This window comes from Panthera leo, chromosome E2, assembly GCF_018350215.1.
Source record: "Panthera leo isolate Ple1 chromosome E2, P.leo_Ple1_pat1.1, whole genome shotgun sequence".
NCBI classification, from domain to species: Eukaryota; Metazoa; Chordata; class Mammalia; order Carnivora; family Felidae; genus Panthera; species Panthera leo.
In genome coordinates, this window is record NC_056693.1 from 5,084,425 (window position 1) to 5,228,603 (window position 144,179).

The window sequence follows — 144,179 nt, forward strand, 5'->3', positions numbered from 1 at the left end:
GATTCCAATCCAGTTAGAAGGACCTTCAAGACAACAAGAATTCTTGTTCTCTGACAGAGAATTTGACTTAAATGCCTCATTTCTTGGCATCCCATTTCAAGTATAAAAAGTATAAAAAGATGCTAGAGCGATAGGACGTACTTGTAGAGGAGCTGATATTTTTGAACTCAGTTTTTGTCACTATTTCAGAAGGTTCCTTATTTATTTCCTATGTGTATAGTATGTAGTGAGTGTTTTCTTGAAAAACTTCTAAGTAGCAGTCAAAATATGTATTCCATTCAATTTAATATCGAGGTTTAATATAGATGGTTCTCTGGAGGTGGATGCATAAATATACAAATTAAGTATTTCAAGGCCACTTGAGCATTAAAATCATCCTTAGTATAATTTCCTATTTACTTAGATACTTGCAAATATGTCATCCATGTGTGTTAAACATGAATCCCACCAGATTGTTGGAAGATGGTTCTCCATCCTTTTCCCCATTGTGATGGTTTATTTTGATTCCTAGTGGGCTTAAATTCTCAGCACCACCTAAGGGGTTTTAGCTGTGAATGAATGTGCTACTTAGAATGACCTTGCTCCCTCAGGTGTCATCCTGGAGTTTGTTGATTGTATTTTGTGTCTTGGTTTTCTCTGGACTTAACCTGCCTAAATTCAAAGTGCTCAGGATGTTAAGGGACTCATTCTTCAATTCTTCCTCTGAGAGACCAACTAAATTATTTGTGTTGTGAATGGGAATTCCGGTAATGGCTGCTGGGTGCTATTCACTCTGTCCCTGTCTAATGAAGGAACTAATGTCCTTTGTCTTTGGATTCATTCAGAATCTCATCTACAGAATGCATCAAGCATTTACATTGAAAACACTATGAAGAATTTTAAGTTTCTAAGAGGAAGAGTCATTTCTGACACAGACCTGGAATATGTGTTTTTCCTGACTCTACAGTATATTGGGCCATGCAGTATTACAAAGGAAAATGATCATCCTTTATTAGAGTCCTAACTGAACACCAGTCCATTATGTAACATGCAGCCTAATGGGCTGCAGGTGGGGAACTAGATCAGAAACAGTTCCACATTGGCAGCCAAGAAACGAACAACACACACACAGAACCAGAACCAGAAAAGATCTCAGGTTCTGAAAACTGTTATAACCAGAACTGGACTAGTCCTAGGGAAAATGAGTTTATGATGAAAGCCAACCAAATAATTAAGAAATTTCTCTGGTGTAATCACATGCTGTTATTTACCAAGAGAGGTCTTCCCAGCTAGATAACTTATTTCTCTCACTGCAAAATGAAAGCACTGTAGTCAAGAGTCATTACAGGGGCGCCTGGGTGGCTCAGTCAGTTAAGTGTCTGACTTCGGCTCAGGTCATGATCTTGTGGTTTGTGAGTTTGAGCCCTGCGTCGGGCTCTGTGCTGACAGCTCAGAGCCTGGAACCTGCTTCAGATTCTGTGTCTCCCTCTCTCTCTGCCCCTCCCCTACTCACTGTCTGTCTCTCAATAATAAATACATGTTTAAAATTTTTTTTTAAATAATAAGAGTCATTACACATTTTCCTCATAATCTTCTTAAAGGTAACTTTTTCATATGCTCAGTCTTTTAAAACTAACCTTTTGTAGGGTGCCTGGGTGGCACATTCTGTTAAGTTTGTGACTCTTGGTTTTGACTCAGGTCATGATCTCACAGTTCCATGAGTTTGAGCCCCAGAGGGGCTCTGCACTGGTAGCTTGGGATTCTTTCTCTTGTTTTCAACCCCTCCCCAACTTGCACTGTCTCTGTCTCTCTCAAAATAAATAACCTCTAAAAAATTATAAAAATAAAAATAAACTAACCTTGTATGTGTGTGTGTTCATGACAGCTTAATTCTAAATTTTATCCTGTGTCTTTAATATAGAACAATTGATTTTGACATGAATTTCCCTTACATATATATTTGTAGGTGAAGACCAAATGCACAAAGTCTTGGACAGGTGATGGGTGATGTGTCTATATCAGAAAAAATGTAAAAGGGTCACAAATCCTACAACCCTAAAAAAACTCCTCGCTTTATAAATGCAATACTTCTTGCTCTCTATATAATGGGATATATTAAAAGAACAATGTGTATATTCAGTATGTCAGCATTTCCTAGTAATTTCTCTTGAATCCATTTTTTATACCAAATATTGTACAGTTTAGCGACTTCTCTTCAGGCCAATACTGTCCAGACTGTATAAATTTATAATATAAATTTTTAAAACTCATCATTCTTCTGCATTTAAGAGCTAAGCACATACATGCTTGTGTAGGGCTCAGATTTGAAATATATTTCTTTTGAATATTTGAGAAAATGGGAAGTCCTTTCCAGAAAATCTAAGAGACAACAATCCTAGCTTACTGACACTAAGGAAAAAGGACCTCATTCACTCCTTCATGCAGTGATTTATTGGTCCCTAGTGATTTCCAAATTGGGTGACTGTAGTAAGCTATCTATGCTGGAACTTCTGAAAGTCAGCCCTGATCCATATTTGTTTTGTGTTCTGCTCTATCAGCAAGAACGATAAATTTGATGCTTTAAAATAGGATGTGTCAGAGGCTTTCTCTAGTGACTGAGCAAAATGATGTCTCCCTTTACTGTTACCCGTTTTCACTATATGTGCTTTATATATCTAATATTTATTTCATTACAGATTAAATTCTTGTTCCTTCATCTATATAATCACAAGTCTAATATTGTATTGATGTGCAAATCAAATTGTGTAATAAAAATCTCACCGGATTTAGGCAGATTAGAAAATGTTATGTTACAAAAAAAAAACATTTACAGTTGGAATTCAGACCTCCATTGCACTTCATTGTCTTATTATAAGAATAAGGTGAATTTGAACACTTGTATTGTCCTCAGCTTATCACAAATAATAGAAATGGTGTGCACTTGTGGTCTAAGGTGAAACTGAAAGAGAAAAGAAATATTATAGTAGATACCTCAAAAATAAAAACAGCAAAAGTGCCATAGGCCAACAAGGTCTGGTCAGCTGCTGGATGGGACCTTGAGATGCCTCCACTAGCCAGGGGCAAACAAATCATTGGCAGAACATCCACATGGGACTGGGTTCCCTTTCTTTCATAAACTTTCTGTACTTTTCAGCATACAGATCTTTTACATCTTTGGTTAGGTTTACTCCTAGGTATCTTATGGTTTTTGGTGCCATTGGAAATGGGATTGATTTCTTGGTATCTTTCCTGCTGCTTCAATATCAGTGTATTGAAATGCAACTTATTTCTGTACATTGATTTTATATCTTGAAACTTTAATGAATTCATGTATCAGTATTTTGGTGGAGTCTTTCGGGTTTTCAAGGGAAAGTATCATGTCATCTGCAAAAAGTGAAAGCTTGACTTCTTTCTTGCCAATTTGGATGCCTTTTATTTATTTTTATTTTCTGATTGCTGAGGTTAGGACTTCCAGTACTATGTTGAGCAACAGTGGAGGAGTGGACACCCCCATTACAATCCTGATCTTAGGGAGAAAGCTCAGTTTTTCCACACTGAGGATGATATTGGCTGTGGGCTTTTCATAGATGGCTTTGTGATGTTAAGGTATGTTCTATCACTATTTTCTTGAGGGTTTTTTTTTTTTTTTTATCAAGAAAGTATCCTGTATTTTGTCAAATGCTTTTTTTCTGCATATATTAAAAGGATCATCTGGTTCTTATCCTTGATTTTATTAATGTGGTTTATCACATTGATTGATATGCAAACATTGAACCAGCCCTACAGCCCAGGAATGAGTCCCAATTAATCGTGGTGACTAAATCTTTTAACGTATTGTTGAATTTGATTTGCTAATATCTTGTTGAGAATTTTTGCATTCAGGTTCATTGAGGATATTGGCCTGCAATTCTTTCTTGAGGGGTCTTTGGTTTGGAATCAAGGTCATGCTGGCTTTATAGAATGAAGCTTTCCTTTCATTTCTATTTTTTGGAACATTTTGAGGAAAATAGGTTTTAACTAATCTTTAAATGTCTGGTAGAATTCCCCTGGCCCAGGACTCTTATTTGTCAGAAGATTTTGGATAACTGATTCAAATGTTTTTGCTTGTTTTGGACCTGTTCAAATTTTCAATTTCTTCCTGTTTGATTTTTGGTAGTGTGTGAGTGTCTAAGAATTTGTCCATTTCTTCCGACTCTGCAGTTTGTTGGCATATAATTTTTCACAATATTCTATTATAATTGTATTTCTGTGGTGTTGGTTGTGATGTCTCCTCTTTCATTGGCGATTTTATCTATTTGGGTCTTCTTGCTTTTCTTTTTGAGAAGTTTGGCTAAGGGGTTATCAATTTGGTTTATTCTTTCAAAAAAACAGCTCTTGGAGCACCTGGGTGGCTCAGTCGTTGGGCATACAACTTTGACTCAGGTCATGATATCACAGCTTGTGAGTTTGAGCCCCACGTTTGTGCTGACAGCTCAGAGCCTGGAGCCTGGTTCAGATTCTGTGTCTCCCTCTCTCACTGCCCCTCCCCTGCTTGTGCTGTCTCTCCTTCAAAAATAAATAAACGTTAAAAAAAAAAAACCTCTTAGTTTCATTGATCTGTTCTACATTTTTTGGATGCTTTATCATTTATTTCTGGTCTGATCTTTATTATTTCCCTTCCTCTGCTGGCTGTGGTCTTTATTTGCTACTTCTTTTCTAGCTTGTTTAGGTGTAAGGCTAGACTGTGTATTTGGGACCTTTCTTGCTTCTTGAGATAGGCATGAATTGCCATTTATTTTCCTTTTAGGACTAACTTTGCTTGATCCCAAAGGGTTTGTACCATCATGCTTTTATTTTCATTTGCTTCCATATTTTTAAAAATTTCCTCTTTAATTTCCTGGTTGACCCATTCATTTTTTTAAAATGTTTATTTTTGAGGGGCGCCTGGGTGGCTCAGTCAATTACGTATCCAATTTCAGCTCAGGTCATGATCTCACAGTTTGTGGGTTCGAGCCCTGCATTGGGCTCTTTGCTGACTGACAGCTCAGAACCTGAAGCCCACTTTCTGTCTTCCCCTCCCTCTGCCCCTTCCAGGCTCATGCTCTGTCTCTCTCTGGACTCATTGTATAAAGTGGGAGTGATACAGTAGGTTGTGAAACCGGAGTCATATAAGCTGTGATCTGGTCCATAATGCCCCTTGATGTTCCCCTAGCCAGACAATAGTGGCCTTGAATGCCTGAAGTTGGGCAAAGACTTGTTGATCAATTCTCACTTGTTATTCTAAATCTAATGTGGTATTTTGCATATACTGGTTTATCTGATATTCGGTCTGTAAGGAGATAGGTGTCTGCCCAGGCAGCTGTTGCTGCAAGTGCCACAATGGCCAAAATAGCCACCAACAATGTGCCTAGAAAATTTTTGGTTCTCTTTCTTCTAATGCACAGGCAAGCTGTTGCAGTGGGGACCCCCCACCCCCCACCTTGCCAAGGCCGATTTAATTGGACTCACAGCCAGAGCTGTGCCTTTTGTTTGGTTGTACAGTCAAAGGTTATATATAAATGTGATATGTTTCTAGTGGAGAAACAGGAGTCACCCACTTTTTGTTCCCTGTGAAAACAGTGTTTATCTCATTAAAATACGGAGTTGTAGATGTAAGTAAGGAAACCTGTGGCTTGGTAGTACATATAAGAGTACTGTTGATTTCATCAGTGTAGGACCAGTTAAATTTACCACGTATAAATGAAGCAGGTCCCTGTCTAAATTTTCTTTGAATAAATGGTAGGTCAATCCTCCAAGAGGAAGTTTTAATAGAGGACTAGGCATTGGTGGAGTATTTGAGTCTAAGTATTGGACCCACAAATCCAGGATTCCATATGGGGTTAGAAGTATCATAACGGAAAGGAAGTGACCAGTTCCAGATACGTCCTTCCCAGGTTCTATTAATTTCCATCACCATTAGTCTTTGGGGTCCTTACTTTTCAAGGATTGTATTGTTAAATAATGATATTTGAGTAAAATTACAAGAACAGCAGAGGTGCCATGAGAAGCCATCATAGGACACTGTCTCCAGCCAGGGCCTGGTCCATACTGGCACTGGAGTTTTTGGTACACATTTTCCTTCACATAGGTCTCCTCCTATTCCTATTGTGAGAACAAAATGTTGATATTTGATACTACTTACCTGAGATTCATCTCCTGGTATTTTAAGTATGTTATTCACATACCATTGTTTGTGAAAAGGGACACAGAGGCTTAGGTTAGTATTGCAAATATTAGGACTATAATAGAAACAAAGAGGTATGCCCAAGTGAGACAAAGTCCAATTTATTGACAGTCTCTATGTGATAGACAAGTCATCAGCATTAATAGGAATCCAGTGTCCTCTGGTAATAGAGGAGTCACTAGGTGAGATAGGAATTTCAGGATCTTCCCAGGAGACTACATCAAACATAGGAGGGCTAAGAAGGTGAGCTGAAGAGGTAAAAGTAGAGTATGGGTGAATAGAAGCAACAGGTAAAGAATGCAGACACATTAGCAGGAGTGTTACCTTACTTCAGTTGGCAGTAAGGCAAGAGATGAAAGGATAGAAACATATTTTCAGGGGTCACGGGCATGCCCTTGTTCATTAAAATGTCTTCAGGCTGGAGGTTATTTTTTATTAATGTTTATTTTTGAGACAGAGAGCAAGAGTGGGGGAGGGACAGAGAGAGAGGGAGACACAGAATCCAAAGTAGGCTCTAGGCTCTGAGCTGTCAGCACAAAGCCCGACTCAGGGCTGAAACTCACAGACTGAGATCATTACCTGAGCTGAAGTAGCATGTCCAACTGACTGAGCCACCCAGGTGCCCCTGGGAGGTTAATTTCTTAACATCACCCCAGGAGATGTCTTGGCTGGCTGAGTGGTCAACCTTCCTCTTCTTTGGATTCAACATCCCATTGGGAGGAGCCACCGCCATCAATTTGAAGGCTGGTACTGGATTCCTGAGTCCCTCATGCCATCTCATGATGTGGTTTTATTAACGGGCACGTACCCACACAGGACCTTGAGGAGAAAGCACAGCAGCATAACCCCTCCCCCAGGTTAACAATGGTACTGGACCCTTCCAGGTTGGCCCCTCATTGGACAACCTATACCGTACCTTGTGTTTTGGGAATCCCTGTTCCATTTGGAAATGTTTGAACATTGCAGAATGAGAATTTCTAATTGTAAATGATTTAATGTGAATAGGGCTCTCATTAATCTGGCCCTAGGGGTGGAATTTCACCCCTTTTGTTTTAATAAAAGTAGTTGTAGGAGGACATTTGCATGTTCCATGATAACTTGACCTTGTGGGTTATAAGGAATTCCAGTGGAGTAGCATATATTCCTTTGTTGTAAGAAGAGTTCTAATTGTTGTGAGGTGTAAATCGGGGGATTATCAATTTTGATTTTTTTCGAGTACCTCCATTACAGTAAAACCTTCCAATAAATGAGAGATAACAAGTGAGGTGCGCTCTCCCCTCTGGTCAGAAGCCCATATATACACAGAAACAGTGTCTATAGACACATGCACCCATTGAGACTTACCAAAAGATGATATATGTGTAACATCCATTTGCCATAATTGATTGGCCATTAGGCTCTGAGGATTTATTCCGTGGGGCAAGTAAATAGGGGAGAACTGTTAACCTTCTGGGCAAGAACAAGTGACATTTTTCTCTTAAGAGGAACAGAAAATTGTTTGGATACAGAGTGTGCACCTCGGTGAAAAAAGGAATAAGAAGTGATATTAATGAGAAAAGTGATCCTATTAATAAGGAGTCAGCTAAGTCATTTCTGTACATAAGGGATCCAGATAAATGAGAATGACTTCGAATGTGAAAATGAGATGATGATGCATTTGTAAAAGTGCTTGGGCTTCTAGAAACATGTTGAACAAAGATTGATCAAGGTTAATATTGAGAGTGGCACAGAAGGTCATTAAGTAATTGAACAATATATTGAGAGTTGGTAATTAAATTAATTGGTTGATTCAAAAATGTTTTGAGAGCCAATATAGCAGCAACCAGTTCAACCCTTTGGGTAGAAGTAGTGGGAGCAGTAAAGGCAAATTTCCAGGTGGTGCTTCCTATCCATGTAATGACATCTCGGAAGGTCCCTTTTGAGCCATCAATAAAAACAGAGCATCAGAAATTGGTTATTTTGAAATGAGGGGTTTAGCAGAGAAATGAAGAAATTGAAGTCCTTGGATTCTTTCATCATCCAGGAAAGAATTAAAAAAATCACCTGTGTAATCTGCCATAGTGATTAGGAAAAGTTCATTGTGGGTCCAAAGGTATTCTATCTTATCTTTATTAGTTCCTGGGAAAATAGATACAGTGTCAGCCCTGACAAATTGAATGATGTGATTGTGGCCTTCACGGACTAATTGCAGTCAGAGTGACAGATAAGGAAGATAAAAATAACCATTCAGTGATCAGATATTTAGTAAGCAAAAGTTGATAAATAATTCCAGTGGGAGAATGGGCTATATTTACAATTAAAAGAGTGAAAGAAAATTGGGATGCCTATCGATTAATAAAGATAATGGAGGCCTATGGGCTATGAGACAATTGCTCTAGAGCTCTTGGTATGATGTGTTGTGGGGAAGCAGAACTAGGATACCCTGTTAACAAGTGAAACAATGAAGTAAGGTGATAAGTCAGGATTCCTAATGTGGGTCTGAGCCAAATGATATGTCCTAAGCATTGTTGTAGTGAACTAAGGGTCCAAGGATTAGGAAGATGAATTTTTTATATGTTGTGGGATGACATAACTTTGCAAAAATTTATATCCTAAATAATTCCATGGAGTTGACCTCTGAATTTTTTCAGGAGCAATGAGGAGGCCGACTGAAGTAACTGAATAAGAAACTGTAACCAAGTCTCAAGTATTTTTTTGGGGGTGGATGCTGCTGGTAGAGTATCATTTATGTAATGATAAATGAGAACTTGGGGCTTCTGGTGGGTGTTACACCTGCAGTAACAAATGACTGACCCATGATGGTGCTGTTCATCATGAGTGGGGGCAGGAATTTCCAGTGAAATCTCTGTATATGTTGGTGATTATTACTAGTAGAGGACAAAGAAAGCAAATTTTTCCTTGTCATCTGGATGCAATGAAATAGTGAAAAAAAATATTTTTTTTCAATATATGAAGTTGTCAATTTGGTTTCCATACAACACCCAGTGCTCATCTCAAAAGATGTCCTCCCCAATACCCATCACCCGCCCTCCCCTCCCTCCCACCCCCCATCAACCCTCAGTTTCTTCTCAGTTTCTAAGAGTCTCTTATGCTTTGGCTCTCTTCCACTCTAACCCCCCCCCTTTTTTTTTCCTTCCCTTCCCCCATAGGTTTCTGTTAAGTTTCTCAGGATCCACATAAGAGTGAAACCATATGGTATCTGTCTTTCTCTGTATGGCTTATTTAACTTAGCATTACACTCTCCAGTTCTATCCATGTTGCTACAAAGGGCCATATTTCATTCTTTCTCATTGCCACGTAGTACTCCATTGTGTATATAAGCCACAATTTCTTTATCCATTCATCAGTTGATGGACATTTAGGCTCTTTCCATAATTTGGCTATTATTGAGAGTGCTGCTATAAACATTGGGGCACAAGTGCCCCTATGCATCAGTACTCCTGTATCCCTTGGGTAAATTCCTAGCAGTGCTATTGCTGGGTCATAGGGTAGGTCTATTTTTAATTTTCTGAGGAACCTCCACACTGTTTTCCAGAGTGGCTGCACCAATTTGCATTCCCACCAACAATGCAAGAGGGTTCCTGTTTCTCCACATCCTCGCCAGCATCTATAGTCTCCTGATTTGTTCATTTTGGCCACTCTGACTGGCGTGAGGTGATATCTGAGTGTGGTTTTGATTTGTATTTCCCTGATGAGGAGCAACGTTGAGCATCTTTTCATGTGCCTGTTGGCCATCTGGATGTCTTCTTTAGAGAAGTGTCTATTCATGTTTTCTGCCCATTTCTCACTGGATTATTTGTTTTTCAAGGTGTGGAGTTTGGTGAGCTCTTTATAGATTTTGGATACTAGCCCTTTGTCCAATATGTCATTTGAAAATATCTTTTCCCATTCCGTTGGTTGCCTTTTAGTTTTGTTGGTTTCCTTTGCTGTGCAGAAGCTTTTTATCTTCATAAGGTCCCAAGTTCATTTTTGCCTTTAATTCCCTTGTCTTTGGGGATGTGTCAAGTAAGAAACTGCTACGGCTGAGGTCAGAGAGGTCTTTTCCTGCTTTCTCCTCTAGGGTTTTGATGGTTTCCTGTCTCACATTCAGGTCCTTTATCCATTTTGAGTTTATTTTTGTGAATGGTGTGAGAAAGTGGTCTAGTTTCAATCTTCTCCATGTTGCTGTCCAGTTCTCCCAGCACAATTTGTTAAAGAGACTGTCTTTTTTCCATTGGATATTCTTTCCCGCTTTGTCAAAGATTGGTTGGCCATACGTTTCGAGGTCTAGTTCTGGGGTTTCCATTCTATTTCATTGGTCTATGTGTCTGTTTTTGTGCCAATACCATGCTGTCTTGATTATGACAGCTTTGTAGTAGAGGCTAAAGTCTGGGATTGTGATGCCTCCTGCTTTGGTCTTCTTCTTCAAAATTACTTTGGCTATTTGGGGCCTTTTGTGGTTCCATATGAATTTTAGGATTGCTTGTTCTAGTTTCGAGAAGAATGCTGGTGCAATTTTGATTGGGATTGCATTGAATGTGTAGATAGCTTTGGGTAGTATTGACATTTTGACTATTTATTCTTCCAATCCATGAGCAGGGAATGTCTTTCCATTTCTTTATATCTTCTTCAATTACCTTCATAAGCTTTCTATAGTTTTCAGCATACAGATCTTTTACATCTTTGGTTAGATTTATTCCTAGGTATCTTATGCTTCTTGGTGCAATTATGAATGGGATCAGTTTCTTTATTTGTCTTTCTGTTGCTTCATTATTAATGTATAAGAATGCAACTGATTTCTGTACATTGATTTTGTATCCTGCAACTTTGCTAAATTCATGTATCTGTTCTAGCAGACTTTTGGTGGAGTCTATCAGATTTTCCATGTATAATATCATGTCATCTGCAAAAAGTGAAAGCTTAACTTCATCTTTGCCAATTTTGATGCCTTTGATTTCCTGTTGTTGTCTGATTGCTGATGCTAGCACTTCCAACACTATGTTAAACAACAGCAGGGAGAGTGGACATCCCTGTCTTGTTCCTGATCTCAGGGAGAAAGCTCTCAGTTTTTCCCCATTGAGGATGATGTTAGCTGTGGGCTTTTCATAAATGGCTTTTATGATCTTTAAGTATGTTCCTTCTATCCTGACTTTCTCGAGGGTTTTTATTAAGAAACATTGATGAATTTTATCAAAGACCTTTTCTGCATCGATTGACAGGATCATATGGTTCTTATTTTTCTTTTATTAATGTGATGTATCACATTGATTGATTTGCGAATGTTGAACCAGCCCTGCAGCCCAGGAATGAATCCCACTTGATCATGGTGAATAATTCTTTTTATATGCTGTTGAATTCGATTTGCTAGTATCTTATTGATAATTTTTGCATCCATATTCATCAGGGATATTGGCCTGTAGTACTCTTTTTTTTACTGGGTCTCTGTCTGGTTTAGGAATCAAAGTAATGCTGGCTTCATATAATGAGTCTGGAAGTTTTCCTTCCCTTTCTATTTTTTGGAATAGCTTGAGAAGGATAGGTATTATCTCTGCTTTAAACATCTGGTAGAACTCCCCTGGGAAGGCATCTGGTCCTGGACTCTTATTTGTTGGGAGATTTTTGATAACCAATTCAATTTCTTTGCTGGTTATGGATCTGTTCAAGCTTTCTGTTTCCTCCTGATTGAGTTCTGGAAGTGTGTGGGTGTTTAGGAATTTGTCCATTTCTTCCAGGTTGTCCAATTTGTTGGCATATAACTTTTCATAGTATTCCCTGATAATTGCTTGTATCTCTGAGGGATTGGTTGTAATAATTCCATTTTCATTCATGATTTTATCTATTTGGGTCATCTCCTTTTCTTTTTGAGAAGCCTGGCTAGAGGTTTATCAATTTTATTTTTTCAAAACACCAACTCTTGGTTTCATTGATCTTCTCTTCTGTTTTTTTAGATTCTATATTGTTTATTTCTACTCTGATCTTTATTATTTCTCTTCTTCTGCTGGATTTAGGCTGTCTTTGCTGTTCTGCTTCTATTTCCTTTAGGTGTGCTGTTACATTTTGTATTTGGGATTTTTCTTGTTTCTTGAGATAGGCCTGGATTGCAATGTATTTTCCTCTCAGGACTGCCTTCACTACATCCCAAAGCGTTTGGATTGTTGTATTTTCATTTTCCTTTGTTTCCATATATTTTTTAATTTCTTCTCTAATTGCCTGGTTGACCCATTCATTCTTTGGTAGGGTGTTCTTTAACCTCCATGCTGTTGGAGGTTTTCCAGACTTTTTCCTGTGGTTGATTTCAAGCTTCATAGCATTGGGGTCTGAAAGTAGGCATGGTATGATTTCAATTCTTGTATACTTACGAAGAGCTGTTTTGTGACCCAGTATGTGATCTATCTTGGAGAATGTTCCGTGTGCACTCGAGAAGAAAGTATATTCTGTTGCTTTGGGATGCAGAGTTCTAAATAGATCTGTCAAGTCTATCTGATCCATGTATCATTCAGGGCCCTTGTTTCTTTATTGACCGTGTGTCTAGATGATCTATCCATTTCTCTAAGTGGAGTGTTAAAGTCCCCTGCAATTACCACATTCTTATCAATAAGATTGGTTATGTTTGTGAGTAATTGTTTTATATATTTGGGGGCTCCTGTATTCGGCACATAGACATTTATAATGTTAGCTCTTCCTGATGGATAGACCCTGTGATTATTATAAAATGCCCTTCTTCATCTCTTGTTACAGCCTTTAATTTAAAGTCTAGTTTGTCTGATATAAGTATGGCTACTCCAGCTTTCTTTTGACTTCTAGTGGCATAATAAATAGTTCTCCATCCCCTCACTCTCAATCTGAAGGTGTCCTCGGGTCTAAAATGAGTCTTTTGTAGACAGCAAATAGATGGGTCTTGTTTTTTTTATCCATTCTGATACCCTATGTCTTTTGGTTGGCACATTTAGTCCATTTACATTCAATGTTATTATAGAAAGATATGAGTTTAGAGTCATTGTGATGTCCGTAGGTTTCATGCTTCTAGTGATGTCTCTGGTACTTTGTCTAACAGGATCCCCCTTAGGATATCTTGTAGGGCTGGTTTAGTGGTGACGAATTCCTTCAGTTTTTGTTTGTTTGGGAAGACCTTTATCTCTCCTTCCATTCTAAATGACAGACTTGCTGGATAAAGGATTGTCGGCTGCATATTTTTTCTGTTCATCACATTGAAGATTTCCTGCCATTTCTTTCTGGCCTGCCAAGTTTCAGTGGAGAGATCCGTCACGAGTCTTATCGGTCTCCCTTTATATGTGAGGGCACGTTTATCCCTAGCTGCTTTCAGAATTTTCTCTTTATCCTTGTATTTTGCCAGTTTCACTATGATATGTCATGCAAAAGATTGATTCAAGTTATGTCTGAAGGGAGTTCTCTGTGCCTCTTGGATTTCAATGCCTTTTTCCTTCCCCAGATCCGGGCTGTTCTCACCTATTATTTCTTCAAGTACACCTTCAGCACCTTTCCCTCTCTTCCTCCTCTGGAATACCAATTATGTGTAGATTATTTCTCTTTAGTGCATCACTTAGTTCTCTGATTTTCCCCTCATACTCCTGGATTTTTTAATCTTTTTCTCAGATTTTTCTTTTTCCATAATTTTATCTTCTAGTTTACCTATTCTCTCCTCTGCCTCTTCAATCCGAGCCATAGTTGTCTCCATTTTATTTTGCAGTTCATTGATAGCAATTTTTAGCTCCTCCTAGCTGTTCCTTAGTCCCTTGGTCTCTGTAGCAAGAGATTCTCTGCTGTCCTTTATACTGTTTTCAAGCCCAGTGATTAATTTTATGACTATTATTCTAAATTCACTTTCTGTTATATTGTTTAAATCATTTTTGATCGGTTCGTTAGCTGTTGTTATTTCCTGGATGTTTTTCTGAGGGGAATTATTCTGTTTCATCATTTTGGATAGTCCCTGAAGTGGTGGGGGACTGCGGGGCACTTCCCCTGTGCTGTCTTGAATGACTTGCATTGGTGGGTGGGGCCGCAGTCAGACCTGATGTCTGCCCCCAGCCCACCGCTGGGGCCACAGTCAGACTGGTGTGTGCCTTCTCTTCCCCTCTCCTGGGGGCAGGATTCACTGTGGGGTGGCATGGCCCATCCGGGCTACTGGCACACTGCCAGGCTTGTGGTGCTGGGGATCTGGCGTATTAGCTGGGGTGGATCAGCAAGGTGCACAGGGACAGGAAGGGCAGGCTCAGCTCGCTTTTCCTTCAGAGATCCGCTTCAAGAGGGGCCCTGTGGCACTGGGAGGGAGTCAGACCCACTGGAGGGATTGATCCACAGAAGCACAGCATTGGGTGTTTGTCTGGTACAAGCAAGTTCCCTGGCAGGAACTGGTTCCCTTTGGGATTTTGGCTGGGAGATGGGCGAGGGAGATGGCGCTGGCGAGCGCCTTTGTTCCCCGCCAAGCTGAGCTCTGTCGTCCGGGGCTCAACAACTCTCTCTCCCATTGTCCTCCTGTCCTCCCGTTCTCCAAGCAGAGCTGTTAGCTTATAACCTTCCAGATGTCAAGTCCCACTTGCTGTCAGAACACACTCCCTCCAGCCCCTCCACTTTTGCAAGCCAGACTCGGGGGCTCTGCTTGGCCAGTGGACTGCCCCTCTGCCCCGGCTCCCTCCCGCCAGTCCGTGTAGCGCGCACCGCCTTGCTGCCCTTCCCACCCTCTTTTGTTGGCCTCTCTGCGCTTGGCTCTGGAGACTCTGTTCTGCTAGTGTTCTGGCGGTTTTCTGGGTTATTTAGGCACGTGTAGGTGGAATCTAAGTGATCAGCAGGGCGCGGGGTGAGCCCAGCGTCCTCCTACGCCGCCATCTTCCCAGGATCCGTGAAAAAAATCTTTTAAATCAACTATAATATTATAGTCTTAAGGAATTAAAGCTGGGTTAGGAAGAACTAACTGCAATGGCCCCATTGAAATCAAGTGAACATTAACATCCCTGAACTCATGGAGGAGCCTCTATTTACCTGACTTGTTTGGAATGCAAAAATAGTGTTCCAGGAGCAGGTTGAAGGTTCAACATGTCCAAGATTAAGTTGTTCTTTTCTTAATATTTGAATTCGCTTTAATTTTTACCCTTTTAAAGATCATTGCTCCACCCAGACCGGTTCTCCAGCTTTCCAGGACAGTTTGAGGTGGGGGTGGGGGGTGATTTTGCCAACAATGGCCATTAGGGTAAATTTGTATGGACAGGTTTAATTGGGTAAGTAAGTCCGGACCCCATAATGATAGTGGGAGGTCAAGGACAAATGGGGCAATGGTAGTCTGGTATCCCTCCGTGTCAGTACAGACAGGAAATTTATTTCCTAACGGAAATCCTTTTCCCCTTATCCCATTAATTATCTGTGTTGTAGAGACAAGGGGGATTTCAGATGGCCAATCATGTGTCTTAATAACTGTAACATTGGCCCAGTATCAATTAGACCATTAATTGTTTGGTTTGCAATTTTTATTTGTAAAGTAGGTCTTACATGTTGTATGAGCATGGCCCAGAATGCTTCATCTTTAGGATTAGTACACTAAAACCTTTAGGGCCACGCTTAGCATTGGCAGTTGCCAGCACCCAAGAAGGTAATGTAAGAAATTATGCTATAGGGATATTTGCAGGAATCTCTGTGTAAACAGAGAAAATAAGCATGATATGAATTTCTGCAGTAAGTCAGAATCGGTAACTCCAGGTAAAAAAAATACACCCTTTAAAATGGTGCTAGGCCTCCCTAATAGAAGTCCTGTGTAACTGGAAAGCAGGAGGCTGAAAATACCTGTAGGTCCCTTCTTGACTTCCCCCACAATGTTAAGGGTTAAATTAGATGTAAGGGCCAAATCAAGTCCTGCATTGTCAGAGGTGGCAGCCAGGAGATATGAGATTGTCTAGGTTTTGATCAAAGGGGTTGTTTGTTTACTTGAGGATCCATTCCTTGGCATTCACATTCCAAATTTGGGATGCCTGATTTCCATTTGTCTTGGGGCATGGGCACCCCCTTCAAGTTTCCTTGAATTAGGGTTACCTTGGGAATCTATTCTTGATCTGCATTGATTGTCCCAAGGATATCCTGTTTTACATTTCAGGCACTTTTTAATAGAGCATTTTAGGTCTTGTTTTCCATATTTAAAATATTTTTGGGGTTTTAATGCTGAGGCTAATAACACTGCTTTATAGGATTCAGTCCCCACATTTTGACAGGCTTTAATCATTTCAGCAATATTAAGGTTTTGTCCCCTTAAGGAAGCAAGGATCTTCTGGCCATCTTGCTTAGCATTTTCCTATGCCAATTGAAGGGTTAGGACATTTTGAGCATCCACATTATCAACCTGTCTTAAGATAGCTGTTTGTAATCTTTGATTAAAGGACATATAGGGTTCATTTGCACCTTGCTGGATGGTGGCAAAAGAAACCCATGGGTGTCTGAGTGTCAGGGATACAGGATCAAGCTTTAGATGCTGCATCTGAGATCTGGGGAAAAGTTCTGTGGTCCATGTTTATTTGAGGCTATATAGGCATATAGGGACCCTCCCCCAAAAGCATGTCCATTTCAATAGGAATTCCATTCTTTAAATTCCCCTTAGCTGGGGGCACCTGGGTGGCTCAGTCAGTTAAATGTCCCACTTCAGTTCAGGTCATGATCTCTCAGTCTCTGAGTTTGAGCCCTGCATGAGACTCTCTGCTGACAACACAGAGCCTGGAGCCTACTTTGGATTCTGTGTCTCCCTCTCTACCTATGCCCTTCCCCTGATCATGCTTTGTCTCTCTCTGTCTCAAAATAAGCATTAAAAAATATTTTTTAATAAATAAATTCTCAATAGCTGTAATTTATAGGCATCTTTAAATTCTTGCAACCAGAGGGAATATTGAGGAGTACTGAGAATGATTTTAAGTAAAGTTTTCCAATCCCAAGGGGTCATCTCATATCCTCCCCCTTCTTCCTCTATAATTCCCCTGGTAAAGGTGCAGTAGAGTCCATTTTCATGTATGCTTTTATGGAGCTCCTTACACACCTGGAAAGGAAGGTGATCGTGCCAAAGTGCCTGACCTTGAGCCCATAGACTAGGGAAGGCCATAGCAAAATCTTCCTATACTTGTCCTTCCTTTAACATGCGTTCTACTAGAGAAGGTGAAGGGCTTGAGGGCATTAATGCAGGATCCACTGGCAGGACAGAGGAAGACATAGAGGAAAAGGAGCGTCCTGCATATTATTGGAGTTGGGGTTAGACATATTTGTTAATGTGCCTCAGGCTACAGGTTTTGGGGTCTTAGCCCTAACGGGAGATGGAGGCATTGAATTAGGAGGCAGAGGGACTAAGTCTTGGCAACTATTTGTATCCTATTTTTCTTGTAAAGCATGAATAGCAATATGGCATAAGGTGTGTAAACTAGAGATCATTATTGGGCCAAGAGCTTTTCCTTTTTCTTTCTTTCTTTCTTTCTTTCTTTCTTTCTTTCTTTCTTTCTAAGTAGTACCCTATGCACTCTCAATCAGCCACTTCAAGGGATCCCTTAGTGGAGTATCATGGGCATTGATGATAAATTATAAAAAAAACAATTGGGTTAAATCTTTGGGACTTTGCATCCTGATGAGTGCAAAAGCATATGGATTGCTCCTTGTGTATATTTTGCTGTTTAGATAGTGAAACTTCCATGACAAGTAAACATAAAAGTAAAAGAGACAAGAAGTTGAGGGGTTCTGCATGCCTGATTGGAAAAGGAAAGACAAGGTATATTTTGCTCATCGTGTCATGGGCACCGAGTGCCGGTAGACCCTACTTAAATGAGGTTTATGGGCACCAAGTGTCAGTAGATCCTACCTGAATGAGGGTTAGGGGCAGTGACTGCCAGTAGTTCCTACCTGAATGAGTGGATGTCCTTTTCCCTTTTTGGGGCTTGAGAGATGAACTGCATAGCTGGGAGCTACTTGATTCTGCTGGTCCCTGTTTGGACACCACTTGTAGCCATGTACTGAAGAAAAAGTTCTCAGATACTTAGACTGGGTGGATGTGCAGGGATGTCTTTGCCAGCAAAATAGCAACAGCAGCAGCCAACTGCACATACTCTCTGTTTCATGTTCACCAGGTATAAACATCCAAGAATGTTAAACCATGGAAGGAAAACACAAAGAGCCTCAAGACATAGACCAAACACACATCTGGCGTTTACAGAGAAGCATGCAGGAAAGATGTGCAGTTTCAAGAACTGGTAGGTAGTTACAGTGGGTCAGTCTCCTAACTGGCCCCTGGGAGATAATGGGGCTCTGTTCTCATGGTGCTATCACGTCTGACAGCCTTGAGACCAGAACATCGCTGATGCTTCAGCAATTACCCCATTCACTTTCCCAGGGCTTACAATATACTTTGCAGAAATTACTTGATGCATTATGTGATCTTTTTTGGGGAATGTCTCACGTACACTTGAGAAGAATGTGTATTCTGCTTTTGGGTGAAAAGTTCTAAATATATGTGTTAAGTCCATCAAATCCAATGTGTCATTCTGAGCTGTTGTTTCCTTATAGTTTTCCTGCCTAGATGATCTGCCCATTGTTGTAACTGGAGGATTAAAGTCCACTACAATCACAGTATTATCATCTATACAGTTATTTATGTTTATGATTGATTTATATATTTTGGTATTTCCACATTAGGGTGTAACACATAGCTCCTCTTCATGGATAGACTCCTTGATGGTGATATAATGTCCTTCTTTATCTCTTGTTACATTCTTTGGTTTTTTTTTTTCATTTTTTTAACTTTTATTTATTTTTGAGACAGGGAGAGACAGAGCATGAACAGGGGAGGGTCAGAGAGAGAGGGAGACACAGAATGTGAAACAGGCTCCAGGCTCTGAGCTGTCAGCACAGAGCCCGACGCGGGGCTTGAACTCACAGACTGCAAGATCATGACCTGAGCAGAAGCCGGATGCCCAACTGAGCCACCCAGGTGCCCACATTCTTTGTTTTAAAATCTAATTTGGGGGCACCTGGGTAGCTCAGTCAGTTGAGTGTCCAACTTTAGCTCAGGTCATGATCTCACGGTTTATGACTTCAAGCCCCACGTTTGGCTCTGTGCTGACAGCTCAGAATCTGGAGCCTTCTTCAGATTCTGTGTCTCCCTCTCTCTCTGCCCCTCCCTTGTTTGTGCTTTGTCTCTTGTTCTCTCTCAAAAATAAATATTAAAAAAAATTGTAATCTAGTTTGTCTGATTAGTTATGGCTACTCCAGATTTCTTTTGATGTTCATTAGTAGGATAGATGGTTCTCCATCCCCTCACTTTGAATCTGCAGCTGTCCTTAGGTCTAAAATGAGTCTTTTATAGTCAACATACAGATGGATTTATTTTTTCTTTTTAATCCATTCTGATACCCTGTGTCTTTTGATTGGAATATTTAGTCCATTTACATTGAGTGATTATTGAAAGATATGGATTTAGTGTCTGTTATGTTATCTAAGGTTTCATGTTTGTGATGATATCTCTGGTCCTTTATATTTTTGGCTGCTTTCCACTCAGTCACGCTTTAGATCTCCTGCACAGCTGGTTTAGTGGTCATGAATTTCTGTTTAGTTTTTGTCTGGAAAAGACTTAATCTCCCTTATTCAAATAACACCTTGCTGGATAAAGGATTCTTGGCTGCATATTTTTCCTATTTAGCACATTGAGTATTTCCTGCCACTTCCTTCTGACCTGCCAAGTTTCAGTGGACATGTCTGATACTCCCTCAGGTGTCTACCCTTGTAGGTTAAGGCCTGTTTGTCCCTAGCTGCTTTCAGTATTCTCTTTGCATTTTGCCAGTTTCACTATGATATGTTGTGGTGTTGACCTGTTTTTGTTGATTTTGAAGGGAGTTCTCTGTGCCTCTTGGACTTGGATGCCTGTTTGCTTCCCCAGATTAGGGAAATTCTCAGCAGTTATTTTTTCAGGTAATCTCCTGCCTTTCTCTGACTCTACTTCTTCTGAAACTTCTATGATATGGATATTGTTTCATTTCATGGATTGAAAATGTCATTTCATGGCCTTACCACATTTTTCACATATATAGTATTCTATTTGAGTATGGATCCTGTGGTGTTGAATGAGACTTGAACATAAATTAAAGGGCTTGCCAAATTCTTTATATTTGTAACACCATCTCCAATATGCATTTTCTGATAAGTAATCAGGGTTTACATTGCCTAAAGACTTAACACAGTTTTTATGTGTATCATTATTCTCCAAAATGAATTTTCTAATCTGGAGTAGGGTTGAGCTGTTCTTACAAATACTGTCAATCTTAAAATTTGTAAGGTTCGCTCCAATATGAATTCTAGGATAATGAGTAAAGATGGAACTGTGATTAAAGGACTTCTCAAGTTCTTCACTTTGCTAAGAATTCTCTTCACTACAAATTTTGTGATAGTTGAGTAAGGCTTGAGTGGTAGGTCAAGGTTTTGGAACATCCTTTACATGTATTTGGTTTCACCTCAGTATGACTTCTGTGATGTCAAGTAAGAGTTCAGTGCCTCTTCAAGACCTTGTCACATTCTTTACCTTTGTAAGGTTTCTCTTGAGTATCAATCCTTTGATTTCTAATAAGGTTTAAATTATGGTAAAAGCCTTGCCACATTCTTTACTTTTATAAGGTTTGGGTTTATTTATTTATTTATTTACTAATTATTTAAAAATTTTAAATTTATTTTAAGGTTTGGGTTTTAAAGGATTTACTACATTATTTACATTTGTAGGGTTTCTCCATAGTAAGAATTCTGTGATGTTGAGTAAGGTGTGAGTGGCTCTTAAAGGTCTTGCCACATTCTTTACATGGGAAAAGTATGAATTCTATGACAGTGAGTAAGGTGTGAGTGGCTCTTAAAGGCCTTGCCATATTCTTTACATTTGTAAGGTTTCTCTTCAATATGAATTCTTTGATGTGAAATATGGTTTGAGTGATTGCTAAAAACCTTACCACATTCAGGGCACCTGGGTAGCTCAGTCAGTTGAGCATCCAACTTCAGCTCAGGTCATGATCTCACTGTCCACCAGTTCGAGCCCCATATCGGGCTCTGTTCTGACAGCTCAGAGCCTGGAGCCTGTTTCAGATTCTGTGTCTCCCTCTCTCTCTGCCCCTCCCTCATTCATGCTCTGTCTCTCTCTCTCTCTCTCTCTCTCTCTCTCTGCAAAAATAAATAAACTTAAAAAAAAAAAACAACAAAACTTACCACACTGTACACATTTATAAGGTTTCTCTCCCATATGAATTCTGTGATGTCGATTAAAGTTTGAGTGGTGGACAAAGGCCTTGCCACATTCTTTACATTTATAAGGTTTCTCTTTAGTATGAATTCTTTTATGTTGAATATGGTTTGAGTGACTGTTAAAAGCCTTGCCACATTCTTTAGTTTGGTAAGTTTTTCCCCCAGTATGGATTCTCCTATGTTCGTTTAGTGATAAGCCATAAAGTTTTACCACATTCTTTGAATTTGTAAGGTTTCTCTCCAGTATTCATTCACTGATGATAAGACAGTCTTGAGGGCAGGAAGTTCAGGGTGCCATGTGAAGATACAGCTGAAAGATACCAAATAACAGAAAAGTAAAATCATTCTACTTCTTATTCTCAGAGGATGTGCTGACAACTTCTAATATACAACCTTAAAATCAGAATGTCAGCAAGGTGGCTGAGAAGCAATCATCAGGACATTATTCCTCCATAGACACATAATCTTGCACACAACTTAGTGACCACATAGCCTAATAGATAATGCTGTGGTATTGTTGTGGTATAGCACAAATCATTTTCTTATACCTCAAATACTCAGGAAAATACAACAGGAGCCCAAAACACCACAAGGAAGGAAATTTAAACAAAAAACGAAAATGAACAATATTGGATATAGCAAAACCAGGAAAATATCAACAATAGAGTTCATTTTCAGAACAAATGAACAAAATTGGCAAACCATTAACTAAATAATGAGAGACCAATTACAATCAGAAGTGAAGGCAGACACAGTATAACTGATATCATAGAAATAAATATAATTAGAAGAGGTAACAATAGAGAATTACATACCAAGAAACAGATAGTGAAAAATGGGTATAAATGTCAAAAACATAGAACGTACCTAGACTCTCTCATGAAGAAATATTTTTAAAAATCTCAACTGATCTTTAACTACTAGGTAGATTGAACAAGTAATTATGAGAAAGTACTTCAAATCTCTTCAAACATTTCCAAGAAGGAAAAAGAAGGGAGATTAAGAACACACTGTCTGTGACCCCAGCATTAGTAGGTTATCAAAGCAAAGGAAGACATCACAAGTAAAGAAGAGTACAAACTGCTACCTGTGGGAAATATTCATGGAAAGTCCACAATAGAACAAAGCAAATTAAATTTTAAAAATATTTTAAATCATTAGCAAGTAGGAAATCTTCTTGAAATTCAAGGGTGTTTCAATATATGGAAAACTATGAGTGTAAGCCTGTGCCTTAACAGAATGAAGATCAAAAATGGCATGATCGTATTAATCGATGCACAACAGGAAGTGAGCATATTGGACACAATTTCGTGATTAAAAACATTCAATAAAGCAGGAATAGAAGGAAACAACAGCAACTTAATAAAGGCCATGAATGTTGGAAAGCTGAAATCTCACATATTCAATAGTAAAACACTAGAAGCTTCTCCTGTATGATCAGAAACAAGGTAATGAAGTGACTTCACTACTTCCATTCAACATAGCACTGGATAGCCTATTCAGAACAATTAGGCAAGAAAAAAAATACATTAAAGGCATCAAAAACAGAAGAGAAAAAACAAAATGATTTCTGTTTACAGATGATTGATCTATAGAACTCCTACAGAATCCTTACTGTTATATTTTTTATGTTTTTGCTTTGTTTTGGTCATCACTTGTATTACTATTTCTGCTAATTTTATCTAGTAAACACTCCATTTTCAAATTTTTATTCTATCAATGCTTGAATCAAGTTGTTAATTTCAACATTTTTCTTTTGTTTCAATGTTTGAGAGAGTAAGAGGTGGAGAGAAAGAGCAGAGGAGGGGCAGAGAGAAAGAGAGAGAGAGAGAGCGAGACCGAGAATCCCAGGAAGGCTCTACACTGGCAGCACAGAGCCTGACTTAGGGCTTGAACTCATGAACAATGAGATCATAACCTGAGCTGAAATCAATAGTCAGACACAAAACTGACTGAGCCACCCAGGAGCCCCTTACTTTTGTTTTTGTAACATTACATCACAACGAACTAGAGAAAATAAAAAACTATAGGTAAAATTTAGTAGAGGAAGGAAATAACAAGGAAAATAATAAATAAGTGACAAATAAAATAAACAAATAACATTGAAAGTGATGACCAGTTTTTAAAATAAGCATAATAGGCAATGAGTTAACTAAGAAAACAGGAAAGAAAACTAAAAATCCAAATGAAAAATGGAAGAAAAAATGACACAATACCCCCAACAGTATATCATGTGATAACAGATTACTATAAACTAATCAGATAACTTAGGGAAAAAATAGATAAAATGCTTATGTTACCAAGATTGAAATATGAATCTTAAACCCAAGAAACAGGAACTCTTCTTAGACCACAAGAATGAAAGTTGAATTTGGAATAAAAACCCTCCCAGCACAAAAAAGCCCAAGACCACATGCCTTCATTGGTCAATCCTAACACACGCACATACAAACACACACACACAAAGATAAATAATGATCTTCATCCAAATCTTACAAGTACTGGAATAGAGGGAAGATGTTCAAAATCATTCTATGAGGGCAACATTACCCTGATAGCAAAGCAGTATAAACACAAGAACAAAAATGTCCGGTTTGTCCATCATAATTATTGTTACTCTTTCTTCTGACCTCCATTTACATGATAAATGTTTCTCTCACCTTTTCAATCTGTAAGTGTCTTCAGGTCTAAATTGAGTCTCTCCTCAGCAGCATATACATGGGTCTGGATTTTTTAAGTCCATTCAGACACCTATGTGTTTTGATGGAAATGTATAGTACTTTTTTCATTCAAAGTAATTATTGATAGATATGGGCTTATTGCCATTTTATTACTTGTGTCAATATTTCTGGAGATTTTTTTCTGATCCTCTCTAGTCTTTGTCACTTTTGGTGTTTTCATTGCACTCAAAAAGTCCCTTTAACAGTTCTTGCAGAGCTGTTTCAGTGGGGATGAATTCCTTTAGATTTTGCTTATCTGGGAATCTCTTTATCTCTCCTTCCATTCTGAATGATGGCCTTGTTAGATAGAGTTCGCAGCTGCATATTTTTCCCATTTAGCCCATTGAAAATATTATGCCATTCCTTTCTTGCTTCCCAAGTTTCTATTGAGAAATCTCTAGCTAGCCATATGGTTCTTGTCTTCCCTTGCAAGTAAAGACTGCTTTTCTTTTGCTTTTAAGATTTTTTTCTATGTCACCATATTTTGCAAATTTAATTCAAATATGTCTCCGTGGCAGCCTGCTTTTTGCTTATTCTGTGCCTCCTGTATGTGGATGTCTGTTTACTTCACCAGAATAAGGATGTTTTCTATTATTTCTTAAATTTCTGTTCCTTTTCTTACTCTGGAGCTCCTATAATAAGAATGTCATTAATTTTGATGGAGTCATTGAGTTCCTAAGTCTATTTTCATGGTACAAAATTTTTCTATTTTGTCTTCTAGGTCACTAATTTATTCCTCTGCTTCCTCCAGCCTGTTCATTGCATCAAGTCAATTTCTAATCTTGTTTATTGCATTTTTCTCCTCACTGCAGACCACTGATCTGCAGATGCTCTCCTTGCCTGCTGTGGACAGTGTTTTGTGCCTGGCCTGAATGTGGTTAGTGTTCACTAAGTGTGCTGAGGTCTCTTTGTGAAATCAGACCTGACACCAACTCCACCAGCACTGAGGCCCTGCAGAACTGTCTGGTCAGGAGACATGGTATGGTCAGGGGCTTATGCAAGTCTCCTGGAGAGGGGCTGACCTTGCTGGGCCTGAGGCAAGCTTCACTGAGAAGGACACTGCAACCACAGCACAGGGTGGTAGGACTTGGTGTAAGCAACTTAGAGAACCAGTCTCCCCATTGAGCTACTTCACTCAGGTAGCTCTGTGTTCATGATGAAGGGTGGGGGAAAAATGGTGCCACTCAGCTCCTTTGTTCTCAGACATCTCAGTGAATGCTGCCATTGAGGGAAGTGCTCATAGAACAGTGAATAATCTCACCCTTGTGTGTCCCCCAGTGATCTTCAGATCACTGTTTCTAACCTATCTGCCCCTCCCCCCCCAAAACACATACACAGATTGTATGCCTGCCTTCTCTCCAGGAGTAGTGCAGTGCCCTCCTATCTACAGCTCACCTTTAAAACTCTAGGCATTAAGCCATGCTGGTTCAAAGAACTCACGAAGTTCAACTCCTCTTGTTTCCCAAGCCACTGGCTTTGGGGAAATAGCCTCCTTGTGCTTCTCTTTCTCTGCAACCTCAGTTCTCTGCCCTCCATAGCAGTACAATCTGTTTCTCTCTAAGCCATGTCTCTGAACTGCCTACAGTCTTTGACGTGCTACTTCTCTCTCATTAGTTGGGTAGTTCCTCTGTCAATCTTCAGGTTTCTTTTTGGGATATTAATGATGATTTGACAGTCACCTAGTTGTGTTTTGGGATGTGATAAGCCTAGGGTCCTCCCATATCACCTCCATCATCCTCTTTTCTGAAGAATCCTTGCTTTAAAAAACCTGTTAAAACTCACACAAATTTTACAAAGTTGGAAATACAAACCCAAGACTTAAAAATTAACTGTTTCTATGCAACAAACAACAATCCCAAAATAAAGATAGATTTACAATAGCATTACAAAGAATAAAGTGTATATGGTTTATCACCTTGATAGAGGTCACAGCTACTGTGATGAAAACTATAAAATATTGTGCAGGATTGAAAGAAAAATAAGTGGAACCATATCCATGTTCCTGCATAGGAACACTTAACACTACTGAGCTATTGGAGTGCCTGCTGGTTTACTTGGTTAAGTGTCTGACTTTGCCTCAGGTCATGATCTCATGGTTTGCAGGTTCAAGTTCTGTTCAGGTTCTTTGTTGAGACTCTGTGTTGACACGTCAGAGCCTGGACCCTGCTTCAGACTCTGTGTCTCTCCCCCACCTACCCCCCAAAAAAATCACTACTGAGCTGTCAATACTACTCAATGTTATATATTTAATGCAATCTCTATCAAAATCCCAATGACATCTTAGGCAGAAAGATCAATACCCATCCTAACATTCATATTGATTAACGGGATATCACATAATGAGAATATTCATGAAAAAAAAAAAAGAGTACATTGGTAGCACCACACTTCCTGATTTAAAACATACTAGGAAGCCACAGTTATCAAATAATGTATTACAGATGTAAAGACAGGCATAGAACAATGGAAAGTGTTCTTTCCATTGAAAGCTACACATGTATGTCTCTAATGCTAATGTGTATGGCTATGAACTAAAACTCTTGTTAAAATTCATATTTTGATTGGGATTTCTGGGTGAGGTCTGAGTTTTTCACATTTCTCATTAGCTTCAATGGATGTCAACATCTTCAGTTCAGAAGCCATACTTTTGGGGAGCCTGTGTGACTCAGTTAAGTGTCCCTCTCTTGATCTCAGCTCAGGTCATGATCTCATGGTCATGAGATTAAGTCCCAAATCAGGTTCTGGGCTGAGCATGAAGCCTGCTTGAATTCTCTTTCTCCCTCTCTGTCTACCCTCAGCCACTTGCAAACTAAATAAACATTAAAAAGGATCAATACTTTTAAAAAATGGGTGATAAAATGGAGGAGTGCCTGGTGGCTCAGTTGGTTAAGGGTCCAACTTCAGCTCAGGTCATGATCCTAGGGTTTGTGGTTTTGAGCCACATATCAGGCTCTGTGCTGACAGCTCAGAGTCTGGAGCCTGCTTCAGATTCTGTGTCTCTTTCTCTCCCCCCCCCCCCTTCCCTGCTCATTCTCATTCTCTCTCCCTCTCTCTCTCTCTCACACAAATGAATAAACATTAAAAAATTACAACTTCTAACATGAAGAACAGAAACAACAATTCTTACTGAACATTTACTACACACTACAGACCATTCTAACAGTTTTTCATAAATTCACCCATGAGTCTACACTAACCTATGAGAACAGAATTGTTCTTCATCTTTTAATAAAATCTTGGCAAAACTTGAGAAATAGTAGAGCTTAAGTTTTACCCCAGCAAGTCTGACTTTGAATTCATCTAAGAGGAACACACAGACTACTATACAAAGACAACCCTAAAAGAAGGTTCACAGCAGGCTTCAAACTGACATGGTAATGCAAACACATTTACACCACACAACTGATCAACTAAAAGAAGTGAATATACAATATAAAATATGAAAATTACATATTGAATAAAAAAGAATAGAGGTAATAGAGTAAAAATTTTTTTCATTGGCATGGAAACTAAGAAATGTTTTCAGGGGCATAAAATTTAGAAATCTATTTGTAAAAGAAAGTTATAGTGTCTTGCAAACACACCACAGAGACAAGCACATACCCTATTTAACCAAAATAGCTATTTTTTGTGAGTCTCCTTTAACACTTAAAGTTTTTGTCTCATATCTTTTGTACTGAATTATATTTTACAATTTGAAGGCAGTGGAACATATATGGTGCATGTTTTCTTTCTCTGAAACAACAGAGCAGTGATAATGAAGATTGTGTCTGTGATAGGAGTGTGAAATAAAATGGAAACTTGTAGGACTGAGCCCTGACTGAAATACAATCTCCACTTCAAACACCACTATCTTCAACAAAAACAGGAGAGAGACCTCATTTTCCAAGGCAGACTCAAAACAAAGTGAAAACATGGAAGGGAGTTTCTAGAATGAATATCCTCTTGTAGTAAATCCTCCTAAGGTACTTAATATTAAATGAGAAAAAACCTATTAACCTTATGGTAGAGGGATGTGGCAGAGAGAAAATGAAGTTCTTAAACCTACTATAATGGATCACGTTGGTGTCAAGTGCCTAATGATTTTAAAAGGGCATAATAACTGCATTGAAATAAATGTCCAGATTAAGTATGTAAATCGTAATCTAAATATAAACGTAGGGGCATCTGAGTGAATCAGTCACTTACGTGTCCAACTCTTGATTTCTGCTCAGGTCTGGATCTCACAGTTCATGTGTTTGAGCGCTGCATCAGGCTCTGCACTGACAGCATGGAACCTGCTTGGGATTCTCTCTCTTCCTCTTTCTGGCCCTCTCCCAAGTGTCTTCTCTCTCTCTCAAAATAAAATGTAAAATAAAATAATAAAATAAGATAAAATAAATGGATAGCATCTGTTTTATTCAATTACCGAGCCCAATATAGCACCCATATCTTTTAACTATAATAATGTATTTGAGCTTTGTCTTTCATGAGTGATCAGAGACTTTCAGAAGCTCCTCTTTGAATTCTTATCAGCTCAATCACAAAAGCTTGGGCCAGAGATCCTGACCTGAGAGATTACCTGATGTACAATGCTTGGAAAACTATGATCTCCTTTTGGTGTCCTTTCCTAATTTAATGATATTCTCCAGCGTTCCTGAAACATTGTGGGATTTCTCCACTGCAAAACAGATGGACTGGGAGTTTTAATAGAAGCCCTAGTCCTCATGCTGATTGATATCCTGTCCCATTTTTTTTTCTCTCAAAGATGATGTTCCTCTTTCTCATAGTGCCTATAGCACAGTATCTTTCTATAAAAACATTATTGATCTAGTAAGTAGAAGAGGAACAGGCAAAACTCATTTAATGCTTCATTCCACTGATTTAACAAGCACAGGTGACCCTGTGTACCCACCTGTATACCCAGGTGTACCCACCTCCCATGCTGTTGAAATCCATGTATAACTTTGACTCCCTAACAATTCATTTTAATAGTCTATTGTTGACAAGAAACCTTATCAAAGAGTCAATTAATATATAATTTATTTTATAGGTGTTAAATATGGTATTCCTGCAATAAAATAAGCTCAACAAAAGAAGATGCTAAGAACATCAGAAGGAAGATAAAATATAATACTATACTGTAAATACATCTGACTGTAAGTGGACACACAGTTCAAGGCCGTGAGATTCAAGAGTCAAGTGTGTTTTGTGTTACTATCTGTTTACCTGCAGCCTTGATGAACGTGGGGCCAGCTAAGGTTGGTGTAGGACAATAGTTCATCTATTACAGATCACTGATCACACAGTAAAATCCATTCACTGTTATTTATTAAAATAATAAGTTCAAAAACTCACTAAACAAACCACTGCAAGATCACTGTAGGATCCTTGGTCAAAATACCCATCACCAGCATTCAAGAACCATTCTTATTCCTGATATAATGATCTGTGACTTGTACTTCCCATGTTTTTCACACTGAGGCTAATTATTGAGTAAATGTGGATTTACAATATCTTGTGCTCTTATGGGAAAGTTAGCTGTACTTTCCTCAAGTATCTATGAAAATTTCTTTATGTCAACCCTGTAACAAACGTTCTTCTATGAATGGCTATTATGAAAATACATCCAGATTTTAATGAATTGCTAGTGTCTTCTCAAACAGCAAGTGGCAAAACTATTTAAAATTAGACCGTATCTCTGTCTTACTTTAATGCAAAGAATGATGCCCTGAACACTTACTTCATGCCGACTTACATCACTTTTGTACATCAACAACAAACAGCATCTTCAGGTAGACTTTCTTCATACATTGTACATGACAGCCTCTTGAATCTTCCATCAAAAAGTAGGTATGAATGCCACATCGTATAAGAGCCTATGTGTGAGACAGCAACAATCAAATCACTTTGCATGCACACAAATAAAGCCATAGCATGAGATGATTTAAGAGTAAAATTATTAATATGCCTATTGCAAATACTCTTATAGTAAAAAAAAAAAAAACAAAAAAATGAGAGACACACTGATAATAACTATCCCTCTCCAGACATCCATCCCCTCCTTAATACTTTCATGCATATTAACAAACACAGTTGCCAGGGCCCCTGGGTGGCTCAGTCATTTAAGGGTCTGACTCTCGGTTTCAGCTCAGGTCATGATCTCAGGTTGTGAAATTGAGCTATGCTTCAGGCTCTGTGCTGACAGTGCAGAGAAGGCTTAGGATTCTCTGCCCATCCCTTCCTCTCAAAATAAACATTAAAAAGATACAGCTGACCATTGAATAACATGGGTTTGAACACTGTGGGTCCACTTATTCACACATATATATATATATATGTGAATATATATGTATGTGTGTGTGTGTGTGTATATATATATATATATATATATATATATATATATATATATATATAATACAGTACCGAAAACATGTTTCCTCTTTGGTTTGATTTTCTTAGTATTTTCTATTCTCAACCTTATTTTATTATAAAAATATCATATATAATACAGATAGCATGCAAAGAATGTGATAATTGACTTAATATTCTAGGTAAGTCTTCTAGTCAACAATATACTATTTCCATATAAAAGTAGGTATGGTTTTAAGTTTTGCAGACTCAGACATTACACACAGATTTTTAATTGTGAAGGGGTTAGTGCCCCTAACAATTGCATTGTCCAAGGCTAACGTATAATTGATCTGAGTGTTTTAAGTTTTCATTCTTCTATGTAATAAATACTCTGATTTTGAATCATGTCTGAAAACTAGTATTTACTTATGCTTTCTGCTGTGAATTCAGATTTTATATAGATACAGCTTTCTACTACATAGTTTGCTGATTGTTTACATCTTTCTGTTTTTATCCTTTATAAAGACTATTTTAGGGGGTGCCTGAGGTGCTCAGTTAGTCGAGTGTCTGACTCTTGATTTTGGCTTGGTCACGATCCTATGGCCATGGGATTGAACCCCACATGGACCTCTGCATTGAGCATGGAGCCTGCTTAGGATTTTCTCTTTTTCTCCCTCTGCCCCTCTCCCTCTCTCTACAAGAAAAGGAAAGACTGTATTTTGTACTCAAGTGTATTTCAAAAACAAAGGTCTGCCATCATTTTTTTTTTTTTTTTTACATTTCTAGGGTTTCTATCCAGTATGCTTTCCATAAAGACTTTGCCAATATTCTTCACTTTTGTAAGGTACCACCCCAGGATTTGCTATCTTCTGTTGAATAGTTTTGATTATGAGTTAAATGGTATGCCACATTCATTACATTTCTTTATATTTTATTTTGTAAATGTTTATTTTTGAGAGTGAGAGCAAGAGCAGGAGATGGACAGACAGAGGTGGGTAGGAGGGAGACAGAAGATCTGAAGTAGGCTCTGCACTGACAACACAAAGCCTGATGTGGGACTTGAGCTCACAAATTGTGAGACTGTCACCTGAGCTTATGTGAGAAGTTCAACCAAGTGAGCCACCCAGGTGCACACAGTCCTTACATTTTAAGGTTTTCTCCAGTACTCTCTGATGTTCACAAACTTTATAATTCTGCTTAAAGGCTTTGTCACATTTTATTTTACATTTGTAGCCTTCTCCCAGCTATTTATAAACTTATGTTTGTTAAGTTTTGTGTGGTAGTTAGCATCTTTGCCACATTTTATTTGTAAGAGCATTCTTCCCATTATAAAATCTCTGCTGTTGAGCAAATTTTGAAGACAAGTTAAAAGTTTTGCCACAGTTACTACATTTCTAGGTTTTCTTTCCAACAAGGATACAATGATGTATACTAATATTTGAACTTTCATAAAAGACTTTCCCATCCTTATTATTTAAGACTGATTCTCTGGTGTTGGGATTAACATTTTTTCCCAGATTCGTTGAATTGGTAAACTCTGTTTCCATTATAAAATCTTTGGTAATTATGGAAGATCGACTACTCACTGAAGATTTTCCTAACAACACATGAAAACTTGTTTCAAATTGTTCAATAGTATCACATAATACTCATGTTAAAAATAAATATCTAACCATGTTTGTCAAAATTAAAAGACTTTGGAACAAAAAGTGATGATGTGTTGGTGGAAGGAATCAAGAACCCTTCAAAAAAGACTTGTTAAATCCATCCCATTCAGAATTATCTTCATTGTTAAATATCTAACCTTCAGAAATGTTTCAGTGAATGATTAAACCAATGTTCTATATGAAGTGGTTTGAATGATTACTTTTAGCATGGACTAGGTGACTTTCCAGAACTTCCAAATGTCCTTTCAGAGAATATAGATGTTTCAAAAATGGATTTGGATCCTTTCATTCAAAGACAGTGTTGTGAAAATATAACTGACTTAATGTTGCCCCCCCCCCCCGCCAAGTTTTTATATTATTGATCTCTCCTGATAGTAAGGATTTCATTGTGGTGATTTGGCCACTTTTGTTATAACCATCATAACATCCTTTCTACCCTTACCACTGTCTAAGTGTAAATACTCAGAGCCACAGCCTCCAGATCTACCCAAATTAGGTGTAAGGAATGAATCTTGTTTTGCCAATCATTGCCAACAAGCATAGGGTGTTATGGAGAGACACAACTACAAAATATAAAAGAAGTTTTCCCACTCACTAAACTCACACAAACATACATTAAAATGCTAATGTAAAAAATTAGTTCCCATCACAGGACATCAGCAGAATGGAGAAATAGGAAATACCGGCACTTTGCTCTTCCATGAAATCAAAGTGGACCAAATTACCTTTGGAATGCCCCAGAAGCTGGTTAGGAGAACACAGCATACCCAGAAAAGTAAAAATGGAGAAGAGCCACATCAAAGAGACAATGAACATTGGTGAAACTTGCCCACAACTGCTGTTCACCCTCTCTGGCACTCCGTGGAAAGACCGTGAGAAAACTCTTACCTCCTCTAAGGAGAGAAACCATAAGTGACCTGAATAATGATCTGGCTTGTTTGCAGCTGCGTGAAGAACTTGTTTATCATGCAGGACATACAAAGCTGAAGGAATGAGAGGACCCACTGGATGCACCATGGTAGCTGCTCAGATAAAATGTGACTATCTGTTCAAACAACAGAAGGTACAGAGGTGAACGCAATCAGAAAAAGGAAGGTGTCATACATTCTCAAGTAACTACATTTTCTCAAACTTGGAAATTTAAAAAACTCAGACATTACAAATGGCCAAAATGTGTGACAGATGCCAGAATTACTATTATTTGTGTTTTCCTCTACAAAGCAACTTCATAAGCCCATGCCCAGAGGATTTTTTTTAACTCCCAAATCGAGAGATCACAAAGTATACAAAGAAAATGTAAAATGCATTGCAATCAGAGTAATAAAGTGCATCTTCAAAACTGACCCTAAATTAATAAGGAACTATTAATTGTCTGACAAAGATGTCAAAAAAATAATCATAAATGAGGCACCTGGCTGGTTAAGTCAGTGCAGGGTGTGATTCTTGATCTCAGGGTTCTGAGTTATATCCCCACATTGCATGTAGAGATGAGTTAAAAATAAAATCTTAAACAAAAAAAAAATGTATCCTAAAGATGCTCATGTAGGAAGAAGAAGAAAGAGGTAGGTAATGAAATAATATCAGAAAACTATGCATGACCAAAATGAAAATCCAAAGAGACAAACCAACAACCCAAAATTAGGAGCTGAGGAATACAATTACTGAATTTAAAAATACACTAACGGGACAGCAACAGACTTAATCAAGCAGAAGAAAGAACCAGACAACCTTAAGACCCCTTGTTTTAAATTAACTACTAAGAGAACCAAAGAAAAATGTGGAAAAGAACAGAGTCTAGGGACTCATGGGTCACCAACAAGTCTCATTCCCCATACGGAGAGGAGAGGAGAAAGAAATCATATGAAGAACTAAAGGCTTGTGGTTCCCATGTACGTGGAAAGAAGAGACCAACAAGCTCAGTAAATTCAAAGGATATGTGTCAAGATATGAACACAGTGACACACTTTAATTAACCTATCAAAAGTCATGATGATAAATGATGAATTGTTAAACACCATGACAAAAGCAGCTCATCTTCTACAAGAGAGCTCTTTTAAGATTATGAGTGGGATTCTCAGTAGACCTGATAGGAGGAAGTACATGGGACAATGTATTCAAGTACTGAAAGATCAAAAATATCCACCAAGAATACTCTACCTGGCAAAAGTAATTTTTCATGGATGTAGAAATGAAGTCTTTTCCAAGTGAAACCATGCCCAGGTTTACCAGTAGACCTCTCCTATAGAAATGTTCAAGGAAGTCCTTTTAGTTGAAATCAAAGGATTCTAAACGGTAAATGAAACCATATGACAACATATGCTCTCTGCTAAATGTAAAGAGTTACACAATTACAGATATCTTTAGTGTTGTAATTGGGTAGCACATGTCACTTTCATTTCTGCTAGCATTTTTTTTAATAAAAGCATAAAGATCATTAATCTAGGTAATAAAGTATACAACATAAAGAATAGAATTAGTCATATTTGTCAAGTGGGTACACGGGTGGAGATGATAAGTAGAAGAATTTTGCATGTAATGGACGCTATCAGTTCACACTGGTTTGTTAGTTTAAGATGTTTTAAGTAGTCTCTTGGGTAACCACAATGAAAATATATACAGAGGACACAAAAGCTAATGAGAATGGTATCAAAGCATGCCATGGGTATAATACCAGAATTAAGGATAAAATATAATATCTAAACTTGATACAGTGATATAAAATGTTTAAATATTACTCTCAATTCACAAAAAGGGTTTCTCTCATGCAGAGAAAACATAAATTCACCAATAACTAGATGCAACTCATCTAGACATGATATGATGTAAACTGAACACTAACCAGGAAAGAAATGAAAAACATGTGTCTCAAATTATGCATGGGTGGTATTTATTCAGGCAAATGCATAATTTTATGGGTGAAGGGCATAAAGTTGATTTACATTTGAGTTAAACTCATCCTGTCTTAAAATGTAGTGAGATGAAAATTGCCTGTAACAAAATTCACAGGCAGAAATTTAATTACAACTAATGTTGTGAAAGTTCCCACCAAAAGGAACCACATTGTTATGGGATTATAAAATCAGAATAACAATTAACCCCAAAATACTACATAAGATGAATTTTTAAAAGGAAACCTTCTATATTACTGTAATTTTAAACTGCGTAACCATGAAAAGCAAGCATTTTGATTTCTTGGCATGCTTCCATTGACAATAAAAGTAAAGAATATTCAGTAAAATCAACTATAAAATGCTCTAATTAAAAATTTTATGAATAGGGGGCCCTGGGTGGCTCGGTCGGTTAAGCGTCCGACTCTGACTTTGGCTCAGGTCATGATCTCACTGTCCGTGAGTTCAAGCCCCGCGTCGGGCTCTGTGCTGACGGCTCAGAGCCTGGAGCCTGTTTTGGATTCTGTGTCTCCCTCTTTCTCTGCCCCTCCCCTGTTCATGCTCTGTATCTCTCTGTCTCAAAAATAAATAAACGTTAAAAAAAAAATTAAAAAAAATTGTATGAATAAACACTGAAAATACATTAAAAATGTATTATGTTACAAATTTGTATTATATTATGTGTTATGTCAGTATTATGTTACTAATTTCCATTCAAGGAGAACTACTCAAGTGACATTTTAACTTCCATCTTCCTACTTTACATTTGGATCTCACCCCTGTCATCTGCTTCATTCATTACCACCTACCCAGATGAGTGGCTACTCTCTCTTTTTGCTTCACATTCCAAGACTCCTTCTTTTGTTCCAAAATGATGACCAGGTCTAGTTTTGACACAATATGACCTGTTTATTAGAAAAAAAGGAACATTTGAGACAAATGAATGGCTCAGTCGGTTTAGCATCTGACCCTTGATCTAAGCTTGGGTCATGGTCTCCTGGTCTCAGGATCTCAGGATCTCATCAAGACCAAGTTGGGCTCTTTGCTGACAGTGAGGAGCATGTTTGGGATTCTCTTTCTCTCTGCTCCTTTCCTGCTTGTGCTCTCTCTCAAAAGAAATAAATATTTTTGTTTTTAATAAAGGAATATGAGTATTGATGGAGATTCTAACTTTCAATCCATTATTGTGTTCAGGAGAAAATAAAGAACATTGTATAATTCTAGACAGTGATTTCCCAAATGCTGTTGCCCAACAACCCCTTTAGAACATGCAGGAGGGATTTCTGATGTTCAGATCTTGACCTCCACTTCCTAGTACTACCACTACATCAAGGAGTAGAAACTGGTATTTAAAATGTGAGAAATACCACTTGATTCCACTCAGTGTTTAGATTGCCACTAAGTACAGTGCCTGGGTGGTTTGGTGGGTTATGCATCTGACACATGGTTTCTGTTCAAGTCATGATCTCATGGTTCCTGAGTTTGAGCCCAGCATGGGGCTCTATGCTTACAGCATGGAGCCTGCCTAGGATTCCCTCTACCCCTCTCTCTGCTCTTCCTCTGCTCATTCTCAAAATAAACTTAAAACATTTTTTTTTAGAATTGCCATTAATCCAAACAGAGCCTCTGAGTCTGGCTGGCAAAAGCGGAGGGGCCGGACGGACTGTGTTCCAACAGCAAGTGCGACTTAGCGTCTGGGAGGTCATAAGTTAACAACTCTGCTCAGAAAGCGGGAAGGCTGGAGGACAAAGGGAGGGAGAGTTGCTGAGCCCCCGGACGACAGAGCTCAGCTTGGCGGGGAACAAAGGCGCTCGCCAGCGCCATCTCCCCTGCCCATCCCCCAGCCAAAATCCCAAAGGGAACCAGTTCCTGCCAAGGAACTTGCTTGCTCCGTGCAAACACCCAACTCTGTGCTTCTGCGGAGCCAAACCTCCAGCAGTGGAGCCAAACCTCCGGCAGCAGATCTGTCTCCCTCCCCCGGCCACAGGGCCCCTCCTGAAGTGGATCACCTAAGGAGAAGTGAGCTAAGCCTGCCCCTCCTGCCCCTGTGCACCTTGCCTACCCACCCCAGTTAATATGCCAGATCCCCAGCACCACAAGCCTGGCAGTGTGCAAGTAGCCCAGAGGGCCACGCCACCCCACAGTGAATCCCGCCCCTAGGAGAGGGGAAGAGAAGGCACACACCAGTCTGACTGTGACCCCAGAGGTGGGCTGGGGGCAGACATCAGGTCGGACTGCGGCCCCGCCCACCAACTCCAGTTAGACACCACAGCACAGGGGAAGTGCCCTGCAGGTCCTCACCACTCCAGAGACTATCCAAAATGACCAAACGGAAGAATTCCCCTCAGAAGAATCTCCAGGAAATAACAACAGCTAATGAACTGATCAAAAAGGATTTAAATAATATAACAGAAAGTGAATTTAGAATAATAGTCATTAAATTAATCGCTGGCCTTGAAAACAGTATAGAGGACAGCAGAGAATCTCTTGCTACAGAGATCAAGGGACTAAGGAACAGTCATGAGGAGCTGAAAAGCGCTTTAAACGAAATGCAAAACAAAATGGAAACGACGACGGCTCAGATTGAAGAGGCAGAGGAGAGAATAGGTGAACTAGAAGATAAAGTTATGGAAAAAGAGGAAGCTGAGAGAAAGAGAGATAAAAAAATCCAGGAGTATGAGGGGAAAATTAGAGAACTAAGTGATACACTAAAAAGAAATAATATACGCATAATTGGTATCCCAGAGGAGGAAGAGAGAGGGAAAGGTGCTGAAGGGGTACTTGAACAAATTATAGCTGAGAACTTCCCTGAACTGGGGAAGGAAAAAGGCATTGAAATCCAAGAGGCACAGAGAACTCCCTTCAGACGTAACTTGAATCGATCTTCTGCACGACATATCATAGTGAAACTGGCAAAATACAAGGATAAAGAGAAAATTCTGAAAGCAGCAAGGGATAAACGTGCCCTCACATATAAAGGGAGACCTATAAGACTCGTGACTGATCTCTCTTTTGAAACTTGGCAGGCCAGAAAGGATTGGCACGATATCTTCAGTGTGCTAAACAGAAAAAATATGCAGCCGAGAATCCTTTATCCAGCAAGTCTGTCATTTAGAATAGAAGCAGAGATAAAGGTCTTCCCAAACAAACAAAAACTGAAGGAATTCGTCACCACTAAACCAGCCCTACAAGATATCCTAAGGGGGATCCTGTTAGACAAAGTACCAGAGACATCACTAGAAGCATGAAACCTACGGACATCACAATGACTCTAAACTCATATCTTTCTATAATAACATTGAATGTAAATGGACTAAATGTGCCAACCAAAAGACATAGGGTATCAGAATGGATAAAAAAACAAGACCCATCTATTTGCTGTCCACAAAAGACTCATTTTAGACCCGAGGACACCTTCAGATTGAGAGTGAGGGGATGGAGAACTATTTATCATGCTACTGGAAGCCACAAGAAAGCTGGAGTAGCCATACTTATATCAGACAAACTAGACTTTAAATTAAAGGCTGTAACAAGTGATGAAGAAGGGCATTATCTAATAATTACAGGGTCTATCTATCAGGAAGAGCTAACAATTATAAATGTCTATGCGCTGAATACCGGAGCCCCCAAATATATAAAACAATTACTCATAAACATAAGCAACCTTATTGATAAGAATGTGGTCATTGCAGGGGACTTTAACACCCCACTTACAGAAATGGATAGATCATCTAGACACACGGTCAATAAAGAAACAAGGGCCCTGAATGATACATTGGATCAGATGGACTTGACAGATATATTTAGAACTCTGCATCCCAAAGCAACAGAATATACTTTCTTCTCGAGTGCACATGGAACATTCTCCAAGATAAATCATATACTGGGTCACAAAACAGCCCTTCATAAGTTTACAAGAATTGAAATTTACCATGCATACTTTAAGACCACAATGCTATGAAGCTTGAAATCAACCACAGGAAAAAGTCTGGAAAACCTCCAAAAGCATGGAGGTTAAAGAACACCCTACTAATGAATGAGTGGGTCAACCAGAAAATTAGAGAAGAAATTAAAAAATATATGGAAACAAACGAAAATGGAAATACAACAATCCAAACGCTTTGGGACGCAGCAAGGCAGTCCTGAGAGGAAAATACATTGCAATCCAGGCCTATCTCAAGAAACAAGAAAAATCCCAAATACAAAATCTAACAGCACACCTAAAGGAAATAGAAGCAGAACAGCAAAGGCAGCCTAAACCCAGCAGAAGAAGAGAAATAATAAAGATCAGAGCAGATATAAACAATATAGAATCTAAAAAAACTGTAGAGCAGATCAACGAAACCAAGAGTTGGTTTTTTGAAAAAATAAACAAAATTGACAAACCTCTAGCCAGGCTTCTCAAAAAGAAAAGGGAGATGACCCAAATAGATAAAATCATGAATGAAAATGGAATTATTACAACCAATCCCTCAGAGATACAAACAATTATCAGGGAATACTATGAAAAATTATATGCCAACCAATTGGACAACCTGGAAGAAATGGACAAATTCCTAAACACCCATACTCTTCCAGAACTCAATCAGGAGGAAACAGAAAGCTTGAACAGACCCATAACCAGCGAAGAAATTGAATTGGTTATCAAAAATCTCCCAACAAATAAGAGTCCAGGACCAGATGGCTTCCCAGGGGAGTTCTACCAGATGTTTAAAGCAGAGATAATACCTATCCTTCTCAAGCTATTCCAAAATTAGAAAGGGAAGGAAAACTTCCAGACTCATTCTATGAAGCCAGTATTACTTTGATTCCTAAACCAGAGAGAGACCCAGTAAAAAAAGAGAACTACAGGCCAATATCGCTGATGAATATGGATGCAAAAATTCTCAATAAGATACTAACAAATCGAATTCAACAGCATATAAAAAGAATTATTCACCATGATCAAGTGGGATTCATTCCTGGGATGCAGGGCTGGTTCAACATTTGCAAATCAATCAACGTGATACATCACATTAACAAAAAAAAAAAGAGAAGAACCATATGATCCTGTCAATCGATGCAGAAAAGGCCTTTGACAAAATCCAGCACCTTTTCTTAATAAAAACCCTCGAGAAAGTCGGGATAGAAGGAACATACTTAAAGATCATAAAAGCCATTTATGAAAAGCCCACAGCTAACATCATCCTCAATGGGGAAAAACTGAGAGCTTTTTCCCTGAGATCAGGAACACGACAGGGATGTCCACTCTCACTGCTGTTGTTTAACATAGTGCTGGAAGTTCTAGCATCAGCAATCAGACGACAAAAGGAAATCAAAGGCATCAAAATTGGCAAAGATGAAGCCAAGCTTTCGCTTTTTGCAGATGACATGATATTATACATGAAAAATCCGATAGATTCCACCAAAAGTCTGCTAGAACTGATACATGAATTCAGCAAAGTCGCAGGATACAAAATCAATGTACAGAAATCAGTTGCATTCTTATACACTAACAATGAAGCAACAGAAAGACAAATAAAGAAACTGATCCCATTCACAATTGCACCAAGAAGCATAAAATACCTAGGAATAAATCTAACCAAAGATGTAAAAGATCTGTATGCTGAAAACTATAGAAAGCTTATGAAGGTAATTGAAGAAGATTTAAAGAAATGGAAAGACATTCCCTGCTCATGGATTGGAAGAATAAATATTGTCAAAATATCAATACTACCCAAAGCTATCTACACATTCAATGCAATCCCAATCAAAATTGCACCAGCATTCTTCTCGAAACTAGAACAAGCAATCCTAAAATTCATATGGAACCACAAAAGGCCCCGAATAGCCAAAGTAATTTTGAAGAAGACCGAAGCAGGAGGCATCACAATCCCAGACTTTAGCCTCTACTACAAAGCTGTCATCATCAAGACAGCATGGTATTGGCACAAAAACAGACACATAGACCAATGGAATAGAATGGAAACCCCAGAACTAGACCCACAAACGTATGGCCAACTCATCTTTGACAAAGCAGGAAAGAACATCCCATGGAAAAAAGACAGTCTCTTTAACAAATGGTGCTGGGAGAACTGGACAGCAACATGCAGAAGGTTGAAACTAGACCACTTTCTCACACCATTCACAAAAATAAACTCACAATGGATAAAGAACCTGAATGTGAGACAGGCAACCATCAAAACCCTAGAGGAGAAAGCAGGAAAAGACCTCTCTGACCTCAGCCGTAGCAATCTCTTACTCGACACATCCCCAAAGGCAAGGGAATTAAAAGCAAAAGTGAATTACTGGGAACTTATGAAGATAAAAATCTTCTGCACAGCAAAGGAAACAACCAACAAAACTAAAAGGCACCCAATGGAATGGGAAAAGATATTTGCAAATGACATATCAGACAAAGGGCTAGTATCCAAAATCTATAAAGAGCTCACCAAACTCCACACCCGAAAAACAAATAACCCAGTGAAGAAATGGGCAGAAAACATGAATAGACTCTTCTTTAAAGAAGACATCCAGATGGCCAACAGGCACATGAAAAGATGTTCAACGTCGCTCCTTATCAGGGAAATACAAATCAAAACCACACTCAGATATCACCTCACGCCAGTCAGAGTGGCCAAAATGAACAAATCAGGAGACTATAGATGCTGGAGAGGATGTGGAGAAACGGGAACCCTCTTGCACTGTTGGTGGGAATGCAAATTGGTGCAGCCGCTCTGGAAAGCAGTGTGGAGGTTCCTCAGAAAATTGAAAATAGACCTACCCTATGACCCAGCAATAGCACTGCTAGGAATTTACCCAAGGGATACAGGAGTACTGATGCATAGGGGCACTTGTACCCCAATGTTTATAGCAGCACTCTCAACAATAGCCAAATTATGGAAAGAGCCTAAATGTCCATCAACTGATGAATGGATAAAGAAATTGTGGTTTATATACACAATGGAATACTACGTGGCAATGAGAAAGAATGAAATATGGCCTTTTGTAGCAACGTGGATGGAACTGGAGAGGGTGATGCTAAGTGAAATAAGCCATACAGAGAAAGACAGATACCATATGGTTTCACTCTTATGTGGATCCTGAGAAACTTAACAGAAACCCTTGGGGGAGGGGAAGGAAAAAAAAAAAAAAAAAGAGGTTAGAGTGGGAGAGAGCCAAAGCATAAGAGACTGTTAAAAACTGAGAACAAACTGAGGGTTGATGGGGGTGGGAGGGAGGGGAGGGTGGGTGATGGGTATTGAGGGTATCCCTTTTGGTATGAGCACTGGGTGTTGTATGGAAACCAATTTGACAATAAATTTCATATAAAAAAAAAAAGAATTGCCATTAATCTACAGAAATGATGATGTTACCCTAAGGAAGGGGAAGCTAAAGCTGAAAAGGAAACATGAAGATTTTTCTCTACATCTACAAACCCCTACTTTTTTCTCTGACTGCAGGCATCTGAATCCCACTCATGCAAAGAGGAAGCTTCCAAGAGACAGTCTTCAAAAGAAGGAACAAAACTCCAAGTGTTGTTTGGGAAGTCTGGAAGGAGTTATCCTCACCCAAGAAGAGGAGGTGTCCATAGTTCTTTAACATCACATCCCTGTACAATTCCCGCTGACTATGGTTCAGGCATCCCTGTTCCTCCTGAGAGAATTCTATGGCCACATCCCTGAATGTCAGCAACCCCTGCAATAAATACCATAGTTACCTAGTGGCCATAGGCTGAGGTCATAATGGTACCTAAGATGCAAGAGGGAGTTAATGTCACTAGCTAGAACCCCAGACCTGACCTTCACTGCTTGCCTGCTTATACCCACTGACCTTAACCTCTTTTTTCTATCTTATCTTTTACTTAAGACAAAACACTCCATGCCATTGTGTCCTGTGGTGGAAACAAAAAGTATCCCACAAAAGGACATGACTACCCTGAGGAAGAGCTTGGATTGGCCCAATTTGAGCTTAATCCCTGACGTACTTCTAAGCAGCTGAACAAGAGAGTAAACCATGGAGTGAGGACAGTTACCTTTATCTCATATTAAAAAAATAATAAATGTTTATTTCCTTGAGAGAGAGAACACAAGTCGGGGTGGGGCAGGGAGACAGAGAAACAATTCCAACCAGGCTCCATCCTCAACGTGGAGCTGGACTTGGGGCTTGAACTCAGGAGTGAGATACTGACCTGAGCATAAATCAAAAGTCAGATGCTCAGCTGCCTCAGCCACCCAGACGACCCCTTTTACCTCATTATAATACTAAAATCTCCACCCAAGGAGGAGCACAAATCCATTTACTATGTAACATACAAAGTATGTATAGAACTGTTTTTTTAAGGCTCATGTGCAACCTTATCCTGACCTCTATATAGATGACCTCTCCTTTTTAAATATCCACCCTAACCCGAAATAAAAGGAAACCATTCCCACTTCCTCTGAGTCTCTGCTTTGGATGTATTCCCTGTGATCTTATTTTTTTTAAATGCCTATTTTTGACAAAGAGAGACACAGAGTGTGAGTGGGGGAGGAGCAGAGAGAGAGAAGGAGACAGAATCCAAAGTAGGCTCCACGCTCTGAGCTGTCAGCGCAGAGCCCTACCCCTAGGGCTCGAACCCACAAGGCATGAGATCATGATCTGAGCTGAAGTCAGACGCTTAACCAACTGAGCCACCCAGGCACCTATCTTATTTCTTGTAAATCAATTTTCCTTGGTCTGACATTCCTCCCCGCCCCCCCCCCCCCCCCCCCCCCCCCCCCGCTCCATGTAGTTTATGATTCACCAAGGAGTGAACTCATGTTACTTCAGTTATATTAGGAGAACTGTTTCTGGCTTAGGTGAATTTCCTGCTTTCTGCAGTAAGAGAATTGGTAACACAGTATTAGGCTCTAGTATATTCTCTAAATTTGAGGTGAGTTGAGCTACCCATGTGCCCTGCAATTTCTACAGGCATGAAATTTCCCAAGGAACAGACAACAGAGCCTCTGGCCTTGGATGCAAGGCTTACCTGAGAACTGGCCATTTCTTCTTTCACCTTTCACCTTATCCTCTAGATTTCTTTCTCAGAAGATCTTTGTGGAGAAATCACAGCTGAATTAGAAGAAAATGCCTATAAAGCCACCAACACAACCTCTTCACCTGTAAACTGATCACTTGCAGGCAGGACTTTAAAATGCAGGGGCACCTGGGTGGCTCAGTTGGTTGGGCTTCCAACTTCGGCTCAGGTCATGATCTCGCAGTTTGTGGGTTCGAGTCCCACGTCGGGCTCTGTGCTGACAGCTCAGAGCCTGGAGCCTGCTTCGGATTCTGTGCCTCCCTCACCCTTTGCTCCTACCCTGCTTATGCGCTCTCTCTTTCAATAATAAATGAACATTAAAAAAAATTTTTTTCAATGCAGAAAAGGCCCAACTTCCTAGTCCTTTGTGTCAGGAGCTATTCAGAAACCAGGAGCTCCCACCTGGAAACCAATCTCTGAATTTCCCTTCCCTGCTTTCAGGGGGCCTCCCCCCGCCCCCACAGAAGCCCACAAATTCTGCTGGATCATAGCAACAGTGTGCTACATGGACCTGACCCTCCCCAACTCCTGTGGAGGAGACCCTTGTTACCTCTCCTTGAGCCAAAGCCTGCACCCAACTCTCATAAATTAATGGGAAGATTTCCTGCTTAACTCTGGGTCTCACTGAGAATTATGGTAGGAAGATAGGATTCTGTATGCAGAGAGGGAAAGATTAAGACCTGAAGACCTTGGGTGAGGAAAAACACATTTTAGAACACTGTGATTGCATTGTCCAACATGCCCTCCTGAACTGCCAGTGATCAAGGTCTGGACAATCACTGGAATCATCGTCATCCAATGGCATCTGGTCCTCAGTAGGATACAGGAATTCAAATTAAATCATGAAGGTGGTCTTCATGACTTAATCTTTTAATCTTCAGGAACCCACCACGTTTGCCAATTTCTTAATTCTGTGACATTTATCAGATGATGCCACCAAAGAGCTGCCTGTGACTTTGAAGTTAGAAAAGGGAGCCACTTTGGGTTCCCTCCCTCCACTGCAAAGAGCTCTTCACATCTTTTTCCTTTCCATACTTTTCCCACCTTTAATAAAATGAGATAGGTTATCACTGGTGGTGGGAAAACATTTCATTCTGTACACAGCCATGTCAACATGTCAAAAACCATTATGTCTTCTTAAAATGTGTTAAGTTCACACACAGACCAAGTCATGCATTTCCAATCCACCCAATTGTCATTGTTCAAAATGCAGACTATACGCCTTCCAAAATTATTTGTTGATAGTATGATGCGAGAATACAGATTTCCATAATTTTCAGGCCTGATATCATTCTTTAAAAATGCGTATGTACAATTTTACCCCATTTGGGGGAAGAGTTGGCTATCCTCTTTCTGATATCTGTGAGGATTTCTTCATTAAAACCACAACAACTGGCATTTTCTCCTTCTAACTATTGCTATGATGAATACACACCAATATGTTTTACTGCACTGCGACCTTTTTCCCTAAAGACCAGTTGGCAAATTATTTTATTGGTAACATTCAAGAATATTTTGTTTTAATACAGGGAGAAGAATGATGTTCAGAACACTTATCATGGTAACTTACATCAATGTTATAACCACAAACAGCATCTGAATTAGATTTTCTTAAATATTGTGTGTAATGTTGTCCTTTGTCTTCCATGGAAAATTACGCATGAGTCCCACCTAAGAAGAACATGTAGGGGCGCCTGGGTGGCTCAGTCGTTAAGCGTCCGACTTCAGCTCAGGTCACGATCTCACAGAGCGTGAGTTCGAGCCCTGCGTCGGGCTCTGGGCTGATGGGTCAGAGTCTGGAGCCTGCTTCCGGTTCTGTGTCTCCCTCTCTTTCTGCCCCTCCCCCGTTCATGCTCTGTCTCTCTCGGTCTCAAAAATAAACGTTAAAAAAAAAAATAAAAAAAAAAAGTCATATCTTTGCTTCAACAACAATGAGCCACGTAAGTTTCCAAGGAATGAATAAATTTCAGAAGGAAACTGAGAGTAGAAATGCATTGATACTTGGTAGTCATAAATGTCAGGATAGATTTGAGGGGGGAAAACTCATTTTTTATTTTTTTTTACAAATGTTTATTTTTGAGCGCTAGCAGGGAGAGAAGGAGACAATCTGAAGCAGGCTCCAAGTTATAAGCTGCCAGCACAGAACCTGATGAGGGGATTGAACTCACAAACTGGGAGATCATGACCTGAGCCAAATTCGGATGCTTAACCGACTGAGCCACCCAGGTGCCCCCAAAAAACTGAGAATGAAATTAGCTATATTTATGCAACAATTCATCCAAATAACCTTTTGAAGCATAATAGCACATACATTTTGAACAGGTTTAACTTTGTATTATTCCTTATAATGAATATTTTGATGTAATATATTAATAGTAACAACTGCTTTCTCTGTAAATTCTGGGATATTGACATTTGATGTTTAATTAAATGCTTTTATAAATATTTATAGCTTTCAAGTTACTTTTATGTACTCTCTGGTGTATCTTAATGTGTACATTTAATATGAAGACTTTCCTCATTATGTTTGTAGGGTTTACATCTAGTATGCACATTGAAATACTAAGGAACGAATTCCAGTTAAAGGCACTGCAACTTTCTCTATATTTTATGGTTTCTATTCTGTAAGAAAATAATGATATTGATCAAGTTGTGAGTTCCAGCTACATGCTTGACACATTCTTTCCCTTTGTATGTTTCTCCTGAGTCTAAACTCTGTGATGCTGAGTAAGGGTTGAGCAGTCCTAAAAATTTTACCACATTCTATACATTTTAAGTTTCTTTTCCAATATGAATTCTTTGATGTATAATGAAGCTTAACCTCAAATAAAGGCCTTGCCACATTCTTTACATGGGTAATGTTTCTCTTCAGTGTGAATTCTGCGGTGTGCCATAAGGTTTGAGGTCTGGGTAAAGGCCTTGCCACATTTTTCACATTGGTAAGGTTTCTCTCCTGTATGAATTCTCTGATGTACAAAAAGGGTTGGTTTCTGGGTAAAGGCCTTGCCACATTCTCTACATTGGTAAGGTTTCTCTCCAGTGTGGATTCTGTGATGTCTGATAATGCTTGTCTGGTGGGTAAAGACCTTGCCACATTCTTTACATTGGTAAGGTTTCTCTCCAGTGTGAATTCTGTGATGTACAGTAAGGCTTGAGTACCTTTTAAAGGCCTTGCCACATTCTTTACATTGGTAAGGTTTCTCCTCAGCATGAAGTTTCCGGTGTCCAATAAGGCCTGACTGCCAGTTAAAGGTCTTGCCACATTCTTGACATTTGTAAATTTTCTCTCCAGTATGGATTATTCTATGTTTATTTAGTGATGAGTTGTACTTATAAGTTTTACCACATTCTTCACATTTGTAAGGTCTCTCTCCAGTATGCTTTTGCTGATGTTGAATTAGTGTTGAGTGCCAGTTGAAGGCTTTGCCACATTCCTTACAAATGTAACCTTTCTGTCCAGCATGGATTGTCTTATTGATATTAAGTCTTGATGACTCACTAAACACGTTCCCAGGTTCATTGCATGTGTACGGGTTTTTTCCCACAGGACTCCTCGGATGATCACCAACATTGGAGGACTGGTTAAGAATTTTCCCACACTCAGTATATTCAGAAGGATTCTCTCCCAAATGTATTCTCTTCTGTCTAATAAGGTTTGAGCTTTGATAAAAGACTTCCCTACATGTAGTACAGTCACAATGGTTCCCTGGCAAAGGAGTCCGTAGATATTTATTAACATTTGAATCCTGGTTCAGTATTTTCTCAGATTCACTGCAATGAGCAATTCTGTTTTCATTGAAAATGCTGTGGTTTTGTTGTAAGGTCGACTGCTCAAGGAAGGACCCCTCAAATGGATACCACTTACCATTTTTGTCTTCCTTTTTCAATCTCTGACTTTCAGAAATATTTGACTGAAAGGGTAATGCAATCCTATTGTCAAAATGGTGCAAAGAAGTATTTTCAGCATGGGCTAGGTCACTTTCCAGATTCTCCAAATTTTTGTTCTGCAAATATGTGTGTTTGACCACTTGATTTGAGCCTTTGATTATAGAAACACACTGCCTTGCAGAATTAACAGTGTTAGAGAGGGGGGGTTTCCAAAATGTTTTATATCCTTCACTGTTTTGGGCAGTGAGATTCTTATAATGGGCAGTTGTCTCTATTTGCATATGTGTTTCATGAGATCTTTGATGCCCTTGTCTCTCCCCAACACAGTTCCACTCTATCACCAAGTGTCCATTCTCAAGGGCACTATTTTTATATTTATCCACTGACACCCTTTCGAAAATAGTTCCTATGCACATCTTTGGAAAGAGGCTCTGGGTATCGTGTGAAGATACAGCTGGAAGGTAACAAATGAAAGTAAAATCATTCTACTTTCTACTATCAGATGAATACAGTTAAAATTTCTTACACACAAGACTAAAATTGGACAACTTCGACTTTTGGAAAAATAAATCATTAGTTTTTCTACTTTTCAAGATGTATCTGAATTTAACCCAAGGATTCTTTTTATAAAGTGATTGTTGGCCTATTTTACAACTTTGGTGGTGTTTGTTTATTTAGAAATGAAAGGTTTTGGGGCATCTCAGTGGCTCAGAGGGTTGAGTATCAAAGTCTTCATTTCAGCTCACGACGTCACCTTGTGGTTTGTGAGTTCCAGCCCCGCATCCTACTCTGCACTGAGAGCACTGAGCTAGCTTGGAATTCTCTCCCTCTCTCTTACCCTCCTCCACTCTCTCTCTGTCTCTCTCAAACTTAAAAAAAAAAACTAAAAAAAAATAAAGAAAGAAATGAAAAGTTTTTCTTTCCTTAATATTAAAGAATGGATTATACCCTTAAATTCTGTGTAATAGGAGGGATCTATTAACATAATACATTTAGTCATCCATAAAAGTTTTCATTAGAGCTTCCCATGGTTGATTTTATGAATATTCTTTATAATTTTATGCCCATGAAGACATGCCAATAATTCAAAATGTTCCTTTTTTCATGGGTACACTGTCACAGTTTACAATTACAGCTACAGGGTGCTTGGGTGGCTCAGTTGGTTAAGCGTCAACTTCAGCTCAGGTCATGATATCAGGGTTCCTGAGTTGGAGGGCTCTGTGCTTTGTGACTCAAGCTCTCTGACAGCTCAGAGCCTGGAGGCTGCCCCAGATTCTGTGTGTGTGTGTCTCTCTCTGTAATTGTCCCCCGCTTGTGCTATGTCACTGTCTGTCTCAAAAATAAACATTTAAAAAAATTAAAATTATATACATTGCACACACACACACACACACACACACACACACACACACACATAGAGGAGCACCTGGGTGGCTCATTCGGTTAAGAGTCTGTCTATTTTGACTCAGGTTATGATCTCACTCTTCTGGAGTTGGAGCCCTGCTTCAGGGTCTGTGCTAACAGTGCAACGCTGCTTGGGATTCTCTCTCTCTCTCCCTCCCCTGTTTATGCTCTCTATCTGACAAAGTAAATAAACTTTAAAGTAAAATTATTGTAGGTTTCCTTTAATTCATTTTTTATATAGAATTTTTGGGGTTATATTTTGTCTTATTCTGGTTTTGCAATTCCATACTGATGTGCTTCATTTTGTATGGGACTTTCCACAGCATTATTTAGGTGTGATTTTGTTTTTACCTGTGTATGTTGTTATAGTGACAATTTTCAACTCATTACGTTTTTGGATGATGTGAATGTAACTCAAATATGAATCCGTTTTATGCCCTGTGCCAAAAAAATCATCCATGTATTTGTAGAAATATTACCTATGCATACTTTGTGACTCATCTTGTGTATTTTTCTCCTTGGTTAGTGGTCAGTGAATGTTGTATCAGGTCTATGTGAATTGTCATAATAATGGAATTAATTTCATCATCTATTTATTGGTGAATATATTGTCTGTATTTTCATTGTGGTTACCTTAAAGATTCCTTAAAACATCTTAAAGGTATAATGAACCATCATAGTGCTGCTAGCACAGAGCTCAACACAGGATTTGAACTCACAAACTATGAGACCATGACTTGACCTGAAATCAAGAGAGGGACACTTAACCAACTAAGCCACCCAGATGCCCCTATGTAGCTATAATTTTAAACTGTGACTGTGTGCCCATGAAAAAAGGAACATTTTGAATTATTGGCATGTCTTCATGGACACTAAAACTGTCAAGTATATTCATTAAAATCAACCATGGAAACCTGTGATGAAAACTTTTATGAATTAAGCACTTAAAAGACATAGATCCCTCTTATTACAATGAATTTAAGTGCATAATCCATTCTTTAAAATCAGGCAAACAAAACCTTTCATTTCTTTTTTTTAAGTTTTTTTTAAGTGTATTTTGAGAGGGGGAGTGCAGAGAGAGGGGGAGAGAATTCCAAGCAGAGTCCACAGTCAGTGAAGTGCAGGACATGGGGCTCAAACTCACAAACATTGAGATCACGACCTGAGCTGAAATGAAAAGTCAGATGCTCAACCCTCTGAGCCACCAAGATGCCCCAAAACCTTTAATTTCTAAATAAACAAACACCACCAAAGTTATAAAATATGGCAACAATTGCTTTAAAAAAATCTTTGGAAAGAGGTTAGAGTGGGAGAGAGCCAAAGCATAGGAGACTGTTAAAAACTGAGAACAAACTGAGGGTTGATGGGGGGTGGGAGGGAGGGGAGGGTGGGTGATGGGTATTGAGGAGGGCACCTTTTGGGATGAGCACTGGGTGTTGTATGGAAACCAATTTGACAATAAATTTCATATATTGAAAAAAAAATAAAAAATAAAAAATAAAAATAAATAAAATAAATAAAATAAAATAAAATAAATAAATAAATCTTTGGGATTAAATTCAGATACATTCAGAGGAAAGTAGAAAAACTATTTCATTTCTCTTGAAGTGAAATTACAATTAAAACTCCTTTTTTTTTTTACATGGGAAGTTTACTAATTACCTACTTTACTTTTTATAAAGCACATGCCCATGTCACATCAGAGCGTTCGATCTAATCATAAAGGAATCTCACTCAGAAAGTGAAAACACATATGACAAAGTCACAAGAACTTCATATTATAAGGACAAAAGTATAAAACAATTCAACTATTAGGACATAAGGTAACATCTGAGACTTTATTATAGGCTGCAAATTTTAAATTCTAAATGTTCTAGCTTCCCCATGCCTTTAGTTTATATAGGAATTCTAGGAAATAACAGGTGTTTTAAATTATTTTACCATTGAATAATGAAATTCATAGAGTGGAAATTTCTTATTTTCATTAATACAAAGAAAATGAACTTTAAAAATTTTTTTTAAGTTTGTATTTATTTTGAGAGAGAGACAAAGAGCAAATGGGGAGGGGGAGGGGGAGCGAGAGAAAACCAGACAGAATCCCAAGCTGACTCTGTGTTGTCAGCAAAAAGCTCTCTGTACTGCTGGAACTCACGAACTGTGAGATCATGGCTTCAGCCAACGTCAGACGCTTAACCAGCAAATCCACTCATGTGCCCCGAGAAATGAACTTTTGAAGTGAAATAAAGGATTAGATTTTCTCATTTGAGAGAGGCGCTTTGCTATCTGATGAAATTACTGGGTTTCATATTTGTGCAACTAAGATTAAAGCTTCCATAATACTGGAAAGCATAAACCAGATAACATGTAATCTCTGTCTCCAGTGTTCCTGGGATTTCTGCACCAAACCCCAATATGCCCACCACTACCCTGACACACTTCTCACATGAGGCAAAACAGAACTCAGTAATGGATTAGCATAAAGTTCCTCAGAAATAGAGATTTCCCCAAGACCCTCAAAGCAATGAAGAGCCAATCACATTATGGAGACCCTCACAGTGGAACTGAAGGAGAATCTTAAGAGAAAGCAAGATCATGATGTGTTGGAAAGCAGGTATCTGCTGAGAGGGAGAGACATAAAGCTAGGCTTCTCAAACTTATTTCCATTTGAGGAGAGCTGCTCAAACCACATTTAAGGTCCATCTTCCTCCTTTGCATTTGGATTTCACCTCTGTCATCTGTTTCATTCCCACCTACCTGGGTGTGAGGCTACTGTGTGATTTCTCTTCACATCCCAGAGCTCCTTTTGTTCCAAAAAGATGACCAGGTCTGGCTTTGACAAAACAAGACCTGTTTATCAGACAAAAGGAATATGAGTGTGGCTGGAGATTCTACCTTTCAACCCAGTATTGGACTCAGTAGACAAGAGAGGACATTGTAGAATTCTAAAAAATTATTTCCCAGATGATGTTGCCCAACAACCCCTTTAGAACACATGGGAGGGTTTCCAGTGTTCAGATCTTGACCTCTACTTCCAAATAATACCACTACAATAATGAGTTGAAATTGGTATTTAAGACGTGGGAATTCCCATTTTATGCCACTCAATGTTTAGAATTGACATAAATCTATAGAAATGACGATGTTACTCTACAGAAGGGAAAACTAACCTGAAAGGAAACATCATGAAGATATTTCTCTACATCTAGAAACCCCTACTTCTTTCCCTGACTGCAGGCATCTGAATCCCACTCATGCAAAGAGGAAGTTCCAAGAGACAGTCTTCAAAGGAAGGAACAAAATTCTGAGTGTGGTTTGGGAAGTCTGGAAGGAGTTATCCTCACCCAAGAAGAGAAGGTGTCCATAGTTCTCTAACATCACATCCCTGTACAGTTCCTGCTGACTGTGGCTCAGGCAGCCCCACTCCTCCTGAGAGAATTCTATGGCCACATCCCTGAATGTCAGCAACCCCTGCAATAAATACCATAGTTACTGAGTGGCCATAGGCAGAGGTCATAATGGTACCTAAGATACAAGAGGGAGTTAATGTCACTAGCTAGAACCCCAGACCTGACCTTCACTGCTTACCTGCTTGTACCCACTGACCTCAGTCCCACATTTTACTTAACCCTTTTTTCTACCTTATCTTTTACTTCAGGCAAAACACCCAATGGGCATAGTGTCCTGTGGTGGAAACAAAGTATCCAATAAAAGCTAGTGAGTACTCTGAGGAAGAGCTTGGATTAACTCAATTTGAGCTTAACCCCTGACTCACACCTATGAAAATGAACAATAGAGTAAACCATGGAGTGAGGTCAGTTACCTTTTTATCATTATGCTAAAAAAATTAAATTTTTATTTCCTTTAGAGAGAGAACACAAGTGAGGGTGCAGCAGGGAGGGAGGGAGAGAGACAAAGACAGACAAAGAGACAGAGAGGCAGAGACAGAGAGAAAATTCCAACCAGGCTATATGCTCAGTGTGAAGCTTGACTTGGGGCATGATCTCAGGACTATGAGATCATGACCTGAGCCTAAATCAAGAGTCAGATGCTCAACTGACTGAGCCACTCAGGAGCTCCCTTTTAACTCAATATAATACCCAAATCTCCACCCAAGAAGGATCACAAATATTTTACTATGTAACATACAGAGTATGTACAGAACTGTTTTCTTAAGGTTCATGTGCAACCTTATCACAAGCTGGACATAAGATGATGACATACCCTTTCTGAATATCCACTCTAACCCTAAATAAAAGTAAACAATTTCTCCTGCTTCTGAGTCTCTGCTTTAGAAGTTCTTCCCTGTGACCTCTTATTTCCTGTAAATCAATTTTTCTTTGTCTGACATCCCCACCTGGTGTAGTGGTTTTTGGTTCACCAAGGACTAAACTCCTGTTAGTTCAGTTATATTAGGAGCACTGGTTCTGGCTTAGGTGAGTTTTCTGCTTTCTGCAGTAAGAGAATTTGCAACACATTATCATGCTCTAATATATTCCCTAACATTGAGATAAGAACATTTATAAATATTGTGTTTATTCAAGTGAATTTGTAAAATGAAGGCATCAACACAGCCATACACATTTTTGAATCCTTTATTTACATCATACAGTACATGTGTCTATTTCCTAAGTGGAAAGTTTTGGTGAGTTACAAATGTACTTAGCATATTCTAATGTGAATTAGAGTTTACCACAGTGCACTGGGGATCCTATTAAAATGCAGATTCTGTTCAGTTCTGGGATTGGGTGGGTGTCTGCATTTCTAACAAGGCATTAGTCTATGGGCCAAGGGATACATATTTCAAATAACAAAGAAGTAGAACTCAAAGACAAGAACTCTTGGAGGACTTGGAACTGAATGGGTTTTATAGCAATTACAAGTTCTTCTAGGATAGCAAGAAAGTTGACAAGCCTTTCCAATCATTTCCTGGTTAGTAGATAGCATCTAACAGGTTCTCATAAACTCATGGAAAATAAATAATAATGATCTAAGAGAACAAACACATTATTCTTCCATTTTTACGGAATATTTTGTCAAATATCCAGTACATGGTACAGATCAGGTTTTAACCCAGGTTAACTGACCTAAAGTTGATCTAAAATGACACATAGGTCAATAAACAGAGGGGACCCTAAAGCAATGTTTATAGCAGGTGTCAAGCCTGAGAAGAAGGTATCCACACAAAATTGATCTTTATACATTCCATGCACACATCCATTCTGAAAGTAGTTATATACACATTAAAAGTGATAGGATAGAAAATTATCAGGATGACTAAGAAATATATTTAATGAGGGGTTCGCCAGATGACTCAGTCTGTTAGGTGTCCAACTCTTGATTTTGGCTCAGGTCATGATCTCATGTTTCCTGAGTTTGAGCCCCATCTCAGGCTCTGTGCTGAGAGTGTGGAGCCTGCTTGGGATTTTCTCTCTTTCCTCTCACTCTGCCCCTCCCTCTCTCTCTCTCAAGAAAAAAGAAAGAAAGAAAGAAAGAAAGAAAGAAAGAAAGAAAGAAAGAGAGAAAGAGAGAAAGAGAGAAAGAGAGAAAGAGAGAAAGAGAGAAAGAGAGAAAGAGAAAGAAAAACATTTTCAATGCCATGAAACTCATAAATCTAGTTATAGATGATCATGCTTAGGTCTTTCACTCGACTATCAACACAAACACATAGAATTATATAAATAACACAGTATTTGTGAGTCTAGTATGATTAGGGATGCAAGAAGAAAAATGTTCACCTTCAGCACAAAGACTGCATGTTTTTTATTTTTTTAAATGTTTATTATTTTTGAGAGAGAGAGACAGAACATGAGCAGGGGAGGGGCAGAAAGAGAGAGGGAGACACAGAATCCAGAGCAGGCTCCAGGGTCTGAGCTGTCAGCACAGAGCCCAATGCAGGGCTTGAACTCATGAACCATGAGATCATGACCTGAGCTGAAGTCGGATACCTAACTGACTGAACCACCCAGGCACCCCTAGATAGTTTTGATAAACATCAAATAAAGGCTGGTTCCTCCATTCTGTTTTTCAAGTGTTTATTTATATTGTGAGAGATGCATGGGCTATCAGGGTGTGAAAGGTGGAGGGGCAGAGAGGGAGAGAATCCCAAGCAGGCTCCAGTCTGTGTCTGAGCCACCCAGGGGCCCATGGATGATACATTTTAAAGGGTCTCCTGACTGCCCTTATATCTCACTAATAGTTAATGAGCTGAATCATAAGCACCAAAGAAATCTTGCAGAAGTAGTTTTACAAGTAGAAAGCTAAAGTAACATTTGTAATTGAACTCTCAGTACACCTACCCTTCCCCTTGAACATACATATAAGCTCCAAGCAGCCAAAGTACGGTTCGTTCTGCCCACGGGTCCTGTCCCTGTGCTATTTCAGTAAATTCCCTGTCTTGTACCATACAGTAACTCAAGAATAGCATCTTGACCATAGTACTCAATGATCCCATAACATACTAGTTCTTGGAAAGCTTTTTAAAAATTATTTTTGAAAATTCTTACTTTATTTTTTATTGAGAGAGAAAGACAGAGGGCACAAGTGACTGAAGGTGTGGGGAGGGAGAGAAGGGGAGGGAGGGAGAGGGGGAGGGAGGGAGAGGTGGAGGGAGGGAGGGAGCAGGGCACAAGTTCACCTGAAGTGGGGCATGCGCTCAACTGAAGTAGGTCTTGAGGTCACACCAAATGGGACTCAAATCAACAAACCGTGAGATCCTGACCTTAGCCAAAGTCATATGCTTAAGGGAGTGAGCCACCTAGGTGCCCTGAATTCTTTTTTTCTTTCCTTTAGACATTTACTTATTTTGAGGAAGAATGAGCAGAGAGAGATAATTCCCAAGCATGTTCCAAGCGAAAAGCATACAGCCTGACATGGTCCTCTATCTCATGAACCATGAGATCATGATCTGTACCGACATCAAGAGTTAAGGCTTAACTGAGCAAGCCACCCAGGGGTCCCTCATTGAAAGCTTTTGTTTCAATCATTATTTGTGCTCTATTGTATTTCAGGATTTTAAGACACTCAAACATGCTAATTGTGTGATTTGTCTTTTTCTGAATATCCAAAAAGTAAATACAGGAATATGTCTGTGTCATGACTATGGAGTGAAATAAAAACCTATGGGATGAAGGAGCTCCTGGGTGGCTTAGTCGGTTGAGCGTCTGACTTCCTCTCAGGTCATGATCTCATGGTTTGTGAGTTCAAGCCTCACATCGGGCTCTGTGCTGACAGCTCAGAGCCTGAAGCCTGATTCAGATTCTGTGTCTCCTTCTCTGCTTCTCCCCTGCTCACGCTGTCTCTCTCTCAAATAATAAATAAACATTAAAAAAAAAAAAAACCTATGGGATGAAGGTCTGTTTGATTTAGAACCTCTACTCCCAGAAGTCAATAGCTCTACTACATAAAGGTGAGGGGCTTCATTGCCCAATGGAAACTGATGTGACATGGGCCAAGAGCAAATACTCAAAGTATCTTGAGGACTTTTTGCTGAAAGAGACTTTTTATTAAAGCACAGGGATAGGATCCAGGGGAAGAATTGCAATGTGATTGGGAGGAACCACTGATTATATACTTCTAAGGGGGAGGGGGGAGGGAGCTGTGGGGGAAGCCGAGCTATCCCAGTCTGATGGCAAGGCCCAGGCTGTGGACAGATTGGTGACTGCAAGGCGGCCCACCGACAGTGAAGCTTCTTGTACTCCAGGTTTTAGGTAATTTGGCCTTACTAAAAGTACCTGGGGTATTGTCTGTTGGGGAACTGCCCTCGACAGGCCCCCTGGAAAAAGAACCATTAGGAAATAAAATAAGGTTCTGCAAGAAATTGTGCAGCCCTATATTTAGCCCTTGCCATCCCCTATGGAGACTCCTCTATGTACAGGAAGGATAGCCTCATACATTTGCCAGCAAAGGAGGCCAATAAAGGAGAGACATATGGATTTGAAAGCCTCACTCTGGCAACTAAGGACTGTATCTACAGGCACAAGTCACTCTAACCCTAGTCCCACTTGGCCCCCAGGAGGCATTCCAGATGATGATAATGATTGAACCTAGTAGGTTAAGGTAACAGGATGGTTCATTAGTTCCTAGGTTCATTGTCTCTCTGAGAATCTATGAGGCATGGGTTTCTAAGGCTTTTTTGGCCCCTTCCCCGCACCTCGGATGGAGGCAAACACATTGTTCTTCTGGCTTCAAGTGGTTCAGGAAAAACAACTAGGAGGTCATGTCCCTGTAACTGTTCCACTTGAGGTGTTGAGAGATAGATGACCTTTCATGAAAACAGCAAAGCAAATGCTTTATAGATTATAGATAAACATAGACGCATAATGGAATAATGTAACAAATTAAACAACAATCAAAGGGTATGAGGGAACATTATGAGAAAATCACCATGCTATTTCTTAAAGGTTGATCACACATAGGAACATTTTCAAAATTAGGTAATGTTAGAAAAACATAGATGACGTATGCTACAAGGAAATCACTAGCAAATATAATGCCACGTTTGCTACAATAAATCGGTCAGTTCAACACACTGCTGTTGTCCGTGTCCATTTTTATTTTTTGTTTTTATTTTAGTTTTTTATTTTAGTTTTGTTTTATCTTCACTTTCTCCCCAACGCCATTCATCCTTCAGGAACCCTGGTTGCTGGAGCTGGACTCCAGCAGTTGGGGGTGGGAGGGGGAAGGGGTGGAAATAATAGATGTTTCTAAAGGATTTTTATATGTTAAGGACTTACAGGATACTGGAAGTCTGGCTATTGTCAAGCTAAGGTTGCTTTTGCCTCTATAAAAGCATTAACATTAAAGCAGTTGTGAATTCCTTGAGGAATATCTTCCTCTGCCAGCCTCAAGTATTTGTCAATGGGTTGCAAGTTGTAAGAAAACTTATTTTTATCTGCATTTCTTTTGCCTTTGTTTTCCTCATCAGAAACTACAAAGAAGTGGTTCCTGGGTGGCTCAGGCAGCTAAGGGTCTGACTAGATTTCAGCTCAGGTCAAGGTCTCATGGTTTCATGAGTTCCAGCCTTGAGTCTGGGTCTGCACTGACTCTGTAAAGTCTGCTTGTGATTTGCACACTCTCTTTGCAACTCCCCTGCTCCCGCTCTTTCTCAAAATAAACAAACTTTAAAAAAAAAATACAAGGAAAGAGAAACTAGGAGAAAGAAGGTTCCAATTTAAATGTGATGGTGTCTGGAAATCGCTCAGGGAATCTGCCTAAAATCATTACAACAGATAAGAAGGAAAATATGAACGTTACGGGTGTGGGGGGGGGGTGGGTAATCTGGCAGAAAGCCGAAAGCCAAGTAAAAACAAAAGGTAACATCAACTGTAAGGAAACAAATTGATATCAGTGCCTATAGCTCTGGACATGGGATCACTGGTATGTTCTTGAGACCCACAAACAGTAAATCAGAATATAAACAACTTTGAGGATACAGTGGATTTATACAGACTTCAATCACATATACTTTCCATTTCCTGTAATATCTAGTATATCTTAAATAGAGTATGTTTTCCACATATTAAAAAGCAAGAATTTCTTTTTATAGAATGTTCCAAGTTATTCTGTGCCTCATATCCATCTTGTGTATTTGTGAGTTTTCATAATCCTACTCTACCCAGAGCAGAGAAAGCATTCAGATTAGACCTAAATGGGAACTGTTTTCCTTGAGTGCTATCCCAGAACCAGCAAAAGGACACTTGGATTCAACACCTTCCCCTCTGGATCTGTCACAAAGGGACTATTTTCAATACTTGCAGGAATTTAATTCTAAGTGACAACTGTTGTTGCCCTACTGGAAGCCATGTCGGAGAGAAGGGAGAGAAGTCTATGGGATATGGGGGAGGAGTGTTCTAAAGACATAACCTAGATTATCATTTCTGAAAGGTTAAGTATTAGGTGAAAACATAAAGCAGAACCATCAGAACAAGAAAGAAAGAAAGAAAGAAAGAAAGAAAGAAAGAAAGAAAGAAAGAAAGAAAGAAATCATTGGCTTTTTTTTTTTTTAATTTTCTTTCAGAGAGAGAGTGTATGTGCATGCAAACAGAGGAGAGAAACAGAGAGAGAGAATGGAATCTTAAGCAGGCTCCATGCTCAGCACTAACCCCGATGCAGGGATGGATGGCAGGATCCTGGGATCAGGACCTGAGCTGAAATGAAGAGTCTGATGCTCTCTGAACTGAGCCACAAAGGTGCTTTGCAATTTCTACATGCATGGAATTTCCTGAGAAAAAGACAACTGGGCCTCTAGCCTGGGAAGCAAGGCTTACCTGAGAACAGGCCATTTCTTCTTTCACCTCCTCCATTAAATTTCTTTCTCAGAAGATCTTTGTGGAGAAATCGCGGCTGAATGAGATGTCTTTAAAGCCACCAACACAGCCTCTGCACCTATAAACTGCTCACCTGCAGGCAGCACTTTGAAATGCAAAAAAAAGGCCCAACTTCCAGTCCTTTGTGTCCTGAGCTATTCAGAAACTATGAGCTTCTACTTGGGGACAAATTTCTGAGTTTCCCTTACCTTCTTTCAGGGGGCCTCCCCTCCCACAGATGCCCACAAATTCTGCTTGAGCATAGGAACAGTGTGCTACATGGACCTGACCCTCCCCAACTCCTATGGAGGAGACCCTGTTACCTCCCCTTGAGCAAAAGCCTGCACTCAACTCTCATAAATTAATGGGAAGACTTCCTGCTTAACTCTGGGCCTAAGAATTATGATAGGAAAAGATAGGATTCTGGAAGCAGAAAGGGAAAGATTAGGACATGAGGTCCCTGGGTGGGGAAAAACACATTTTAGAACAAGGCTGGGAGTGTCTAAACACAGCAAACCCCTTCAGGCATAAGGTTTCTTTTAACACTGTAACAAACACTACCTACTCACCCCCAGGTTTCCCTCAAGAGTTTGACTAAAAGACCTAACTAAAAATAAGTAATAGACCCAAGACTTAGAACCCCCAAGAAACACTATGGCCATAAACCACCCCTCATACAATGGAAACACACCAATAAAATGTCCCCTCTCTCTAAACAGAGATTTTCTACCACACTTACTTTCTTATATTCTAATAAATTTTTTCCTGTTGCTCATTTTGTGTCCACCTCTTCATTCTTTGAAGCGAGAAGACCAGGAATCCCGGGTAGTGAGGGAAAAAATCCTGCAACAGAATTCCCTGGAGCACTTCAATAGCACAACACTGTGGTTTCCACCCACTTAGTTGAGGGAATCTGGGGGGGGGCGGAGGGCAGCAGCAATGATCCTTCTTGAAACTCCACACGTGATCCTATTGGGAAGCATTTGGGGAAGTGACCACGCAAAAAACGGTCACCAAGTCTGTGGTTGTTATCCAGATTTAAATCCTTTCCCTCTCCACTGATCAGTTTCTGGAGATTTATACATTCTCCCTCTTTCTGCTTCACAGAGGAAGAGACCCTTCTAAATGGCACTTTCCGGCTTTCCCTTATACATGCAAATGTCTCTTACAAAAGGAAACTATACTTTTATAAGTTTCCTTTGTAAGTACAAAGTCGAACGAAAATCAAAATGGCAGCATTAAACCATCAGCGAGGCTTGTTATTAAACGTATAACTTCTTTTTCCCTTTTGGAAACCCCCCCCCCCCCATGTCTTCTTAGCCTTAAAAAAAAATGTTTTTTAATGTTTATTTATTTGTGTGTGTGAGAGAGAGAAAGAGAGAGAGAGAGAGAGAGAGAGAGAGCGCGCTGGGAAAGAGCAGAGAGGGAGATATGGCTCCAAAACTGACAGCAGAGAGACTGATGTAGGGCTCGAACTCACTGTGAGATCATGACCTAAACCAAAGTAGGATACTTAACTGAGCCACCCAGGCGCCCCTCTTAGCCTTTTTTTTTTTTTTTTTTTTTTTTTTTAATGAGAAATCGAGGACCACACTGAAAACATGATGAACAAGGCTGGTAGGGCATACACAATTCCTGTCAAAACCGGATGGATCCTTTATTTCCCTACACCCCACTGGCCCCTTCCTGGAGGTGGGCTTGCAGTTCTGAAGGCCCTAACCTGCCTCAGCCTCCTCAGCCCCCCAAAGCACGAAAGCTACTCTTTCTCTTTATCTTTATCTCTTTATCTCTTATTTTGACTCTGAAGCACCAAGGTCAGTTTTCAATGGAATGAATGTGTAAGAGAGGAACATATTTTTTCTTAATTTGTTTTCTACTCTTTGGCTAGTTTAATAATTCAACTGACAAGACAGTTGCACAAGAGAAAAAGTATTCTTAATTATAGGAACATCAATTATTTGAGGCTCAAAGACAGGGGATTGATGTTTATGTGCCATTGTGACTTAAGGAGAAGGGGGTAGGGATTCAGAATTTCAAAAAGGGTCAAGTACATTCACAAGAAAAAGGAAAGAGTAAATTTTGCCAAACAAATATTTGCCATGCCAGGCCAGTAGCTCTTTATAAAAAGTTCCTCTCTGGTATTAGCTCTTTTCTCAAAAGAGGTCCCTCATCTAATTTATATTTGGTATAGCAGGCTCAGAAATGGAAGACATCTCCCTTTGCTGCAGCAGAATAATCCTAGAGAAAATTCTGTTTTCACACTGGGTTCCTTCCAGCTTGTCTCTTGGCTCAGGAGGGAGACCCTGAGGAGAAAGCAAACCTGAGGGGAACAGGAACTACTCCCTCAAGCCACAAGGACTGCCCTGAACCAGAAAGACCCCACCCCTGATCGAATCCTAGACAATTACATATTTAATCTGCACTGTCTACCTGCAGGTACCCACTCACTTTTGCCCCCGTTTCCCTTATATAAACCTGTGTCTCCAGCACATTGGAGACAATCTGTGAGACATTAGTCAGCCATCTTCCCAGTGTTGACCTCTCTGAAATAACTTCCTTTCTTAACTCACCACTTCTCATCTCTCTGCCTTTGGATTTTATGTATGTCAAGTGGCTGAACTTGATCTGTTTGGGACCCCAGAGACAGGCGCTCTTGCACCCCTTCCTGCACACCAGGTAGCAGAAGAGAGATGAGTGGTGGCAAAACCAGAATAGGATTTTTGTCAGCAAGGCCAATACTGAGAAGGCAGTGGACTAATGTCTCAAACACGGTCTCCAAACTGCTGAACATTCTTCCAGGTTCATACAAAGAAAATGTAGGACAAAGGGTGGTGGTACATGCAGATGGTGAAGGTCAGGCCGATCACTGCATTGTTGTCAGGGATGTGGGGTCTTGCTCTTTCAGGGCAGTCCCTATTGCTGGGGGGAGAGGGGGGGAGTTTCCTTTCCCATCCTGGGATGCTTTGCCTGCTGGGGCTTCTACAGGAGCTAAAAGATGAGCTGGAAAGGAGTGAATCAGGAAATATAGATGAAGGTCAAAGTGGAGACAGTTGAAGGCACTGCTGGGTCCTCTTTCCATTTCACAACGTCTATGTATATTTATTTTTTAAAACTTGAGTGACCATTAGATGTTCAGAAATGGAAAACAGGGGGCTCAGTGGGTTGGCTCTTGAAGTTACCATGGCATAAATTTGGAGAGTCCACATACACATGGACATTCCAAAGTCAGGCAGGCAAAATGAGGTATAGCTCTCATCCTGAACTAAGGAGAAGGGAGTAGGAGTCTGGGATTTCAAAATAAAGAAATGCATTGACAGGCTGAATAGGAGAGGAGCAGGTGTTTGGTGAAGAGGTTCAGGACAGTCACTCCCATCCCCACCCAGAATGTCCCACTTTGGCATGTGGATTATTCTGAGCTGAAAGTACTTGAAAGCCCCCATGGTCTCAGGGGAAAGGTTTGTTCTTCCCTTCACCATACAGAAGAATCTAAATTGAAGGTCCTTTCCAGAATAAAGGTTATTAATGAATAAATTTTCTCTGAGCGACTCATCTCTATGGTAGGGCAAATGTCTCATCACTAAACTTCTACTCTTCCTATCACCCTGTGAAGTACATTCCTTTCCTTGAAATCCCAGGCACCTACCCCCTTCTCCTCAGTTCAGAATACCTGTATACCTCATTTTGCCTGCCTTAAAATGTCCATGTCTAGGTGGATTCCTTGTACACATGCCATTACACTTGATTTTCTCCTGTTAATCTGTCTTCAGTCAATTAGACCCTTGAAGGGGACATAAATTCTTGCCATGTGACATAGGTAATTAGATGTTTGCTCTGCCATACACATGGATCACTCAGATAAAATTTATCCTGGGTAATAATCCTTGTTTTGGAAAGGGCACACAATTTGGAATCCTGCATGTAGTTAAGGAAGGTACCAAAGTTTCTCTGGAGCCCACAGGGTCTTGACTGCCTCCAGCTCCAAATAATCCTAATATGCCAAAGTGGTACATTCTGGTGGGGCCTGTCCCAACCCCTTTCAAAGCATATTATGTAATGAGAAATTATGAGATTAAGGCACCAAAACATACAGCATTTCCTTCAATGTATCTGACTTGGGGTTTCAGCAAAATATTAGCGCCTACCATTGAGACATGGGAGGAGCAGTGAGCCAAACCTCTGACCTCCTTTAATCTGTTCAGTGAGGGGAGAGCCCAGGGTAGGGCCAGACCTGGAAAAGCTTAACAACAGAGGGTTCTGGATGAGCTGTAGAGGCAGAGGGCTCTAGGCTACTAATCTCCCTGCCTGTGGGATATTGTCAGTTTTGTCTCTCTAAATTTGTCTAACAAAAACTTTGTACAATTCTACTCTACTTAAGTCAGTCCCCTATTTTATGACATGATAAGTGATTTAACAAACACTTAGAGGTTTCTGGGACAATACTATAGTTGGCCCTTGAAACACAGGTTTGAAGTGCATGGCTCTTTCTGCATACAGTTTTTGTTTGCATAAACACAGAATACTGTAAATGTATTTCCTTATGATTTCATTAATATTTCTCTACCTTACTTTTATTGCAAGACTGTGTGTGTGTGTGTGTGTGTGTGTATAAAATACAAAATGTGTAATTGACTATGTTATCTGTAAGGTTTCCAGTCAACAGTTGTCGGTTAAGAATTATGTTTTTGAAGTGTCATAAGTGATACAGGGATTTTTCACCTGTATAGCGGTGTTGGTGCCTCTAACCACTACATCGTTTAAGGGTCAACTACATTTTATTCTTTACAAGGTAAACAAATACAAGTATTACTACTACTAACAACTAGTTTCTTTGTGGATGGCCTTCAGGGGCCACCTTTGTACTCACAAAACCACAGAGAAATGAAGTCATAACCCCCCATAAATCATCCCTTCCTTGCAGTTACCCCAAAACCTTAAATTCAACCATTTAAACATTTGCTCTGTGAGACTGGAAGTCTCTCAATTATAGAGGTCATGGCACTTCATCTGTTTTTCTAATAACCATATTAAATATAAACCATCACTTTCTCTATCAGTTTGCATCTCCAAACCTCCTCAGAGTTTGTCACGGTACCTATAAACACATTTTAATCCTGACAAAAACATCAAATTCCATATTACAGATTAAAAAAACAAAAAACAAAATAAAACAAAACAAACAAACAAAAAACCCCACCAAACCAGGGTTTCTCAAACCTGAATTGTATAAAACTTGGGAAAGAATGAAAAACTGATACAGAGCAAAGGATATTGCAGGGAGATAATGACTATAAATTGCTATTTTGGATAACATCCTTGTGGAGGAAAAAAAAAATAATTGACATTAGTGAAATAATAATTCTGTAATTCTATAATATTAAGGTGCCTTGTTAGTTGTATGTTTTGTCAAAAGTACCAGAGCAATGTCCGACGTCAAGAACAGGGAACAGGATGAGGAGTATATGAGAACTGTGTTCTCTCTGCCACACTTCTGCAATATTAATTTCTTACATAAAAAAATTCACATTAAAATTATAACTTTATAGGGTCCCCTGGACTGCCCAGTCTATTAAGCCCCCGACTCTCTTTTTCAGCTCACTTCATGATTTCACAGTTCAAGAAACAGAGCCCACCCTGGGCTTAAAGGCTTTGTCATAGTCTCTGCACTTGCTGGGTTTCAACCCAAGGATATACACTCTGATGTGAAGGAAAGTCTGAGCAATGGTTAAAGGCTTCAGCAAATTCTTTACGTTTCCAAGGTTTCTTCCCAGTATGAATTATCTGATACCCATGAAGGCATCAACTCCAGGTATAGACTTTGCCACATTCTTTACATTTGTAAGGTTTTTCTCCAGTATAAACTCTATGATGTGAAAAAAATGTAAGTACTGGTGAAGGGCTTTGCCACATTCTTTACATATGTAAGGTTTTTTCTCAGGTTGGAAACTTTTTTTTTAATGTTTATTTATTTTTGAAGGAGTGAGAGACAGTGTGCGTGGGGGAGGGGCAGAGAGAGACACAGAATCTGAAGCAGGCCCCAGGCTCTGAGCTGTCAGCACAGAGCCCGATGCGGGGCTCGAACTCACAGACTGCGAGATCATGACCTGAGCAGAAGACGGACTCTCAACTGACGGAGCCACCCAGGTGCCCCTCAGGTTGAAAACTCTTGAGCAAGTTGTGAAGGCTGCTTAAAAACTTTGCCACATTTACTACATTTCTAAGTGTTCTCTCCAGTCAGGAAACAATGACATTTAATAAAGTTTGAGCTTTGATGGAAGACTTCCCCAGATTTATTTATTTTATACTCATTCCCTAGAAACTGAATGCTCTGTTTATTAGGATTTGATGCACAGTTAACCTTTTTCCCAGATTCATTTCATTAAGTTGTCTCCATGGTAAACACCTTGGTAGTTATTGAAGACAGAGTCCTCACTAAAGATCTTCCCTAATTCACAACATGTGAAAAGTTGTTCCAAACTCAGTATTATGTGATCTTATTGAACAGCAATGCTTGGATAAAGACCTTCTCATAATTATCAAAATTAGAGACTTTGGAACAAAGAGGTATTATTTATTGGTGAAACAATAAAAAACCCTCAAAAAGAATACCTCAAACTGATCATATTTAGAAATTTTATCTTCACTTTTAATTTTCGAGAAATCAGAAATGTCGGAATAATTGATCCAATCCTATATTTGAAATGGTTGCAATGGTTACTTTTGGCATGTACTTGGTGACTTTCTAGATTTTTCAAATTTCCTGTCAGAGCATATACATGTTTAGAAAATGGACTTGGGTCTTTGTATTCATAAAGACATTGTTCCACAAAGATAGCTGTCTTAAAGTGGAATTCCCCCAAATGTTTTATATCTTCAAACTTTTTTTAATGTGTGTGTGTGTTTGTTTGTTTGTTTGTGTATGTATGTATGTATGTATGTATGTATGTATGTATGTATGTATTTAGGAAGCTAAGGCATAAAGAGAGGAAGAGAGAGAATCCAAGGAGGCTCCACACTTTCAGTGCACAGCTTAACACAGGGTTCGAATCATAAACCATGAGATCATGACCTGAGTCAAAACCAAGAGCGATACTTAACTGACTGATCCCACCAGGTGCCCCTCATCAATCTCTTTAGGCAGTAAGGATTTCATTGTGGGTAAATGCCCAGTTTGGTTCTATCCATCATGATACTCCTTCTGCTCTTCCTTCTCCCCTTCACCTTCCCAATCTTTCATTAACTGTGAATTCTCAAAAGTCACATATCTTCCCAATAGCACCTCATGGAAAGAATCTCCTTTGCCTGTCTTTGTCAACAAGCCCAAGGCATAACTGAAAGATACCAAATAAATGATCCCACAACTGCACTTGCATCAATATACAGTAAGGTGCTAATGCAAAAACTTAATACACATCACCAGACAGCAGACTTGAGAAATAGGAGGCACAGAGACTTTGCTCCCCCAAGGAGAAACAGACTGACCAAATTGCCTTTTCAAGTGACCCAGAATCCAGTTGGGAGAACAAAGCACTTCCAGGCAAGGACAAACTGAAAAAGACTCACATCAAAGAGGAAAGAAAAGTTAGTGACACTTTCCCCCAATAGCTCTTCTAGTACTCTACCTAGTACTCCATGGCAAGATTATGAGAAAATGCTCAACTCTGTGCAAGAAATAAGACATGAGTGACCTGTGTAAAGATCTGGCTCTTTTGTAGCTACCTGAGGGGACTGGATCCTGTCATACAGGACACTGAGGGCTCAAGGAATGGAAGCATATTATGAAAGCATTATGCTGGCTGCTCAGAAAAAAAGCTGAGTATTTCTTCAAACACCAGAGACTGCAGAACTTAAACCAAACAACAGGAGACAGAGGTGAATCATGTGCTCTAAATAAGACCCAACACACACTTTCTTAACTGGGTAATTACAAAAGCTCATACTTTATACATCCTCAGAATATGTTTCATAGGACCCAGGATTTACTAGCACAGCTTTTATTTGTGTTCTCCTTTACAAGGCAAGTTCATAAAGCCTGGGACCAGAGGCTGGGTTTTAAATTCCCAATTCTCAGTGAAAGATCATAAGGCATAGCAAGAAACAGAAAAATGTGTTCCAATTGAAGGAATGAAGTAAAGCTCCAAAACTTACCATAAATTTATACATAACTATTCATTACCTGACAAAGAACTCAAATTAATCATCATAACCATGCATATGGAGAATGAAGAGAGAACAAATGGGGAACTAAATGATATCAGAAAAACTATGTATGGCCAAAATAAAATTCAAACTAACAGAAAGTATGCAAAACAATGAAACAAAATTAGGAGCTAAAGAGTCCAGTAAATACATTTTAAAGACCAGTAAAAAGGGGGTGCACGACTGGTTCAGTTGGTACAGCATGCAACGTTTGATCTCAGGGTTCTGGGTTTGAGCCCCATGTTGGGTATAGAGATTACTTTAAAAAATTATATGTTAAAAAAAAAATAGTAGGGGCACCTGGGTGGCTCAGTCGGTTAAGCGGCTGACCTCTGCTCAGGTCATGATCTCCTGGTCCGTGAGTTTGAGTCCCACATCGGGCCCTGTGCTGACAGCTCAGAGCCTGGAGCCTGTTTCAGATTGTGTGTCTCCCTCTCTCTCTGCCTCTCCCCCGTTCATGCTCTGTGTCTCTCTGTCTCAAAAATAAATAAACATTATTTTTTTAAAATAGTAAAGGGTTAACAAAAGTCTTAATCAGAAAAAAAAAAAATCAGAGAACTTAAAGGTCACTTGTTTTAAATTGTCCACTGAAGGACCAAAGCAAAAACAAACACACAAAAATTAACAAAGGACAGAGTCCAATGAACTTTTGGAACACTAACAAGTGAACCAATATACATATTAAGACGACCCCATATGAGAGGAGAGTGAAATGGAACAGAGAGCTTACATGAAAAACTAATGGCTCATAATTCCCATATTTGTGGAAAGAAAAAAGCCAGAAGCTCAGTGAATTTTTATGCAGGATAAATGCCAAGTCTTAAATTTATATCTTAAATTATAGTGACACACTATAATTAACTTATCATAAATCAGAGGTGAACAGAAAACTTTGAAACACTATGAGGAAAGCAACTGATCTTGTCCAACAGATCCAGTGTAAGATACTAGCAGTTTCCCCACATACCTTGTAGGAAGCAGTGCATAGGATAATATATTCAAGTACTGAAATATCAAAAAATATCAACCAAGGGGTGCCTTGGTGGCTCAGTCAGGTAAGTGTCCAGCTACAGGTCAGGCCATTATATCAAGGTTCCCAAGATTGAGCTCCATTGTCAGACTCTGTGCTGACAGCTCAGAGCCTGGAGCCTGCTTCAGATTCTGTGTCCCCCTCTCTGTCTGCCCCTCCCCCACTCATGCTCTGTCTCTCTCTCTCTCTCTCTCAAAAATAAATAAACGTTAAAAAAAAAAAAAGAAAGAAATGGAGAAAGGAAGACTTTCTCAGGAAAAACCACTAGAAGTTTAGCAGTAAACTGGCTCTATAAGAAACATTAAAGGGAGAGTCTTGTTAAAATACGATTCTAAAAGTAACTGAAGTGTAATGAACATATAAAACTCTGCTCAATATATTTAAACCAATATAGAAACCTGGAGTTCATAATGAGGAACCAAAAATAAGTTTTATTTCTGTGACAGAGTATTTTAAACAAATAATAAAAGCATAAAAATCACAAACCCATGTCATAGAGTATACAACATAAAAAGCAGAATTTAGGATATTGGTAAGACAAAGTAGGTGCAGTGGTGAACATGATATGTCTGAGAGATTTTAAGTCCTTCTCATGGTAACCACAAAGAAAATTCCTATAGAATACAGAAAGCAGATGAGAATGTCATGAAAGCATATTATTACAAACATCAAAGAAACAAAATGGGATACAGGAAGAGAAGAAATGTGTCATAAAATAGCCACAACAAGTACAGAAAACTATTTAAAAAATGGCAATAGTAGTGGTTCCCTTTCAGTAATACTTTGATTGTAAATACATGAAAGTGTCCCAATGAAAAGATATAGATTGGCTGACAGTAACAACAAACTCCTACAATCTCTTGTCTATAAGAGATTCACCATAGATCTAAGATCACACACAGGATTCAAGTAAAAGTATGTAAAAAGACATTGCGTGCTAATGGGAGCCAAAAGACAGCATTGGTGTGTCTATACCAATACCAAATGACTAATGCCAAACAAATACACATTAAAGGTTAAAAATTTTCATGACAGAGGCTCCTGTGTGGCACAGTTGGGTAAGTGTCCATCTCTTGGTTTCTGTTCAGGTCATGATCTCATGGTTCGTGGGTTTGAGCCCTGCCTAGGGTTCCACACTAACAGTGTAGAACCTGCTCAGGATTCTGTCTCTCTTCTGCTCTCTGCCCCTCCCCTGTTCTCTTCCTCTCTCCTTTTCTCTCAAAATAAATAAACTTAAAAAAATATTTTAAAAAGTATTTAAAAAAATTTTTAAATGTCATGACAGAAAAAGGACATAATATAAAGACTTGAAATTACAGGACACTATAACAATTATAATTATGTGGGAACCTAACATCAAGATCCCATACAGGTGAAGTACAAATGACAGAATTGAAGCAAGAAATAAACAGCATCATAAGAGTAGCAGAGGTCAACACTCCAGTTTAACTGGATAGAAGGACCACATTCAACTTCAGTAAGAAGCACCCTGAAGCAACATTACAGACCAATTTCATATAACAAACATAAACAGATTGCTCCACCAAGGAAGAATATATTACACAATAATCTCCATTGAACATTGATCATCCTGTATAGATGATAGTATACAAAACCAGTGTTAAGAAATTTGGAAAGATTAAAATCATACAAGCATGTTTTTTGGCCACCATGGAATGAAACTAAGTTTTAAGAACAGATGGAAAATTGGAAATTCTACAAACATTTAGAAACTGAACAATATGCTCTTAAACAATCAATGAGTCAAAAGATATTGAAGAAAAGGACCAGAAAATGCCTTGAGCCAAGTGAAATGACACACAATATACTCAAACATATGGAATTGAAAGAAAGTAATTCTAAGGAAATAGTGGAGTGAATAGGCAACCTGTGAAATGGAAGGAAAGTTTTTACAGAGCATTTAGAGCATAAGGAGTTAATATCCAGAATATAGAAAGAACTTGTGCACCAACAACCAAAAAGCAAATAACACGATTTAAATTTGGAGGGAGGATAGAATGAGCACCATCCAGTGATGATATACAAGTGGCCAACCATATGAAAGAGACTCAAAACCATTATTCCTTAGAGAAATACAAATCTGACCACAGTGGGTTATCACATTACACCACTTCACATCCCACTATTAAACAAATAAAAACAACACATGTTGGAAAAGATGTGGAGAAATTGGAACCTTTATGCACTGCTAGAGGAAATGGAAATGATGCAACCACAATGGAAAACAAGATGAGAGTTTGAGAAAAAAAATTTCAATGGTATTATCATAAAATCCAGCATCCCACTTGTGGGAATATAACCAGAAGAATTCAAAGTGGGGTCTCCAAGAGAGGTCTTATTCAGAAAAGCCAGTAACAGGAGAAAGCAACAGAAATGTCCATGGGTGCATGAATAAAGAAAATGTAGCATATACACACAATGAAATAATATTCAGCTTTGAAAGAAAGAACACATCTCGTCACATTATACAACATGGCTAAAATGTGATGACATTACACTAAGTGAAATAAATGAGTCAAAGAGACAGATACACTGATTTCACTTACTTAATGTAATGTAGTGAATCTCATGAAGAAAGAAAGGAAGGAAAGGACAGAAGGAGAAAGGAAGAAGATGCACTTGGGGCTTAGAATACATACAAATGTGGAAGTGGCTGTTTAACAGGTACTGAGTTTCAGTTTTGCAAGATGAGAAAATTCCAGAGACTGGTTTTGCAACAACATAAATATACTTAACACTACATTTTAAAATGGCCAAAATGGTAAATTTCATGGCATATGTTTCAACCACAATTAAGAGTAAACCATAAAACTTAAAGTTGATACAAAATTATGAGTTTAAAAAAATTACCTTCAATGGGGCACCTGGTTGGCTCAATTAAGTGTCCGACTTTAGCTCAGGTCATGATCTCTCAGTTTGTGAGTTTAAGCCACTCATCACGCTCTGTGCTGACAGCTCAGAGCCTAGAACCTTCTTCAGATTCTGTGTCTCCCTCTCGCTCTCTGATCCTCCCCCACTCATACTCTTGTCTCTGTGTCTCTCTCAAGAATAAATCAACATTAAAACAAAATTAAAATATTACCTTCAAGAGGTATTTCTCTCACAAAGGGCATACACATTCATCCATAAATAGATTATGACCTTAATTTTGTTGTAACAACTCACCAAGATAGGAAAAAACCACTGACCACTAACCAAGAAAAGAAACAAGGTAAGTCATGACCAAAGAATGTATGGGTAATATTTATACAGACAAATACAGAAGTAATTTTATTAGGAATCTGCCATATGTCAATTGCCATTTGAATTAAACCCTAAACTGTCTTCAAACGTATTCAGTTGAAAATTGTTATCCACAAACATAAAACATAGATAAGAAACAAAAACAAAATTAAATTAATGTTGTGGAATCTATCATACAGAAGGAAGCATGGTTACAGAATTGTCAGACAAGAATAAGAGAAATTTTAACCATCAAAATCCTGAATATCATAGATATTTATTGATAAAAAGGATCCCACTACAACAAAACAAAAACAAAAACAAAAAAAAACCCTTCCACTTCCAAATATTATTGATACAATAACAAGGAGTGGAGATGAGAATTTAAGAAGTAGTCAATACCATTTAATGTCACTATTTAGAGTTGTCACTCATCATCAGTAAAGGATGATGGTACCTTAAGAACGGGGACACTAAATATCAAGATGAAACATCGGGAGGACTTTTATCTCAACATCTACAAATTCCCACTTCTTTCCCCTGCAGCAGGGATCTGAATTCCAGTCATGCAACAAGTAATCTTCCAACAGACGTTCCTCCAAGGAAGGAACAAAACCCCAGGTTTTGGCCAGCATAGAGCAGTTTGAGCTCCAGTATAGTTTCATGTAGAAGATAGACTATGAAGTGTCAGACACTTCCCTGTACCTCAGTATAATGTTAAAATCTCCACCCATAGAGGGGCACAGCCTTCATTAATATAACATAGGACACACGTTTAGGCTTGTTTCCTAAGTACACATGGGCTTGAGCCTGCCTTATTCCTACCTTTACATAGGATGACAAAACTCCCCTTTAAGATATTCATCCTAACCCTAAATAAAAAGAAGCCACTCACCCCTGCTCTTCAATATACAACTTTGAAAGTTATTCCCCTCATCTCCTTATTTGTTGAAAATAAAGTTTCCTTTGAGCGACAATTCCACCTAGTGTAGTCTCAACGTGTAACTCACGATGGAGGAAATTCGTGTTAGTTCAGATACAGGAAGTCAGCCCCACCCAAGAAGAGGAGGTTTCCATATTTTTGTAAGCTCACATCCCTGTACAATTCCCACTGAGGGAAGCTCAGGCATTCCCACTCCCCCTGAGGGAATTCTATGGCCACATCCCTAAATATCAGCAACCCCTGCAATAAATGCTACAATTGCCAACTGGCCACTGGCAGTGTTCATTACGATACCTAAGATGAAAGGAAAGAGCTGGGACAAGTGGTCCTGTCTTAAGTGAGTTTCTTGCCTTACTCAGTAAGATAATTTTTAACACAGCTATATACTTTCATATATTCTCTACCTTTGAGATAAGAAGATGGCATAATATTCACAGAACCACTATAAACACTCTATTTCTCCAAGATCAACTGTAAACTGAAGGCATCAACAGAGGCACATGCATATTTGAGGACTTGCATTTACATCATATAGTATAAGTTGTATACATTTCTTAGATGGAAAGTTTTAGTGGGTCAGAAATGTTATCGAATTCTAATGAATTTCACAACAGTGATTTGGAGATGGTATTAAAATGCAGGCTCTGATTCAGGAGTTGGGATGGGAACTGAGTCTGCATCTCTAACAAGGTATTAATTAGTCTATGTGGGAAGGTATTCACTTTTGAATAACAAAGGAGCAGAAGAACCAGGAAAGAATTATCAGAGTACATGAAATGAATGGGTTCTATAGCAATTATAGATTCTACAGGTTAAAGCAAGAAAGGCAACACCAATACATTCTAAGCATTAATAATTACTAGATTCTAAAAGTTTTCATAGATGAACACACACACACACACACACACACACACACACACACACACACAAATAATCTAGGGGATGAAACATTTTTTCCCTTTACAGAATATTTTTTCATACTTCCAGTAAATGTAAAAAACTAGATGTTCTTAAATTAACCATTTTATTTATTTATTTATTTATTTATTTATTTATTTATTTATTTGAGTCAGAGAAAGTGGAAATGAGGAGAAGGGCATACAGAAAAGCTGAGAATCTTTTTTTTTTAATTTTTTTTAAACATTTATTTATTTTTGAGACAGAGAGAGACAGAGCATGAGCAGGGGAGGGTCAGAGAGAGAGGGAGACACAGAATCTGAAACAGGCTGCAGGCTCTGAGCTGTCAGCACAGAGCCCGACGCGGGGCTCGAACTCACAGACCGTGAGATCCTGACCTGAGCTGAAGTTGGCCGCTTAACCGACTGAGCCACCCAGGTGCCCCAGAAAAGCTGAGAATCTTAAGCGGACTCCACACTCAGTACAGAACCCCACGCGGAATTCCATCCTACATCCCTGGGATGACCTGAGCCAAAATCAAGAGTCAGACACTCAACCTACGGAACCACCCACGTATCCCATGAAAGTGAATTTTAACCTGGGTTCCCTGACCTAGAATTTATCTAACAAAAAACATTAATCAATAGACACCAATGTAAAATTACATTCATAGGTTTCAAAACTGAGAATGGTGATAAAAACAAGAAGATATCCACACAAAACTGATCTACCTTTTACATTTTATGCACATATGTAAACTTTCATTTTATCTTCAAAAATTTTGAGGAAAAATATACACCCATGTGTGGCTTGAGCTTACAACCCTGAGATCAAAAGTTTCATGCTCTACTGACTGAGCCAGCCAGGCACCCCTGCACATATCTAAACTTTTCAAAAGGGCAATATACACATTGAAAGTGAGAGCAAAATGTTGTCTTGGTGACTTAAATTAAGAAACATTCTCCCAAAACAATACCTCAATGGCATAAAACTTATAATTCTATTTGTGGATGATTATGTTTCTGTCACTTAATCACACTATGGACACACACGCAGAGTGATATAAAGAAAATAGCTAATATTCCTGAGTCTTGTATTTCTCTGTAATTTTTCATTTCAATCAGCATTTGTGCTATATTGTATCTTAAGATTTTGACACTCTACCCTGTTAACTATGTGATCCTTGTTTTTTTTTTTTTTTTCCTGAAAATAAAAAGAAGTAAAGAAAAGAATGTCTGTCACATGAGTAAGAAATACAATGAAAACACAATTTGGAACCTCCCTGACACAGAACCACCTCTCCCAGAAGTCAGTATCTCTAGTACACAAGAGAGAGAGAGAGAGAGAGGAAGCCTTCACTTTCCAGTGGAAACTACAAGCAAAGAGAAACTCAGAAGAAAGGAGTCTCCAGTTTGAATGTGATGGCTTCTGCACATGTCTTAGTAAATCCATCCAATCCATAGGAATGACTAAGAGACATATTCACGTTATATAAGGGGAATGTGGCAGAGAGCACCAAGCCAAGTAAAAGAAGTTAACATTCGCCAAGCCAAGTAAAAGAAGTTAACATTCGCTTTAATGAAGCCAATTGTTATCAGTGCCTGAGGCAGACGGAAGGACGCATTATCACACCCGTGTTCTAGTTGCCACCCAAAAGTAAATCAGAATAGGAATCTAATTGAGAAAAAACAGTGGGTTTATAAAACTCACAAGCCACAAATAGCGCCAATTCCCCCTTAATGTTGAGCGTGTTGTAAATACAGCATCTTTTTTTTCTTTTTCCCCTTGCATCCTGGAGAGCAAAGCTGCTTCATTTCCAGAACTTTCGAAGTTATTTTGGGCCACATGTCCATCTTGTTTATTTGTGCATTTGCCTAATCCTAGTCCACAAAGAGCTGATAAAGCATCCTAATGTGACTTAAATATGTTCTGTTCTCCTTGACTGATACATCAAAACACAAGCCCATCTACTCTAGGAGTCTCAGATTCAATGCCCTCCCCCACAGACCTCTCCCAAAAGGAACATTTTTAAAAGTTGCAGGACAGTAATTCAAAATGACAGTTTTCATGTCCTATTGGAAGCCAGTTTGGAAAGAATGGCGAGAAGGCTCTAGAATAAAGCAAAGAAATGCTCAAAAGAGATAACATTCAATATCATGTTTTAAAAGTAGGTGAAAAGACTCATAAGACAGTAATATCAGAACTAGAGAAACAAATTTTTGCAATTTTTGAATGCATAGAACTTCAGGAGGAAAAAATGACACATAGCCTCTAACCTGGGAGGCAAGGCTTACCGGAGAACCAGCCATTTCATCCTCTTCCTCCTGTGCCCTAGCTTTCTTTCTCAGGAGATACTTGTGGGGAAGTCACGGCCAGCTGGAACGTGAGCATTTGCTTTTAAGGTAAAGTCTCTTCACCTGTTAACTACTCATCTACAGTCAGGACATTGAAATACTAAAAAGGCCCAACTTCCTACTCTTTTCTGTGTCAGGAGCTATTCAAAAACTATGAGCTCCTACAAGATCAATTCTCCCAGTTTCTCTTTCCTGTCTTCATACAGCCTCCTCTCCAACCGACATCCACACAATCTACTACAGCATAGGAAATCTGTGCTGTGTGGACCTGACCCCTCCAGACTCATGTAGAGGAGACAGTGTTATGTCCCTGTCCCTGTGTTAAGGAGCAAAGCCAGCACTCAACTCTAATAAGTTTCTGAGGGGCCCTCATGTTTTACCATAGCCTCACTTAGAATCACCTGGAGCACTTAATTAAAAGAACCCTGAGGCTCCTATGGAGACCTATTGGCAGAATCTGTGGGCAAGGTTACCAGTGATGATTATATTTAAAACACCATGTTATTCTAATGGAAATACTGAGCTCAGAATCAAGTAACTAAGGCTCTTTGAGCTTTAGTGTGCATAGAAATTATGTATTCCAGAAATCCACTAGGTATTTATAATGTTGCAAGTTTGGGGTGGGAGCCAAGAAGTAGCATCCTAGAAGTTCCATGCTAGTCGTAGTGTCGCACCACATAGACCCAGAATCAGTAGCACTAAGTGACAGAAAAAAAACCCAGCACACCTGAGCCCAGGCACTCACCATCTTGTCTCCACACAAGCACTCTTGGTTCCCAGTCCTGAAACATCACATTCCTTGCTGGCCAATTGAAAGTTACCAAATGGTAAAGAAGGCAATAATGTCACTCAAACCTGAGTTCAGTTGCTCCATGCTAAAAAGACAGTACTCGAGAGACAAGTGTTGGTGATGTTAACCTTAAAAATAGACACTGACAGTCATTTTATCAGCAAAATATGGGATTATTCAGGAATAAATCATAATTGTGATCCTGTACAAAAAAGCTACAGCAAACCCTACTTATGCCTGGGGAACAAAGAAGAGACAAAATTTAAAAAAAGAAAAGAAAAGAAAAGAAAAGAAAAAGAAAGGATAAACAGAGTATGTTGTGAAGGTTGTAATGAACTAAAAGTCCTTTGGAGTAACCTGGTAGTTTGATGTGTGGTGGCTTCATTGTTGGTTCTATTGCCCAGGATGATGATGAGAGAGTCTCTTTCTGACTGGAAAAGCAGAGTAGTATCTGGGCACAAGGTTTAGTCCATTTCAGGTCAAGTCCATTTTTTATTTCTGGGTATACAATTAACCACGAGTGGGAGGCCTTAAGATCTCCCCTTGCCAAAACCACCCAAATCGATTTTGGTGAGGTTTCCCATTACTAAGTTTCACATTCCCCTTTTTGATCAAGATCTTTCCTTGAAAGGATCACTTATCAACAGTCAGGTTCTCTATGTTTCATGGTTTTGTTCCTCAGGGCCAGGAAGGACCTTTCCTGGTTGTCATGTCTCAGGTCACAGGGAAAGTACTCGGCAGCTGGAAACCACTGAAGCCACACATGAGTGATAGGGAGGGTTAGAAGGGAAAAACTCTCCAGTGCTCCCATCTGAAGTTTTGTATCTTCTCAAGGCTGAGTATTTAACCAGCATCAACTAATGCAACACATCTTTCTTGTAAAAGATTGATTAACAGCAATTACAGATCAAAAACAAATGACAATTTGCAACAGTATGTTGGATATAAACCAGGATCTTGGGTCTGAAAGTAGCCATCTGAAAATATTTATTAGCACTTATCTGGACTTAGGGAAGAAGCATTTCTTTCTATGAAGGCAAGAATAGTATGGCTCCTGAAAATAACCTTTTAAACTTCTTATGAGGCAAAATAGTGTAATATTATGTGAAGCACTGAATTGAACAATTTAGCATATTTGGGAACATATAATACATGTATAAAGATGAAGCACCAGTTAATGAAAATTTGCAGGATTGCACATGGAACATTCTCCAGAGTAGACCACATACTGGGACACAAATCAGTCCTCAACAAGTACAAAAAGATTGAGATCACACATGCATATTTTCAGACCACAATGCTATGAAACTCGAAATCAACCACAAGAAAAAATTTGGAAAGGTAACAAATACTTGGAGACTGAAGAACATCCTACTAAAGAATGAATGGGCTAACCAAGAGGTTAAAAGGAAATTTAAAAACTTCATGGAAGCCGATGAAAATGATAACACCACAACCCAAAACCTCTGGGATGCAGCAAAGGTGGTCATAAGAGGAAAGTATATAGCAATCCAGGCTTTCCTAAAGAAGGAAGAAAGATCTCAGATACACAACCTAACCTTAAGCTTTAAAGAGCTGGGAAAAGACCATCAAATAAAACCCCAAACCAGCAGAAGACAGGAAATAATAAAGATTAGAGCAGAAATTAATGCTATTGAAACCAAAAAAAAAAAAAAAACCAAAAAAAAAAAAAACCAAAAAAAAAAAAAAAACAGATCAATGAAACCAGAAGCTGGTTCTTTGAAAGAATTAACAAAACTGATAAACCACTAGCCAGTTTGGCCACAAAGAGAAAGGAAAGGGCCCAAATAAATAAAATCAAGAATGAAAGAGGAGAGATCGCAACCAACACAGCAAAAATAAAAACAATAATAAGAGAATATTATGAGCAATTATTTGCCAATGAAATGCGCAATATGGAAGAAATGGACGAATTCCCAGAAACATACACTACCAAAACTGAAACAGGAAGAAATAGAAAATTTGAACAGACCCATAGCCAGTAAAGAAATCAAATTAGTAGTAAAAAATCTGCCAAAAAAACAAGAGTCCAGGGTCCGATGGCTTTCCAGGGGGAATTCTACCAAACATTTAAGAAAGAGTTAACACCCATTCTCTCGAAGCTGTTCCAAAAAAATAGAAATGGAAGGAAAACTTCCAGACTCTTTCTATGAAGCCAGCATTACCTTGATTCCAAAACCAGAGACCCCACTAAAAATGAGAACTACAGACCAATTTCCCTGATGAACATGAATGCAGAAATCCTCAACAAGATATTAGCCACCTAGATCCAACAATACATTAAAAAAAATTACTCACCACGACCAAGTGAGATTTATACCTGGGAGGCAGGGCTGGTTCAATATCCACAAAACAATCAATGTGATTCATCACATCAATAAAAGAAAGGACAAGAACAATATGATCCTCCCAATAACTGCAGAAAAAGCATTTGACAAAATACAGCATCCTTTCTTGATAAAAAACCATCAAGAAAGTAGGGATAGAAAGATCATACCTCAAGATCATAAAAGCTATATGAAAGACCCAATTCTAATATCATCCTCAATGGAGAAAAACTGAGAGCTTTCTCCTTAAAATCAAGAACAACACAGGGATGTCCACTCTTGCCACTGTTACTCAACATAGTATTGGAAGTCTTAGCCTCTGCAATCAGACAACACAAAAAAATAAAAGGCATCCAAATTGGCCAGGAGGAGGTCAAACTTTCACTCTTCGCTAATGACATGATACTCTATATGGAAAATCCTAAAGATTCCACAAAAAAACTGCCAAAACTGATTCATGAATTCAGCAAAGTTGCAGGATATAAAATCAATGCACAGAAATTGGTTGCATTCCTATACACCAACGGTGAAGCAACAGAAACATAAATCAAGGAATTGATCCCATTTACAATTGCACCAAAACTCATAAAATACCTAGGAATAAATCTAACCAAAGAGGTAAAAAAAAATCTATACACTTAAATCTATAGAAAGCTTATGGAAAAAATTGAAGATGACACACAAAAAAAATGGGAAAATAGTCCATGCACCTAGATTGGAAGAACAAATATTGTTAAAATGTCGATACTACCCAAAGCAATCTACATATTCAATGTAATCCCTATCAAAATAACACCAGAATCCTTCTCAGAGCTAGAACAAATAATCCTAAAATTTGTATGGAACCAGAAAAGATGCTGAATAGCCAAAGCAATCTAGAAAAAGAAAACCAAAGCAGGAGGCATCACAATCCCAGACTTCAAGCTATACTACAAAGCTGTAATCAAGACAGTATGGTACTGGCACAAGAACAGACATTAAGATCAATGGAACAGAATAAAGAACCCAGAAATGGACCCACAAACGTATGATCAACTAATCTTTGACAAAGCAGGAAAGAACATCCAATGGAATAAAGACAGTCTCTTCAGCAAGTGGTGCTGGGAAAACTGGACAGTGACATGCAGAAGAATGAACCTGGACCACTTTCTTACACCATACACAAAAATAAACTCAAAATGGATGAAAGACCTAAATGTAAGACAGGAAGCCATCAAAATCCTTGAGGAGAAAACAGGCAAAAAAGCTTTGATCTTGACTGCAGCAACTTCTTATTCAACACGTCTTTGGAGGCAAGGGAAACAAAAGCAAAAATGAACTACTGGGACCTCATCAAAACAAAAAGCAGAGAAGATTTTTGCAAACGACATATCAAATAAAGGGTTAGTATCCAAAATCTATAAAGAACTTATCAAACTCCACACCCAAAAAAACAAATAATCCAGTGAAGAAATGGGCAAAAGACATGAATAGACACTTCTCCATAGAAGACATCCAGATGGCCAACCAACATCATGATGCTCAACATCACTCATCATCAGAGAAATACAAATCAAAACCACAATGAGATACCAGCTCACACCTGTGAGAATGGCTAACATGAACAACTCGGGCAACAAGAGATGTTGGCAAGGATGTGGAGAGACAGGATCTCTTTTGCATTGTTGGTGGGAATGCAAGCTGGTGCAGCCACTCTGGAAAACAGTATGGAGGTTCCTCAAAAAACTAAAATAGAACTACCCTAAGACCCAGAAATTGCACTACTAGATAGTTATCCAAGGGATACAGGTGTGCTGTTTTGAAGGGATACATGCACCCTAATGTTTATAGCAGCACTACCAACAGTAGCCAAAGTATGGAAAGAGCCCAAATGTCCATCGATGGATGAATGGATAAAGAAGATGTGGTATATGTATACAACAGAGTATTACTCAGCAATCAAAAATAATGAAATCTTGCCATTTGCAACTACATAGATGGAACTAAAGGATATTGTGCTAAGCGAAATTAGAGAAAGACAAATATGACTTCACTCATATGAGGACTTTAAGACACAGAACAGATGAAAGTAAGGGAAGGGAAGCAAAAATAATATAAAAACAGGGAGGGGGACAAAACAGAAGTACCTCATAAATAGGAGAACAAAGGGTGACTGGAGGGGTTGTGGGAGGAGGGATGGGCTAAATGGGTAAGGGGCATTAAGAAATCTACTCCTGAAATCATTGTTGCACTATATGCTAACTGATTTGGATGTAAATTAAAAAAAGAAAATTAAAAAAAAAGAAAATTAAAAAAGGAAAGAAAGAAAGAAAGAAAGAAAGAAAGAAAGAAAAAGAAAGGAAGAAAGGGGAAGAAAGAAATAAAGAAAGAAAGAAAGAAAGAAAGAAAGAAAGAAAGAAAGAAAGAAAGAAAGAAAGTTTGTTGGTTATTGGGTAAAATAGAAATGTTGGGCATTATGCCAATTGGAACTCAGCTTGAGGTATAGCTTTGCTTTGATACTTAACATTTTAGTCTCAGAGTCTGCATCAAGAAAAAAAAATATTGTGCTGAATTGCTGTTAACTTATAGATATTATTTATACAGTACCTGAAACAAAAAAAAAATTATTGAATAAGAATTATTATAATAATAACATTGGTATTGACAGAGAAAAAATTTTGCAGGATTGGTAAACGTTCAAAGACATTTTAACATGGAATTGTTATCTCAAAATAACTGTGTTGAATCACATGTGTTGTCCATAATACTCTGAAAAGTTTTACATTTACAAACCATGCATTGGGATAAAAATCTATAGTTAGTTAATAGTTTCAGTAAAAGAAAACAGTTTGATTTCTATGACATCTAATCATTCAATAATGCATACTAAATCATCATGAGGCTTTTTCTTAAAAGGTCATAATCCAAAGAGGGTTCCCACTTTTGCAAGAGATTGGGAAGTGCAGATCAAAGCCATTTTCTTTCCACACAAGGGACAGAAGAGGCAACTGGGAGAAAAGATATACAGGCCCTGTCCATACATCTTGGGAAAGCTGTCTTCCCAGATGTTGTCTGTTTCAATTCCAGGAAATCCACCCCTTCAGATCACCAGATGGTGTGCAGGCCTACTTAGGCTTTGGTGTTTTCTTTAGACTTGTCACGTCAAGTCCATTTCCTGGGGTTTGGGAGCACAAGGTTATTCAACAAGACCCCATGATTATTTCTTCAATAGCTTTAACCCGAGGGCAGTGGCAGGAATGGCTCTGGGCCAGGGGGTCCCAAGAAGCCACAGAGTCCAGTTGATGGCTATAATACCCTATGGGGCAATGTCGGCCCCCATGTTTTTGGTTGAGCACTCCAAGGACATTCCCTTCCCTATCATATACAATGAGGATAAAGGGGAGTTGACAATTAGGATGTCCAAGGGTAGAAGCATTTTTTTTACTTTACTTTGAAGTCTCAAAGGCTATGTCATCCTCTCCTTTCCAAATAATAGGGTTAGGTTTGTCTATTTTAGTAAAGCATATACAGGCTGAGACCTAAAAGAGAAGTTTGGAATTCAATTTTGGCAATAACCAGCAGAGTCTAAGAAATCCTCACCATGGGTGCTAGGCTTAGGTTTGGAGACATTAAGGATGGTTTGATGTCTACATGGATCCAAATCTAGTCCTTGCTCTGAAAGCAGGTACCCTAAATATCCAACCTGAGCATGAACAAATTGCAATTTTTTTTGAGACTTTGTCTCTTTAAGGGCAATTATTTATTTATTTATTTATTTATTTATTTATTTATTTATTTATTTATTTATTTATTTGAGAGAGGGAGCTTGAGTGAAGGAAGGGCAGAGATAAAGGGGGACAGAGGATATGAAGCAGGCTCTGTGCTGACAGAACAAAGCCCGATATGGGGCTCAAACTCACAAACCGTGAGATCATGACCTGAGCCAAAGTCAGATGCTCAAAGTCAGATGCCAGGTGCCCCAATGGCAAAAGTTTTAACAGATAGCTGATGTCTTCATCTGAAGAAGCTTGAGAAGGGAGCAGAGAAGAATATCATCTACACATTGTAACAAAGGAGAAACTACAGAAAACTTTATGTCATTCAAATCAGTCTTTAAGTTTTGTGACAAATAGGACGGACACTCTGTGTAACCCTGAAGATTACTGACCAGGTGTATTGCCATTCCTTCCAGGTAAAACCAAAATGATGCTGGCTTTCCTCGTCAACCGGAATACTTAGAAATGCATTACATAGGTTAATTTCACCGAAACCTTTGGTTTCAGTGGGAATGGATTTCGCTAGAGAATGAGGGTTGGGAACTCTCTGTTATCTATTGCTCAGACTTTCTGGACAAACCACCCTCCTCAGACATCAGGTTTTCTCACAGCTAAAATACAGGCATTACAGGGAAAGCGTTAGAGCATAAGGAGGCACTTAGCCTTGTAATCCTCTACTATAAGCAAGTGCGCTGAAGAGTTTCTTTGTTTAGAAACCTTTTTTTTTTAGGATAGTGATTAAGTCTAGACACAGATTTGGGGGGATCTGTTTGAATCTGGATGGTAGGTGCACTGTGGATTGTGCCAATAACAGGTGAACATTTTCCTCATTAAGAGGATGGTAGCTGATCCAATAGGAATAAATGATCAGTACCACTACCCTCAGCCAAAGTGCCACGAGAGACAAAGCATAGAAAATATGTTGAAGGGTCATTATTTCACCTTGTTTCCACTTGTGGTTCCTACTGTAAAACTCTGATTACAGAGTATGGCACTTTATTTGGCTTGGTATTTGAATAACACAGATGTGTTCCTGTTTACATGTAGATATTGATTTACTTCCTCTGTTCTGGACATTAATTCCACAGCGGTTGTTATGAGTCCTTTGAAGAACGTTAGGCACCTGACCCCAATGTGCACCATTATAGGTCCACGTCCTTCATCTCCTCTGTACTCTCTTCCACATCCTTCCACTATAACGTTAACATACTTTCTCATTTATCATTAAGTACCTTAGGAGTATTTACTGAAAGATGTGCATCAATCATCTCATTGAATGTGGTAAGTCCCTCCTCTGGTTCATGTTGTTCATAGTCTGCTTTGGAAAATAAAGGCTCTGTCCTGTGTTTGCCAGAGATACTGGTATTTGAAGTGGAGATTGTAAGTCAGGGCTCAGTCCTGCAAGTTGCCATTTTAATCTGCATACTCTTCCTTATCACCTCTCTGTTGCTGCAGATAGAGAAAACGTGCATATATATGTTCCACTCCCTTAAAATTGTAAAATATAACTCAGCTCAAAAGTTAAGTGAGACAAAAAAAAAAATTGAGTGGTAGAGGAGACCACAAACAATAGCTATTTTGGTTACATCACTGAGTGTGTTTGTGTCTGTGGTATGCTACAAGACACAAAAAACCTTTATCTACCAGCAGATATAGAAATTTTATGCCACTGAACACATTTCTTATTTTCAATGATAAAAAAAAGTTACTGTCTCATTTTTATTCTTTTCTAATTTAATGTGTAACTTTTGTGTTTTGTGTTCACCTTCACTTACACGCTTCAGTTGATCAGTTCTGTGGTTTGATCATGTTCTATTAACATTGTCACTTTAAAACGTGCTCTGGGCCTTCTTTTAGGATTATACTCTGTGTGTTCCTCTTAGATGAATTCAAAGTCTGACAATCTGGAAAAAAAAAACACACTAAACTATTACTGAAGACTTGCCAAGATATTTTTGAAAGAGAGAACAGTTCTATGGTTCTCATAGGTTACTGGGCATTTATGGATGAATTTGAAAATAGTTAGAATGGTATATAGTAGTTAGTAAATGTTCAAGAATTATTTCTTTTCTTGGTGTTAGAGGTTGTAATTTCCACAATATTCTTTAAATTCATAGTCATCCATGATTTTTGCCATTTCATTTTTTTTTATTTTTGGAATTTAAAAGTGTGGCTTTTTAAAGAACACCCTACTAAAGAATGAGTGGGTCAACCAGGCAATTAGAGAAGAAATTTAAAAAATATATGGAAACAAACAAAAATGAAAATACAACAATCCAAACGCTTTGGGACGCAGTGAAGGCAGTCCTGAGAGGAAAATACATTGCAATCCAGGCCTATCTCAAGAAACAAGAAAAATCCCAAATACAAAATCTAACAGCACACCTAAAGGAAATAGAAGCAGAACAGCAAAGGCAGCCTAAACCCAGCAGAAGAAGAGAAATAATAAAGATCAGAGCAGATATAAACAATATAGAATCTAAAAAAACTGTAGAGCAGATCAACGAAACCAAGAGTTGGTTTTTTGAAAAAATAAACAAAATTGACAAACCTCTAGCCAGGCTTCTCAAAAAGAAAAGGGAGATGACCCAAATAGATAAAATCATGAATGAAAATGGAATTATTATAACCGATCCCTCACAGATACAAACAATTATCAGGGAATACTATGAAAAATTATATGCCTACAAATTGGACAACCTAGAAGAAATGGACAAATTCCTAAACACCCATACTCTTCCAAAACTCAATCAGGAGGAAACAGAAAGCTTGAACAGACCCATAACCAGCGAAGAAATTGAATCGGTTATCAAAAATCTCCCAACAAATAAGAGTCCAGGACCAGATGGCTTCCCAGGGGAGTTCTACCAGACGTTTAAAGAAGAGATAATATCGATCTTTCTCAAGCTATTCCAAGAAATAGAAAGGGAAGGAAAACTTCCAGACTCATTCTATGAAGCCAGTATTACTTTGATTCCTAAACCAGACAGAGACCCAGTGAAAAAAGAGAACTACAGGCCAATATCCTTGATGAATATGGATGCAAAAATTCTCAATAAAATACTAGCAAATCAAATTCAACGGCATATAAAAAGAATTATTCACCATGATCAAGTGGGATTCATTCCTGGGATTCAGGGCTGGTTCAACATTCACAAATCAATCAACGTGATACATCACATTAATAAAAGAAAAGATAAGAACCATATGATCCTGTTAATCGATGCAGAAAAGGCCTTTGACAAAATTCAGTACCCTTTCTTAATAAAAACCCTCGAGAAAGTCGGGATAGAAGGAACATACTTAAAGATCATAAAAGCCATTTATGAAAAGCCCACAGCTAACATCATCTTCAATGGGGAAAAACTGAGAGCTTTATCCCTGAGATCAGGAACACGACAGGGATGCCCACTCTCACTGCTGTTGTTTAACATAGTGTTGGAAGTTCTAGCATCAGCAATCAGACGACAAAAGGAAATCAAAGGCATCAAAATTGACAAACATGAAGTCAAGCTTTCGCTTTTTGCAGATGACATGATATTATACATGGAAAATCCGACAGACTCCACCAAAAGTCTGCTAGAACTGATACATGAATTCAGCAAAGTTGCAGGATACAAAATCAATGTACAGAAATCAGTTGCATTCTTATACACTAACAATGAAGCAACAGAAAGACAAATCAAGAAACTGATCCCATTCACAATTGCACCAAGAAGCATAAAATACCTAGGAATAAATCTAACCAAAGATGTAAAAGATCTGTATGCTGAAAACTATAGAAAGCTTATGAAGGTAATTGAAGAAGATATAAAGAAATGGAAAGACATTCCCTGCTCATGGATTGGAAGAATAAATATTGTCAAAATGTCAATACTACCCAAAGCTATCTACACATTCAATGCAATCCCAATCAAAATTGCACCAGCATTCTTCTCGAAACTAGAGCAAGCAATCCTAAAATTCATATGGAACCACAAAAGGCCCCAAATAGCCAAAGTAATTTTGAAGAAGAAGACCAAAGCAGGAGGCATCCCAATCCCAGACTTTAGCCTCTACTACAAAGCTGTCATCATCAAGACAGCATGGTATTGGCACAAAAACAGGCACATAGACCAATGGAATAGAATAGAAACCCCAGAACTAGACCCACAAACGTATGACCAACTCATCTTTGACAAAGCAGGAAAGAACATCCCATGGAAAAAAGACAGTCTCTTTAACAAATGGTGCTGGGAGAACTGGACAGCAACATGCAGAAGGTTGAAACTAGACCACTCTCTCACACCATTCACAAAAATAAACTCAAAATGGATAAAGGACCTGAATGTGAGACAGGAAACCATCAAAACCCTATAGGAGAAAGCAGGAAAAGACCTCTCTGACCTCAGCCACAGCAATCTCTTACTCGACACATCCCCAAAGGCAAGGGAATTAAAAGCAAAAATGAACTACTGGGACCTTATGAAGATAAAAAGCTTCTGCACAGCAAAGGAAACAACCAACAAAACTAAAAGGCACCCAACGGAATGGGAAAAGATATTTGCAAATGACATATTGGACAAAGGGCTAGTATCCAAAATCTATAAAGAGCTCACCAAACTCCACACCTGAAAAACAAATAACCCAGTGAAGAAATGGGCAGAAAACACGAATAGACTCTTCTCTAAAGAAGACATCCGGATGGCCAACAGGCACATGAAAAGATGCTCAATGTTGCTCCTCATCAGGGAAATACAAATCAAAACCACACTCAGATATCACCTCACGCCAGTCAGAGTGGCCAAAATGAACAAATCAGGAGACTATAGATGCTGGCGAGGATGTGGAGAAATGGGAACCCTCTTGCACTGTTGGTGGGAATGCAAACTGGTGCAGCCACTCTGGAAAACAGTGTGGAGGTTCCTCAGAAAATTAAAAATAGACCTACCCTATGACCCAGCAATAGCACTGCTAGGAATTTACCCAAGGGATACAGGAGTACTGATGCATAGCAGCACTTGTGCCCCAATGTTTATAGCAGCACTCTCAACAATAGCCAAATTATGGAAAGAGCCTAAATGTCCATCAACTGATGAATGGATAAAGAAATTGTGGTTTATATACACAATGGAGTACTATGTGGCAATGAGAAGGAACAAAATATGGCCCTTTGTAGCAATGTGGATGGAACTGGAGAGTGTTATGCTAAGTGAAATAAGCCATACAGAGAAAGACAGATACCATATGGTTTCACTCTTATGTGGATCCTGAGAAACTTAATAGAAACCCATGGGGGAGGGGAAGAAAAAAAAAAGAGGTTAGAGTGGGAGAGAGCCAAAGCATAAGAGACTCTTAAAAACTGAGAACAAACTGAGGGTTGATGAGGGGTGGGAGGGAGGGGAGGGTGGGTGATGGGTATTGAGGAGGGCACCTTTTGGGATGAGCACTGGGTGTTGTATGGAAACCAGTTTGACAATAAATTTCATATATTGAAAAAAAAAAAAGAAGTGTGGCTCTTAAACCAAAGAATGGTATCTAGTACAAGCTTTGGAGAAATGTAGAAACTCAGACCGTTCTGCTTATCAAAATTAGAATATGAATTTTAACAAAATCTTCAGTTCTTTGTCATAACTGGAGAAGTACACATCCAGCTCAACATCTCTTTTCCATAATCCTATGCCTGTCTTTATGTCTGTAGTACATTATCTTGTTATATGGCTTCGTAATATGCTTTAAATCAGGACGTGTGGTACCACCAATATACTCTTCATTTCCAAGATTACTCTAGTTATGTGTTATCCTGTGACATCCATATGAATGTTAGAATGATATTTCTACCGAGCACAGCATTGGGAATTTGATAGAGATGTATTGCTTTCAATGTTATGTTATTGTTTATTCTGATCTCTATATTATTTATTTCTGATTTTTCTTTGTTATTTTCCTCCTCTACTAAATTTCTGCTATGATTCTTCACTTCCTAGTGACTTGTGGTATAATTTTAACTTTCTTTTTCTTAACTCAAGGTTTTAGAGCATAAAAAAACCTGGAAAATGGAAAGTCCAGTAGGGACAAATAGCAAAAATAAACAATACAAGTGATGACCAAAAATTAAAACAACATAAAGATAAAAATAATGATTCTTTATGGTTTTCTATAAACTACATCATCTGTGAACAGAGATAGTTTTACATTTTCTATTGGATTCCTTTTATGTATTTTTTCTTGCATAACAGTTCTGAGTAGAATATCCAGTACTATTTTGAATGGAAGTGATGAAGTCCTTTCATTACTTTATTTCTGATCATACAGGATAAGCTTTCAGTCTTTTGCTATTGAATTTGTTTAATTTCAGCTTTTCCTACATATATGGCCTTTACTAGGTTGAGGTAGTTTCCTTTTCTTCCTATTATTTAATATATATATATATATATATATATATATATATATGTATATATATATATATATATATATATAATTGTTTTCAGTTTATTTATAGAGAGGGAGAAGAAATACAAGGGGCAGAGAGAGGGAGAGAGAGAGAGAAAACCCCAAGCAGGCTCTGATGCAGGGCTCAAAATCACAAACCACAAGATCGTGACCTGAGCTGACATAGAGTCAGAAGCTTAAGAAACTGAGGCACCCAGGCGCCCCTATTGAGTGTTTTTAATCATGAAACGGTGTCCAATATGCTCAATTCTTGTTCTGCACTTATTAATACAATAATGACATGTTCGTTTTTCATTCTGTTCATGTGCCATCTTAAATTTATAGATTTCTGTATGTTGAAACACCCTTGAATTCCAGGAAAAATTCCCACTTGATTATGTTGTAAAATAATAAAATGTACTTTTAATTGTTTGCTTTATATTGCTGTGAACTTTGTATACTATTCATCACAGGTAGTAGTCTGTACTCACCTTTGCTTTTAATGTCTTCCTTTGGCTTTGCCAACCGGGTAATGCTGATGTCCCGGAGAACGTTTGATAATTTCTCTTCTCTTCACTCCTTGGAAATGTCTGAGGAGATGTGAAATACTTTCTCATTAAATGTTTTTTGAATTATTCAGTGAATTCATCTAGCATAGGACTTTCTGTGTTGGGAGTTCATTTATTACTTTTTCACTACAATTACTACAATTTTATTACTACAATTACTTAGTAGTTGTAGATCATTTGAAATTTTTTTTCTCTAATTTCTCCATGATTGAGTCAGGTAGGTTATACCTTTTTTGAAATTTATATACTCCTTTTGATAACTATTTGTAGGCATAAAATTATCCATCGTCACCTCTTATAATTATTTTTCTTTCTAGGGTATTAGTGATACTGTGTCTGCCTTCACTTCTTCACTTCAGCTTTCAGTTGCTCTTCTTTCATTCTTACTTGATTTAAACATAAGTTTTGTTGATCTTTTCTGAAAACCAACTCTTCCTATTGTTGATATTCTCCTGTTTCTGCTGTATCCTACTTTGTTGATTTCTATTTTATGTTACTATTCTTTCCTTCTGCTAATTTTGGGCTCACATGGTACTTTTCCTGATTTTGTGAGGTATAGGAAAGTCATGTGTGCTAGAGCATGTCAACATTATAAAACTGTCTATTGGGCCATGAGGTCAGTACATTGTGTGCAAGTTTATGTGTCCATGGAGGAATGATGTCCTCTTGATTATTTCTCAGCCATATTGCTGAAGTTCTCTGATTTCAGTTTTGTGTATAAGAAATTTTAATATTTATCTGACAGTAAAAAAGTGGAATGAGTTTGCTTTTCTCTTCTTATCTTTCAGTTCTATCTTCAAATGGCATCCAGAGCCTCCTTCCAAAGTTGTGCATAGAAACTTCTTTCCAAAGAATGTCAGTGGGTAGATATATACATAGTACCCCTGAGAACTTACACTTAATGATAGACTGGAACAATGTTGAGATAGAATGGGGGCATCAAAGATATCATAAATCACATATCCAAACAGAGACAACCACCCATAATAAGAATCTCACCGCCCATAATGGTGAAGGATATAAAACATTTTGGAACCCCCCCCCCCTTTTAAGTCCGTAACTTCTGCAAAACAGTGTATTTTTATTAGGAAAGGCTCAAATCAAATGGTCAACATACACATTTGCAGAACAAAAATTTGGAAAATCTGGAAAGTGACCTAGTCCATGCTGAAAATAATTACTTGTAACATTTGGACAATAGGATTGCGTTGACCTTTGAAATATTTCTGAAAATCAGAGATTTAAAAATGAAGAAAATAGTGGTAAGTGGGGTCCCCATCCATTTGAGGGGTCCTTCACTGAGCAGTTGACCTTCCAAGATAACCACAGCATTTCCAATGAAAACACAATGGCTCAATGCAGTGAATCTGAAAAAAAAAAAAAAAAATTAACCAGGGTTCAAATGTTAATAAACATCTGAGGACTCATTTTCCAGAGAACCATTATGAATGGAATAAACATAGGGAAGTCTTTTATCAAAGCTCCAACCTTGCTATACAGAAGAGTATACATATGGGAGAGAATCCTAATAAATATAAATGGATGTGGGACAATTCTTAACCCATCCTCCAATGTTGGTGATTATCAGAGGATTCATGTGGGAAAAAACCCATTCACATGTAATGAACCTGAGAACATGTTTAGTCAGACATCAAGACTAAATATAAATACAACACTGGTACTGGAGAGAAAAGGTACATTTGTCAGAAAAGTGTCAAATCCTTTAAGTGTCACTCAAGACTAATTCAACATCAGTGAATGCATACCAGAGGAAAACCTTACAAATGTGAAGAAAGGGGTAAATCTTTAAGTATGGCTCATCACGATATGGACACAGGTGAATTCATCCTGGAGAGAAAAAATACAAATGTAAAAAATGTGGGATGGCATTTACCCAGCACTCAACTCTTACTCAACATCACAGAATTCATACTGGAGAGAAACCTTACCAATGGAAAGAATGTGACAAGGTGTTTAATCACTGTTCAATTTTTACTCAGTATCTCAGAATCCATACTGGAGCAAACATTACATATTTAAGGAATGTAAGAAACCTTTTTGGACTGCTCACCCCTTACTTCACATCTGAAAATTTATACTAGAGAATGATCATTGAATTCTAAAGAGTGTGGCAAGGCCTTTAAGCAATGCTAAACCCTGATTCCTGATCAGAGATGGTTTAATCAGGAGGATTCTGCAAATATAAAGAATTTGGCAAGCCCTTTATTCAGACGTCAAGCTTCATTCTACTCTGTCACTCTTCTCTTCATTCACCCTATCACAAAATTCATACTGGACAAAAGACTTACAAAAGAAAGAATAAGGTAAAACTTTTAGAAGTAATCAACCTTACTCAGCACAGCACAGAGTTATACTGATGAGAAACATTACAAACGTAAAGAATGTAGCAAGCCTGTAGCTGGAACTCACAACTTGCTCAATATCATAGCTGTGTTACAGGAGAGAAGTTGTCATGCTTTTAAGTGGAATTGGATCCTTAATAAATATCCCAAAGTGCACAAGAGATGTAAACCCTACAAACATAATGAATGAGGAAAGTCCTTTATGTTAAATGAACACTTTAGCAAACACCAGAGAGGGCATACAAAAAAAAAAAAAAAGTAGCTTGAAAGCTATAAATATTTATAAAAGTATTTAATTGAACATCAGATGTCAATAAATGTCACAGATTTCACAGTAGAAAGCAGTGTCATTCACTCTATTCAGACATTACATCAAATACTCATTATAAGGAATAATACCAAGCTAAATACTTACAAAATGTATATGTGATCATGTTTCAGAAGATTAAGTGAATCAGTTTTTGCATGGATATAATTAATTTCAATATGTGTTTTTCTTTTTCTCTCATCGACACTATCTGACACTTGTGGCTAGCAAATATTGATGCATTTCTACTCTGTTTACTTTTTTTTAAAATTTTTTTAACGTTTATTTATTTTTGAGACAGAGAGAGACAGAGCATGAATGGGGGAGGGGCAGAGAGAGAGGGAGACACAGAATCGGAAGCAGGCTCCAGGCTCTGAGCCATCAACCCAGAGCCCGACATGGGGCTGGAACTCACGGACCGCGAGATCATGACCTGAGCCTAAGTCGGCCGCTTAACCGACTGAGCCACCCAGGCGCCCTCTCAGTTTACTTTCAAAATTCATTCATTTCTAGTGGGTTTGGAAAATCATGTGGCTGATTGTTGCTGCATTAAAGATATGACATGTCTTTCTTCTCTAGGTGGGACTCATGCGTAATTTTCCGTGGAAGATGAAGGAAAACACTACACACAGTATATAAAGAAAATCTAAATGCAGATGCTGTTTGTGGTTATAACATTGATGTGAGTTATCATGAAATAGGTGTTCCAAACATCATTCTTCTCCCTGTATTAAAACTAAAAATCTTCTTGAATATTATATATAAAATAATTTGCCAACTGGTCTTTAGGGAAAAAGGTCGCAGTGCAGTAAAACATACTGGTGTGTATTCATCATAGCAATAGTTAGAAGGAGAAAATGCCAGTTGGTGTGGTTGAAATGAAGAAATCCTCACAGATATCAGAAAGAAGATAGCCAACTCTTCCCCCAAATGGGGTAAAATTGTATATACACGTTAAAAAAATTTTTTTAATGTTTATTTTTGAGAGAGAGAGAAAGACAAAGTGCAAGTGGGGGAGGGGCAGAGAGAGAGGGAGCCACAGAATCAGAAGCAGGTTTCAGGCTCAGAGCTGTCAGCAAAGAGCCCAATGAGGGGCTCAAACTCATGAACCAGATCATGACCTGAGCTGAAGTCAGACACTCAACCGACTGAGCCACCCAGGCGCCCCTGTACACATTGTTAAAGAATGATGTCAGGCCTGAAACTTATGGAAATCCGTATTCTCATATCATGCTATCAACAGACAAATAAATCATTTTGGAAGGCTTGTATTCTGTATTTTGAACAATAATAGAGTGATTTGAAATGCATAACTTAATCTATGTGTGAACATAATACATTTTAATTAATAAACCATGATGGTTCTTAATGTGTTAACATGGATGTGTACAGAATGAAGTGTTATCCCACCACCAGTGATAACCTACCTCATTTTATTTTGGGTTGTAGGAAAGGGATGGAAAGGAAGAAAATGTGAAGAACTGTTTGGAATGTAGGGAGGGGACCCGAGGTGGCTCCCTTTCCTAGCTCCATCACAGGCAGCTCTTGGTGGCATCAGATAATGAATAAATGTCATGGAGATAAGGAATTGGCAAATGTTTGGGGTTTCTAAGGATTAGGGAAGTCCCATTTCTTCTTCATGATTTAATTGAATTCCTGTGTGTTACTGAGGACAAGATGTCACTGGATGATTACAGTGATTGCCCAGGCCTTGATCAGTGGCAGTTATGGAGGAGGACATATTGGATGATGCAATCATTGTGGGCACAGCTTCAAAATGTCATATGTTACGGTAGATATTGGAGATGAAGAAGCCTTCTGGACACAGTAATAGGCAGAATCAGCAAGGCATGTGCTGTGGTTCCATTAAGCATTGGTATCCCAGGAACATAACCCCACCATAGGTTGGATCCATCGGAGATGAGTGGCATTTCAGGGAATGAGGCACTGCTGTGAGGGACCTTCCTTCCTTCAGTCAGGGCCAGAAGACCTCTTCACATTTTCTTTAATAGGTCTCATCTTTCATCTTTCTGAGGACATTGCCATCAGCATGTTTTACTTATATTTCCATCCCACAACACAGGCAAAGAGGTCTGTGATGCCTATGTAGCTGGAATCAAAAATGAGGAAAACTAGAACTGGAGATCTGGAGAGAACTAGGAATTAAAACAAGTAGAAGTTATTTTTCTAGCTCTAGGGAGTCAGTTCTATAACCTGGGACAAGTGTGTCTTGCTCCACATGCAGAATTCATGCCAATTCTTCATCCTGTTTTCTAGGTCTTCCCGGGGGGCTACAATATCACTCCTATTGGAATGTTTCTCCTATTGATGGTGTATCTATTCCACCACCAGCACTGTCACATGTGCATGGTCACTCCATAGAAAAGATCTAAAGGACACCCCCCAGTGATTACTGGGGGCACATACCTTTATTAGGGGCCATGGTGGAGTGCTTTAGAGTCCCTGGGCTGAGTCCAGATTGGGCCATTCAAACTAAAACAGGTTTAGGTAAGTTCTGTGGGAGTCTTCTGTAAGGGACGCATGAGGGGAACGTCATGGGAACCAGGGGAGAAGGTTGATTACAAGGGTGGATTGGGTATGTCATTTCAGAAGTTATATTAACTGGGGCACTGGGTGGCTCAGTCGGTTAAGCATACGATTTCAGCTCAGGTGATGGTCTCACAGGAAGTTTGAGCCCCACCCACACAGGGCTCTGTGCTGACAGCTGAGAGCCTGGAGCCTGCTTCGAATTCTGTGTCTCCCTCTCTCTCTCTCTGCCACTCCCCTGCTCATGCTCTCTTGCTCTCTCAAAAATAAACATTAAAAGATATTTAAAAAATAATAATTTATATTAACTTGTGACTCTGCATGGTGCTGTCTAGGGAATGCACTAGTGAGAAGGGCTGGTGTCAGTTCAAGGTCCTTTCAAAACTACTGGCTACAAAAAATAGATGCCACATATCACCATCATGGAGTCCTTGAGCTAAAGGGTCAATAATACCCCTATATAATCTGTAATATATCCATTGTAATATCCCACTATTCCCAAGGATGATACAATAAATAAACTGGGGGAAAAATAATCACAGATTATTTGAACTTTAAGGTATACACTAAGTATATTGTTCTACTCCATTAGAAAAGAGGTGATGGATACCATCCTTTTCCTACAACCTTTAATAAAATGAGATAGGTCGCACTGGTAGTGGGATAACACATCCTTCTGTATACATCTGTGTTAACACTTTAAAAAACATTTTTTTAAATTAAAACATATTAAGTTCACACGTAGACTAAGTTATCCATTTGAAATCCACTCTATTATCATTGTTCAAAATACAGAAAAAAAAGGTCAAAAAGTATTTGTTGACATAATGATGTGGGAATGGTGATTTCCATAATTTTGAGGCCTGAGGTCATTCTTTAAAAACATGAATACACAGGGGTGCCTGGGTGGCTCAGTCGGTTGAGCGTCCGACTTCGGCTCAGGTAATGATCTCTCGGTCCGTGAGTTTGAGCCCCGTGTCGGGCTCTGTGCTGACAGCTCAGAGCCTGGAGCCTGTTTCAGATTCTGTGTCTCCCTCTCTCTCTGCCCCTCTCCCTTTCATGCTCTGTCTCTCTCAAGACTAAATTTTAAAAAATATTAAAAAAAAAGTCAAACAATATGTTGGAAAAACTTCAGTAATAGTATAGTGTGATTTTCCCCCTAGAGTGTCTGACTTTGAATTCGTCTAAGAGGAACACACAGACGACTATCCACAGGCAACCCTAAAAGAAGCTTCAGAGGAGGTTTCAAAGTGATAATCATAATAGAACATGATTAAACCACAGAGCTGATCAACTAAAAGATGTAATTGAGGATAAAACACAAAACACAAATATTAGAAATTAAGTTTAGAAGTATAAATATGATAAGGTAATCTTTTTGTTATCATTGAAAATAAATGTTTTCAGTGGCATAAAATTTCTGTATCTACTTGTGGATGAAGTTTTTGTCTTATCAGCACACCACACAGACACACACAATGATATAAATAAATAGCTCTTGTTTGGGAGTCTCCTCTATCACTGAAAGTTTCTGTATCATTCACCTTTTTTTTTTTTAATGTTTATTTATTTTTGAGAGAAAGAGACACAGAGTGCCAGCTGGGGAGGGGCAGAGAGAGAGGGAGACACAGAATCTGAAGCAGGTTCCAGGCTCTGAGCTTTCAGCACAAGGCCCAACATGGGACTCAAACTCACGAACTGTGAGATCATTACCTGAGCTGACGTTGGCTGCTTAACCGACTGAGCCACCCAGGCACCCATTCGTTCATCTTTTGTACTGAGTTATACTTTACAATTGTAAGGCAGTGGAACATGTATAGTGTATGTTTTCTCTCTCTGCAGCAACAGAGAGGTGATAAGAAAAAGCATGTCTGTGACAGGAGTGCAGAATAAAATGGAAACTTGTAGGACCAAGGCCTGAATGACTTACAATCTCCACTTCAAACACCAGTATCTCCAGCGAACACAGGACAGAGCCTTTATTTTCCAAAGCAGACTACAAATAACATGAGCCAAGAAGGGACTTAGTACATTAAATGAGCTAATAGATGCACATCTTTCAATAAATCCTCCCAAGGTACTTTTTGATGAATGAGAAAATATATTACCATTTAGTGGAAGGGTGTGACAGAAAGCAGAGGAGATAAAGCACATTGGGGTCAGGTGCCTAATGTTCTCCAAAGGACACATAATAATTGCTGTGAAATACATGTCCAGAGCAGAGAAAGTAAATCATAATCTACATGTAAACATGAAAATATCTGTGTTATTCAAATAAAGTGCCCGTGCCCTGTAAGCTCTATTAGTGCATTCCGTCTTTGTCTTTTGCATGTGATCAGAAGCTTCATGGGCTCCTCTTTGCATTTTCATCAGCCCAATCACAAAGACTTGGTACAGAGTCCCTGTCATGGGAGGTTAACTCATGTACAAGAACTGGGGAACTCTGATCTCCAGGTTTTCCCAGAAGAATCCACGTCAACAGAAAGCTTTCATGAGACATGCGGCCATTATTACATACACTTTAATGGTGATGGGAGCACACTGCAGGAAAAACAATTTAAGAAGTTCTCACAGAAATTACTGCTGTTCCATGTATCCTCTGGGCTGCTCGACCTGTGAGGGCTCCAGACTCTGTTCTCCTATTCACTTCTCTACCCTGCTGGGCACACTCTCCTCCCTCCCATACTCTCTCCTTTCTCCAGCAAGTTTATTCCACTGTGTTACAGAGAAATTTATTTTCCTCAATCTATATCCTACTATAAATACCTAGGATGACCTTGATTTGGAGAGTAGGTTAGCTTTCTTTACAGGCAACTTCTTAAGACAGTAGTTGAACCTATACATGTATACGCATATTGTATCTATTTTGTAGTCTCTCTTTTCTATTAAAGTATACTTGACATACAATGCTATATTAGTTCGGGTGTACAATATAGTGATCAACAACTCTGTAGGTTCTACCATGCTCACCACAAGTGTGGCTACCATCTGTCACCATACAGGGCTATCATATCATTGAGTGTATTGCCTATGCTGTATCTTTTATCCCTGGACTTATTAATTCCATTTCTGGATGCCTATGCTTCCCATTCCCCTTTACCTATTTTGCCTATCCTCCCACCTCATTTATTTCTGGTAAACAGGAGGTTGTTCACTGAATTTATGGGCCTGTTTGTTTTTTATGTTGTTTCTTGCCATTTGGGGCAACGTGGATAGATGCAGAAGGAAATTATGCTGTGTGAAATCAGTCAAAGAAAGACAAATACCATATGATTTCATTTACATGTAAAATCTGAACAACAAAACAAATGAATGAGCAAAAGCAGAAACACACCTAGAAATACCTATTTTGTTTTGAATACAATCTCAAGAACTATGAAAATTCCAAGATTACACGTTTTATAATGTAACAAGTTAACCTGTAACAATTTTCCAATCCTGTCAGAAGACAGGAGACTCCCAGATCAAAGTCCAAGGATCTTATGGCTCATGACACAGAAAACACCATAAACATCTTGATCACACTAATTTCACTTGCCAGTTCCATACCCATAATTCATACAGAAAGATGCTGCACATACAGTGGGTTTACGTCACATCTATGAGACTCCGAGCATAGGAAACCTGATATCTTAAAGGAACATCCAGGATATCTTCCCAAACTTTTGCCATTGGTGGAGACATCTCTGTTTTCTTATCCAATAAACACATCTGTTCTTTAACCAGGAGCAAGATAGTATCACAATATTCCAAAGGTTTTTATACACAAATATTAATGGAAACACGATTAGAATAAAAACTTTCTATGTCTCTATCCATAACACATGGAGAAACTGAAACACAGAGAGTCTTCTCACAACAATATCCATCACTCAGTTCGGCCCCAGCCTGATGCCTGTCTAATTTTTCCATGTGTAAACCACCTCTTCAAATAGTCATTACTCTTGACACAGGATGTGGGATAAAATCTGTTCAATTTAGGTCATGAAACATTTTATAAGGCTATGGTCATCAGGGTATAGTAGAGTAGCATCAGGTGACCTGTAACATCCACTGCTGCAATTTCTCTATGGGTCTTGCATTCAACCAGGTAAAGAAATCCCAATATCCATGAGGGTATACTTTAAATTTCTATAGTGAGCTTTCTAAGGTAGATGGGTACAGAAACATTTCTGCAAAGGCAGACAATTTACATGTGTCTGATGAGAGGATTTTGTACACTTTTCCCAGACAATGCAGGTCCTCCATATGGTGGAATTGTGGCTCATTACAACAAAAAGTCTGAAAATTTGGAAACGAATGACAGTTGGGCAGAGAATTAGGGAAGAGGTGGTCACAAGCCATCAAGGGGAATATTAAAAAGAGCAACATAGGCATAAAAGATGGAGGTGATTATGTCAAGTGAAACAGAGGTGGTCACAAGGAGAAAAATATTATGGGTGGCTCTGAACTAAGGGGAAAATATGAAGGAAACACTGCTCCTATGAATTAACTTGGTCTACTGCTTGTGCCTGTACTGGATGCGAACTGAAGGAACTTGATCATGAGCTCATGACATGATTTCAAGTGATAACACCAATGCCGTATATAACAAATGTATGATTTTGCTGTGATATCCACAACAGTACCCAAAATACGTTTCTCTTCATGATGTTTTGGCTTCTCATTGGGCAGTGACATACAGAAGAAAATTAAAATCTCAATGTACTCGGAAGGTTTTATTTTAACATTCTTCCAACCACTGTCCATTAGGACTAATGTGAGTGGACTGGAAGATACCCAAGACATACACTGCAACACAACAGACACACGCTACCACTCTGTAAACATACCAAAGAAGTGTACATCAAAACTCATGGCAAAAATCTTTTCACCAAAAGCTGTCACTGTTGGTAAGACTCCTTTAGAGACCCATGACCTATGACTTGACTATACTCATGTGTCTGGCAATGAAATCCGTAGAATTGAAACTACACCCAGTGAAGTAAGATAATGGTAAACAGCTATCGGTTTGCCAAGACTCCAGGCTACATTCTGTAACATGAAGATTATTGCTATTGCCAAGCCCCTGGAGGCCATTCTGCTATGGGAATAAAGGAATCATCATTCATCTGAACAAATAAGGCCATCGAAGTTCTTTGACATCAAAACAGACACTGAGTGTGTGGTTCTGGGAGAGTGTTAAACATCACTAGAAGCAAGAAAAGATGGAGAGAAATCACAGAAGGCTGCTCCATGATTATGATGTTATTAATTCATGTGAAGAAATGACTTGTGCAAGCAACTGAAAATAAACCACAATACAGTATTTTCAGAATATGTTTCACTTTCTAGTAAACTTATTGGGGAAAAAAAAAGAAAAGGAATAGAAAATCTCAGTCACTATACAAACCACACAACACATTGATTTTTAATAGATTTCAGATCGAAATTGTAAGGATAATTAATGATATTTTTAGAAAAACACAGTGGATTCTATCTCTGTTGTCTAAGTATAAGAGAAGACCTCTCAAAATGATAAAAGAGGGTCATCTAGGTGGCTCCAATGGTTGAGCGACTGACTCTTGATTTTGGCTCAGGTCATGATGTCACAGTTCATGAGAATGAGACCGGTGTGGGGATCTGTTCTGACAGCATGGAGCCTGTAAGGGATTCTCTCTCTCTCTGTCTGCCCACTCCCCACTATGCTCTCTCTCTCTCTTCAAATAAATAATCTTAAAAATATATAATAATTCATAATCAAAATGTAAGACACACTAGCCACAATGGGGAAAATGACTAATTGGATTACATTAAAATAAAGTAGGTCTCTACATTAAAAGCTGAAGAGATAGAGGTAGAGTGAGAGGAGACAAAGGTCTCATTCTCAGCATATATATAGAACTACAAAGCCTGACAGAAAGGGTATCACAGCAGAACAAATGGGCACAGTAACTAACTAGATACTTTGAAAAAGAGATTACCTAAAAATTAAGGCCCAACTCCATAGTAACAGGAAGTAACAAGAAAAAAGATGCTCAACATCACTCATCATCAGGAAATGCAAATGAAAACTATGTTGAGATATCATGTTACACCTGTCAAAATAAAAAACATTAGAGAAACAACATGTGTTGGTGATGATGTGGAGAAGGGGGGGGCTCTCATACACTGTTGGTAGGAATGTAAACTGGTGCAGCCACTCTGGAAAACAGTATAGATGTTCCTCAAAAAATTAAAAATAGAAGTAATTACCCAATGATCCAACAATTGCACTACTAGGTATTTACCCAAAGGATACAAAAGTACAGTTTTGAATGGATACATGCACCCCCAATGATTATGATACATTATCAACAATAGCCAAACTATGGAAAGAACCAAATGTCCACTGGCAGCTGAATGGATAAAGAAGATGTGGTATGGTGTGTGTGTGTGTGTGTGTGTGTGTGTGTGTGTGTGTGTGTGTGTATTACTTAGCCATCAAAAAGATGAAATATTGCCATTTGCAATGACATGCATGGAGCTGGAGTCTACTATGCTAAGTGAAATAAGTCAGTCAGAGAAAGACAAATACCATATGATTCCACTCATATGTGGAATTTAAGAAACATAACAGATGAACATATGAGATGTGGGAAAAAGAAAGAGGGAGACAAACTGTAAGAGACTCTTAATGATAGAAAAAAAACTGAGGGATGATTGAAGGAGGTGGTTGGGACATGGGCTAGATGGGTGATAGGTATTAAGGAGGGCAATTGTTGTAATAAGCAGTGGAGTTGTATGTTAAGTGCTGAATCACTGAATTCTACTCCTGAAAACAACATTGCAGTATATGTTAACAAATTAGAATTTAATTAAAAATTAAGGGAGTGTGCCTAAGTGGCTAGGTCTATTAAGCACCTGACTTTGGCTCAAGTTAGGATCTCCAGGTTTTTGAGTATGAGCCCCACAATGGGCTCCTCACTGAAACTGCAGAGTCTGCTTATGATTCTCTCTCTCTAGTTCTGTCTGCCTCTCTCTTTCTCTCCTTCTCAAAATAAGTAAAGGTAAAAAAAACTTTACAAAAACTAAAGGAAATAATAAAGAAAAAAATGTAAACTTTATTATAGGCAGCAAGTTCTAAGTTTTAAATGTTCTACCTCCCCATGGCATTAATTTATATAGGAATTCTATGATACAAACAGACACATTAAATTATTTCAACATGGAGGAATGGAATACATAGAGGAGGAATTTCTACTTTTAGTTAATACAAGATAAATGAACTTTTGAAGTGAGGTAATAGGTTAGATTTTCTCATTTCAGGGAGGTGCTTTGTTATCTGATGAAATTACTGAGTCATAATTTTGTGCGATTAAGATTAAAGCCTCCATAACATTGGAAAGCATAAACCAGAAAACACGATATCTGTCTCCAGTGTTCCTGGCATTTCTGCACCAAATCTCAATATGCCCACCACTACTTTGACATAGTTTCCAAGGACACAAAACAGAACTTAGAAAGGGCTTAACATAGAGTTCCTCAGAAATATGGAGATTCCTTCTGAGGCCCTCAAAACATGGAAAAGCTCTCAGATTATGGAGGCTGACCCACTCCAAGGGGAGTCACATGGCCCTAACTGTAGATGTGATGGACCATCATTGGAGCTGAAGGAGAAGCTAAAGGACAGATGTCCCTCTGTGAGAAGGAGAAAAAGAAAATGAGGCTTCTCAAACTAACTTCCATTTCAAAGAGACTACTTGAATCACATTTTAAGGTCTATCTTCCCCTTTAATAGTTGGACCTCACCTCTGTCATCTACTTCATTCATGCCCACCTACCTGGGTCTGTGGCCTCTGTCTCCTTTCCCTTTACATCCCGAGGCTCCTTCTTTTACTGCAAAAAGATGACCAGGGCTGGCTTTGACACAACAAGACTTGTTTATTAGAAAAAAGGAACATGAGTGTGGTTGGAAACTCCAACTTCTGATATACTATTGTGCTTAGTAGGGAAAAGATGACACTGTAGAATTCTATAAAATTATTTCCCAAATGATGATGCCCAATAGACCCTTTAGAACATGCAGGAGGGATTTCTGATGTTTAGATCTTGATCTCTACTTCCAAAGTATCATCACAATAATGAGTAGAAATTGGAATTTAAGACAGGGGAAATAACATTTTATGCCATTCAATATTTAGAATGGCCATTAATCTACAGAAATAAGATGTTACCTTAAGGAAGGCAAAGCTAAAGCAGAAAAGGAAACATCATGAAGGTATTCGTCTACATCTAACAAACCCCTACTTATTCCCCACAGTGCATGGATGTGAATCCCAGTCATGCAATGAGGAAAGCTTCCAAGAGACAGTCTTCAAAGGAAAGAACAAAACCCTGAGTGTGGTTTGGGACGTCTGGAAGGAGTTACACTCACCCAAGAAGAGGAGGTGTCCTTAGTTCTCTAACATCACATCCCTGTACAGTTCCCGCTGACTGTGGTTTAGGAATCTCCACTCCTCCTGAGAGAATTCTGTGGCCACATCCCTGAATGTCAGCAGTCCCTGCAATAAAAACCACAGTTACCGGGGCGCCTGGGGGGGCGCAGTCGGTTAAGCGTCCGACTTCAGCTTGGGTCACGATCTCGCGGTCCCGAGCCCCGCGTCGGGCTCTGGGCTGATGGCTCAGAGCCTGGAGCCTGCTTCTGATTCTGTGTCTCCCTCTCTCTCTGCCCCTCCCCCGTTCATGCTCTGTCTCTCTCTGTCTCAAAAATAAATAAACGTTAAAAAAAAAAAAAACCACAGTTACCAAGTGGCCAGCAGTAGAGTTCATATTGGTACCTAAGATGAAAGAGGGAGGTAATGTCACCAGCTAGACCTCAAGATGTGATCTTCATACTAATCTCTTATGCCCAATGACATTTGTCCCACATTTTAGTTATCGTCTTCTTCCCATCTTATCTTTTACTTCAGGCAAAAGACCCCATGGGCATAGCCTCCTGTGGTAGAAATGGAAACTACATTAAAAAATGTAGTGACTGCCCTGAGGAAAAGCTTGGGCCCATTGGTTTCAGCTTAACCCTTGACTCAAACCTATGGGAATAGACCAAGTTATAACCCAGGGAATGACAGACAGTTACACACACCACATTATAATACTAAACTCTCCACCCAAGGAGGAGAACAAACCTCATTTACATAAGATGCAAAGTATTTAAGTAACTGTTGTCTTAAGGTGCTTTTGCAACCTTGTACCCAACTCTTCATAAATGACAGAACACCTCTTTCTAAATATCCACCCTAACCCCAAGAAAAGGAAACCATCACCCCCTTTCTCTGTGCAATTCTGGTTTGGAAGTTATCCCCTCTGATCTCCTTAATGATTAAAAATCAAGTTTCCTTTCTGTGACGACCCCAGGTGGTATAGTTTCTATCTATGACTCTATTATATTTCAGGGTTTTAAGACATTCAAACATGTTTCTTTTCCTGAAAATACAAAAAAGTAAACAGAAAGGTTTTTCTCTCTCTGACCTGAGTGTGGAGGAAAATACAAACCTACAGAATGGAGATCTAATTTAGAACCTCCACTCCCAGAAGTCAATATCTCTACTACTCCAAGGTGAGAGGCTTCATTGTCCAATAGAAACTGATGTGATGTAGGCTGGGAGCAAAGTGTCAAGAAAGCATTCTTGAGACATTTATGGTGCAAAAAAGATGTATTTATCAAAGCATGGGGACAGGACTTGTGAACAGAAGACCAGAATTGTCCACATGAGAATCATCCATTATATACTTTAACATTGGGGAGGGGGGCTGGCAGAGATAAAGTTAGTGAATGGATTTTCATATGTTAAACAAGATACAGGATCCTGAAGGTCTGGCTGTTATCAAGCTAAAGTTGCTTTTTACTTGTAGCAAATATTAACATTAGGGCAGTTGTGAATTCCTTGAGGAATGTCATACTCTGGCTGTCTCAAATATTTTTCACTGGGATGCAATTGAAGAAAATTTACTTTTCTCTAAATATCTTTGGCCCTTTTTCTCAACGGAAACTACAAGCAAAAGAAACTGAGAAGTTCTGTGTAAACATGATAGTTTGTCACATTAGTAATCCACCTAAGATCCTTAGGAATGACAAGAGGGATAATATGAATTTTATAGTGGAGGAATCTAGCAGACAGCATCAAGCCAAGTAAAAGAAGGTAACAACAGCTGCAAGAAAATGAATTGATATCAGTGCCTAAGACACACCGAAGGACACATTATCACTGGTGTGTTCTTATGGCCGCCAAACATCAAATCAGAAGATACATCAAATTATGAGAATACAGTGGATTTATACACCCTTCAAACACATACAGTTTCCATGTCCTGTAATATCTAATATATTTTAGTTTTTTTATTTTAATGTTTATTTTTGAGAGAGAGAGAGAGAGAGAGAGACAGAGACAGAGACAGAGCACAAACGAGGGAGGGGCAGAGAAGGAGGGAGACATAGAATCTGAAGCAGGCTCCAAGATCTGAGCTGTCAGCACACAGCCCAATGCAAGGCTCGAACTCACAAACCATGAGACCATGACCTGAGCTGCAGTTGGAAGCTTAACCAACTGAGCCACCCAGGTGCCCATTGAGAATGTATTTTAAACAGACAATCGTTTTAAAATTTGAAAGAGCAGGATACTGCATCCCCCACTCCCACCTTTTTTTTTTGAGAACTTTCTGAGTTAATCTGGCTCTCATACCCATTGTATTTGTGTATTTTCTTAATCTTGTCAACACAGAGCTAATAAAGCATACAGACAGTACCTAATTAAGAACTTATTTCCGTAGCCATCAAAATCCTTGAGGAGAAAGCAGGCAAAAACCTCTTTGATCTTGGCCACAGCAACTTCTTACTCAACACGTCTCCAGAGACAAGGGAAACAAATGCAAAAATGAACTACTGGGACCTCATCAAAACAAAAAGTGGAGAAGATATTTACAAATGACATATCAGATGAAGGGTTAGTATCCAAAATCTATAAAGAACTTACAAACTCAACACCCAAAAAACAAATAATCCAGTGATGAAATGGGCAAAAGACATGAATAGACACTTCTCCAAAGAAGACATCTAGATGCCAACCGACACATGAAAAAAAATGCTAAAAATCACTCATCATCAGGGAAATACAAATCAAAACGACCATGACTTAGTACCTTATATCTGTCAGAATGGCTGGTATAACATCGTTAACAACAACAGATGTTGACGAGGATGCAGAGAAAGAGGATCTCTTTTGCATCGCTGGTGGGAATGCAAACTGGTGCAGCCACTCTGGAAAACAGTATGGCAGTTCCTCAAAAAATTAAAAATAGAACTACCCTATGACCCAGCAATTGCACTACTAGGCATTTATCCAAGCGATACAGGTGTGTTGTTTCGAAGTGACACATACATCCCCATGTTTATAGCAGCACTGTCAACAATAGCCAAAGTATAGAAAGAGCCCAAATGTCCCTCGATGGATGAATGGATAAAGAAGATGTGGTATATATACACAATGGGGTATTACTAGGCAATCAAAAAGAATGAAATCTTGCCATTTGCAACTACGTGGATGGAACTGGAGGGTATTGTGCAAAGTGAGATTAGTCAGTCAGAGAAAGACAAATATCAAAGACTTCACTCATATGATGACTTTAAGACACAGATGAACCCAAGGGAAGGGAGGCAAAAATAATATAAAAACAGGGAGGGAGACAAAACATAAAAGACTCATAAATATGAAGAACAAACAGAGGGTTCCTGAAGGGGGTGTGGGAGGAGGGATGGGCTAAATGGGAAAGGGACACTAAGGAATCTACTCTTGAAATCATTATTGCACTACTAATCATTAGTATGCTAACTAATTTGGATGTGAATTTAAAAAAATAAAAAATAAAACAAGCTAAAATTAAAAAAAAAAAAAAAAGAACTTATTTCCTTGACTGAAATCCCAGGAAAAGACCCCATCAGCAATAGGAATCCTTGATTCCACAACTTCCCATGTGGATCTGTGACAAAGGCAATGTTTCCAATAAGTGCAAGACTTTAAGTCAAAGTGACAAATGTTGTTGGCCTATTGGCAAACAGGTGGGAGACAAGAGAGAGAAAACTCTGGGCCTTTAGAGAAGTGCTCTAAGTGTCATTGAGTATTGCGTATCATTTATAAGAAGACTTTTAAAAATTAGGTGAAAATATGAGACAGAAACATCAGAAGGAATCAACATTTGCAATTTCTAAATGCATGGAATTTCAGGAGAAAAAAATGACAGGGACTTTTACCTGGGACACCAGCCTTACTGTAATAGGTCAACTTATAAGATATCAGAAAGTTTATTGTATATAAGTTTGGCTTAAACTCACCTTTCATGAATAATTGAGATAAAAGGCTTATGTAGTTCCCTATTAGGGTTATCAGAAATTACCAACCACCCTATCTCGCTTCTGTGACCTCGCCTGCTTGCTAAATAGATAACTTAGGATGCAAAACGCTCCCCCACACCTTCTACCAAGATCTGGCCTAGGCAAGACCAACATATAAAAAGTCACCTACTCACTGCCCCAAGGTATCTCAGGTGGCTAACTATGATTGGTCATTTTAAACCCTCTTAGGACAAAGACCTTTAAACTGATAGGTTCCCACCAAAACTAATGTCTGTGTGTCACAATATAATTGGCTACCATGAAATGTTGTAAATTGTAATTGGTTAACCAAATAATGATGTATTCTGACTTGCTAAAATCCATATAAGCTCACTGCTACCTTTGTTCGGGGCCATTCTCTGCATTTTTCTCCTTAAGATCAGGAGATCAGGTTTGGCCTGGCCGTGAATAAAATCTTGCCTCACTTCTATTCAGCGTCTGGGGGTTTTTTCGACAGCACCCTGTTTCATTACCTGAGAACTGGCCATTTCTTCTTTCACCTTAACTCCTAGATTCCTTTCTCAGAAGGTATTTGTGGAGAAATCACAGCTGCATCAGGAGAAAATGCCTTCAAAGCCACCAGCTGACTCTCCTCACCTGTAAAGTGCTCACCTGCAGACGGGACATTGAAATGCAGAAAACACCCAACTTCCTAGTCCTTTGTGTCCTGAGCTTTTCAGAAACTGTAAGTCCCTACTTGGAGAACAATGCCTGAGTTTTCCTTCTCTACTTTCAGGGGGCTCCCTTCCACAGAAGTTCACAAATTCAACTAAAGTATAGGAATAGTGTGCTGCATGGACCTGAAGCTCCCAGACTCAAGTAGAGGAGACCCTGCCTGTTACCACTCCTTGGGCCAACGCCTGCACTCAACTCTCACAAATTAATGGGAAGTCTTCCTGCTTAACCCTGGCCTCACTTAGAATCACGCGGAGCACTTAATTAAAACAACAGTGTTGTTTCCACCCAACAAGTTGAGGGAATCTGAGGAGGATGGCAGCAGCAATGATCCTTCTTAGAACTCCACACGTGATAGATCCTATGGGGGAGCATTTGGGGAAGTGACCAAGCAAAGCACAGTAACCGTGGCTATGGTTGTTGTCCAGATTTATATCCATGCCTTCTCCACTGATCAGTTTCTGGAGATTTGCACATTCTCCCTCTTTCCTTTACACAGAAAGAAACACCCTTAAATGGAGTTTTTCCTCATGCTTGCAATGTGTCTTACATAAGAAACTTATACTGGGTTTCTAGCTTTTTTTGGTCTGTTTTTTCCTCAAAATAACAATGTTGGGGGCACCTGGGTGGCTCAGTCGGTTAAGCATCTGCCGCCTTTGGCTTAAGTCATGATCTCAGGGTTCACGGGTTCAAGCCCCACATCAGGCTCTGTGCTGATAGCCCAGAACATGGAGACTGCTTCATATTCCGTGTCTCCCTCTCTCTCTCTCTGCCCCTCACCCACTGGTGCTGTCTCTCTCTCATAAATAAATATTTTTTTAAAAAAATTTAAATAACAAGATATATTTTTGGCTGACAAACTGCACCCCTTCAGTATGAATTCTGTGATAATGAGTAAAGGTTGAAGAGTGATTAAAGACCTTACTACATTCTTTACATTGTTAAGGTTTCTGTAAAGTAGAAATTTTGTGATGTCAGGTAAGATGTCAAGGGTCCATTAAAGACCCGGTCACCTTCTTTACATCTGTAACGTTTCAATCCAGTATGAATTCTGTGATGTTTAATCAGGTGTGATTGTTGGCTAAAGGCCTTGTCACATTGTTTACATTGGTAAGGTTTCTCTCCAGTATGGATTCTGTGATATCAAGTAAGGTTTGAGTGCTGGGTAAAGGCCTTGCCACATTCCTTACATTTGTAAGGTTTCTCTCCAGTATGAATTCTGTGATGTTCAGTAAGAGGTGAGTGTTGGGTAAGGGCCATACCACATATTTTATGTATGTAAGGATTCTCTCCTGTATGGATTTTCCCATGTCCATTGAGTGATGAGCCATACTTAAAAGTTTTACCACATTCTTCACATTTGTAAGGTCTCTCTCCAGTATGCATTTGCTGATGTTGAATTAGTGTTGAGTGCCAGTTGAAGGCTTTGCCACATTCCTTACAAATGTAACCTTTCTGTCCATCAAGGATTATTGTGTTTATATTTAGTGTTGATGACTGACTAAACATGTTTCCATGTTCATTGCATGTGTATGGTTTTTTTCCCACATGGCTCCTCGGATGATCACCAACATTGGAGGACCGGTTAAGAATTTCCCCACACTCAGTATATTCAGAAGGATTCTCTCCCAAATGTATTCTCTTCTGTCTAATAAGGTTTGAGCTTTGATAAAAGACTTCCGTACATTTAGTACAGTCACATAGGTTCTCTGGCAAATGAGTCCTTAGAAACTTATTAACGTTTGAATTCCTGGTTAAATATTTTCCCAGATTCACTACAATGAGCAATTCTGTTTTCATTGAAAATGCTGTGGTTTTGTTCTAAGGTCGACTGCTCAAGGAAGGACCCCTCAAATGTATACCACTTACCATTTTTGTCTTCCTTTTTCAGTCTCTGGTTTCGGGAATATTTGACTGAAAGGTTAATGCAATCCTATTGTCAAAATAGTACAAATAAGAATTTTCAGCATGGACTAGGTCACTTTCCAGATTTTCCAAATTTTTGTTCTGCAAATATGTCTGACCATTTGAATTGAGCCTTTGATTATAGAAACACACTGCCTTGCAGAAGTAGTGGACTTAGAAAGGGGGGGGTTTCCAAAATGTTTTATATCCTTCACTGTTTGGGGCAGTGAGATTCATATAGTGGGCAGTTGTCTCTGTTTGCATATGTGCTCCATGAGATCTTTGATGCCATTGTCTCTCTCCAAAACTGTTCCAGTCTATCATTAAGCGTCCATTCTCAAGGGCACTATGTTTTTCTCTACCCACTGACACTCTTTGGAAAGAAGTTTCTCTGTACATCTTTGGAAGGGGGCTCTGGGTATCATTTGAAGATACAGCTGAAAGGTAATGAATAAAAGTAAAATCATTCCACTTTCTGCCGTCAGATGAATACAATTAATATTTCTTATACACAAAACTGAAATCAGAGAACTCCACTTCAGGAAAAAAGAATCATTAGTTTTTCTACTTCACTCGAATTGTATCTGAATTTAAATCCAAATATTTTTTTTTACAAACTTATTGTTGGCATATTTTACAACTTTGATGATGTTTGTTTATTTAGAAATGAAAGGTTTTAGGGTGTTTGGGTGGCTCAGAGGGTTGAGCATCTGACTCTTGGTTTCAGCTGAGGTCATCATTTCATCCTTTGTGAGTTCCAGCCCCACATCCCGCTCTGCACTGACAGTGTGGGCCCTGCTTGGAATTCTCTCATCTCTCGTTGCCCCTCCTCCATTCTCTCCCTGTCGCTCAAAATACACGGAAGAATAAAAACCATAAATTAAATGAAATGAAAGTCTTTGCTTGTTTGATTTTTTAAAAATTGTGTGTAATAATGTCTTCTAAGTGCTATATTCATAACAGTTTTCATTTAGAGCATTCCATGGTTGATATTAATGAATGTACTTTACAATTTTACTGTCCATGAAGACATGCCAATAATTCAAAATGTTCCTTTTTTCATGGGTACACAGTCACAATTTAGTATTATATCTACAGAGGCATCTACATGGCTCAGTAGGTTCAGCGTCTGATTTCAACTCAGGCCATGAATTCATCATCCGTGAGTTGGAGCCCTGTGTTGGGCTCTGTGCTGACAGCTCAGAGCCTGGAGCCTGCTTCAGATTCTGTGTCTCCCTCTATCTCTGCCCCTCCCATACTCACACTCTGTCTCTCCCTCTCAAAACTAAATTAAAAAAAGATTAAAAATTTATAAAAAGCAAACAATTTATAATTATAGCCACAAAAGGGCTCATGGGTGGTGGATTAGTTGGTTAAGAGTCTGACAGTTGATTTCGGCTCAGGTCATGATCTCACATTTCAGGAGTTTGAGTCCTGCATGGGGCTCTGCGGTGACAGCGCACAGCATGCTTAGGATTCCCTCTCTCTCTCTCTCTCTGTCTCTCTCTCTCTCCTTCTCTCTGTTCCTCCCCTCCTTGTGCTCCCTCTCTCAAAACAAAAAAATAAAATTATACTAGGTTTCCTTTAAATAATTCACCTTATGTAGAATTTTTGGGGTTATAATTTGTCTTATTTTGGTTTTGCAATTCCATAATAATGTGTTTCCTTTTGTATAGGACTTTACACAGCATTCTTTTTCAACTTCAGCTTGAAGTGTGGTTTTGCTTTTACCTGTGTATTTTGTTACAGGGTGACAATTTTCGACTCATTACATTTTCAGACAATGTCAGTGTAACTCAGAAATGAATCAGCTGTGTGCCCTTTGCCAATAAAATGATCTAAGCATTCATGTGTAGAAATATTACCCATGATACTTTGTGAATCCTCCTGTGCTTTTCTTTCCTGGGTTAGTCGTCAGTGAATGTTGTCTCACAACTACGTGAGTTGTCATAATAATAGAATTAATTTCATTATCTATTTATTGGTGGATGTATTTTGTACATATTTTCATTGCAGTTTCTTTAGAGATTACTTAAAACATCTTAAAGGTGTAACAAAACATTATATTCAGCACAGAACTTAACAGAGGGGTTGAACTCACAAACTGTGAGACCATGAAATCAAGAGACAAAATCAATAGCCATACTCTTGACCAATTGAGCACCCTGACATCCTATGTACCCCTAATATTAAACTGTGACTGTGTACCCATGAAAAAAGGAACATTATCAATTATTGGCATGTCTTCATGGATGATAAAATTGTAAACTATATTCATTAAAATCAACCATGAAACCTCTAAGGAAAACTTGTACAAATTAAGCAGCTAAAAGACATTAAATAGTGTATTATGTTACTATATCCCTCCAATGACACAGAATTTAAGGGTATAATCCATTCTTTAGAATCAAGCATACAAAAATCTTTCCTTTCTTTTAAGTTTTTTCAAGTGTATTGAAAGAGAGAAAGAGAGAAAGGGAGAGAGAGACAGAGACAGAGACAAAGAGAGAAAGTAGGAGGGACAGAGAGAGAGGGAGAGAATCCCAAGCAGGCTCCATGCTGTCAGGACACAGCTTGATACAGGGATAGAACTCACAAAGCATGAGATCATGACCTGAAGTGAAATGAAGGGTCAAATGCTCAACCCCCTGAGCCACCTAGGTGCCTCAAAACCTTTCATTTCTTCCGTGATCAGATGAGATCGGGTGCGTTCAGGGTGGTATGGCCGTAGACTAAAACCTTTTATTTCTAAATAAACAAACACCATCAATGTTGTAAACAGGCCAATAAACACTTTACAAAAAAAAAAATCTTTGAGATCAAATTCAGATACATTCTGAGGGAAGTAGAAACACTAATGATTCAGTTTTCCTGATGTAAAATTACATTTATAATTAAAACATTTTCCTCTAAATATAGGAATTTTACTGATAATCTACCTCATTTCTTATAAAGTACATACCCATGTCATATCAGAACTTTTGATCTAGGGATACCTGAGTGGCTCAGTCGGTTGGGCATAAGACTTCAGCTCAGGTCATGATGTGAATTGTGGGTTTAAGCCCCATGTCAGGCACTGTGCTGACAGCTCAGAGCCTGGAGGATGCTTCAGATTCTCCCTCTTTCTGCCCTCTACCGCTCATGATCACTTTCTCTCTTTCTCAAATATAAAGTTATTTTTTTTAATTTTGATCTAATAAATCATAAAGTAATCTCATATATTAACTAGTAAGAAAGTGAAAACATATATGACAAAGTCACAGGAACTTCATATTATACAAGGCAAAATTATACAATGACTAAACTATTAAGAAATAATCTAACAATTGAGACTTTATTATAGGCTGTGAGTTTTAAATTCTAAATGTTCTATCTCCCCTATGGCATTAATTTGTGTAGGAATTCTAGGAAAATAATAGGTGCTTTAAATTATTTCACCATTGAGGAACAAAACATATAGAGCGGAAATCTCTTAGTTTAGTTAATACAAAAAAAAAAATGAACTACTCTTACTTTTTACGTTTATTTTTATTTATTTTGAGAGAGATAAACACCAAGTAGAGGAGAGGCAAAGAGAGAGAGGGAGATGGAATTCCAAGCTTGCTCTGTGCTGTCATCACAGAGGCCTGTGCGGGCCTCAAACTCACTAACTGTGAGATCACGACTTCAGCTGAAATCATATGCTTAACCAACTGATCCAACCATGCGCCCTCAAAACTGAACTTTTGAAATGAAATAAAGGGTTACGTGTTCTCATTTTAGGGAGGTGCTTTATTATTTGATGAAACTAGTGCATCTCAATTTTGTACGATTAAGATTAATGCCTCCATAAATTTGGAAAGCATAAACCAGATAACATGTGGTATCCCAGTGTTCCTGGGATTTCTGTGCCAACCACTAATATGCCCACCACCACCCTGACACACGTCTCACACAAGGCAAATACTCAAAAATGAATTAACATAGACTTCCTCAGAAATGCAGAGATTTCCCCAAACACTCAAAACAATGGAGAACGAGTCAGATTATGGAGGACCTCACTGTGGACGTGAAGGACCTACAGTGGAACTGAAGGAGAATCCTTAGAGAATGTAAGAGCATGATGTGTTGGAAAGCAGAAGTCCACTGTGAGAGGAAGATACATAAAACTAGGTTTTTTCAAACTAATTTCTACTCAAGGAGGGCTGCTCAAACCACATTTTCATGTCTATGTTCCTCCTGGACAATGGCACCTCACCTCTGTCATTGGATTCATTCCCACCTACCTGGGTGTGTAGCTACTGTCTCCTCTCTCTTGATATCCCAGAGCTCCCTCTTTTGTTCCAAAAAGATGACCAGATCTGGCTTTGACACAACAAGACCTGTTTGTTAGAAAAAAGGAATAGGAGTATTGTTGGAGATTTTACTTTTCAACTGGACTCAGTGGAGAAGAGAGGACATTGTACAATTCTGGAAAATGATTTCCCAAATGCTGTTGCCCAATAGCCCCTTTAGAACACCCAGGATGGTTTCCAAGGTTTACATCTTGATCTCCACTTCCAAGTATTACCACTACCATAACGAGTAGAAATTGGTATTGAAGATGGAAATACCATTTTATGGCACTCAATGTTTAGAATTGCCATTAATCTAAGAAATGATGAGGTTAGTCTAAGGAAGGGAAAACTAACTTGAAAGAAAACATCATGAAGGTATTTTTTTACATCTAAAAACTCCTACTTCTTTCCCTTATATAGGGATCTGAATCCCAGTCATACAAAGGGGAAGCTTCCAAGAGACAGTCTTCAAAGAAAGGAACAAAACCTGAGTGTGGTTTGGGAAATCTGGAGGGAGTTATCCTCACCCAAGAAGAGGAGGTGTCCATAGGTCTCTAACATCACATCTCAGTATAGTTCCTGCTGACTGTGGTTCAGGCATCCCCACTCCTCCTGAGAGAATTCTATGGCCACATCCCTGAAGGTCAGCAGTCCCTGCAATAAATACCAGTTACCAAGCGGACACAGAAGGAGGTCATCAGGATCCCTAAGATGCAAGGGGGAGTTCATGGCACCAGCTGGAAACCACCTTCAGTGCTTACCTGCAGGTGCTCACTGACCTTAGTCCCTCAGTTTACTTAACCTCTTCTTTCCACCTTACCTTTTACTTCAGGCAAAACACCCCATGGGCATACTGTCATGTGGTGGAAACAGAAAGCATCCAACAAAAGGTAATGACTGCCCTGAGGAAGAGTTTGGATTGGCTCAGTTTGAGATCAACCTCTGACTCACACCTAAGCACATGGATAATAGAGTAAACCACAGCAGTGAGTAGTTACCTTCACCTCATGTATACATATACATATATACGTATACATATATGTATACATATATATACATATATGTACAGTTACCTTCACCTCATTTATACATATACATATATACGTATACATATACGTATATACGTATATGTATACATATATGTACGTATATGTATATGTACCAACAAAGGTAATGACTGCCTTGAGGAAGAGCTTCCATTGTCTCAATTTGACCTTAACCCCCGACTCACATCTATGCATATGAGCATTAGAGTAAGCATGAAGTGAGAACAGTTACCTTTATCTCATTATATATATATTTTAAGTTTATTTCCTGAGAGAGAGAGCACAAGTATGGGTGGGGCAGAGAGAAGAAATCCCATCAGGCTCCATGCTCAGCATGGAGCTTGACTTGGGGCTTGATCTTAAGACTATGAGATCATGACTAGAGCCTAAATCAAAAGTCAGAAGCTCAAGGGGCTGGGACACCCAGGAGCTCCCTTTTACCTCATTATAATGCTAAAATCTCCACCCAAGGAGGAGCACAAACCTCATTTACTATGTAACACACTGAATGTATAGAGATGTTTTCTTAAGGCTCATGTACAACCTTATCCCCAGGCTCATTTTCTAAATATCCACCCTAACCCTAAATAAAAGGAAACCATTCTGGGGCGCCTAGGTGGCTTGGTTGGTTAAGCATCTGACTCTTGTTTTCAGCTCAGGTCATGATCTCACGGTTTTTGAGTTTGAGTCCCACATTAGGCTCTGTGTTGACAGAGCAGACAGTGCAAAGCCTGCCTGAGATTCTCTCTCTCCAACTCTCTCTGGCCCTCCCCTGCTCTCTCTGTCTCTCAATATAAATAAACTTATTTTTTTTTAAAGGAAATGATTCCCCGTTCCTCTGTGAGTCCCTGCTTTTGGCATTATTCCCTGTGATCTCCTTATTTCCTGTAAATCAATTTTCCTTTGTCTGACATATCCACTTGGTATAGTTTTTTTGTGATTCACCAAGGACTGTATTCCTGTTTGTTCAGTTATATTAGGAGAACTGGTTCCTGCTTAGATGAGTTTCTTGCTTTCTGCAGTAAGATAATTTGTAACACAGTATTATGCTCTAATATATTCTTGAATTTGAGGTATGAACCGTTATAAATATTGTGTTTATTCAAGAGAATTTGTAAAATAAAGGCATCAACACAGGCATACACATTTTGGAATCCTGTATTTCCATCATACAGTACATGTGGTGTCTATTTCTTAATGGGAAGTATCAGTGAGTTACAAATATACTTAGTATATCCTAATCTGAATAGAACTCACAACAGTGCCTTGGAGATCTTGTTAAAATGCAGATTCTGTTCAGGAGTTCTGAGATGGGGTAGGTTTTTGCATTTCTAACAAGACATTAGTCTATGGGACAAGGGATACAAATACTTCAATAATGAAGAAGTAGAACTCAAATTCGAAAACTCTTTGAGGACTCGAAGCTGAACAGGTTTTATACCAATTACAAGTTCTTCTAGAATAGCAAGAAAGGCAACAAGGCTTTCCAAGCATTTCCTGGTCAGTAGAGAGCATCTAACAGTTTCTCATAAATTCATGGAAAATAAATAATACTAATCTAAGAGAGGAAACACATTATCCTTTTTAGTGAATATTCTGTCAAGCATCCAGCACTTGGTATGGATCAGATTTTAACCCAGGTTAACTGACCTAGAGTTGATCTAAAAGGACACACAGATCAATATACACAAGGGACCCTAAATCAATGTTCACAGCAGGTGTTAAAACCTGAGATGACTGATGGAAAGAAGAAGGTATGCACACAAAATTGATCCACGTTTATACATTCCATGCACACATCCATACGTTTTGAAAGGAGTTATATAACATTAAACTTGATAGACTAGAAAATTATCAGGATGACTAAAAACCAATTTCAATGAGCAGTGACCGGGTGGCTTAGTCAGTTAAGTGTCCAACTCTTGATTTCAGCTCAGGTCATGATCTCAAGGTTCGTGAGTTCATGCCCCACCTCAGGCTCTATGCTGACAGTGTGGAGCCTGCTTGGGATTGTCTCTCTCCCCTCTTTCTCTGCCCCCCCTTGTCTCTCCCAAAATAAATTAAAAAAACAACCAACCAAAAAACATTTTGATGGCATGAAACTCCTCAATCTAGTTGTAGGTGATAATGCTTAGGTCTTTGACTCACACTACGAACACAAACAGAATGATATGAATATAACAGTTTTTTTTTTTTTTTTTTCTGACTCTACTATGATGAAGGATACAAACAGAAACATGTTCACCTTCACCACAGAAGTCTGACCTAGGGACTGCATAGTTTGGATAAGCATCAAATAAAGACTCGGTAGTGCATTCAATTTTTCTTTTTCCATGTTTATTTATATTGTGAGAGAGAGCATGGTGTAAAAGGGGGAGGGGCAGATAGAGGAAGAGAATCAAAGCAGACTCCAGGCTGTGACTTAGCCACACAGGTGCCTCTGGATGCTGCATTTTTAAAAGTGTCTCCTGAATGTTGGTATGTCTCACCAATAGTTATTATTGAACTAAATGATAGCCACCAGAGAAATCTTGCAGTAGTTTTGCAAGTATCAATTTAAAGAAATATTTGCGATTGAACACCCTTTGCAACTACCCTCCCCCATGAACATATAAGCTTCATGCAGCCAAAGTACATTTCTTTCTGCCCACGGGTCCTGTGCCTGTACTATTTTGGTAAATTCCCTGTCTTGTACCATACAGTACCTCAAGAACAGTATCTTGACCATAGTGCTCAGTGATCCCGTAACATAGTATTTCATGGAAACCTTTTTTTTTTTTTTTTTTAGATTTTTAATTTATTTATTCTTTACTGAGAGACAGAAGGCATAAGTAAGGAAGGGTGGAAAGAGAGACGGAGAGAGACAGAGAATCCAAGGAGGCGTGGAGATGGAGAGGGAGAGAGGGAGAGGGAGAAGGGGAGAGAGAGAGAGTTAGTTAGTTGTGGGACGCGAACTCATGCACTGTGAGATTGGTGACCTGAGTTGAGTCAGATACTTAACCAACTGAGCCACCAGGCACCTCGAAAGCCATTTTTTAATTTAATGTTTATTCATTTTGATAAAGAAAGAGTGAATTCAAGGGAGGGACAGAGACAGAGAGAGAATCCCAGGAGAGCTCCCACTGTCAGCATGTAGCCTAACATGGGGCTCTACCTCACGAACACTGAGATCATGATCTGCACCAAAATCAAGAGTGGAGACTTCATCGACTGAGCCACCCAGACACCCCTCATTGAAAGCTTTTGTTTCAATCATCAATTGTGCTCTATGGTATTTCAGGATTTTAAGACACTCAAACATATTAATTATGTCATTCTTCTCTTTCTGAAAACACAAACAAGTAAATAGAAAAGTAGGTCTATGTCATGACTATGAAGTGAAATAAAAACCTACAGGATAAAGGTCTGATTGATTTAGAATCTTTGCTCCCATAAGTCATTACATCTACTACACAAGGTGAGGGCCTTCATTGCCCAGTGGAAACTGATGTGAGGTGGGCCAGGAGTAAATAAATGCTCAAGAAACTATTCTTGAGACCTTTTTGGTGAACGAGGCTGATCTTATTAAAGCACAGGGACGGGGCATGTGGGAAGAATGAGCTGCAGTGTGATTGTGAGGAGACATTCATTATATACTTTAAGTTGGGCGGGGGGGGGGGTTGGAATAAAGATTCTGAAGGGATTTCATAGGTTAAAGAGGACTCACAGGATCCTGGAAGTCTGGCTATTGTCAAGGGAAGCTTGCTTTTCCCCTCTAGAAAAGCATTAACATTAAAGCAGTTGTAAATTCCTTGAGGAATATCTTCCTCTTCCAATCTTAAGTATTTCTCAGTGGGTTGTAAGTTGTAAGACAATTTAATTTTACCTACATTTCTTTTGCCTTTGTTTTCCTCACAGAAACTGCAAGGTAGGGGTGCCTGGGTACTTAGTCAGTTAAGCGTTTGACTCTTCAGCTCAGGTCAAGGACTCATGGTTTTGTGAGTTTGAGCCCTGAGTCATGCTCTGCACAGACCCTGTGGAGCCTGCTTGGGATTCATGGTTTCTCCGCAACTCCAATCCTCCTGCTCTCTCTGGGTCTCTCAAAATATATAAACTTAAAAAAAGAAAGAAACTACAGAGAAAGAGAAACCAGGAGAAAGAAGGTACCAGTTTAAATGCGACGGTGTCTGGAAATCGCTTGGGAACTCTACCTAAAATCATTACAACTGATAAGAAGGAAAATATGAACTTTACTGGGGGGAAATCTGGCAGAGAGCCAAGGCCAAGGAATACAAGGTAACATCAGCTGCAAGTACACCATTCATATCAGTGCCTAAGGCACACCTCAGGACACACGATCACCAGTGTATTCTTGTGACCCCCAAACAGTAAATCAGAATATAAACAACTTTAAGAATACAGTGCATTTATACAGCCTTCAGTCACATATAGTTTCCATGTCCTGTAATGTCTAGACTATTTTAAAGTATATTTTCCACATCCTAATGAGCAGGAATATTCCAGGTTATTCTGTGCCTCATATCCCTCTGGTGTATCTGTGCATTTTCATAAACCTTCTCTACCCAGAGCAGAGAAACCATCCAGATCAGACCTAAATGGGAAGTGTTTTCCTTAAGTGCTATCCCAGAGCAAGCAAAAGGACACTTGGATTCAACATTTTCGCCTCTGGATCTGTCACAAAGGGAATATTTTCAATACTTGCAGGAATTTAATTCAAAGTGAAAACTGTTGATGCCCTACTGGAAGCCAGGTTGAAGAGAAGGGAGCAAAGTCTCTGGGATATAGGGGAGGAGTGTTCTAAAGACATAACCTAGAATATCATTTCTGAGAAGGTTAAAACTTAGGTGAAAACATAAAGCAGAACCATCAGAACTAAAAAAAAAAAAAAAAAAAAAAATCATTGCCTTTTTTTCTTTTTTTTAATTTCTCTTAGAGAGGATGCATATAAATGGAGGACAGGGAAACAGGGACAGAGAGGAAATCTTAAGTAGGCTCCAAACTCAGAAGGAAGCCTGATGCAAGGCTGAGATCATGACCTGAGCCCAAATCAAGAGTCTGATGCTCTCAAATGGCTGAAACACCCAGGTTCCCTGCAATTTCTACATGCATGGAATTCAGGAGAAAAAGATCACAGGTCCTCCGGCCTGGGACACAAGGCTTACTTGAGAACTGGCCATTTCTTCTTTCACCTCCTCTTCATGATTTCTTTCTCAGAAGACCTTTGTGGAGAAATTCCAGCTGAAGTAGGAGAAAATGTCTGTAAACACACCAACACAGCCTCTCCACCTGTAACCTGATCTCCTGCAAGCAGGGCTTTGAAATGCAAAAACGGCCCAAATTCCCAGTCCTTTGTGTCAAGAGCTATTCAGAAACTGTCATCTCCCACTTGGGCACCAATCTCTGAGTTTCCCTCCCCTGTTTTCAGGGTGCCTCCCCTCCCACAGGAGCCCACAAATTCTGCTACAGCATAGGAACAGTGTGCTACATGGACCTGACCCTCCCCAACTCCTGTACAGGAGACCCTGTTACCTCCCTTTGAGGAAAAGCCTAAACTCAACTCTCATAAATTAATGGGAAACCTTCCTGCTTACTCAGGCCTAACTTACAATTTTGATAGGGAAAGATAGGATTCAGTAAGCAGAAAGGGAAGGATTAGGACCTGAGATCCCTGGGTGGGGAAAACACTTTTTGGAACAATGCTGGGAGTGTCTGACCGCAGCAAAACCCCTCAGGTGTAAGGTTCCTCTTAAGGATGTAACAGTTACCACCGACTTCCCCTCAGGTTCCCATCAGTAATTTGAGAAATAATTTTGTATATCTTTTGTAATATGCTGTCTTCTCTTGTAAACATAATGCTTGAGTTGAAATCCTAGATTCCCCAGCAAGACTCATGTTTTTTGCTTTGTTTGTTTTTTTTTTGTTGTTGTTGTTGTTGTTTTTTGTAAATAGGTCTTGCTGTCTCTGGATCTGGTCAAGATTTTTGGAAAAGGAAAGAGCCCTGGCATGTGAAGAGAAAGGAGACAGTACCCACACACACAGGTAAGTGGGAATGAATGCACCAGATGACAGAGGTACGGGCCAAAGATCAAAGGAGAAAACTTGACCTTAAACTGTGGTTTTGAAAGCTCTGCTTCAGTGGACTGATTCTGGAAACCTAGGTTTACTTCTGTGGTGTGTTTATTTCTCTGGTGAACAGAGGTGGTCACAGAGGGACCTATCCTGTCTCCCTCTTGTCATGTTCCTACATCCTCTAAAGAATTCCCTTCTGTGCCAATGTCTTCCATGGCATTCACAGTGAAACCCAAATGCCTCTCCATGGCCAGTGAGGGTCTGTGTGATCTGAAGCCTATTCCGTTGCTTTTGGGTGGCAGGTGAAAATCTCTACACATAGGCAGTTTCTAAGTGGAGGCCCCAATGTGATTTATTCCTCTCCCACTTTTGGGTACCCTTGTCTGTTGCAGACATGCACAAATACTGGTACATCAGGAATGTCTGGGTAAATTGAATCTCCCATGTCAAATAGTATATAGAGCAGCTTTCCCCATAGAGGTTTCCCTATTGACCAGACCCTGTCCCCCATCCTCAGAAATCTACCTGGGAGCTTGGTGCTTGGGTGGCTCAGTCAGTCAAGCGTCCAACTTCGGCTCAGGTCATGACCTCATGGTTTGTGGGTTCGAGCCTTGCTTTGGACTCTCTGCTGACAGCTCAGAGCCTGCAGCCTGCTTCAGGTTCTGTCTCCCTCTCTCTCTCTGCCCCTCCCTGGCTCACTTGCTTGCTCTATCTCTCTCTTAAATAAACATTAAAAAAAAAAAGTACCTGGGAGCCTCAGTGTTCACATTGGCCTCACAATGGAATACGTTGGGCCACTTCATTAATACCTAATTGATGCTAGGCCCCATCAAGAACTAAGTGCCAAAATCTTTGGGGTTGGGACGCTGGAGATGGTAGTGCAAAAAACTACACAGGGTATCCCAACGGGAAGGCAAAGCTGAGAACTTTTCTAAACGTTGCTTGTCAAAATTTCATGTATATACCAATCACTTCAGGTTACCATTAAAAAAGATTCCAGGGCCCCACACTCAGATATCATGACTCCCTAGGACTAGACGAAGGTCATTAGTTTGTACTTTTAACAGCCATTGAGGTTGGTAACCCAAGACTACATTTCCAGTAGCACTAAGCTAGAGAAAGCAGAAGAGCACACCCGAGCCCCTTACACCCAACCATCTTATCTCAACATAAACACTGCTGTTGCCAGTGTGAAGATTAACAGCTTCTGGAAAGATGGCCTTTTCTGCTCATCCCCTGCAAGTTGGAAAGGGACTAGATAAGGCAGGGATGTCTGAGCAAGGCTGTTTGGGGTACATAATAGGTACTCATTCTCGAATGTCTACTGAGCATCTTTTCCATGGTCTAGGTATAGGAGGATGCAGTCTGTCCAAGATACTGTGCAGGGAATTAGACATATATTACGTGGGTTAATCTTTCTAAAACCTTGGGAATTGGGTACTGCACATTCCTTTATTCCAGGTGGGTTTTGGATGCTCGGTGAGCCTTCCTGGGTTTAGAGATGGCTTCTCTTCTTTTGCATCATCAGTAATCTTGAAACAATGTTGGATTTAATGGCACAAATATAGAGAAAAGATTGGGAAACAGAAAAGAAGGGTGGATTAGAGGGATATTTAATAGGCCAGTAATTTTCCTTACCTATTTGGTTAGTTTTATTAAAGAATTCTTTTAATGTTTATTTATTTTTGAGAGAGAAAGAGACAGAGAGAGAGAGAGAGAGACTGAGAGTGGGGGAGGAGGGGCAGGGGCAGTGAGAGGAGACACAAAATCTGCAGCAGGCTCCAGGTTCTGTCAGCAGAGCCCAAAGTGGGTCTCCAACCCACCAAATGTGAAATCAAGACCTAAGCAGAAGTCAGCGGCTTAACCATGTGAGCTGAGCCTCCCAGGCGCCCCCAGGTGCCCAGTGTTTGGTTAATTCTAAATGTGGACTTTCAAAGGATGTCCCAGGAATGGAAGATGGGATGCTTTGGGTTACCTTGGAAGCACTGTTTTAACCAGATAGGTGAAAAGGATTCACCAAGTTGTAAGTGCTTGACTCTCCTCTATCTGAGTCTGAGCCTCAAGAAATTTTGAGCATCAACTTGGGCCACCCAGTAGGTGGAGCTGCCGGAAACTCTGTCCTCTGAGCTGTTCTTTGAAAGGAGGATCAGGGACTGACTGTAGAGGCATGGAGGGCAATATCAGGGCCCAACAGGTCATCTTTGACAGAATCTGAAGGGAAAGTTCTCTGTTGGGCTTTGCAAGCTGCATTTAGGCAGAGGGTCTCTTCCCAGTGCAAATTCAGGGGTAGCTGAGCTCTGTGCCCAGTGTTAGGCCCAAAGTATGGATCAGGAATGGGGCTGGGGGTGGTGTGTCAGAAGGGCCACTGGAGGTGGGATTGATGGGTCTGGTTGAGCCAAGATGCAAGGCTGGTGCTGGGGAGCCCTGGGCAGGTGAAAGGAGAAGCCGGTGACTACAGGTTTAGTCCCAAGAGGGGAGGTCTGTGCTACAAGTCCCCTGTGCGCATGTGCCGCACTTGGTGGCAACCTGTCTGCGCAGGCGCGGTGGGGAGCCATTACCAAGAGTGAAGTCTGGGCAAGTGCGGGCAGAGTTTTATTGAGGTCTAAGGTGCACGTGCAAGAGTGAGCAGCGAGGGGCAGGGAAAGAGGTCACACTGACTCTTAGGTCCACAATGCAAGTGAGCAAAATGGAAGGTGATACTGTGTGGTGGTAAATGATGAACTGATGTACATTCACATTTTCAAGGGTTAATTTGACCGTTTAATTGATCTATTCAGATGACTGAGCATGTCCACTTGTAGGAGGTAGTGATAAGGGTTTTACAGAGTAGGTGGAAGCAAAGGAAGGAGAGTGTTTTATTGCATACACCTTAAGCATTTCCTTGATTTTTGGAAAGCCTAGTTGACTGTAATTACTTGTTCTTAAGTTAATTTTTGTCCTCTACAGTGCAGTGACTGCGAATTACGTCAAGGTTTCCCTACAGAGGCTTTGGTGGCATTAGAACCACCGCAGGCTATGGTTTCCCTATTTCACTTAACTGTGGAAACATGGTTGGTAGGATATTATGTGGTGTTTGTTTTAAATCCATTAGCAAGGGACATTTAGAAATAGTCCATTCAGTATAAGAGTGCAGTCATGATGATGCAACAATCTCCATAACCACCCAGTTAAGTCACATGTTTTCACCTCAAAGATCACATTTCATGATGTGTGTGATAGGAAGAGACAGACACATTCAACTATGTAAGCGTATAAACAAGAAACTGTTGGAACAAGGACGTTTTGTTTATAATTACCGTGGTATTTGATGCGTTTTGGTTTTTGTGAAATCAATTTTTACTGGTGTGAAAATACCACCCTCATGTAGCATTAAGAAAAGCAATTTGAGAATAAGTTTGATGTGACAATATTTATAGAAACATTGAACCAAGCACAAGATACTTTAGTGCCTGTGTGTTGCTCAATTTCAAGGGCAATTTCACATACACTCTGAATTTGCCTAAGAGGAATATCCACCTCTACTTGAAAAATAGTTATCTCCGAAGGTCTAGCTATTTTTGATTGACAGGAATTAATGTTACTTTTTATTTAAATATTTTATAAGCGTATACTTTATAATTTTCCTATTATAATTCATGATATGCCTAAGGTAGTTGTTTTCTATCACTACCATAACCAGTCATCATGATTTTATGAGCGAATGTTAACACAATTGTGTTGTTGTTAAGTGTGAATTTCAGTGGACATGGCTTTGCTTTCTGTTCAGGGTCTTGTGAGGTTAAAAATCAAGGTTTCATGAGGAAAATATCTTCTGGGTCACCACATTCATTCCCTTATCTTTATGTATGCACAACCACTAGTCTGCTTATTTACGTTTTTTTTTTCTACTTTTATTCAGAGAGAAGTTGTACACCTTAGTCTAATATAATGTGTCACTTAAGGATTTGATACATGTATATATTGCAAAGTATTTACAATAAACCTAGTTAACATCCATCACCTCACAGTTAGAAATTTCTTGGGTGTGATAAGAAATCCAAGAAAGCTACTCCGTTTAGCATCTTTCAAATAGGCAATACAGTATTGTGAATTAAAGCTAGCATATACCTTATATACATACCACATTATCTACTTTTCTGACAGGGGCCACAAATGTTTTTCAAGTCTTGGCTTTTAGGAGTGTTGTGCTTTTTTTGAGTTTTCACACACTTGAGATTTTTATTTTGTTTTGTACTTCTAATTGGCTTTTGGTTTTATGGCATTGTGTTTGAAAGAGATACTTCCTGATTTTTTCTTTTAAGTTTGTTCCTTTGGAGATAAAGAGCACCAGAGTAAGCATATGAGGAGGGGAGGGATGGAAGGAGGGAGTGAGAGAGAATCCCAAGCAGGCTCCACCCTGTGATTGTGGAGTCTGATGGGGGGCTTAAACCCAAGAACTGTGAGATTGTGACCTGACCAAAGTCAAGAGTTGGACACTTTTGAGCCACCCAGGCACCCTGCTTCATAGGATTTCAATCTTAAATTTATTATGATTTTGTGACCCAACATGTAACATATATTAGACAATGTTCCATATGTACATGAGAAGAATGTGTTTCCTGCAAATGTTGGATGGAATGTTGTAATACACCTACTTAATGGCATTGAAGTCTGATATTAATTGATTTTCTGTCTGGATACTCTACTTATTATGGGAACGTGCACAATTGAAGTCCCCTGCTAATATATCTTGTCTTTTTCTCTATTCTTGTCTGTTAATAGTTGCTTTATATTTAGGTGCTTTTGTGTGGGATGGACAAATATTTACCGAAGTTCTATCTTTGTGTTGAATTGATTCTTTTATTTTCTATTAGTTCTTTTAAAAAAAATTATGTTTATTTATTTTTGAGAGCAAGAGAGACAGAGCTTGAATGGGGGAGGGGTTGAGAGAGAGGGAGACACAGAATCTGCAGCAGGCTTCAGGCTGTGATCTGTCAGCACAGAACCCAATGTAGGGCTTGAACTCAGACCGCGAGATCATGACCTGAGCTGAAGTCAGCAGCTTACCTCACTAAGCCACCAGGCACCCCTCTATTTATTCTTTTTTTAGGGAAAGCTGGTTATATTTCTTTAAAAAAACTATAAAAGATATATATATATACATATATATGTATATATATATATATTTAACAAACAAAACAAGATTTTAAAAATAAATAACTCTAATGTACCAAAAGTTGGCCACATCAACACAATAATCGGATGCACAAAAAGATTATTAAGTAGCTCAAGGAGTAAAAAGCAATAAACACAATTAAATGTCTTGTCAATGCAGACACTACATGGATATACAAATCTATCGCTTTAAGGTAACACGGACAAAATCTAAATGCATGCATTAGCTACCTTTCTCCAACATGAAAGGATTCATGTTTTCTATTTGGTGAATACATATATAATGTATAAAACCTTTAGTAACAGGTACGGAGGTCTACAAAGTGTGAGCCAAGTAGAATGTAAGGTTTTCATCTATCATTTCAGAAAGAACCCAACATGAAATAAATCCACCAGCACAAGTATTGCAAAGGTGATCCATAAAAAGTGATGATTGGCAATTTCATACAAAGAAGAGTCCTCAGAATTGAATATTAGGAATTTTACAGAGAGGTATTCTGGTAACCTGCCTGAAAGGACCAATAACTTATTTGGGGGCTTAAAACATGAGATAACAATGTAAAGTAAATGACATGTGAGATGAAAAAAATGCAGTGTTCTTACAGCAAGAGGTTAGCAAATGGAATACTGTGGGAAAGATTTATTAGCCTCTACAAGTTGGTTTTCAGAAACCATTGGTCACTTGTTACAGTACAGTACCCACATTTTCATTGCAACAGTTGTTTTTCCACACTCATCAAAACCTGGAAGCAATAGGTGTTTCTCAAAGTGTCATTCAGAGTTCTTTTTTTCCCCCCAACCCTCAAATCACAGGAATAGGTCTTTGAGTATCAACTAGCCATTTTGGAGACTCCTAAGATACAGATGTTCATAAACATTACACAAGCTACAATTCAGATACCTGCACAAACACCACCAACATTAATGGAAAAATGTGTTGGTTTTTAAATTGTTAAACACTATATGAGTTACACAAACACTCTTGGTGTCCTTCCCAAAGAATGGGTGAACACCTTATTGTCATTCTGCAAAACACCACATAACTAAAAACGCTGCATGAGGTGACCCCTCTATTTTGTAAGGACATGCACTGTGACTTCTTACAGTCTTGGGCTTAAAGTCTGTTTTGTCTGATGTAAGCATGGCTACTCCACATTCTTTTGTTTTCCACTGGCATTGAAGATCTTTTCCACACCTGCGCTTTCAGCCTGAGTGTGTTCCTACAGCTGAAGTGAGTCTCTTGAAGGCAGCACGAATCCTTAGTTTGTGTACTTCTTTCCTTTCAGCCAATGTATCTTTTGGTTGGAGAATTTAGTCCCTTTATATTTAAAGTAAGTATTGACACAGGTATGGATGGAGTTACTCTTGTCATTGTTTCCCATGTTTTTAGCTCTTGTAGAATTACTTGCCCCTTTCTTATCCATTTGGTCTTTTTCTTTGTGATTTGTTGATTTTCTAAAGTGGTGTACTTTGATTCCTTTCGATTTGGGTTTTGTGTATCTACTACAGGTTTTGCTTTGTGGTTACCAAGAGGCTTTAAGGAGACATCTTTTTAAAATCTATTTTGTTAACACCTTAATCTTGCATACCAGAACACTTTGAGACCTAAGGTAATTCTTAAACAATGTCAGTGTACAATCCTATGCCATGTCAGGGAAGAGTTAGTTACTCTCTTTCTGATATCTGTGAAGGTTTCTTCCTTTCAACCACATCAACTGGTATTCTCTACTTTTAACTATATCTGTTAAGAAGTTGTCTCAGTATGTGCCTGGACTGCACAAAACCAATAAGTAAAACATTTTATTTGTAACATTCAGAAACATTTTTAGTTTTAATAAATGTTCAAGAATGATGTTCTGAAAACCCATTTCATAATAACTTACATCAGTGTTAGAAACATAAACGACACCTCCATTTAAGTTTGTTCATAGATTCTACATCATATTGTCCTTCATCTTCCATGGAAGATCAGGTATGCAGGAGTCCCACCTAAGAGGGAAGGGCATCTGATATCTTTGATGCAGGAAGAATCAGCCACATACTTTCAACACCCACTGGGAATCAGTGAATTGTCTGAAGTGATTTGAGGGCACAAATAATTATTACTTGCTAGTCAACATCTTAAAGAGGGCCAAGGTAAAACAAAACCATATTGAAATTACTTATTCCTATGCAAAACACCACCCCCTTCTCTATTTTCCGGCATACCTGCATATTCGTTATCTGAGTGTTCAACTTTGTTTTATCCCATATGGTTAAGTATTTTTATGGAGATAATGTCTGAATAGAGTGGCCAATGTACTTCTTTCTACTGTGAATTCTGTGACGTTGTCTTTCAGGTAATTAGATGACTATATATATATCTTTCAGGTTACTTTCCTCTCTGTATGGTTTTGTTTTCTGAAGTGTATATTTAAAAAGGTCTTTCCTTCTTCAAACATTATCCCCAAGTAGGCATTTGGGGATACTGAGTCATGATTGAATTCCAGTTAAAGGTATGGCCACTCCCTTTACATTTTATAGTTTTGCTCTTGTATCATAACTGTGATATTGAGGCAGTTGTGAGATCCAGCTAGAGGTTTGCCACATTCATTACATTTGTAATGTCTCTGTGCAACAGGAACTATGGTAATGAGTAAGGCTTGAGCAGTCTGAAACGTTTTTTACCACATTCTTTGTAAGTTTTCTCTGCAGTATGAGTTCTGTGATGTTGGATGAGACTTGAGTACTGATTAAAAGGCTTGCCAAATTCTTTGTATTGGTAAGATCATCTCCAGTATATGTTCTCTGACGAAGAATCAGGGTTTACTTGTAAAGCATTGCTTTACTATCTTAACAATTTCCAATGGGTATCAATGGGTATCATTACTCTTCAGTATGAATTATCTGATGTGGAATAAGAGTTGAGGAATCCTTAGAAATTCTGTCACAGTCTTAACATTTGGAAGATTTGCTCTAGTATGAATACTATGTTAATAAGTCAAGGATGAACAGTGAAGAAAGGTTTTCCCACATCCTTTACATTGGTAAGGTTTCTCTCTGTTATGGATTCTGTGATGTTCATTAAGATGTGCCTGGTGGGAGAAGGTCTTCCCACAGTCTTGACATTGGTAACCTTTCTCTCCAAGATGGATTCTGTGATGTACATTAAGATGTGCCTCGTGGGGGAAAAGGCCTTTCCACATTCATTACATTGGTAAAGTCAGTCTTCAGCATGAATTCTGTGATGTTTGGTAAGGCTTGACTGTCGCGGATATGCCTTGCCACATTCTTTGCATTGGTAAGGTTTCACTCCAGTATGAATTCTGTGATGATCTGTAAGGGCTGAGGGCCGGATGAAGGCCTTGCCACATTCTTTGCATTGGTAAGGTTTCTCTCCACTGTGAATTCTGTGATGTGCCTTCAGGGCCGATTGCCAGTTAAAGGCTTTGCCACATTCCTTACATTGGTAAGGTTTCACTCCAGTATGAATTCTGTGATGTACTGTAAGGGCTGAGGGCCGGATGAAAGCCTTGCCACATTCACTGCATTGGTAAGGTTTCTCTCCACTGTGAATTCTGTGATGTGCCTTCAGGGCCGATTGCCAGTTAAAGGCTTTGCCACAATCTTTACATTGGTAAGGTTTCACTCCAGTATGAATTCTATGATGTTTGCTAAGGTTTGAATATCGCGTATAGACCTTGCCACATTCTTTGCATTGGTAAGAGTTCACTCCAGTATGAATTCTGTGATGTTCTGTAAGGGCTGAGAGCCAGCTAAAGGCGATGCCACATTCTTTACATTGGTAAGGTTTCTCTCCACTATGAATTCTGTGATGTGCCTTAAGGGCTGATTGCCAGTTAAAGGTTTTGCCACATTCTTTACATTGGTAAGGTTTCTGCCCAGTATGAATTACTTTATGTTGTTTAAGGTATGATTTCTGGTTAAAGGTCTTGCCACATTCATTACATTTGTAAGGTTTCTCTCCAGTATGGACTCTGTGATGTACATCAAGATGTGATGGGCAGTAAAAGGCCTTGCCACATTCATTACATTGGTAAGGTTTTACTCCACTATGAATTCTGTGATGTATCTTAAGGACTGATGACCAGGTAAAGGCCTTGCCACATTCTTTACATTGGTAAGGTTTCACTCCAGTATGAATTACTTTATGTCGTTTAAAGTTTGATTTCTGGTTAAAGGCCTTGCCACATTCTTTACATTGGTAAGGTTTCTCTCCACTGTGAATTCTCTGATGTAACATAATGGCTGAGTGCCAGTAAAAGGCTTTACCACATTCTTTACATTGGTAATGTTTCCCTCCAGTATGACTTCTGTGATGTATTTTAAGGGCTGAGAGCCAGCTAAAGGCCTTGCCACATTCTTTACATTGGTAAGGTTTCTCTCCACTATTAACTCTGTCATGTGTCTTGAGGACTGAGTGCCAGATAAGAGATTTAGCACATTCTTGACATTTGTAAGGTTTGAGTCCAGTATGAATTCTGCGATGTTTCAAGTTTGAGAAGGACCCAAAAGCCTTGCCACATTCTTTACATTGGTAATGTTTCACTCCAGTATGAATTCTGTGATGTTTGGTAAGGCTTGACTGTCGCGTATAGGCCTTGCCAGATTCTTGGCATTGGTAAGGTTTCACTCCAGTATGAATTCTGCGATGTTGTGTCAAGTTTGAGAAGTTTACAAAGGCCTTGCCACATTTTTTACATTGGTAAGTTTTCTCTCCCGTATGGATTCTGTGATGTCTCCTAAGGGCTGTGCGCCAGTTAAAGGCCTTGCCACATTCTTTGCATTGGTAAGGTTTCTCCTCAGCATGAACCGTGTGATGTTCAGAAATTTGTGAATGATGCCGAAAGGTCTTACCATATTGTTGACGTTTGTAAGGTTTCTCTACAGTATGAATTCTTTGATGTCCTGAAAGGGAGGAGAGCCAGATAAAGGACTTGCCACCTTCTTTTTCTTGGTAAGTTTTCTCTCCAGTATGAATTCTTTGATGTCCTGTAAGGGTGGAGAACTGGTTAAAGACATGGCCACACTCCTTACATTGGTAAGGTTTCTATACAGTATGAGTTAATTTATGTTGAATAAGGGTTGAGACAATTTAAAGGTCTTGCCACATTCTTCACATTTGTAGGTTTCTGTCCAGCATGCAGTTGCTGGTGGTCAAAGGCTTTGCCACATACGTTACCTATATAACTTTCCTCTGCTGTACCAGTTGTCTTACCTGTACTGAATCTTGATGAATGACTAAACATGCTCCCAGGTTGATTATATCTTCAACGGTTTCTTCCCACATGAATCCTCTGATGATCACCAACATTAGGAAACTGGTTAAGAATTTTCCCACATTCAATATATTTATAATGATTCTCTCCCTTAGGGATACTCCTCTGCATAATAAGGTTGGCACTTTGATAAAAGACTTCCCCATATGTATTACATTCATCATCATTCTCTGGGAAGGAGTCCCCAGATACCTTTGGTCTTCACTCTCCCCAACCTTGTTCCAGTCTGTGAGTAAGTGTACATTCTCAAGGGAACTGTGTTTATATCTACTCATGACCCTTTTAGGAATGAAGCGTCGATGCATGACTTTAGCAGGAATGTCTTGGTACCATGTGAAAATATACCTGACTGAGATCAAATAACAGAAAAGTAAAATCATTCCAAGGTACTACTCTCAGATGAAGGACTGACAACTTCTAATATAGAAGCTTAAAATCAATCAGAATATCAGGAAGACAGCTAAGAAGAAATCATCAGGACTTGCTTCTTTCATGAACACATAAACTTGCACACAAGGAACTGACAACATAGCTTAGTAGAGAATTCTGTAGCATCTCTTGGTGTAGTACAAATCACGTTCTTGTATCTCAGAAAATGAAGAAAATCACCTTATGTGCCATGTGCTCAAAATTAGCAGAAGAAAGGCAATTGAAACATAAAACAGAAATGAAAACTATAGAATAAAGCAAAAATTGGAAAAATCAACAATAGAAACAGTTGTTCAGAAAACCCCCTAAAATCAACAGATGTATGTCTAATGAAGCCAGAATGATAGAGAAGACTAACTAAAGTCAAGTGAAGAAGTGAAGGCAGACACAGTATAACTGATCTCATAGAAATAAAAATAAATCCAGCCCACGATAATTATATGGCAAGAAGTAGATACCAAAGAATGCTTATGAATTTCCAAAAAGATAAAACCTACCAGGACTCCATCATGAAGAATTCTGTCTGTCTGTCTACCTACCGAACTAGCTACCTACCTACCTATCAATCTAGGGTCTTTAACACACCATAGAGATATTGGGTACCTGGGGAAAGAAAGGTGCACTTTGGCACACTGTTCAAGTTCATTTGGAGAGTAGAGCAAGAGCCCAGGCATGTACCACAATGGAATTTTGATGTCCTCCCTTACACCCTTGAGAATTGTACAGTACTCTTGTGGTCACAAAGCAGCTCCTGCCCAAGATTTTGGGGGAACGATCATTCTCCTCTTTGCCACATCCCCAAGAAATCATTGTTACAACAACTGTGCCTCTGATTTTGAAGAACTAGACATAGATAGATTTCCTCGTATTTGGAGTGTCAGGAGCGGAAGTTGGCACAGCTCCACAGGGTAAGAGGGCTTGATTATTTACAACGGGTGGTCTGCCTTGCACATTTGGTCCTTGCAGGCCTGTCATGGCAGAATCATTGGTTGCCAGGACCAGAGGCAATACTGGGGCTCAAGCCTCCATCGTCTGGGGAGGGGCTCATTTGAGATGAGGTTGACTGTGGGCAAACAGCATCTCATTTCCATGTAAGAGCTAGCCAGTGGATCCTGGTCACCTCATGGTGGTTTTCTATGGCTTTGGGCACATTTTGAATGTAACGGCATTGGGCAGGATTTTTTGAACACCTGCCAACAATTGCAATATAATGAGAACTGTGGTCTAAGGGGAGAATACTAGTTGTTGCTTTATTGGAATAAGCTATTTTCTTAGGTGACACTAATATTTACACTGACTTTCAAGTTTTTAATAGATCCTAAGGATGAGAATCTTAAAATGATAGAAAAGTCTCCCTCCTATCATTTAAAGGATTATAAAATTATTATCTGTATAATTATCCATGTATCCACCTATTAATACTCTACCAAAATACAAACCTTTCTTTCCTTAGATACTCTCCAAAAGTTTTTTTTTAAAATGCAATTATAAATGCAGATTATTTTCCTCCTTCCTTATAGTTGGGCATTATTCCACTTCATTGGTTTTCTACCAAAGGATTTTGGGTTGTTCCCAATCTTTGGCTTTTACATAGGGGTGGTGAATACTTGAAAGTCACTGTTGTGCAAGTTTGCAAGTACTGTGTAGGTAAATTTGAGGGAAAACTGTTAGCCAAGAGATGAAAAAGTATACATAATTTTGCTAGATATTACCAAATTGCCTTCCACAGCTACGTAGATAATTTCACCCCCAATAGCAAGCACGCCTGTTTCTCCCCAAAGTCACCCAGAATGATTGGCACTATTTTGCTGATCTTTTAAGGCACATAGTCTGAGTTCAGTATTTCTGGCTTGAGTCTGCTTCATAGGCCAGCAGTTGTGGCTCTCTCAAATTTCCCTCAGCTAGTGCACCCTTCCCACAATCACTTGGCAATGAATGTGTGTGCAAATGTAAACTGGAGAATCGGGAACCCAAATTCTGCAATGTGAATGAAACACACAAAAAGGTCTTTGCCTTTAAGGAGCGCCTGGGTGACTCAGTAGGTTAGCATCAGACTCTTGATTTTGGCTCCTTTCATGATCTCATGGTTTGTGACATCCAGTCCCTTCTCGGGCTCTGTGCTGTCCATACAGGGCCCGCCTGGGATTCTCTCTTTCCAAAAACAAATAAATATTAAAAACAACAACAGGGGTGCCTGAGCCCCTCAGTCATTTGAGCAATTGAATTTGGCTCAGTTCACAAACTCGTGGTTAGCCAGTTCAAGCCCCACATTCAGCTCTGCAGGAGGAGAAGGAAATACCAAGGAAAAATCAGAAATTCATAAAATAGTTGGGACACCTGGGTAGGTCGGTCTGTTAAGCATCTGACTCCTGATTTCAGCTCAGGTCATGATCCCAGAGTTGTGGGATCAAGTCCCAGGTAGGGCTTCACTCCCAGTGAGTAGACTAAGATTCTGTCTCTCTTACTTTGGCCCTTGCCTCACTTGCATGTGCTCTCTCTCTCGCTCAAAATAAATGAAAAAATAAAACTAAAAACTTAAAAATTAGAAATAAGAGAGCAGAATAAACAATAACATGGAAAATAATGCCCAGGTTTTTCAAAACAAACAAAATTGGAAATTCTTCAACTACATTAACTAAGAAAAAACGAGAGACAACTCAAACACCAAATGGAGAAATGGAACAGAAACCTCACAACAGATAACCACAGAAATACATAGTGTGATAACAAATCACTATCAACAATTATATACTAACAAGTTAGGCAAAATTGTAAAAAAATGTAATTTTAAACAACGCACAAGTTACCAAATTTGAGAAAAGAATCTTGAACTCAAGAAATAGGAAATCTTCTTAGACCCTCACAAAAAAATAAGTTGAATTTGGAATAAAAAACCTCCCAGCATAGGAAAGCCCACAACCTCTTATCTTCATTGGCCAATTCTGACAAACATTAAAAACAAAACAAAATTTAGGACAATCTTCATGAAAATCTTAAAAGTAGAATAGAGGGAACCCACTGAAAATAACCCTAGGAGGCCAGCATTACCCTAGTACCAAAGCAGGATAATTGCCACACAAGAACAAAATACGTGGTTTGTCCATCCTAAGTATTGCTACTCTGGCTTTCTTTTGACCTTCATCTGCGTGAGAAAGGTTTCTCTACCACCCGCACTTTCTTTAAGTGTCTTCAGGTCTATATGGAGTCTCTTGTAGGCAGCATATAGATGGGCCTGGGGTTTATTTTTTTGTTGTTTTTGTTTGGTTGGTTTATTCCATTCAGAGACTCTATGCGTTTTGATTGGAATGTATAGTACATTTTTATTGCAGGTGTTTATTGATAGATATATATTTATTGCCATTTTATTACTCGTTTTGTCATTGTTTCTAGAAACTTTCTTGATCCTTTTTCTGTCACTTTTGGTGTCTTCTTTGCACTTAAAGATTCCCCTTTGACATTTCCTGCAGGGCCAATTCAGTGGTGAGGAATTCCTTGAGATTTTGCTTGTCTGGGAAACTCGGTCTCTCCTTCCCTTCTGAATGACAGCCTTGCTGGGTAGAGAATTCCCTGCTGCCTATTTTTCCCAGTCAGCACGTGGAATAGATCATGCCACTCCCTTCTGGCTTGCCAAGTTTCTGTTGAAGAATCACCAGGTAACCTTATGGTTCTACCTGATAAGTGAAAGATATCTTCCTGCTTTGAAGAGTTTTTCTTTATCACCATATTTTGTAAATTTAATTCGAATATATCTTGGTGTGGGCCTGCTTTTGTTGATTTTGACGGGAGTTCTCTGTGCCTTCTGGATCTTACTCTTTATTAAAAAATTTTTTTTAAGTTTTTCTTTATTTTTGAGACAGAGAGAGACAGAACATGAGCAAGGGAGGGGAGAGAGAGAGAGGGAGACACAGAATCTGAAGCAGGCTCCAGGCTCTGAACTGTCAGCAGAGAGCCCGATGTGGGGATCAAACTCATGCACTATGAGATCATGACGTAGCCAAATTCAGAGGCTTAACTGACTGAGTTGCCCAGTTCTATTTTTAATTTTTTGTGTGTGAAGTAACCCTTACATCCAACATAGGGTTTTGACTTCCAGCCAAGCATTCAAGAGTTAGGTACTCTACTGCCTAAGCCAGCCAGGCATCCCTCCATTTACATTGTCTTTTCTGTAGGTACACATCAACATTTCATGGTGTGCTTACCACAGAATAACAGGTACTGAGAAATGAATTATTATCTTTCAATTGAACCAATGTGAAATGTGACTATCACATGCTACCCAACGTTATCTTATCAGTTTCTACAACTGATAAAAATCCTCTTTCCCCTCAAGTCAGGATGGGTGACAAAGACCATGGGCTGTAAAACAACACAGGGACATCTAACCCCAAAACCGCGTGGGCTCTGTGAAGCAGACATCCTCGCTACTGGTGACTGGTGATCTGGTACCCAACTAATCTGTGTCTTGCACACAGTCCAGAGCACAGGACTAGCCTCATCGTGGGGCTGCATGGAAGTCAGGGAGGTCCCTGCTGGCAGGGAGTCAAGATACCTGGGATGTCATCAATCTTAGGGATCAGAGAGGTGTTGGGGTTGTATACCTGGGATGCCAGTGCTTTGTGGAAACACCACACCCACCTTGCTGGTTCTGACTATTAGTGTTCAGAAGCCTGCTTCATCTTCAACTTCCTGTCACATGACACCTTAAAGCAGTGGCCACACTGTTTAAATCCTCGTATTTCCCCTTTCCAGCTACTGCCACGTATCTGGGCCTGGGAAAGGATGGTTACCTATGGCATCCAAAGCAACTGGTCCTGAGGACGGCCAAGGAATTCATGAACACATGAGGAAAGGATCTGACTTCCCTCAACCTAAGAACCTACCACATTTCCCATGTCCCCATGTCTGTCACATTTGTTCATTACAAGTATGTTCCTAAGACTTTACAGTGACCAAAGGAGGATTCCTACCAGATCTTTCCCTGCATTTCAAGAATTCTCCATATGTGCTTTTAGTAGGACCTATCGTTCTGGTCAAGGATAGCATCCTCATATTCTATCTGTCCTCACAACTCTCTCTATGCCAAGTGAATGAGAAAATCCTGTGGCCCATTGATGTTTTCCTTTTCCTCCAGGGAAGTGATGACCACATTGTATTTAAATCTCAGGTATGGCCTCCATACCGGTTAACAACCATTTCCCTTTGAATTAAAAGTTCCAAATCACACCTAAGAACCTACCAGAGTCTGTGTGGCTTATGTGGGAGTGGGAGAGCGGTAAAAATGGGATATCCACAACACAGCATAGAAGGACAGCTGTGATGCCTGCATCACTGTAATGGAGATGAGAAAATGAAAAAACTGGAGACGATTCAGAAAGAAAACAAGCAAAATGTATCCTTCTCCATCCAGAGTCAGCAACACATCTTGGACGGTGTCCTCTCCCCACGTGAAGAATTCATGGCAATGCTTCAGCCTAGATGTTTTTCAGTATTCTTTGGGCTGCAGAATTATTCCTAATACAAGATTGTTTTCTCCCTATATGTAGAACATCTAGTAAGCACCAAGCAACGTCACATGCTTGGTCTCATCAAGTCAATGTTAAAACAACCCTTGACACATGAATCTGCAAGTTTTCACTCTGAAGTTTTCACTCTCCAAGTGGACAACTTGGAGGATACCACTTCCAAGAAGGAAAAAGAACAGTAACTAAAGAAATCTTACTTCGTGTTCTTCTCCAATTGAGAGAAGTGAAATGTATTAATAAAACTATACGGAATTTAGTATGTTCACTGTTGAACTACTCCCATAATCAAACTAATTTTGGAACACCATGTCATTTCATGCAAACCATCCTTAACATCCCTGGGTATACCTGATAAGCAGCAGTTCCCAAACATTTGAATGAGGAAGAATATATGCTACATAACTAATAGGCAGGTAGACAAGACAGGATTTGCATGGGGAGATTCTCAAGCCATGATGCAGGAGATTTAGGAGAAATGAATCGAATACGATCTATAGAAAATTATTCCCATTTTCAATCTGTAACATTTTTGTTTACTACATAAAGCATCAATTTTGAAATTACCTCATTGGATCTAATAGTCCCTTTCCTTCTGAAGATATAGGTACACACACTTAAATATACACACCCCTATACTTGCACTTCTTTCGAGTTAGTTCTTTTATTCCAAACTACATCTTTAGCAGGACACCTGGGTGGCTTAGTTGGCTAAGTACCCAACTTCAGCTCAGGTTATGACCTTGCAATTTATAAGTTCAAGACTTATGTTGGTCTGTTCGCTGACAGCTCTGAACCTGGACCCTGCTTTGGATTCTATGTCTCTGTCTCTTGCTGGCTCTTTCCTGCTCATGCTCTGTTTCTCTCTCTCTCTCTCTCTCTCTCTCTCTCTCTCAAAACTAAATGAACATCAAAAAAGATTAAAAACAAAAGAACAAAAAACTAAAACGCATCTTTAGCTTAATATAACATACTGTATTCTGTGCGTATCCAAGCCATAAATATTTGTGTTCTGTATACTCCTAAAAACAACATAAGCGGAGAAAAAGAGTGTAAAATGTTAAAAACAATAAATGATAATTCTGTACATATGGCTTATAATTATAGTTGTAATAACTTTGTTCCCTTAGGAGTTAAACAGAAACTGCGGACATTGGATTGTGAGCCATGGTTGAATAAAAGAAAACAAAGAATGTGAAACAATAAAGTTTGCTACTCACAGATCCCACAGGATGTACCCAATATGCCTTGAGGTCAGGGCTGAGTGAAGACAGAGACAGTGGCAGGAACTGGGGCAGATGCCTTTTGTAGGGTCTACAGTTGGAGTGCTTTGTACTTCCTGAGCTAAGTCTAGAATGTACAAAGAGCATGAAAAGAGCATGGTGAACTCTGCAGGGTTCTTCTCTAAGGGATGCTGAAGGTAGACACACTGGGAGTGGGTGCTCTTTCACAAAGGTTATTGGGGAAGCCCAAACAGGGACTACTTTGAGACTTTGAGGGCATTATCTACTCTATTGGCTGCTGGGTCTAGCTAGAGTCCCTTCAATCCCCCTGTAGCCAGTCTGGTTATACAAAATGGATCCCATGGCCACAGTATCAAGAAATTGAGTAGCTATGCTCTAGGGGCAGCTGGGTGGCTCAATCGGTTGAGTGTCCCAACTTCAGCTCAGGTCATGATCTCACAGTTGGTGGGTTTGAGCCCCGCATCAGGCTCGGTGCTGACAGCTCAGGGCCTGGAGCCTGCTTCAGATTCTGTGTCTCCCTCTCTCTCTGCCCCATTCCCCACTCGTGCTCGGTCTCTCAGGAATGAAAAAATGTTGAAAAAAATAAAAAGAAGAAATTGACTAGCTATGCTCTCAAGAATACTTCCGTGTCATCTATATTAACAGCACCTTAATGTTCCAGCAGTCACAATAAGGAAGTTAGAATACACAAACTTGCGGAGAATAGTTATTAGGGATATCATCCCACTGCTTTCCCAAGCATGAGTGACGCTTGAACAATGCAGGGGTTCAGTGTGGCCACCCCTCATGCCATTGAAAATCTGTGTATTACTTTGACTCCCCAACACTATATTTTAATAGTCTACTGGTGACAAGGAACTTGATCGAGATCGATTAATGTATATTTTATGTTATATGTATTATACATGGCATTCCTATAGGAAAGTAATTTCAAAAAAGGAAAATGTTAAGAAAATCAGACGAGAAAATAAATTTCTGTACAATGAACAAACCTGACTATAAATGTACCCACACAGACCAAACTCATGTTGTTCAATGGTCAAGTGCACTTTGTGTTACTGTTTACCTACAACCTTAATGAAGGTGGGGCAGGCTAAGGTTGGTGTAGGGGAACAGTTCATTCATTCAGACAGTGTTAACACATTAAAATCTATTCAGTGTTCTTAATCAAAATGTATTAAGTTCAAACACATGCTAAACATACCGTTGCAAAACCACTGTACGATCCTTGGTCAAAACACCCATTTCAAGTATTCAAGAACTATTCTGTTCCTCTGATATAAGAATCTGTGAGTTGTGCTTTCCATGCTGTGCAAGCTGAGGCTCATCATTGAATAAATGTGGATTTACAATAATTTTACACCCTTTTATGCAAGAGTTAGCTATGCTTGCCTAAGATGTGTGAAAATCTCTATTTCAACTGCCTAATATTCTTGACTTCTATCGATTGCTATTATGAAGATGCATGCAAATTTTAATCAACAGCTAACATAATCTCCTTGGAAAAAAACTGGCATATCTATTTAAAATTCAGAACGTTCCTCTATCTTACTTTTATTTACTTATTTTTTAAAAATTTTTATTATTTTAAAAGTTTATTTATTTATTTTGAGAGAGACAGAGAGAGCACAAGCAGGGGAGGAGCAGAGAGAAGGAGAAACAGAATCCCAAGCAGGCTCTGCACCATCAGTATTGAACCTGACGTGGGGCTTGAACTCATGAACTGTGAGATCATGACCTGAGCTGAGATCAAGAGTCAAACGCTTGACAGACTGTGCCACCCAGGCATCCCTACACTATCTTACTTTTAATGCAAATAATGATGTCCTGAATGATCACTTCGTGGTGACTTACATCACTGTTATAGATCAGCCACAAACACCATGTGAATGTAGACTTTCTTCATACCTTGTACATGACAGTGTCCATTATGTTCCATGGAAAAGTTGGTATGAGTGAATTCCCCATCATACTACAGCCCTGCACGTCTGAGAGACAGAAACAATCAAATCCTTTTGCATGCACACGAGCTAATAATATTTTCCACCCCCTCACCCCCAAAATTGCAATTATGGTCAAAAGAAAAAGGAGACGGTGACATTATTCCTCTCCAGACACACATCCATCTTCCCTTGATCCTTTCACGCAGATTAACAAACACAGTTGACCATGTTAGAACATGGGATTGAACAGTGTGCGTCCACTTATACACAAATTTACATATATTCTGTAAATCTGTTTTCTCTTCATTATGATTTCCATAATATTTTCTTTCCTCAAGCTTGCTTTATTATTACTGCATATAAAATAGGCCATGTATTAAAAATGGGTTATTGGCTGTTTTAGATGAGGCTTCTGGTCCACAATAGGCTATTTCCATGGGAAAGTACCTATGTTTTTAAATTTGGGGACTCGCAAGTTACAAGCAGATGTTCACTTGTGGAGGGGTTGGCACCCATAGCACCTCCATTGTCCAAGGATAAATAAGTGATCTGAATGATTTGACTTTGGATTTTCATCTATAATAAATACTGATTTAGAATCATGTCTCAAAAGTGGTATTGACTGCTTTCTGCTGAGAATTCTTTCAGTTTATTTAGATTTCACATTCCATTACACAGCTTGCCAACTGTTCACAGCTGTAATGTTTTTTATATTCAAATAAGTTTGCTGTTTTTCAAATATACACTAAACACAAAGTTTTTCATTATTCATTACATTTCTGGGGTTTATATCCAGTGTAGTTTTCTGATGTTTTATGAGAGTTCAGTTCTGGGTAGAGTTTGCCAACATTCTTGACATCTGTAAGCTATCTCCTCAGGACGGTCTCATGTTGAAAGGTTTTGATGAGGATTAAATGCTTTGTCAAATTTTTTACATTGGTAATCTTTCTTTCAGTATGCACTCTGTGATGGTCACAAAGTTTGAAGTTCTGCCTAAAGCCTTTGCCACATTTTGTAAACACCTTTCAGCCTTCTCCCCAGTATATATCACACCTCGTGTTGACAAGTTTTGTGGTACTGAAAGCCTTTGCCATATTGTTATATTTGTAAGCTTTCTTCCCATTATGAAATCTCTGCTGTTGAGCAAGTTTGAAGACTGGTTAAAAGTTTACCAGAGTTGCTGCATTGTTAAGTCTTCTCTCCAGTAAGGATGCAATGATGTGCCATTGGATTTGAGCTTTCATAAGACACTTTCCCACATTTATTACTTTTATACTGGATGTTTGGAAACGGAGTTCTCTGAAATTGAGGATTTGACCCTTGCTTCACGTTTCTTGCCAGATTCTTGGCATTGGGAAGTTGTATCTCCATACTAAACCCCTTGGTAATTATGGAAGATAGAGTTCTCACTAAAGGCCTTCTGAAGTTCACCACACATAAAAACTAGATCCAAATTAGGGACTATGTGATAACATTGAACAGTGATGTTTGCATACAGACTGTCTGGTTATTACCAAATTTAGAGACATTGGAAAAGGAGGGATAAGGCAAGGTAGAAGAATAATGAACCCTCTGAAAAGCCCTCTCAAAACAATCACATTTAGACACTGAAAAAGGAAGATAAAAATTCTAACTTTTAGAAACATTTCAGTGAATAAGTGAATGAAGGATTAAACGAATTTTATATTTGAAATGATTTCAATGATTAGTTTTGGCATGGATTGGTTCATTTTCCAGAATTTCCAAAGTCCTTTCAGAGAATATTTAAGAATAAACATGAATTTTGGAGGGGCAGCTGGGTAGCTCAGTTGGTCAGATATCTGACCTCACCCCAAGATACCATCATCTCATGGTTCAAGAGTCCAAGCCCTACATCAGACTCTCTGCTGATAACTCAGAGCCTTTAGCCTGCTACTGAATATGCATCTCTCTCTCTGCTTCTCCCCTGCATGGACTCTTTCTCTCAAAAATGAGTAAAGTATTTTTAAAGATTTACAATAATGTATTTTAGTTTTCCCCAAACAAAAACTGAGGGATTCACCACCACTAAACCAGCCATACAAGAGACCCTAAGGGGGATTCTGTGAGTGAAATGTTGCAAGGACCACGAAGGACCAGAGACATCACTACAAGCATGAAACCTAAAGACATCACAGTGACTCTAAACCCATATCTTTCTGTAATAACACTGAATGTAAATGGACTAAATGCTCCAACCAAAAGACATAGGGTATCAGAATGGATTAAAAAAACCAGTAACATCTATTTGCTGTCTACAAGAGACTCATTTTAGACCTGAGGAAACCTTCAGATTGACATGAGGGGATGGAGAACTGTCATGTTACTGGAAGTCAAAAGAAAGCTGGAGTAGCCATACTTATATCAGACAAACTAGACTTTAAATTAAAGGCTGTAACAAGAGATGAAGAAGGGCATTATATAATCATTATAGGGTCTATTCATCAGGAAGAGCTAACAATTATAAATGTCTATGAGCTGAATACAGGAGCCCCCACATATATAAAACAATTAATCACAAACATAAGCAGCCTTATGGATAAGAATATGGTAATTGCAGGGGACTCTGATACCTCACTTACAGCAATGGAGAGATCATCTGGACACACAATCAATAAAGAAACAAGGGCCCTGAGTGATACACTGGATCAGATGGACTTGACAGATATATTTAAAACTCTGCATCCCAAAGCAACAGAATATACTTTCTTCTCGAGTGCACACGGAACATTCTCCAAGATAGATCACATACTGGGTCACAAAACAGCCCTTCAGA

At 39.1% G+C, this 144,179-nt stretch overlaps 3 protein-coding genes, 1 long non-coding RNA gene and 2 pseudogenes across 5 annotated transcripts; all 6 read right to left on the reverse strand.

The window, feature by feature from the left end:
* Positions 1 to 21,606: 21,606 nt before the first annotated feature.
* LOC122209207 lies at positions 21,607 to 28,354 on the reverse strand. The gene is made up of 2 exons (XR_006197495.1): positions 28,315 to 28,354; positions 21,607 to 21,716 (listed from the first exon to the last, which is right to left on the reverse strand). It is a non-coding gene; the product is annotated as an uncharacterized LOC122209207 (long non-coding RNA).
* Positions 28,355 to 28,421: 67 nt separating this feature from the next.
* On the reverse strand, positions 28,422 to 52,185 carry LOC122209206 (putative protein ZNF720). Of its 2 annotated transcripts, XM_042920986.1 has the most exons (8): positions 52,098 to 52,185; positions 44,004 to 44,067; positions 42,565 to 42,691; positions 35,792 to 35,919; positions 34,284 to 34,365; positions 33,015 to 33,171; positions 29,849 to 29,984; positions 28,422 to 28,461 (listed from the first exon to the last, which is right to left on the reverse strand). In XM_042920986.1, exons 2-4 carry the CDS (start codon positions 44,016 to 44,018, stop codon positions 35,813 to 35,815), a joined length of 249 nt encoding a protein of 82 aa, XP_042776920.1. In that variant the 5' UTR covers positions 44,019 to 44,067; positions 52,098 to 52,185; the 3' UTR covers positions 28,422 to 28,461; positions 29,849 to 29,984; positions 33,015 to 33,171; positions 34,284 to 34,365; positions 35,792 to 35,812. The 2 variants fall into 2 exon arrangements, with proteins under 2 accessions (XP_042776920.1, XP_042776922.1); XM_042920988.1 differs by lacking the exons at positions 33,015 to 33,171; positions 34,284 to 34,365.
* Positions 46,458 to 62,438, reverse strand: LOC122208823 (putative zinc finger protein 730). The gene is made up of 4 exons (XM_042920281.1): positions 62,268 to 62,438; positions 52,685 to 52,811; positions 52,098 to 52,190; positions 46,458 to 48,393 (listed from the first exon to the last, which is right to left on the reverse strand). The coding sequence occupies exons 1-4, from the start codon at positions 62,436 to 62,438 to the stop codon at positions 46,874 to 46,876; spliced, it is 1,911 nt and encodes a 636-aa protein (XP_042776215.1). The 3' UTR covers positions 46,458 to 46,873.
* Positions 62,439 to 62,510: 72 nt separating this feature from the next.
* On the reverse strand, positions 62,511 to 109,990 carry LOC122208824 (annotated as a pseudogene).
* Positions 109,991 to 114,637: 4,647 nt separating this feature from the next.
* LOC122208825 lies at positions 114,638 to 115,431 on the reverse strand (annotated as a pseudogene).
* A 14,512-nt stretch (positions 115,432 to 129,943) lies between these two features.
* Positions 129,944 to 132,261, reverse strand: LOC122208827 (zinc finger protein 850-like). The gene is given in 3 exon segments (XM_042920282.1): positions 129,944 to 130,129; positions 130,132 to 132,021; positions 132,190 to 132,261. Coding segments are annotated over 3 exon segments (2,148 nt in total).
* Between the last annotated feature and the right edge of the window lie 11,918 nt (positions 132,262 to 144,179).

What these genes read in the sequence shown, in the direction of transcription:
- LOC122208823 (XM_042920281.1), bottom strand. Translation starts at nt 62,438, where the DNA reads ATGTTCAGCAGTTTGGAGACCGTGTTTGAGACATTAGTCCACTGCCTT. An exon ending in TGGACACCTTCTCTTCTTGG is followed by an intron (nt 52,191 to 52,684) that starts GTGAGGATAACT and finishes TCTGATAAACAG; the next exon opens with GTCTTGTTTTGTCAAAGCCA. An exon ending in CACAGTAGCCTCACACCCAG is followed by an intron (nt 48,394 to 52,097) that starts GTAGGTGGGAAT and finishes GTTACCTTCCAG; the next exon opens with CTGTATCTTCACACGATACC.
- LOC122209206 (XM_042920988.1), bottom strand. An exon ending in TGGACACCTCCTCTTCTTGG is followed by an intron (nt 35,920 to 42,564) that starts GTGAGGATAACT and finishes TCTAATAAACAG; the next exon opens with GTCATATTGTGTCAAAACTA.